Source organism: Grampus griseus (assembly GCF_964374135.1).
Source record: "Grampus griseus genome assembly, chromosome: 6".
Lineage (NCBI taxonomy): Eukaryota > Metazoa > Chordata > Mammalia > Artiodactyla > Delphinidae > Grampus > Grampus griseus.
Window position 1 is genome coordinate 33533138 of NC_139000.1, and position 144179 is coordinate 33677316.

General features: G+C 43.9%; 4 protein-coding genes across 5 annotated transcripts; 2 read left to right on the forward strand and 2 right to left on the reverse strand.

Annotated features, from left to right (window-relative positions):
• Positions 1–1766: 1766 nt before the first annotated feature.
• On the forward strand, positions 1767–30319 carry TRIM14 (tripartite motif containing 14; the record flags this gene model as incomplete). The annotated part of the gene is given in 13 exon segments (XM_082655812.1): positions 1767–1784; positions 1786–1983; positions 4525–4592; positions 4594–4618; positions 11016–11249; positions 14857–15037; positions 18606–18698; positions 22412–22649; positions 22651–22829; positions 22832–23019; positions 27376–27542; positions 28650–28732; positions 30182–30319. Coding segments are annotated over 10 exon segments (1338 nt in total). The 3' UTR covers positions 22936–23019; positions 27376–27542; positions 28650–28732; positions 30182–30319.
• NANS (N-acetylneuraminate synthase) lies at positions 30103–59487 on the reverse strand. Of its 2 annotated transcripts, XM_082655813.1 has the most exons (6): positions 59288–59487; positions 47655–47870; positions 35936–36035; positions 34983–35137; positions 32095–32361; positions 30103–30323 (listed from the first exon to the last, which is right to left on the reverse strand). In XM_082655813.1, the coding sequence occupies exons 1-6, from the start codon at positions 59417–59419 to the stop codon at positions 30114–30116; spliced, it is 1080 nt and encodes a 359-aa protein (XP_082511939.1). In that variant the 5' UTR covers positions 59420–59487; the 3' UTR covers positions 30103–30113. The 2 variants fall into 2 exon arrangements, with proteins under 2 accessions (XP_082511939.1, XP_082511940.1); XM_082655814.1 differs by lacking the exon at positions 35936–36035 and having other exon boundaries at positions 34983–35036.
• A 12538-nt stretch (positions 59488–72025) lies between these two features.
• ANP32B (acidic nuclear phosphoprotein 32 family member B) lies at positions 72026–99144 on the reverse strand. The gene is made up of 7 exons (XM_082656452.1): positions 98809–99144; positions 86919–87068; positions 83603–83725; positions 78034–78223; positions 74794–74918; positions 73695–73770; positions 72026–72480 (listed from the first exon to the last, which is right to left on the reverse strand). Exons 1-7 carry the CDS (start codon positions 98860–98862, stop codon positions 72413–72415), a joined length of 786 nt encoding a protein of 261 aa, XP_082512578.1. The 5' UTR covers positions 98863–99144; the 3' UTR covers positions 72026–72412.
• A 32005-nt stretch (positions 99145–131149) lies between these two features.
• On the forward strand, positions 131150–138544 carry HEMGN (hemogen; the record flags this gene model as incomplete). The annotated part of the gene is made up of 3 exons (XM_082656125.1): positions 131150–131228; positions 133292–133390; positions 137529–138544. The coding sequence occupies 3 exons, from the start codon at positions 131150–131152 to the stop codon at positions 138542–138544; spliced, it is 1194 nt and encodes a 397-aa protein (XP_082512251.1).
• Positions 138545–144179: the final 5635 nt, after the last annotated feature.

A 144179-nucleotide genomic window follows, 5' to 3' on the forward strand; every position in this document is an offset into this window, starting at 1 on the left:
GTGAACTTTTGGAAATACCCACTTGTTTGGGCCAGAATCCAAGCTGGGAAACAGGCAAGAAAGACTTGGTTCCTACCCTCCAAAGAGTTTTTAGTCGTGGTTGGAAGGAAGGGGACATTCAGGCTGCTCTTGGAGGAGAAGCAAGGAAGGCTTCTTGGAGGAAATGATACTTAGGCAGAAACCTGAAGGATACATAGGAGTAAACAAGGCAAAGGGCATCTGGGGAAAAGAGTGTTCCAAGCAGAGAAAACCAGCTGTTCCATAGTCTGGAAACAAGCAAAGGGTGGAGCATAGACAGGGCAGAGATCATGAGTATTAAGGGCCAAGGGCAGACTTCCCTAGTTGTCCAGGGGTTAAAACTCCATGCTTCTACTGCAGGGAGCGTGGGTTCAATCCCTGCTAGGGGAAGTTCCACATGCGAGCGGTGGGCCAAAAAAAAAGAAAGGAAAGAGCCAACGGCTTTGTAGGTAGGAGCTGAAGCTTTTTTCCCTAGCTTTATTGAGGTATGATTGACAAAAATTGTATATATTTATGTTGTTTGTGATTTCTTGAGGTGTATGTGGTAATGATTACGATATGAATACATTGTGAAATGATCACCACAATCAAGTTGATTAACACATCCATTACCTCACGTCCTTACCATTTTTTGTGTATGGTTGAGAACATTTGAGATCCAATCTCAACAAATCTCAAGTGTACAATACAGTATTATTAACTATAGTCACCATGCTGTACATTAGATCCCCAGAACTTATGGGTTCTGTAACTTAAAGTTTGTACCCTTTTCCCCCACCCTACCCTTTTCTGTGAGCCCCTGGCAACCACCTTTCTACTCTATCAGTTTGACTTTTTTTTTTTTTTTAGATTCCACATATTTAGGTATCATACAGTATTTGTCCTTCTCCGTCTGGCTTATTTCACTTAGCATAATGTCTTCCTGGCTCATTCATTTAGAAAATGGCAGGATTTCCTCTTTTAAGTCTGAATAACATTTCACTATATATACGTGCATATACCACATCTTCTTTATCCATTCATCCACTGATGGACACTTGGGTTGTTTCCATATTTTGGCTATTGTAAATAATGCTGCAATGAACATGGGAGTGCAGATAGCTCTGATATACTGACTTCATATTCTTTGGATATACACCCAGAAGTAAGATTGCTGGATCATATGGTAGCTCTATTTTTAATTTTTTGAGGAACCTCCATAATGCCTGTACCACCGTGGATGCTGAGACTTTAGCGTGGGGGCAGGTGGAGTTTCCAGAATGTTTCTCACAATTGCGGGAATCGTTATTTCTCTTGGGGATAGGGCAAGAGAGAATTAAGGGAAAATGAAAAGTCTAGGTAATGCATAGCATCCCGGAAGGCCACAGCCAACTTTGGTCCCATCCACAGGGCTGCAGTTTTCTGATCATGACTGGACGAGCGTCACTCAGCGGGGAAGCCCACCTCCTTGCAGTTAGTTAGCCCATTCGAAGTGAGCCCCCATTTGTGCTGCGGCCGCCTCTGGGCTAGACACAGAGCCGGGAGACCAGGCCTGAGCATTCACTGCCCCGGCGGATGGGCGGGAGAGCACCGTGCTGTCCGCAGGGTGATGATGCTGCGGCTGTGCCCTGGCCTGCAGGCGGCGCCCTGCCATATATCTGTCTTTCCCTGCCGGAACTGGGACGGCCCGGAGCGCCCCGCCCCACCGCGCAGGTTTCTATTTCCCCGCCGGCCCCTCTCTGCGCGGCGGCCGCAAAACTTGCGGGTGAATGGCGGGCGCGGCGGCGCCAAAGTGAGACTCCTGGGGGGCTGGGCCCAGCGGAGCCCGAAGACGCGCGCGGCTGGCGCTGCCCGGAGCACGGCGACCGCGTGGCTGAGCTCTTCTGTCGCCGCTGCCGCCGCTGCGTGTGCGCGCTTTGCCTGGTGCTGGGCTCGCACCGCGGCCACCCGGTTGGTCTGGCGCTGGAGGAGGCGGTGCGCGTGCAGGTGGGGACGCGGGGGCGTGAGCCCGGGAGCAGCGGGCGGGGAGGGGCGTACTGGGTTCCACTGACAGTTCCCGGTTGGGACCAGGACCCCCAAGGCGGCCCAGAGAGCATCTAGGAGGCCGACCTGTTGTTCAGAAAAAGAAACAAGCCCAAGGAAAGGCAAGGCCATCATTTAAGCATAAGAAGAGGTGGGTTTGGGAGTGAGAACTTGGGCGCCCCGGCCGGCACCGGATATCCCGGACCTCACCCACCAAGGCGGGTCCACCACACTGCCTTTGGGCCGGGAGAAATTCTGCCTTTTAACAAAGATGAAAAAACCCCTCCCGCTTCGAAAACATCTGTGTTTCCGGAAAGCCACACAAACACCTCCTCTGGTTTTCCCTCCTGGAATTCAGAGAGGGGCTGAGGACCGCCTGATCGCCCTGGGAGCGGACAACCCTCATAACAGCCTGGTGAGAGCTAGGCCAGACGGTTCGTGGCCAAGAAGAGGAGGGTTCTGGAGGCCGAGGCGGGCCTTGAACCCAGGACTGCCTCCCACGGGCCCATTCTCACCTTGGAGCTCTCACCCATGCTTATTCTTAATAGTGGAAGGGGGCTCTGGACTCTTGTTCCAACCTTGTGACCAACTTGTCCAGTGACTCTAGTCAGACCCCTCCAACCTCTCTGGGCTAGGCAGGCCCTCCTGTCACAGACAGATGTTGATTCTACCACTTCACCTTCAAGAAGTCGTCTGTGGTTACTCCAGCCCCACAATGACCTGTTCCCTGCACAGCATGACTTAACACCATCATGGTGACAATCTTGGAGCTCCACTGTGAGAACGGGCCACGTGGGGGCCAATCTAGCAGGTAGAGTCCAGGATTCAAGGCTTGCCTCTGCCTCCAAGATCTTCTTCTTATCTATAAAATGATTATAATAATAATTTAGTTCCTCAAAATGCTGTTTTCAGAGTTAACAAGGCTGCTTTCAGAGATACAGCTTCTAATAGGCAGGTCCATCCACCTACCCCTTTTGCATCCACACACCCACCCACTCACCTGTCCGTTCATGCATCATCCATCTGCCCATTCATTCATTCATTAGACATCCATTCAACTCATACCTGGTGCCATGAGTCAGGGAATAGACCAATTCTTCCCTGACCTGGAGGAGTTCCTTGGCTAGTGGGGGAAGAACAAACAGTGACAACACAGTATGATAAGTATTGTAATTGGGGAGTCTGAGGCAGTGGTCAGTGGGAGCCAAAGAGAGGACAATGTGAACTAGGGACAGGAAGCCCAGCAAGACTTCCTGGAGGAGGAGCCATTGGAACTGGCCGTGAAGAATAAGTGGGGTTTCACCAGGTACTAGACGGGAGAAGCACCCTGTGACTGGAGGTTTCAAGCACCAGGAAGCTGGGTTATCCTTGGCTGATAGCCAGGGGCTGGACTTGAAGGCTTAGAAATCACAGTGGGGTATGAATGTGCTCCTGGAAGTTGAGGCTGTGGCTTATACTTGGGTTTCTATTGTGTTCCCAGCCGCACCACTCACTCCCAGACCCCCAGCTAGAATAAAACTGCACACCATAGCAAATTCTTGTTGGATATTAAAATAACAATACAAGCTATGTCTATTGAGCACTTACTGTGTGCCAAGCACTATACCAAGCACTCTGTGTACTTCTTATTCTTTCCAGCAACTCTGTAGGGGTGTCCCCTTTTTTTGTAGCTGAGGAAACCGAGGTTCAGAAAGGTGAGATCACTTGCCCAGGTCATGTGGAAGGAGAGCTGGGACTCAGACCTAGGAGGTCCCATCTGAGTCTGGGGCTTAGGCTCATAACTTGCTCCAGCTCTCCACTTGAATTTGGCAGCCCCTGGTAATTCTGTTCAATTCAGCAAACACTTCTGGGTCACCCCCTGGTCCCTATGGGGGATCAGGAACCAAGAATGGAGCAGACCTGCCCTCAGGAAGCTCCCAGTTGGTCCAGCAGCTGAGTGTAAGGTGAGCCATAAGAAGGTAAGATGGAGGTAAGGCCTTTGGAGAAGTGGCAGTTGCGAAAAGCAGAGATAAGGAAGGGAGCCATCTTAGGTGGGAGAGGGGACCTCTTACCCATGCAGGTCCTCTGAACTCCAGACAAGGCCAGAGGACCACAGACCAATCCTGGATGCAAGTTCCATGAGAGCAGCTCCGAGAACAGGCGCCAGCACATTATAGGTACTCAGTATTCACTCTAGAAGTGAAGGCTCTTCCCCTGACCCCAAGCTGCTTCCCTAAAGTCCTATTTGAGGGCCTGGAAAAGCAGGTCACAAGCAGGACTGTCCTAGAAAAAAAGGGGGCACCTCGAGGTTTGGAGAATACCTCATGTGGGCCTCTGAGGATCAGAGTGGCCCTACTTCCAGCTCATCTTCCAACTTGCCTCATGACTTTGGGCAAGTCAGCTCACCTTTTGAGTCTCAGCTCAGCTGAAAAAAAATACAGGAGTGAGAGGACATGACCCCTGGGGTGACTTGTTATCTCAAAAGTGACAACATTAAGACTTCTCTCCTAATACTTTCACATACAGAAACTCACCCAAGAATGTTTAAAGAATTTGACAACCAAGAAGCAGCAGCAAGTTGGCAACATAACCCAGACAAGATGCTGCTGAGAAGCTCAAGGCAAGTGGGGGATTCTTCCTTATTCCAGATGAGATGTCCACCTTTGCCCTTGGACACACAGTTCTCCCCAATATGGAGCCAAGGGACAATGACAAACAGCCTCAAAGGGGCAGGTCAGGTTTGGTGAGACCTGGGGCTTCTGTAATTTAGGGGGCCCTTTTGGAGAAAAAGAACACAAAATTAGTTGCAAGATCATGAAGGGGCCATGCCAGGGAGGGACCTGGGGCTCCTGTTTCATTAGCTTTGTGGTGAATCTGCCTCTGCCCAGAGCCCTAGCCTTGTCCCATAATGCCTGACAAATTGCAGGAACGGCCTTTCCTCCCGCCATGGCCAAAGCCATTCTCTTGGACAGACTAGTCCTCCAAACCCAGCACCCCAGACTGCCTTAAGCAAAGCAGAACACAAGGTAAGGAACACACAAATCGCTCTTTAGGTTTCACTGTTGAAAAAAAGTAAATAGGTATAAATGTATTCCATAAGTATGTACTTTCTTCAGGCTTCTCCTTGTATAACACTGTTTATTTAAGTGGATTCTTTTGTGGGTTTTAAGTGGGAAGTTGGGGCTGACATTATCCCAGCTGCTGTTTTGACTGTGAGAATGGTGTTGCTCTTAAAGGAGCGTTTTAGGTGAACTTGGCCAATCCCTTCCCTTCTCACCCTCAGCTGCCACCGCCTCAAAGTGAGGGCTGGAGTGGGTTGCCCTCCCAGGGTCTGTCTCACTGAGGGCCCTGTGAACCTCAGACTGACCACCCCAAGTCAGGCAGGGAGATTGGCTCTGACGACCGCAGGAGTAGCTGGCACCCAGACCAGGCCACAGAGTTGGCCCCCTGTTTGCCCAACATCCATTATCTTTCAGGCGACGGCATGCCCCAGTTTACTGGGGACAGTTGTAGTTTACATCTGTGGCCCTGGGTTAATTATTAATCATGTCATGTCTTCAAGAGCAAGACTCTGGGTATAGGCAACTACATCAGCTCAAAAGGATTTGGGAACTGAAAGCTGGCACACCTGAAGGGATGGCAGAGGTGCTTTGGGCTGTTCAGCCAGAAGAACAGAGTCAGGGCACAGTCTCACTGTCTGTAAATCTCTAAGCAGATATGGTTTGGGGGTCCCCGAGGAAAGAGTTAGGATCCGTGTGGAAAGTCTAAGGGGGCAGGTTTCAGCTTCAACTAAGGAATGGTTTTCTTTTTTGAAGCTTTTCCCCAACTTTTAAACTTTATTTTGAAGTAATTACAGATTTATAGGAAGTTGCAAAAGTAGTGCATGACCCTGGATGGATGACAAGATTCCTTGCCCTTCCCCCAGGCCCGTGGGTGGGCTTTTACTGGTGCCTAGTTCATGGATGGAGCGGCTCTCTGTGAATCTGGTTTGATGCGGGTCACGTGGCCCCCTTCCCGCTCCCAGGACGCCAGGTGCCCAGGGCGCCCTCCTAGATGACACGGCCCCAGCATGGTGTGGCTCTCATACACCCCTCCACCCCCACCCCACCGGGGTCCCTCACTCAGCTCCTGCCCATGGTTCTGACGCCAAGTTCCCTCTTTGTTTTTGGCACTGAGGATTTCCCTTTTGTTGTTGTTGTTTGTTTGATTGTGGGTTGGTTTTGGGGGTCTTGTGGGGTTTTTTTTCAGCTTGATCGCGTAATTTTAAAATTTACTCATCTTATCAGCATTTCCGTGCGTTTGAAGTAGGAAGGGGGATTTCCATGTCAGCTCCTTCTCCCTTTTTGACCAAAACTATATGTCATCTTACATATGGGGGGTTTTGTGGTTGTTCGTTTAAGACCCTAACCCTTCCCTGTGTCATTAAAAGTTCTTTGTCAGTGTCAGTATTAGAGGCTGTATATTCCATTATAGGGATCGACCATGATTCATGAAGCCGTTTTCCTAATGTTGAACATTTAGATCACATCCAGGCTTTCACTCAAGTAAAACAACGCTGCAGTGATATTTGGCACCTTGATTTATTTTCTTTGAGACACGTTCCTAGAAGTGAGTCGCCTGGCTCAATAGGCACAGACGTTTGTAGGGAGTCTGGTGCGTTCCGCTGAACTGTGGCAGGCGTAGTTGTGGCACAGAGGTCTGGGGCAACCATGCCTCTCCGTCCTTGCTTACTCAGAGGCAGTACTAGGGAAAAGGCCATTTGCCTGAAAATTAATCCATTAAACAGCTTGGTAAACAAATTAAAACCAGTAAAGTTCATAATTGACCAACGTCTACTGTTCAGAAGCCAACAACCAGGCCTACCCATCCACGCCTTTCCAGAGAGCAATCACGAAGGACTTGATCATGAATCCCCAGCCAATACCCATTAAATGATTTTTCTCTGACATCCTTGTTAATAGGCTGTTTGCTTCCCCATCATGGCTTTTCAGCACGCTCATACATGCCAGGTGTAGGGAAAATCAACACTTGCCTGCTGCCCTAACTTTTTACTCAAACTGGGATGAGTTGACAATATACAGCAGAGTAGTTATAGTTTTCTTTCAAATCTTCCAAATTTTCCACAGTGAGCTTTTGTTACTTTTGTGAACAACAACAGAAGAGTATATAAATACATGATATATATAGATATATATTAGCTCATTTTGAACCAATGTGGCCCAGTGTACTTCCTTGTTTCATTTCCAGAATTTTCTCTCTCAGTCTTTTTTTTTTACCATATTGCATAATCAGCCTCATCTTGCCTATACTTAAGTTTTCTACGCTGAGATTCATAACAAAGTGTAGTGTCATTAAGCTTATTTTGTATATTCTTCTTTAAAAAGTGGATCTGTAGAAACTGCTTGGAGCCCAGTTGGTTGGGAGAAGATATTTGCTCTCAGTTTCTGTAGAAAGGTCCTCCGTGTGCATATGTTGCCTCCAAAATGTGTGGATATATCAAGCGTTTAGAACACATTTTCTTTCCTTCGTTTAGTCATTCAACAAAGATATATTTCTGTCCAGGTTCACTGACTCATAGAAACCATGTTGTAAGTGTGGACTAATTCCCAAGCTAGCTCAAAGCCAATTTAGTCAATATGAGGCTCTAAACTCAGAGCCTCACCACTGCCTGGAACATTGCATGGGAAACACAGACTTTGGGAGCCCATCCCGTAGATCCTGCCAAACCACACATTCCTGCCCCTCTAAGGAGAGAACATGGCACACAGGGGAGCCTGCCCACCCCCATGCCTGCCTGGGTACCAAGGATCTTTCTGCTGTGTGGGCTGTACAGACATTTGGGCTGAGGAAAGAAGCTGGCCTGATTTTTTTGTTGTTATGATTTTATATTTTAATTGTACTGGTAATACATGAACACATCTCAGTTTTTAAAATTTAAATAGTTTATTAGAATACAGTGTACAGCTATGGAAAGTACAGAGTGAGAGTCCCTCTTGACCATCTCCCCAATCCCACACCTCTTCCCAAACATGACCAAACTAACAGACATTTTATTTTTTTAAATTTTTGATTAATTTATTTATTTTGGCTGCGTTGGGTCTTCTTGCTCCGTGCAGGCTTTCTCTAGTTGCGGTGAGCAGGGGCTGCTCTTCGTTGCGGTGCGCGGGCTTCTCATTGCGGTGGCTTCTCTTGTTGGGGAGCACGGGCTCTAGGCGCGTGGGCTTCAGTAGTTGTGGCTCATGGGCTCTAGAGTGCAGGCTCAGTAGTTGTGGCACATGGGCTTAGTTGCTCCGCGGCATGTGGGATCTTCCCGGACCAGGGCTCGAACCCATGTCCCCTGAACTGAGAGGCGGATTCTTATCCACTGCACCACCAGGGAAGTCCCCAGACATTTTAAATGCACTTGCAAACATGCAGATGCGTATATACATGTACACTTTTAATTTTGTTATCTTTTACATAAATGGGATCATCCTATATATATTATTCTGCAACTTGCCCTTTTTCACACGGTGTCTTGAAGAGCTTTCCACGACAGGACATATAGGTCCACTGCATTCTTTGTGTGTGTGTGTGTGTGTGGGTGTGTGTGGCAAAATACACGTAACATAAAAGTTACCATTTTAACCATTTTTAAGCATATAATTCAGTGGCATTAATTATGTTCACAGTGTTGTACAATCATCAGCACTCTTTCCAAAAGTTTTTCATTACCCTAAATATAAACTCTGTAATCATTAAGCAATTACTTCCCATTCCCCTCCCACCAGCTCCTGGTAACCTCTAATCTACTTCCTGTCTCTATGAATTTGCCTACTCTAGATATTTCATATAAGTGGAATCATACAATATTTGTCCTTCTCTGTCTGGCTTATTTAATTTAGCATCATGTCTTCAAGGTTCATCCGTATTATAGCATGTGTCAGAACACTGCATTCGTTTTAATCACTGAATATTATTATTTCATTGTATGAATGCAGCATAATTTGTACAATGAACATACATATATACTTCCCATGTTGAAAATTTTGTCCAACTTTTCTCTATCTCCAACAATACTATAGTGAGCTTCTTGGTACACAAATCTTTGTGCACATGTGAAAACATTTTCTAGGATCAATTCCTGCAAGAGGAGCTGCTGCATCAAAGGATTTAAGCGTTTAAAATTTTGATATTATCATATCACCCTCTAAAAATGCAATACTGATGGACACTACCACCTGCAGTGTATGTAAGTGCCTATTCCACACACCCTTATGGACTCTTGGTATTATCCATCAGTTAGCATTCTTCCAGTCTGATGGCCTATATATATATATATATATTTTTTTTTTTTTTTTCTGATTATGCTGCTCACTTCCTTGATTGTTTGGGACGCAGAGACACCTGTTCATATGTCTCTTGGCATTTGTATATCTCTGGTCCATTTTTAAATTGAATGATTTCTTTTTTCACTATATGTTATGGATAGTAAGCCTGTGTAGTTTGTTACTTGTCATGTGGCTTTGTTTACAGTGCCTTACCTCTTGGGAAGAGTTTCTTTTTTTATGTAGTCCAACCTGTCATGACTCCCGTTTTGCTATCTGAGTTTTGGGTTCCTCTTACAGAGGTCTTCCCTTCTCAAGTTTTTAAAAATAAAATTGTTTTGTATTTTATTCTAGTAGGTTTATTATTCTTTTAATGTATAGTGCTTTGACCTATTTAGAATTGTTTGTTTGTTTAGCTTTTATCGTGGAAAACCTCAAGCATACATATGTGTTTTGAAGCAAATCGCAGACATTCAATTTCATCTGTAAAACTCTGAGCATATTACCTCTATAAGATAAGTACTCATTTTTAAAAATATATAACCATGGTATCATCATCACACCTATGAAAATTAACAATGGTTCCTTAATATTATCAAATATCCAACCAGTAGTCACATTCCCAATTGTCTTATAAGTGTCACATTTTATTTGTTTATTTGAATTAGGAGTGAAAGTTTTCAAAATGCTATTGGTTGATGTATTTTTTAAGTTGATGGTTAACATGCTCCTCTGTCCTCTATGTGTCTTCTAAATTGTATCTTTAAGTTAGATCTAGAGGCTTAATCAGATTCAGATTCACATTTTTCACAAGAGTACTTCATAGGTGGGGTTCTGTCTGAATTTGTTTTTGTATACAGAATAAGATAAGAATCTAACTTAGTTTTTTTTTAAATACATGATTAATTGCATGCTGTACCAATACCATTTGTTGAATTATATATATAATTATATTAATTATATATATGTATATACATACTTTTCTAAGCTATTCTTTGCTCTTGATCTTTTTGTCTATGCCTAAGCCACATAGTTTTAAACCCTGTACCTTTACAGTTTGTTTTGATATCTAATAAGGCAGCTCATCCTTCACTGATTTTTTTTTTTCGGCCATGCCACACAGCTTGCAGGATCTTAGTTCTCCGACCAGGAATTGAACCAGTGCCCTCAGCAGTGAAAGCCTGGCGTCCTAACCACTGGACCGCCAGGGAATTCCCCTTCACTGATCCTTTAAAAGAAATTTTTGGCTTTTCCTGTGCTTATTCTCCCCCATGGTAATTTAACATTTGGTTAATCTGTATGTTAAGACTTTGATTGGGATTACATCCAATTTATAGACTAATTTGGAGACAAATGGCATCTTTATAGTATTCAATCTTCCTAGCCAGGGGTATGGTTTTTCTTCCATGCATTCAGATTATTTTATGTCTTTCAGTACAATTTTATGCTTTTCTTTATCTAGGCCCTTACAGTTTTTGTTAGGTCTAGTTTTAAATATTTTGCTATTTTTTCCTACTGTTTTAAGAATGATCTTTATTTCTCCATTCATTTTCCAATTGGTTATAGCTGGTACTTAGGAAAGCTTTTTATAAGTGCTGAACTCACTTTTTAGAAGTTATAATAATTTTTTTCGTGTTGATGCTTTTGGATTTCCTGGTTGGCAATCATATCGTCTGCATCTGGTTTTGTACTGTTCGGGGTTTTCTTTAGGCTCATGCAGAGTCAAGTAAAACCTGGCTGACAAGGAAATTTACTGAACTCAGATTACTACTTGATGAAGAGGAAACTCTGACCAAGAAATTCATTGAGAAAAACACGCAGCTTGCCCTGCAGGCGTACAGGGAGCAAATCGAGTCTTGTGGGGAGCAAATCGATGTTATGAACAATCTCTCCAACAGGGTCTGGAATACCAGCCGGGAACCCAGTCCTGTACAGCTGCTGCAGGTAATGCTGGGTTTCTGCCCTCACAGTGGCCACCAGCCGCCACATTTCATCTTGGTTAATGTGGCACTGAACACAGTATTCACACACTGAGTAAATACACAGAGAACTGCCTTGTCAGCAGGTAGACTGATTACATTGTTAGGAAGATAATATACATCTTGGACTAATTAAATGACATGAACAGCCACCATTTTTGAGGGCCTCTGTGTTCCAAGCACCGCAGGTATCTTAGCTCTAATATTTACTAGAACTCTGCAAATTGGATATTCTCACCCCATTTTACTAATGAGAAATGGAGCCTCAAGGAGATGAAGGGACTCATCCAAGGTTATACAGCTGGTAGGTGGCAGATCTGGGATCAGGTCTGTCTGACTCTAAAGCCACAAGGCATCACTGCCCAGTCCTCTGACGGTACAGTCTTAATGGAAACATCACTCCTGGAAAGGCAGGCACCTTTGCAAAAGCTACTAAGCAGACTTCAAGAGTGGAGTCACAGTTTGCTCAAAGGGGAGAGAAGGACGGGACTCCTTGGCCAGTGGGCTCTGTTGAAGGCTATTATCCTGAAGGAGAATCTAAAAACTAGCCCCTATAATATTCACTACTACAGTTAGTGAAAGCATGTTGTTGAGGGTCATGTTCCCGTCTTCAGGGAACCATGGGAGAAACTCCTCTCTTGTGTCAGTACTCCTGTGCAGTCACCTGTGCACTTGGATTGCTTTTCTACTCATCTAACTCTTCCTCTTTCTTTCTTTGCCATAGCTTCTGGGAAGCTCAGAGCCAAATATGTTTCAAATAGCTGGGATGAGACTTTGTGGCATACAGTTTATGCCTCATCTCACTCTGGCTTCCAGCTTCCAGTCTTATCCTGGTTTTCTCTTGGCTTCATTTTTCTCACTGTAAAGGAAAATCTTGCAGCATTAGATAACTTTTGTAAGATGCTTTAAAGGTTTGTGGGATGAAGCAAGGTACAACTAAGTAAAGATGGCACTGAGTTGAACCACAGATTAGCCTGGGCTCTGGCTGCAAAATAAGACAGACAAATAAATAAGTCAGTACAAGACTAGTCAAGCCAGTCCCTGGAGGCTATTTCCCCTCCTGTGCCTTTATGTGGCCTTGGTCAATTCAGCCTGTGTCTCATTGTTAAATAACAACTACAACAAAATACCCTAACAAAATATTCTGGGTGAGGTGCTCTCCTAGGCACTTTAGACGTTGTACTTTAAGAGAGGCAAGATGCACAGAGGGGCACGTTTTTTTTCTTTTAAAATAATGGTACATTTTAGGAATATCTGATTCAAAGGGAGGCTTCCATGGAGAAGAATGCTATTCTTCCATCATAGATACAGTTTCAGGGCTTTCTCATCTCTCTCTCTTTTTTTTTTTTAATTCTCTGGTGCCCAAGCTACTGATTTTCATCATTCATCGTTCCTTCCATTTGTTCACTCATATTTTCATCAAATATACACTGAGCAACCTGATTGCAACAGGCCCCTGCTTCACATTAGGAGCTCATGGGTGGGGAGACATGCTCAGAAAGTTACTCACAACACAGCACAGCTAAGTGAGCTAGCAAAAGTGTGTCCAAGAGAAGTCCAACTCTGTATGGGGAATCAGGGAAGGCTTCCAGGAGGAAGTGACAGTGGAGCTGGTATGGGAGAATAAGGAGGAGCTCACTGGGTATATACAGAGGAAAAAAGCAGAGAGGACATCCCAGGCAGAAAGGAAGTATGTGCGTGTGAGAGCTTGGCAGGCTGGAGAACTGCCAGGGTTCAGCCTGAGTGGAGGCGGGGCAAGGGTACAAGGGAGGGGGGCATGTTGGGAGATGTAGGGATGCCAGGGTTACTTGATGAAGGGTCTTATATGCCTGGTTATGAAGTTTAGACTTTGTCCTGTAAAGAGAACCGGGGCCAGGGGAGTGTTTTGCAGCGAGGAATGACATGGTCAGATTAATGCTTTAGAAAGGTCACTTTAGTGACAGGCTGGACGATGGACTGGACAGGCAGGAATGGAGCCTGGAAGGAAAGTTGGGAGGAGACCACAGTATCCAGGAGAGAGATGATGGTGGGCTGGACCAGTGAAGGGTCAGTGGGGATGGGGAGAAGCAGGCGAGTTTGATAGATGTGACAGGATTGGTGACTGGGGGAATCCAAGATGACAGCTGGTTTCTGGCTTGAGAGATGGGTGGTTATGTGGCTGTTCCCTGAGTCTGCAAAGGCAAGAAGTAGATGTGCTCAGTTTCATTCATTCATTTATTGCATTGTGAACATTTATCGAGAACCTCCTATGTGTCAGTCCCTGTGCTAGATGCTGGAGTTTGGGGTTACCAGGTGGTTGCATTTGTTCCTCATCCCCTTCCCCAGTCCCACCCCACCCATCTGCCCTCTGGGCCACCCCGGAGCCGCTCCCTGCCCTCCCTGCTAATGATCTGACTCCCTGGCCAGCCCTCTGAGTGTGACCTTAGCCCTCTTTCTCCACAAATTACCTTCTTCCCACCCAAATGAGGATGGGCTCTAGACCTGCAGCTTCCTAGGTAGACAGGGCTTGGAGACCGTCCCTCAGCCCTTCCAAGGCCCAGCATCCTTCCTGCCAAGCGTTGGGCCACCTTCCCTCCCTCCTGAGGCATCCACCCGCCCCTCCCATCTTGGGCAGCACCGCCCACCAGCCAGGGCCTGCTCTCCTAAGGAAATCTGTTGTCTTCTAAATCCCTGCCCAGGACAACCCTCCAGAAAGTGCAGACAGGGATCTTAGGTGCAAACAAGAGAATCCACTGTAACTGTTTTAAGCAAGAAAGGAGTTTATGAAAGAGTATTAGGCAGCACATCTGATCTCCAGGAAGGGCAGAAAGTCGTGATGAAGACCAGGCCGCAGGAGTGAAGTCAGGGCCATGGCACAGACTTGCTCCAGTGTAGACCCACCCTCCTCCGCTGGGCAGATGTCACAGCTCACACCCCTGACCCAGAGCACGTCCCCTGCAACCTCCACCACTGCTGTCCCTGACAGCTACACGCCACTGTCACCAGCCCACCCTCACTTCCACATCCAAGTCTTGGAGTGGAGACTCCTCGTCACATGCCTACACCGGGGACTGGGACAGTTTTCTTGCTTGTACTTAGCAAAGCCACACTTAACACAGGAAGGGTATTTAAAAGGTGCTGTCCAGGCAGAAAATAGGACAGGCCCCCACTGTGGTGGGCACACCCCCTTGGTCAGCATTCCAGCTGAGCTTCCAGAGTCTTTGGCTTCCCCTTTGGGATATGGTTTCCTGTTCCCCCCGTTTGGACATGCCCCAGGAGCGCCTTCCCCAGGAAAACTGGCCCCTCGCTCTTTTCGTCCCCTGTACCTCAGGCCGACCTCTGTCACAGTGTCTGTAAAGCTTCGGGGTCCCTTTCGAGGTGGTGAGCAACTTCAGGGCAGGGGCAGTCAGCTTGCCTTCTTCCTCGAGGCGGGGGGGGGGGGACTGCCAAAGCTGTGGTCCTCGGGGCTCTGCTCCCAGGGGCAGGGCCTGGGGTGGCAGCAGGTGCCACGGCCAGGTGGGGCCAGTGCTTGCTGGCTGGGTTTGTTCCTGGGCACAGTGGTGGAGGCTGGGACGCGGCTCCAAGCCACCCAGAGCCCCACGTGCCCTCGCGCGTACACGGCCGCTGAGCAGCAGATGCAGCAGCAGATGAGCCTGGGGGAGTCATGCCACCCCGTGCCCCACTCCTTTGAGCCCGTCAAGAGCTTCTTTAAGGGCCTTGTGGAAGCCACGCAGAGTCCGCTGCAGACGCCACTGGACGTCCGCCTTAAGGCGAGTAAGTCACCGTGTGACCAAACTTGGGTCCTTTACTCCCCTGAGCCCTGTGATTAGAGACAACTGTGAAGATCGCCACCTAAATCATGTGTCTCCTGCACAGAGGCCCTAGGCTGGGTGGTCAAGGTCTCCTGGGCCTGGGCCCAACCCTCCCTTCCAACCTCACCTCCTACCCATTCGGAGACCAGGTCCTGCTTCTCGCAGCTGCCCTACTCTGCTCCTGCCCCTCAGTTGCTCCCGAGGTTCTGCCACACCTCAGCTTTGCCTGCGCTGGGCTCCCAGCTGGAAGGGCCAACTCCCCCTCCTCTTCCTCTGCCTGGTCAGGACCCACAGCTATGCTCACCTGGGAAGCCTTTCCAAGAAACCCTGGGCTCGCTCGCTCTCCCGGCCGTCTCCCCCCTCTGCCCTGGGCCTGCTCCATCTTCTGCCTGGGGGTGTTTGTCAGCTGATTACATGGACCCCTCCCTTCCTCTCTTAAATGCCTGGAAGGCAAGAACCACTTTGGGTCCAGCTCTGAGGTCACTGCAGGGCCTGACACAAAGCAGGTGCTCAGAAATATCCATTTTATTCATCTCTGCTGTTAGGATTCATTCAGACCATTTACTGAGCCCCTGTTATGTGCTGGGCACAGTGGGGTACAAAACAAAGCTCCTGCCTTTGTGGTGCTCAGTCTTTTGAAGATGGACAACAAATGAATATATGTCAGCGATAAGAAGTGCTTTGGGGGACTTCCCTCATGGCACAGTGGTTAAGAATCCGCCTGCCAATGCAGGGGACAAGGGTTTGAGCCCTGGTCCGGGAAGATCCCACATGCCGTGGAGCAACTAAGCCCATGCGCCACAAGTACTGAGCCTGCGCTCAAGAGCCCGCGAACCATAACTACTGAAGCCCGCGTGCCTACAGCCCGTGCTCCACAACAAGAGAAGCCACCGCACTGAGATACCCGTGCACCGCAACGACACTCGCCGCAACTAGAGAAAAGCCCGCGCGCAGCAACGAAGACCCAACGCAGCCAAATAAATAAATTTATTTATTTTATTTTTTTTAAAAAAGAAGTGCTTTGAAAAAAAATAATAAAGCTGAGTAAGGAGAATGGAGGGTGACCAGGAGGAAGAGCTATTCTCTATGGGAAGTGGGAAAGGCCTCTTTGAGAAGGGGATGTGTGAGCTGACCTGAAGGATGGGCTGGAGATCATTGTGGTCACATGCATGGACTCTGGAGCCAGACTGCCCGGGTTCCTATCCCAGGCCCACCACTTCCTAACCCTGCCATCTTGAGCAGGGCACCTAACTTTTCTATGCCTCTGTTTCCATATCCATAAAATGGAGATGATAATATATTCCTGTCTCATAGAGTTGTTGTAAGGATTAAATGAGTTCTTACATGTAAAGCGCTCAGAATGGCGCTCAGGCATAATAAGCACCATGTGAGTGTTAGCTGTTATTGTTGCTGCTGATGATATATCTGGGGGAAATGTCTCCTAGGCAGAGGGAAAAGCAAGTGCAAAGGTCCCGAGGCACAAGGGAAGAGTAAGTTTGGCATGTTGAAGGAACAGCAAAGGGCAGGTGGGGGGAGTCAACAGGAGTAGATGTGGGCGCAGGAAGGGAAGAAGAGAGAAAGAGATACCAAGGAGACTCCACAAATTTTTACTGGAACAACTAGAAGGAAGTTGTCATATTCTGAGATGGAAAAGAGCATTTAGACTTGAAGAGAATGGCCCTTTTGGCTCTCTGAGCAGCACCATGGTGGTTTGCAAGAGCAAATGCCTGACGAAAGGCAGTTAAAAGGGAGCCAAGAAGAAAATGGTTGATCTGTTTTCTAAGGAAGGTTGGTACGATGTGAAAGCACCAACTACGTTCCATATAAGAAATATTGGAAAAACCCTAGTCATGAGAACTCTAGGAACCAAAATTGCTTTTGATGGTCTCAAGGGTTAACTTTTGAAAATGAGCCTTGCTGACCTGCAGAATGATGAAGCTGCATTTAGAGAATTAAAGCTAATTCTTGAAGATGTTCAGGGCAAGAACTGCCTAACTTTCGTGGCATGGATCTTATCCATGACAAAATGTGCTCCATGGTCAAAAAATGGCAGACCATGATTGAAGCTCATGTTGATGTCAAGATTACTAATGGTTATTTGCTTCATGTGTTCTGTGTTGATTTTGCTAAAAAATGCAACAATCAGCATTACACTGTGTGGTAGACATCTTCATTATCCCCCATTTTACGGATGAGGAAGCTGAGGGTCAGAGAGGTTAACTGACTTGCCCTAGGTCACACAGCTGGTAGGGGTAGAGGCAGAATTCAAACAGACTCTGGTCCCAAGGTTTGTTTTCTGATCCCCTGGAGTCTGCTTCCTCTCAGGCCATCACCCCTCATCCACCACCAGATAAGGCCATCATTCTTACTATCACAGGTAATACTGAGAGGTACTGACTCCCAGGAAGGCCACAGGGAGATGGGGGTCTTGCAGCACCACTGCCCTTCCAGTGTCCCGCCTCACCTCCCTACCTGTGAGTCCAACAGGCATTGCAGGCTCAAAAGGCTGAAATGGAATCCGGCATCTTCCATGCCTCAACCCCCAATCCTCTGCTTCTTGACTCCAATCTACTCTTCATTCTCCACTCCCATTAGAGTTAAGCCTTGGTACTTGTACCACTGCAGTATATCCTGAACCCAGCCCCTTTTCCATCCCTGCTGCCCCAGGTCAGGCCTGAGCCTACCAACAGGGCCTCTGCCTCCACACTCACCCTGCCCCATCCACTCCCCACCAGAGAGAGCTCTGGAAATTCTTCTGCTCATATCTACGCTCCTTCAAACACCTTCCATGGCTCCTCAGTTTTTACACGACGCTCCTAGCACCTGTCCTTAATATCTTTGCTCCTGCTGTATCCTGGGGAAAGGCTCCCATCCTTTTTCTGGGTGTCCAAATCTTCCCCATCCTTTAAGGGCCAGCTGAGGTGCTTCCTCCTCCATGAAGCCTTCACTGACCCCTCCAGGCCCTGGAGCCCTTTCACGTCTCCTCTTCGATCTAGAGCACTCTCTGCCTTGAGCGGTATGGCTCGAGCAAGCCCATTTCTCACCTCATTTACCTGACTGAGCTGTTGGAGACAGGGACCATGACTTGGGTTTCCCCTGAACTCCCTCTTACCTGGATGAGACCGGAACACGACCTTCCTAAGGGTTCAGCTTTGATTTCTTGTTTTCGATCTTTATCCTAGAATTTGCATGTCTGCCATGAAATTGCCCCCTTCCTTGACTGCTGAATACATGGTTGACTCTCAGGATGGTCCTGGAGCCTGCTGTCTCCTCCCCATGTCCAGGCCTCACTCACACTGGCCTGTCATTGCTCAGTTTGCTTCGGATCCTGGAAAGTGCGTTTCTGTATAGATCTGAGCCTTGTCCTGAAGTTTTCTTGTTACTGTGAATTTGCATTTCCTACTTAAATTTGCATGCAATTCTTGGGGAGAGATTATGCGAATCCCCAGTTCTGTAATATTTTTAGTATGTTTTGTAATTTGTGCTGCTTGCATGAACACCAGGCACTCATTTCTCACAATTCATTACAGACGTGAACTGCCAGCTCTCGGGCTCCTCCGGCGCCCAGCCGGGTTCCCTGCTGAAAACAAGCCCCTCACCAGAGCGATCACTCTTCTTAAAATGTAAGACCCCAGGAGCGGGGAGAGGGTGAAGAGGGCGTGGGGTGTACTGGTGGGAGGGAGGGTCACTGAAGTAGAGGCCCCCCTTTTTCCCTAAGAAACCCAACTTCAGTTTTCTTAACCCTTATTATCAGTTTTTTAAAAACCACAGAAATAATACACGTTCACTGTAGAAAAATTAGAAAACAAAGAAAAGTTTTTTAAAAGAAAATCACTCATAAATCACTGAAGAGCTTTGGAAATGTTTCTGCTCACATACCCAAGCAGACACGTAGTAGTAGATAACTACTATTATTTGCCCTTTTAACTTCCTTTGGCATATCTATATACATACTGTGATAAGTATTTAATATATATATTTTGTACAAACATGGTGTCATACTCTACATCCTGTTTTGTAATCTGTGTTTTCATCTACTGATATATTATGAACATCTTTGTTCCCTTAAAAAATTATACAGGTAATGTGTGCTTCTTGTAGAGAATTCGAAATTACATATACTAAAAGAAAACAATTGGCTGCCCCGGAGTTAAATGATGTTAATGTTTGTCATATATTCTTTCAGACATTTAAAAAATATATATGTCTACAGATTTTTAAAAATGGGATATTATAGATATTCTTTTGTAATTTTATTTATTTATTTATTTATTTATTTGTGGCTCCACCACGAGGCTTGCAGGATCTTAATTCCCCAATCAGGGGTCGAACTCTGGCCCCCAGCAGTGGAAGTACGGAGTCCTAACCACTGGACCACCAGGGAATTGCCTTCTTTTGTAATTTTAAAAATTTAGGGCTTCCCTGGTGGCTCAGTGGTTGAGAGTCCGCCTGCCGATGCAGGGGACACGGGTTTGTGCGCCGGTCCGGGAGGATCCCACATGCCGCGGAGCAGCTGGGCCCGTAAGCCGTGGCCACTGAGCCTGTGTGTCCGGAGCCTGTGCTCCACAACGGGAGAGGCCACAGCAGCGAGAGGCCTGCGTACCGCAAAATAAATAAATAAATATATAAATAAATTTAATAGTATAGATTGAACAATTTTCTATTTTAATAAACACAGATATTATAGTTATTTTTAAAGGATACATGGTATTCCATTGAATATGCCGTGTTTAAATCAATCTCATATCATACTATTGGACATTTAGGCTGCTTTACATTTTCATTTCTATAAACAGTGCTGCAGTAAACATCCATTCTTGTACCTCTTTGTTGAATTAATTAGTGACTGAATACACCTTAGCTCATTTTTGTATTTTTTTAGGAGTAATTTCTCAAAATGGAATTACTAGGCATGCATTTTTTTAAACTAAACTTTAACAAATATAAAATACATAAAGTGCACAAGTCAAAGGGCTGTAGCTCAATGATTTTTTAAAAGTGAACACATTCAATAACTTCCTTCAGACCATGAAATGGAAACTTCTAGCTCCCCAGAATCCTTCCTCATGCCAGTTCACTATCCCGAAGGGTAACTACTCTCCTGACTTCTCACAGTAAAGATTACTTTTGCCTGTCTTTGACCTTTATATAATGAGATCACTCAGACTACTCTTTTGTGTCTTGCTTCGACAGAACAACATGACATTTGTGAGATTTACCCATATGATTGTGTGTAGCAGTAGTTTGTTGATTTTCACTGTGGTGTAGTATTCCATTGTATGAATGTAGCACACTTAATATATTGATGGACATTTTGGATTGTTTAGCTTTTGCCTATAGTGAATAATGTTGCTTTGAATATCCCTGTACATGTCTTTTGATGCATCTATGTATGCACTTCTGTTGGATATTTACCCAGGAGTGGGAGAAAAGGATGCCCAGTATAAACACTTCTATGCAACATTGTTCTAGATGTCCTAGAGAGTGCCTTGAGGCCAAAAAAAAAAAAAAAAAAAAAAAGTAACGTATAAGGATGGGAAAAGGGAAAAAAAGATCATTATTCAAAGGTGACATTATTATTTACAGAAAATCCAAAATAATCTATAAATAAATTAGTTACCAAATGAATTTAGAACAGCTGCTGGATGTAATGTCAGCATACAAAAATCAATTGTATTTCTATGTATTGGCAATAAACAATTAGAAAATGAAATTTTAAAAACATTATTTTCAGTAACACTTTTAAAAAGCTAGGAATAAATCTAACAAAAGACATACAAAACCTCTCTACAGAAAACTCCAAAATATTACCGAGAAAACTATCCAGCAGTATCTACTAAAGCTAAACATCCACATGCCCTAAGATCTAGACTTTTCTCTAACTTCATGTCTACAGAGGTGTATAATGCAGCAAGAACTGTTATTGGGAGTTTAAATCACCACCACCCTTCTGGAGGACAGTTTGGCAATATTTACCAAAGGCCTTAAAATCACAATCATCCCCGTCGACCGAGCAATTCTTCTTCTTCTAGGAATATATTCTAAATAACTAATCAGATACATAAAGATGTATTCATATTAGTATTTTCAAAACCTTTTTAAAAAGCGTATTTTTTAAGGCGGGGGGAGGGAATACGTTAAATTATAATTCATCTATACATCAAAATCTTAAGGTTGCCATTAAAATGCTTTTTTTTTTTTTTTTTTTTTTTTGCGGTACACGAGCCTCTCACTGTTGTGGCCTCTCCCGTTGCGGAGCACAGGCTCCTCGGCCATGGCTCACGCGCCTAGCCGCTCCGCGGCATGTGAGATCTTCCTGGACCGGGGCACGAACCCGTGTCCCCTGCATCGGCAGGCAGACTCTCAACCACTGCGCCACCAGGGAAGCCCCTTTGCTCATTTTTTAGTTGGGTTATTCTTTTTTTTGTTTTTGTTTTTTTTGATACTGAGTGGTACCAGTTCCTTATATACTCTGGACATTAATCTCTTAACAATTATGTGCAAATACACTCAGCTCCCTGTATCCATGGATTCTGCATGCACAGATCCAACAGCCCATCAAAATTTGATCAGAGGTTTGTTGAATCCACAGATGAAATTGATGTGGTAAAATGTTCATAAATACTTCAATAAATTTCAAAAGCAGATTACCCAAGAGCCTGTATAGTATGACACCAACGTTAAGAAAAAAACTATAAAGGGGCAAGTAAAGAAAAAATTGGAAGCATGTACACCCAAGTGTTAACAGTGATAGGATTATTTTTTTTTTATTTTTATATAATTTAAATTTATTTATTTTTTTATTTTTGATGGTGTTGGGTCTTCGTTTCTGTGCAAGGGCTTTCTCTAGTTGCAGCGAGCAGGGGCCACTCTTCATTGCGGTGCGCGGGCCTCTCACTATCGCGGCCTCTCTTGTTGCGGAGCACAGGCTCCAGACGCACAGGCTCAGTAGTTGTGGCTCACGGGCCTAGCTGCTCCGCGGCATGTGGGATCTTCCCAGACTAGGGCTCGAACCCGTGTCCCCTGCATTGGCAGGCAGACTCTCAACCACTGCGCCACCAGGGAAGCCCCGATAGGATTATTTTTTATTAACTTTTTAGAAATTGGCAACAAATTCCATGGTACAAAATTCAAGCCGTACAACGGGTGTGCACTAAAATGTTTTCTCCTGCCCGTGCTCCCCAGCCACCGCCCCACTCGTGATTTCCGTGTTTCCCTGTATTCTACCCTGAACACTTGCGGGACAACGGGTACCAGCAGGGTCGGTTTCCAGGGGGCGGGGCAGGGGCACTGGCCCCGCCCATCGGGCCTGGCCCGGTGTCCCCGCCCTCCGCAGACGCGCGTACGCTCACGCTGGAGGCAGACACGCTGCACTCGCGCGTGCGTCTCTCGGCAGACTGCTTGAAGATGAGTTGTGGCCACCACGGCAACCTGGGGCTCAATCCTGCGCTGCGTTTCGACGCGCTGTGGCAGGTGCTGGGCCGCGACTGCTTCGACGCCGGCCGCCACTACTGGGAAGTGGACGTGCTGGAGGCGGGCGTCGGCTGGTGGGTGGGCGCGGCCCACGGCTCCCTGCGGCGCCTCTGCCGCAGCCCGCTTGGGCTGCAACCGCCAGTCCTGGTGCCTCGAACTATATGACCTCGAGTACTGGGCCTTCCACGACGGCCAGCGCAGCCGTCTGCGGCGCCGCGACGACCCCGACCGGCTCGGCGTCTTCCTGGACTACGAGGTCGGCGTCTTCACCTTTTACGACGTGACGGCATGACCCACCTGCACACCTTCCGTGCCGCCTTCCAGGAGCTGCTCTACCCGGCCCTGCGGCTCTGGGAAGGGGCCATCAGCATCTCCCGACTGCCCTAGGGGCCGACACCTGAGTGGCCGCCCTAGGCTCTCCGCGGCTCTGGTCTCATCCGATCCAGACATGGCTGGTCTACTGCCGCCTCTGTAAGCATTCCCATCCTCTCCCCTACCGGTCATGCCCTGTGCTTTGAACAGTTCCTCTCCTAGGTACGCTAGTTTCAAACTAGCGTTTAGGGCCCTAAACACAGGTCCTCTGCTGCTGCTCTCTCATCCGAATTCCCCACCGCTACCAGGGCCCTTCTTCTACACTGCTTTTAGTCCAGGTTCCTGAAAGGACACACCCATGGGTGAGCCCTAAGCATCCTCACCATGTCAGAATACATGATCCTCAGCCTCAGAACATTCTCCCTCGTACAGCACTCAGAACCGCCTGGCACATAGTAGGCGCACAGTAAATATGTGAATAAGAGTCGCTAAGACTCTTCTGTCCCTTAATGTCCCTTGGATCTGCTTCCTCCTCTCCACTCTCCTTCAGCTTGTCCATGTCACTTCCTTAAGAGCAGCTGCAAGAGCTTCTTAACACCTGGCCTGAACCCTTTCCCATCTCATCCTCCACCCTACAGCTAGAGTGATCTGCGTGAAACCACTTAACCTCTTAGAACTATGAGAAGGTTCCCAAGGAGACTATGGGGGGGGAGGGGAGCACTTTACCTTAGCAGTCAAGGCTTTTCTAGTCTGCCCCAAACTACACATCCTCATCTAGCTCCTACTGCTCTTTTCAGAGACTCTCCAATCAGAACTGTGTGTCGCATAGTTCCACCTCTATACCCTTGCCCTTGCCATTTCCCATATAAACACATTTATACAGGAAAGCCCCTTCTTTTTGCCTGTCTGTTTTCCCCAGGCTTAACTGCCCCCAGGAAGTCTCCCCAAGCTACAAGAATCTCTCTGTATCAGATCCACAGTCTGGGACCTGTCTTTCCAATTAGATTGGAAGATTCCTAAGGGCAGCCATGTCCTACACCTTACCCACCCTGAAAAGTTCAGAAAGTCCCTTCTCTCCAAGGCAGCAAGTGAATGACCACTAGCTGGCTGCTATTGAATCAGAACAGCTGAGCTGGGAGGGTCTCACAGATCACTCAGCCTGACCCCACTGTACATTTGGGGAGAATAAGGTCCTGAAAGAAAGTTGCCTGAAGTCACCCATGGTGATTAAGGGCTCGGCCACCTCCCAGCCCTCAGGCATGTCTCTCACTTGCCCCCTGGCCCAGCCCTTCAGGCCCAGCTTTCAACCTGGAAGATTTTACTGCTTATTCATTTCTTAGGGAATGTTGGGAAGAAATCAGCAGGTGACTGTTGCTAAGCAACCACAGGCAGTTTTCCCAACAGTCTTGGAATCAAAAGGAGAGGAACTAACTATGAGTGGGGTTTGGGCAGCTCAGGCATCCCTATGCTCCTCAGATCCAAAATGTTGCCAAGGAAACCCAGAGAGCCCCTGCTTTCCAGAAGGTAATGATGGAAATACAGAAGGCCAAATCAGCAGGGCTTCCCAGGGAGATCATCCCCTCTAGTAGGAAGGGAAAGGCCTCTTTCCAGGGTCTGTACCTCAGTTCTGAAGGTTCAGCATCCTGTCGGTCAAATTCCTTATATGGTTTTGAAGTGGTACTATGTAAAAGTATCTTCTTAGGTGCTTGGCAGGAGGGCAGTGGTAGGGTGAGGAAAACGCAAAGCAATCTCCCTCAGGGTTTAAACAGACTCAGTGCGTTAATTGGTTTGAACCATATAAAACTGGCAATTTCCAATAGTTTTTTTTTAACCTAAAAACGGTACTTTCATATGGGGCAATGTAATGTAAGTAGAATACAAGGCAGAAGGAACCTCAAAAGTGGCTTTAGTCCTAACCAAATCATTTAAAACTCTAGCTTGGATAGATGTCTTCAGCACTATGCTCCAGGAATGCCGAGAAGAGGGAAATTAATTCTACTGGGGATGGCCCAGAGCAGAATTCTGACAGGCAGAGGGCATTCCTGACAGAGGAAGATGCATGCACTTGACCCCATATCTCTGTTCATCCCTGCAAACCAATATTTATTCCCAGACCCACGGCCGCAGGGTCCAAGTAAAAGTACTTGCTATTTTGTCAGGCACTGTTCTAATGCTTTACAGCTATTAACTCATTTGATCCTTACATCACCCCTAGGAGGTAGAAAGTTATCCCAATTGTACACATGGCAAAATTGAGACACAGAATGAGTAACTTGCCCAAGGTCACACAGCTGATGGTGGAACTGGGGTCTGTACTCATCCACCATGTTCAGGTGAATGCAGTCGGTCTCTAGCCAGTGCCTACTCGCTCTGGCTCCTCTTTTTTCTTTTTTTTTCTTTTTTAACATCTTTATTGGAGTATAATTGCTTTACAATGGTGTGTTAGTTTCTGCTTTATAACAAAGTGAATCAGTTATACATATACATATATTCCCAATCTCCTCCCTCTTGCGTCTCCCTCCCACCCTTCCTATCCCACCCCTCTAGGTGGTCACAAACCACCGAGCTGATCTCCCTGTGCTATGCGGCTGCTTCCCACTAGCTATCTATTTTACATTTGGTAGTGTATATATGTCCATGCCACTCTCTCACTTTGTCACTTCCCTTCCCCTTCCCCGTATCCTCAAGTCCATTCTCTAGTAGGTCTGTCTTTACTCCCGTCTTACCCCTAGGTTCTTCATGACCTTTTTTTTTTCCTTAGATTCCATATATATGTGTTAGCATACGCTATTTGTTTTCTCTTTCTGACTTACTTCACTCTGTATGACAGACTCTAGGTTCATCCACCTCACTACAAATAACTCAATTTCATTTCTTTTTATGGCTGAGTAATATTCCATTGTATATATGTGCCACATCTTCTTTATCCATTCATCTGTTGGTGGACACTTAGGTTGCTTCCATGTCCTGGCTATTGTAAATAGAGCTGCAATGAACATTTTGGTACATGACTCTTTTTGAGTTATAGTTTTCTCAGTGTATATGCCCACTAATGGGATTGCTGGGTCATATGGTAATTCTATTTTTAGTTTTTTAAGGAACCTCCATACTGTTCTCCATAGTGGCTGTATCAATTTGCATTCCCACCAACAGTGCAAGAGTGTTCCCTTTTCTCCACACCCTCCTCCAGCATTTATTGTTTGTAGATTTTTTGATGAGGGCCATTCTGACCGGTGTGAGATGGTATCTCATTGTAGTTTTGATTTGCATTTCTCTAATGATTAGTGATGTTGAGCATCCTTTCATGTGTTTGTTGGCAATCTGTATATCTTCTTTGGAGATGGCCCCTCTCTTATTAGGCCTGTGATGCTTTGCTTTTGCTCGGTTTCTCTGTGGGACTTAAGTCTCCCTTTGGATTACCTTCCATGGGCTCTGAGATGAGGTCTTACACCCAGAGGGAGGTTTGAGAGTTTGGGATTCATGTAGCAGAGTCAGAGCTGGACTATAAAGGATGAAAACTGCAGTTTTGGTCCACAATCAATTGTGACCTCAAGCTAGTCACTGTACTCTTTGGGGCATCATCTGTAAAATGAGGTTAATGACCCCACCTGCAAGTGCTGTGAGGCTCAGATGAGCCCACAGGATATGAACTTGCCTTAAAAACTGTACAGTACTGTACCATGCCAGGACCTATCTGCATCCGCAGTGGAGTTCCTGTTGTGCCTGACACGGTGCTGAGACAGCCGATACTCCTAGCTGCCATCTGGCAGTAGCAGGAGCCTCCGTGAATACTCAGCACAGGACTGAGCTTCCTTGGGGTCCATGTCTGTAACGGTACTGATCACTTATTCTCTTTCAGACTTGAATTTATAGAAATTTCCTTATTGATAAGAGCAAATTGCTTGCAGATGTGGTTTTAATAAAATGAGTACCGTCCCTTTTTTTTTTTTTTTTTTTTTGGTACACGGGCCTCTCACCGTTGTGGCCTCTCCCGTTGCGGAGCACAGGCTCCGGACGCGCGGGCTCAGCGGCCATGGCTCACGGGCCCAGCCGCTCCGCGGCGTGTGGGATCTTCCCGGACCGGGACACGAACCCGTGCCCCCTGCATCGGCAGGCGGACTCTCTACCACTGCGCCACCGGGGAAGCCCGTACCGTCCCTTTTAACCGTGTTCTTCATTGGGAGTTTGTGTTGCTTCAAGGACACGGCACCCAGGCCTGGATGGGGCCTTGCTCATTTCCCACCCCCTCCACAACTTTCTTGCTCTAGTCAGCTGGTCCTTGATGGAATATCTCTAGTAATGGGGGGAGTTCACTATTTCTGAAGGTAATTCACGTTAGAACTTCTTGCTTATGTGGCAACAAATTCTGCCTCCCAGCAGTTCCTATCCAAGATAATATTATGCAACTTTGGGCAACTTTTGATCAACATTGAAGCCATTTGTGGTCACTTACTAATTTTTAGAGATTTCAGGGACCCTTTCTTGTCTACTGAATGATATCTTCTGTTTCTGCAGTTCCTTTTTGCCAGGGAGAAGGGTGATGATAGCCTGGTGGAGGAGACGCAGCCTAGCAGAGGGCACACAGAGGTGGCCCAGCGCAGCCAGGGCATGGTGAGCAGGAGTCCATACCACGAGGAGGGAACAGGCTGCCCAAGAAGCCAAGCTGCATACGAGGTGGGACGGTAAGCATAAGAGGGGTGGGGCCCAAGGTTGAGTCCGCCATGTCCTGCTCTGAAGCCTTCCATGGCTTCCCATTGCCTTTTGAACACAGTCCAAAGTCAGCAGGCTTTTAAGCCCTTGCTTCCTTCCTGACAACCTTCCAAATCCCTTCCTTCCTCTCCATGTGGCCATTCCCTGCCCAACTTTCACCTGGACATACAGGGTACTTCCCATGCCCCAGATTCCACAATTCCTCCCTCAGTCACTTCTCAACATGCACAGTTGAACTAAAGTGCCACCTCCTCCAGGAGAGCTTCCCTGGCCAACGCCTCCTCTCCCATCCCCACTCCCATAGCTCTCATGACTCTTGGAAAACATTTCCGCAATTCACACATGCAGGGCACTATTTGTGGACGTAACTGCACCCAATAGGCTGTGAATTCTCCAACAGGGACCGTCTGCTGCCTCACTGTGGTCCCAGCACTGGATCGCCTTCCTGGCAGGAGCTCAGGGACGTACGAATAGGCCAGAGCTGTGCCCAGAGATCCATCCTCCTGCCCTCAGGGCCTGGCACAGCATGAGGTGGCCAGCTGCTCCTGGCTGCAGGCAGCCCCATACTTTACCTACACACGGCATTCACAGGCTATGATTTTCTCTATGTGCCCTAATGGGAAGCGGGTTCTAGACGATGGCCCTTCTTCACAGTTCTCTCCAACACATTACCCAGTCCTCTACCCAAAGGGCAGAGTTAGGCCCTGTGCCCTCACTGGCTCTTCCAGGTGTGAGCCTCACTGGCTTCTGCCCTCTGGGGGAATCCAGCTGAGGTCTACAGAGCAGCCTGGGCCCTTCTCACATTCCAGTCTGACAGGACCTGGAAGCAACTGACAGGTTCCCTGCTAGAAACCGCCTGCTGTACATTCTCAGCCAGAGCCCCAGCTAGGCTCTTCCCTCCTTTCCTTTCAGACCCACCTCCTCTTCCCAGGCCCTGGAACACATCCGTCTACTACCATACTAAGTCTCTTCTTGTTAGGAGGTCTCAGATATTTAATGTCATCTCTGCTCTTGTAGAAAAAAAAAAAAAAAGGCTATGGAATCAGAAATTTTGATTGTCTGCTCATGACTGTTTGTAGGGAGAAGTGAAAGGGAGTAAACAGCAGCCAGAAATGGATGCCGTCACAATCCAGCTCCTAGCACGTCAATCTTATGGATTCTTGTGAGTACAACCCCGGATTCCCACCCCACCCCACCCACACATACAAACGCGAGTCTCCTTCCAGAAACTGTTTTGGGATCCCCAGGAGAGGGAGGCCCTATCCTCACAAGTAAAGAAACTTCAAAGAGCAATTTACGCATTTGAAAAGAGACTCCAAGATACACTTTTTTTTTTTTTTTTTTTTGCGGTACGCGGGCCTCTCACTGTTGTGGCCTCTCCCGTCGTGGAGCACAGGCTCCGGATGCGCAGGCTCAGCGGCCATGGCTCACGGGCCCAGCTGCTCCGCGGCATGTGGGATCTTCCCAGACCGGGGCACGAACCCGTGTCCCCTGTGTCGGCAGGTGGACTCTCAACCACTGCGCCACTCGGGAAGTCCCCCAAGACACACTTTGAGTCAAGAGGAATTAAAGTAACCAGGTCAAATAGATATGAACAAAGATTAAGAATTTGAAAGTACATTTGAAAATAATCATTAATCTCAGTATTGGTTCAAAAGAACAAAGAGGACTATGATAGGGAATCTCTGTGAAGGGTTCATGCTTCAGTTCAAGGAAGTCCAACAGTGAGGATCTTTTGTTAGCTGGGTTTGTAATTTCACGACGGATCATGGAAGGGCTGATTTCAGCATCGCCAGCATACTTACAAGTCACCACAAGCTGCAAATACGCCAAGCCCCACACTCCCCAGCTCCCTCACGTGCCCCACTGCACGTGTCACCTTCTGTGGTTTACTTTACTGTGCTCCTGGTTTATGGAGCATCTGTCCCCATCTGAACGGAAGTCCCATAAGGAGGGGATTCACTGCAGTATCCTCAGGCCCCAAAGCAGGGCCTGGCACATAGTAGGCCCTCCATATTTGTTTAAAGAAGGAATAAATGCCATTTCCCTCTCTTTGCTCAGAGCTGTGAGTGCTTTGGCATCCTCTGCCTGCAAAACACTTTGGCCAACCCCTTCTCTAATGCCTAGTGATGGCTATACAGCTAACTAGACTCAACCCCAGGGCGGGCAGGGGATAAGGAGAGAGAGCTGGAAGGAAGAGATATTTGGGGTCATTAGGGTTGGTTTTGCAGGCAGGAAGAAGGAAGGCTGAAAGGAGAGGGCCCATACAGCCAGCACTCACTCCTCTGCACCCTCACTGCCACTGGGCAGTGATGAGATGCTTCTGAGCCCACCGCCCCTTCTGGGCCAGCCAGCCTGAGGCAGAGGCCGCCCATATTTGCTCTCTGTATCCCTCCAACGGGCTTGACCCAGGGCCTGGCCCCTAAATGTCTGCTCTCTGGGTGGGGAGTGGATGAAAGCCAGATCCCCAGAGACCACCACTCCTGCCCCACGTCACCCAAATGCACCTGACGGCACCAGCATTCAGAGAATGGCACTTTATTTTAAGACTTGATTTTTTTGCCATGATTTTCTACCGATTCCTCCATGATGGTGTCGTCTTCTTCCACAGTGACCAGGACCTTCTTGCCCACCAGACTGAAGATATCTTCAGGAGGGTAGCCTTTGGGCTCACCCACCTTCACAGTGAGCATGTCCAGTGTTAGAATGGTGCCTTCCGGAATTTTCACTTTGGCCACCACAGACTTGCCCAGCTGTGGACAAAATTAAGACTCAGTGCCAGCCTCACAGAAATAGTTAGCACACGTTGCTTTATCCCCAAGGTCCCTGATCAGTTTTCTCGCACAAGGTTACCTGGATAGCAGGGACTCTGTTTTCCCCCCTCGGTGCCTAGAACAGTATCTCACACACAGCAGGGACTCGGCCAGTGTGGGGTGGACTCAGAGGAGGGGCCTTTATAATAAAGGACTCAGGTTATGTAGCCAAAGAGAGCCAGATCCGAATCCCAGGCAGCTGGGTACAAGCTGTGGCTGAGTTTCTCTGTAAAATGGGAAATAACAGTGTCTCTGCCCTGTCAGATGACTACAAGGATTCGTGATAATAATGTAGGTAACCTACCTGGAACATAGACTGCTCTCAGTAAATTAAAATTATGATTGCTTTTGTCATCGTCCAGTTCAGCATCACATTTTAAACATGGGGAAACGGAGGTCCACGGAGGGCGGGTAAGCTGGCCAAGGTTGCGAGGAGCCAAGATGAGAACCTGGGGTTCCTGACTCCTGGCCCACTGCTCGAGGGACACAAACCTTGTGTCCTCCTTGCTCAGTACAGTAGCAGTACAGAGGGCGCACAGACACTGAGTATGGAAGGGAGCCTCTTAGGAAGAGGCAGATAGGCTGGGCAGGTGAGGGGAACAAAGGAGACCTGAAGCTCATGACCAGTGTTTCTAGGTCTTGCCCATAGATGCTTTTCAACAAAATATCTAGTCCAATACTCTGCATCTTCCAGGTAAGGGCCAAGGAATCAGTTCTGGAATTTATGCCAGGACAAAAGGTCTTTCGGCGGATGATTATCAGATTCTGCATCCTCTGGTACCTCACTGTTTGCCCAGGGAGCCAGGAGGCTCAGAACCAAATTAAGTGCTCAACTGCTATAACTCTCATTCCAGTTTCTGGGCCAATTCTCTCCCCTTTTCTTGTATAAGGTAGTTTGTTTCTTTTTACTGTTATTTTAATTTCCTGGTGTATATGCATCTTTAATTTGAGGGCAGCAAGTAGGCCCCACTGGGATAAAAGAGCACTCCTCTAGCAGGCCTGGTGTTAGATCTTTGTTCTGGCCCAGACAGCCCGCAGCGTTTGAGGAGTGTCTGCTTCCCTGGCAGCCCCGGGACGCCTGGCTCTAGACTCAGAGGCCGAGCCAGGTATAGGCCATGGCTTCCGGGAAGCCCAGATAGTCAGTGTGCCAGGCAGGGCTCGCGGGCCTCCCCATCCCCTCTGTCTGAAGGTTAATGCTGCACAGCTCAAACTGCTCCTGAGGGAACGTTTGCGTCATCCCCCACCAACCCCGTGACAAGCCCCACCCCCATCCATCCATTGCCTCCCACGCTTAGGGATGCCTTGACATAGCACAGGCCCTCCTCCCACTGCCTCATGGGGCCCCTCTGCCTGGATGTCCCTCAAGGATTACCTACTCCACGGGACCCCAGACTTGACCTACCCGCATGCCTCACGAGGGACCCCGGACACCACCCCCCTTTACCCGGGGTCTAGAGCGCTGGGGCCAGAGGCTTCAGAGACTTAATGGAGAACTGTAATATGCCAGGGAACCAGAGAAACAGCTGAAGTTCCTTAAATAACCAGTTCCTCCCGCTGCTAATATGAACTCCAAAAAACTCATAGGCTCCGAGCGACATCCCTGCATCATTCCACTGGCCTGGGCTCAGGTAGGGCTGGTACCAACTACCTCTCAGGTAAGTGCACGCAGCCCCCTCTCAACAGTGGCACCCGGCAGGACAGAAGAACCCACCTTCTCGTTGCAGGCCATCTCACAGGGCAGCAGCTGCTTGGTCGGGGAGCCCAGGGCCCTCTCCACGAGGCGCACGGACCTCACTAGCTCGGCCAGCTCCGCAGGCTCCAGCGAGGCCGAGTGGTCACTCCCCTTCCAGGTCTTGTCCAAAGTTATGTGACGCTCCAAGACCTTGGCCCCCAGAGCCACTGCGGCCACAGATATCACTATACCTGTTTCATGCCCAGAATACCCTATGGGAATGTCAGGAAAGAGCTTCTGATATTCCTTTAAAATAGAAAAAGGGAGGGAAAAAAAAGTTAAATAGTGTGGTACTTTCCGCATACATTCTAGAGTCAGGCAGATCTGAGTTTGAGGCCCAGGAAGCCTCCGAGGCTCTCTGAGTCTCTCCTTCCCAGGGATAGCAGTACCTGGTGGGAGCTGCTATGAACTTGTGGAGGGCACTCAGTACACTGTAAATGCTCAAAAATAATGGCTGCTGTTACCAGGAACACATCTGAAGAATGTTACACACTGCGCAAACCACGAAGAATAATAACAGAACTATAACCAAATGCCTAAACCCATTCAAAAAGCATCTGTCACATTTAATTAGCCTGAGCTGCTGAAAGCAAGTATGCTATATGCACAAATATCACCATCAATAATACATACAGCCCAATCTCGAAACAATCCTTTGGTGGGAATGCTAAATAATTAATTGGTTATCTATAATTCACTGGATGTGACGAAAGACATTCTAAGTGGAGTGAGCCTCGTCAGTGAGGGTGACCAGAAAGCTTAAGTACAGCAGAAAGACCCAGATGGGAATTAATAGAAGATAAGGATGGCTGAGTGGCAAAGGCCTTGAAAACCAGGCTTAAGGGTGTGTGATGGACAAAGAAGTGCAGGTTGCTAGGTCAGAGGACTCACCCTGCTGTGACAGGGGTGGGCTGGGCCTGGGGGGCAGGCTGGCAATTTAACTCTGATGGTGCCCTGCTCTAAAGAGAGAGGATGTGAGCATACCTCAGGTGGGGATGGAAGGGATATGGGGACCACACTTCACAAAGGAAGAAAACTGAGGAAAATATTTGGCGTCAGACACACTAAATTGTTAATTACGGTAATCTCTGTGGGATGGGATTACAGAGGATGTTCATTTTGTATGTTATATATTTCAGGGCTGAATTTTTTTTTAAACCATGTTTAAATTTAAAAAATAACATGATTTAGAGATGAGCTAGAAATGGAGAAAAGACTACAGAACTGGGAGAGACAGAAACTTTAGTTAAAAAGAGAGTAGTGTCATTTCAAAAAAGGTTAATTTTTTTTTTTAAGTTAAACATGAAGACTAAAAAAATGTATAAGAGCTTATATAATCATGGGGGGAAAAAAACCCGCAGAATGTCATATACGGTAATGAAAGAAAAATATAAAAGGAAAACTGGTTAATTGCAGTATCAGGATTGTGTGTGTGTATATTTAGAATTCCACTACTCTTACTATGATGTTTTTTGTACGATAATTACACACCTATATATTTCCAATTAATTATGTTTCGGGAGCTACCAGGAGGAATTGATAGAGATGGCCCGAAACAATAAGGGACAAAGAATTCTACTCCAGCTTTGCCACCAGGATGCTGTGAGATCTCAGGCCAGGTAAGGACTGGACCTCGTCACCTGTAAACCGACTGAAGTGGAACAGACAAAATGCTGGGGGAGAGAGAGCTCTCTCAAGGTTGTCACTGTAACAACTTTGACCCTCAAGGATACTCAGAATCAGAGAGCTGGTAAATAACAGAGTTGGAAGTAGGAAAAGCCAGAAGTTTCAAGAAGGTCTCCTACAACTCAATATGAAGAAAAACGGATTTCTATACACCGGTCTTCATATCTGCATTATTCACAATAGCCAAAAGGTGGAACCATCCCAAAATGGTTTTGTTGTGCTACCATCGCCACCATCCATCTCCAGGACTTTTTCATCATCTCAGAGTCAAACTCTATACTCATTAACACTAACTGCCCATTTCCCCCTCTCCCACTGACAGACAAAATGGGTATTTTGTTTGTCAATATGGAGAAAAATGGTGTATTTGTACACCAATGTTCATATCAGCATTATTCACAATAGCCAAAATGTGGAACCATGCCAAATGTCCATCAACGGATGACTGGATAAACAAAATGTGGTACATATATACAATGGAATATTTTTCAGCCTTAAAAAGGAATGAAATGCTAACACATGCTACAACATGGATGAACCCTAAAGACATTATGCTAAGTGAAAGCAGACACACAGAAGGACAAGTACTGTACGGTTCCATTTATTTGAGATACCTAGAGTAGTCAAATTCATAGAGACAAAATAGAATGACTGTTGCCAGGGGCTCGGGGAGGGGAAATGGGCAGTTAGTGTTTAATGAGTATAGAGTTTGACTCTGAGATGATGAAAAAGTCCTGGAGATGGATGGTGGCGATGGTAGCACAACAGTGTGAAAGCACTTAATGCCACTGAACTGGACGCCAAAAAATGGTTAAGATGGTAAATCATATGTATATTTTACAAACACAAACCCACAACTCACTAAGAAAGCCAGCGATTCACAGAAGACGGACCGCTGATGGCCATTACACACAGGTAAAGAAAATGTATATGGACAATTATGAAGACTCCCCCTTAAATTTTACGAGAGAAATTAAGGTTGGTTTTAAGAAAACGTAATTTGTAATCTTTAGAATGTATCTGACTCCTTAACTGCATAGTTGATTCTAATTTGATTCTGCAACAGCAAGATCGTCAAAGGATGTTCGAATTACGAAGCATGTCAAGACTGGTTAGAATTTGGGCTGCATCTTCCCCACAGCAAACGGCCCAATCAGACAAGGGCCCTCCCTCAGGCTCACCGAGATGACGCACAGGTTGACGTCCTCGGGCTGGAGCGGGTACGCACTGGTGCACTGGAGGAAACAGAAGTTGGGGTTGAGGGGCTTCACAATCTGATAGACTTGCTTCATGGTGTCCATGGACTGCATCCCACTGGAGATGACCATTGGGCGGCCTGAGGGACCCAACACCAACACCATCATCACTTTCTTTTTAGGGGTTCTGACTCTCCCTTAAGCACACGCAGGGGTTTCATCATTCTACTGAACCCCGCAAACATCTCTTAAGCACTGTGCCAGCCACAGTGGGGGAACAGAGGTGAGCCTGGTGGGTTCCTGTTCTCAACCACGGGAAACGTAGACTCCCCTCACCCCCATAACATTATTGTTCAGCAAAGTGAACCCAATTAAGAGGAATTTCATACTCTTTAGAGAGAGATGAGCATCTCATTGGATTAAGAGGTTGCATGGTGTGGTAGGGTGAGCACTGCCCCAGGCTCAAGAGTGTGAGGCCCGGGGCGGCCAACGTCCTAGCTGTGTGTTCTCAGATGCCTCGTCAGTGAAGTAAGTAGAAAGCAGCAGCATCATATGACCTGCGTCAGTCCCAGGATTGTCACGAGGATCAAATGAGATCACTCATGTTGTAAAACCACTTCACAAACTGTGATGTGTGGAGGTTGGATATTATACCTACAGAATACTTCTCAAAGTCAGAGCTTCCTCTAAGAAGTTTGACACATACTGTCATATCCTTAATTTTATATAAATATTTTCTTAGAAATTAAAAATAATTTAAAAATTCTTTTAAAAAACTGTCTTATTTTTCATTTCTTTCCTTGCAAGTCAGCACATGAAAAAGTGGGAGTATAGGCTGACTGGAAAATCTGTCTTCAGGAGACTCCGGGGTGAAATTACTAGCGGGGTGAAAACATGAAGGTCTGGACTCAGATGTATGACAAAAATTAAACACTCACCTTTTCTGGCTGTCTTTTCCAGATAAGGGAAGTTGTTAGTGTCCCCAGATCCAACTTTGAAAAATGGAACATTCAGTTCATGCAGAAACTCAACTGCCATCTACAAAAATCCGAGAGGGAGCTCCTTTTCACGACTGCTCAGAAGCACTGTCCTGAAGACAGGCGAGGAGCCACATACGAAGAGAAAAACCCCTCTTGCCCAGCAAGAGGGACTCTCTCAACAACTTGAAAGCAGACACAGATTTGTTATGTCATGTCATTCAAATTCAAACATTCCGTCATTCATATCCACCCATCCATTTGTCCAACAAACATTGCGTGCTGGCACACACTGGCTATGAGCAACTGGAAAAGAATCGGAACCCTGGCCAGACCTTCCTTCCCCAGGGGCCTGGAGCCCCAGTAAACAAACGAAAAAGGGTCATGACCTAATCCTGACCCAGCAAAGCAGGCAGTGAGCAAGTGAAAGTCCCTCAAAGGCCTCATCCTTTCCTCAAGACCAAACAGCCGGAAGAGAGGCCATTTCAATCCTTGCCAAAAATGGAGCGTTTGATGGCCTAGCCCTGACACACTGATCCACAGCTGGCGGGGCCCATCAAACCCAAGCCCTTTCAGACCTCAAACTATGCTGCCCACAGAAAAAACGAACCTCAGTCACTTTTTTGGACACAACGTCACTGTTTGAGGTTACCTCTCTAGGGCCCTTCACCATCCTTACCTGGGATTCATCAATAACACTCAGGAAATTGGCAAATGTCAGCAAATGCTTGCTGAAGGAATCAGTGGAGCACAAGTTTTAAGAATAAAATCTCAATTTGCTGTAAAATTACAATTTTACATTACTATTACTGTTTTCATTACTATTTTTTTTAAACTGAAGTTGAAAATCAGAAGTAGGGCGAATCAATGTCTTGGAACGTTTCCCAATATCTAAGTTCCATCTATTAAAATGCTGGCTGAGTCTCAGAAGTAACTTTGGAAGACTTGATTAGCTAGGTCAGTGCTTCTCACGCTTTATTACGGGCACACGAACCTGCCATGGATCTTGCCCAAATGAAATGCAAATTCTGATTCTGTTGGTCTAGAGTGGGGCCTGAGAGTCTGCATTTCTTGTAAGTTCCTGGGTAACACTGCTGTTACTGCTCCGTGAATCATACTCTGAGTAGCAAGTAGCAAGGTTACCAGCATGAAAATCCAAAGGGCTCGGGGGTGGTAAGGAACAATATGAGAAGGCAATTCTGCAGCAGGTTCTTTAAATCAACCCACTACTGCCTGAGCTCCCTTCCTTCTTCCCAGCAGGTGACGAGGTACTCCAATCATTGGTCTCACTCAGAGAATCACCTTCCTCATATGTTAATCCTCTAATAATGTAGGGGTTAGAGCTGCTGGTGATTCATACAGAGTGACCAACCAGCCAGTGAACAGTTCAAAGGCAGAAGGCAACCCCCTCGGTCTAAGAGACACCTCTCAGGATGGCCCAGGCGCCACTCCCCTCCAAGGTGCTAAGCCACCACTGCCTTCCCCCACTCTGCTTTATGTCTTCCTCGTCTCTCTCTTCCCTTCCACAGTTTTCTATGTCACTCTCTCCTGTGTACGTATCTCTCGTACTGTTAACCAGCCCTAAGGTGGAACTGAAAACCATTTGTTTTTAATATATTTCTTGAACAAAGTCTAATGTTCCCACCCTTCTCACTCCATCTGGCAGATGAAGAGTGTTTTCTATTTTAAGAGGGAAAACCCTATGCTAAGTTTTCGTCTGTAAAATGCTCTATTTGTGAGAGCATGGCTCATGATGAAAAAGTCCCCAAGGGCATAAAGAGATGGATGAGCCCACTCAGGAGAGGTGCAGAGCGCGCAGGGGCAAGGAGGGGCCAAATGCAGAAAACACACTTTGCAAAAGCTTACCTACACTACTGTATAGCCCAGGGAACTCTACTCAATGCTCTGTGGTGACCTAAATGAGAAGGAAATCCAAAAAAGAGGGGATATATGTATATGTCCAGCTGATTCACTTTGCTGTACAGTAGAAACTAACGCAATATTATAAAGCAACTACACTCCAATAAAAATTTTTTTAAAAGCTTACCTACACTGATTGTAAAATCTGCATGGAGCTCTACAATTTTCAAGTGAGGAAAAGGGGAAATTCCTGCCGGAGGAGAAAGGTGCATCTCGTTTTGCAGCCCTCCTGGGGAGCCAGCCCCATCTAGTGGCCATTTAGAAAACTGCCATTTTCTCAATCCTTGGTCCAGGAAGATCCCACATGCCACGGAGCAACTAAGCCCAGGAGCCACAACTACTGAGCCTGCGCTCTAGAGCTCGCGAGCCACAACTACTGAGCTCGCATGCCACAACTACTGAAGCCCACGCACCTAGAGCCCGTGCTCCGCAACAAGAGAAACCACCACAATGAGAAGCCCGCACACCTCAGCAAAGAGTAGCGCCTGCTCGCTGCAACTAGAGAAAGCTCGCGCACAGCAACAAAGACCCAATGCAGCCAAAAATTAATAAAATTTTAAAAATAAATAAGTAGAGAAAGCATTCTTTAAACATTAAAAAAAGAAAAAGAAAACTGCCATTTTGGATTAATCCCTGCAAACGGTGCCAACTTCCGTAGTAATCTGGAAGATACTAGCCTTCCATCCTGAGGCAATATTACTGTGCCCAGGGCCCCTCAGTCTAGGTCAGCGCCAGTGGCTGCCTTCTCTCTGTGGACTCCCTGGCTTCCTCTAGCCCTGCCCACGCTGCTGTCTGTCCTCCTTCCATCTAGGGGTACAATGCAGCCAGGCAGTCTCACAACTTCTCCTCCCTCCCACCCCACACATCATAAAGGCTTTCTGAGTCTGTCTGAAAGGAACTCGACTGAGTATGACCCTCCCTGGGCATCCAACTGGGTTAAACACACAGAAAACAGTCCCACTAGCAAACTGGTTTGGGTAAAATGCTGCATTGTTAGGCTCTCCCTTAGAGGGTCCCAGTAAATACAATTGTCTAGCTATTTTACAGTGTTTCCCACACTTATTCTACTCAGAACCCTTATTTATTTGGGGAAGGGGCTTTGATTCTAAATTAATGAATTAATGAGGAACCCCCTTCCCACAACGTGTGCCCACAGAACCCCCTTTCCACATCATGTCCCATGAGAAATTTGGGGGCCCGCTGATCTAAGGGGTAACAGAAATGACAGGAGTGGAGCTGGGATTTTTCTAGAGCTGCTTCCACTCCCCTTGGTTTCTGGATCCATGGTGATGAGCTGGGGAGAACAGGGGGTGCTGGAGAGCTGCCCAGGGTGAGGAAATGATGAGGGGGGAAGCACGGAGCCATAAAGGCTGGGCCTGCCCTCAGCCCGGTGGCCCTGTCAGAGTGCACCACGACGTAGGCAGGGGGTGCCCTGTGGCAGAGGTGGTGGAGGAAAGAGGGCACCGTGGAGGCAGGCGCTGGGAGGGAAGGGCAGCTCTGCCGGAATGGGTCTCCAGGGGCCACCTCTATGTCACGGCTCCCATTTGCTTTCTCAACAGAACCCTCCATTTTGACCAGACACTGCTCATTTCAGTCAAGTTCCACATGCCTCCGTGCAGTTTTGACCGTGTGCCCTGGCAGTTTTCTTGGTCTTCACAAAGTTCGTTCCACCATGCCTTAACCTTTCCTCAGCACACAAAGACTGCCCTAGGACAGCACACAGAGTGGAGAAAATCGGGACTCAATAAATGCCTACTATCCATGAGGAAGTTTGGGTGGGTAAATACTCAGAGATACTTGCCAGGTAAACACAGAACAAGGAACCAACCCACCTCCAACAGCCGGGTAGACAGGACTTGCTGGTTTGGCAAAGGGACCTGGCCGGCAAAGAAAATTAACTCTTGCAAAGGCTCTTAAGAATGCATTTCTCCTTACTGCCTATGCCCAGGTCAGTCAGGAGACTAGTGGGGAACAAACAGCATTCTTAGGAGAGAGGAGCCTCCCTGCCCTGTTAGTGTGAAGCAGAGAAAAGTGTTCTGAGCAACAGAACAGCTGTCATTCAGTGGGTGCAGATCTTGCACCTCCTAGACTCACCTCACTGGGTCCTCACTGCAGCCTCTGGGGTGGGCATCTTGATTACCCCGTTTTTACAGATTGGACACGTGTGGCTCAAAGAGGCTACATGACCAGCCCAAGCCCACCGATCAAGTGCTAGTACCAGGACCTGAACTCAGAGGGTGTCCGCAGAGCACGCGTTTATACACCAAAGAGAAGTGCTTCCTGGGAAACCAAGAGGGTACCTGCGGAGAGTCAGCCCCAGCTACCAACACCCAGCCAGGTTCCTCTCCTTCTCCCACCTGCTCCTGATTCCCACCTCGAAGCCACCGGGGAGTGAAAGACCTAAAGAAGTGACTTCCTGAGCAGATGCAAGGAGATGCACCCCCTTCAGAGTCCACAACCGGGAGCTCCGGTGCCTGGAAACGTGTACTGGACAGGAAAGTTCTCATCCCAAATCCAACTCACCTTAGTGACACTATCTCTGATTCTATGCTGGCTCAGGACAACAGAGCAGGGAGAGCCTTTGGATAGCAGCTTGTTCACACACAAAAGGAAATGGAGGCCCACAGCAGGGAAGGGACTCTTCCAAGCTCACACTCAGAGCAGAGCAGGGCAAGGACCCGGATGTCCCGATCCTCAGCCCAGGCTGTTTCCTGAACCGTAACTAACATCGCTAAGCGCTGGCTGTGTGCTGCGCTTTACATGGGTGATCACATTTAATCCTCATAACAACCCTACGAGATGGGTTCAGCTGAAGAAACAGAAGCACAAAGAAGGTAAATAACCTCCACCTGGACTCAGCAGGCATGACGGGCAAAACCATATTCAAACTCAAAATGTGACCCCAGAGTCTGTACACTTAACCACGGGCCCATCCAGCCAGAGTCTGCGCTAGAGAGCACTCTTAGTACTGAGGACTCTACTGAGTTTCTGTTTATGCAGGTTCTACCTATTCATATTTACTGAATTAAAATATGTTAAGGGACTTTCCTGGTGGCACAGTGGTTAAGAACCCGCCTGCCAATGCAGGGGACACAGGTTCGAGCCCTGGTCCGGGAAGATCCCACATGCTGCGAAGCAACTGAGCCCGTGCGCCACAACTACTGAGCCTGCGCTCTAGACCCGCGAGCCACAACTACTGAAGCCTGTGCACCTAAAGCCCGTGCTCTGCAACAAGAGAAGCCATGCAATGAGAAGCCCACGTGCAGCAACAAAGACCCAATGCAACAACAACAACAAAAAATTTTTTTAAACCAAGGATTTTTTTTTTAGATTTTAAACTTTTTATTTTGAGATAATTAATAGCTTCACATGTAGCTGTAAGAAATAATACAGAAAGAACCTATGTACACTTTACAGTTCCCCCCAGTGGTAACATCTTGCAAAACTACAGTGTAATATCACAACTGGGAGGGTAAGGTTGATAGAGGCCACCGATCTCATTCAGATTTCACCATTTTCAAATGTACCCATCTGAGTGTGCTCATATCTAATTCTCTGCAATTTTACCACGTGCCCAGACTCACGCGGACCACCACCACAGCCCGATACGGAGTTATGCCACCACTACAAGGCTCCCGTCATGTTACCCCTCTATAGCCACATCAACCTCCAAGCCCTCCCCTCCCTAACTCCTGACGACCACTAATCTGCTCTCCAGCTCTATAATTCTGTTATTCCGAGAATGTTAAATAAGCAGAGCCGTACGGTATGCAACCTTCTGAGAGAAGCTTTTTCACTCAGCACAATATCCCTGAGATCCATCCAAGCTGTGGCAGCCATCAGTTTTCACTCCTTTTTATTGCTGAGTAGTATTCCGTGGTGTGGATACGCTACAGTTTATTTAATGATTCATCCCCTAAAGAAAGTTTGGGTTCTAGTTTGGGGCTACCACAAAAAAAGTTGCTATGGACACTCATATACAGATTTTTGGGTGAACATAGGTTTTCATTTCTTTGGGGATAAATTACCAAATGACAACTGGTGGGTCACATGATGAGCACATGTCTAGTTTTATAAGAAACTACCAGTATACGTCAAGTGGGTGAATCGTACAGTATATGAATTATATCTTGATAAAGTTGTTTTTAAAAAAGGAAAGAATTTTCTAGAATGTACCGTTCTACATTCCCACCAGCAATGCACGAGAGGTCCATTTTCTCTGCATCCTTGCCACAATTTGGTGTTATCATCACTTTTTTTTTTAAGATTTAATTTTATTTATTTTTGGCTACGTTGGGTCTTCGTTGCTGCGCGCGGGCTTTCTCTAGTTGTGGCAAGCGGGGGCTACTCTTGGTTGTGGTGCTCTGGCTTTTCCTTGCTGTGGCTTCTCTTGCTGTAGAGCACTGGCTCTAGGCGCACGTGGGCTTCGGTAGTTGTGGCGTGCGGGCTTAGTTGTTCCACGGCATGTGGGATCTTCCCGGACCAGAGATCGAACCCGTGTCCCCTGCATTAGCAGGCGGACTCCTGTCTATTGCGCCACCAGGGAAGTCCCATCACTTTTTATTTTAGCCTTTAGCCATACTGATAGTTGTGCAGTGATATCACATTGTGGTTTAAAACTGAGAAATGTTTAAATTACAAGAATAGACAAGCATAAAAGAAAAAACTAAAAAATTGGACATCATCAAAATTAAAGATGTTCGTGCTTCAAAGGACACCATCAAGAAGTGAAAAGATACCCCACAGAATGGGAAAATTTTTTGCAAATCATGTTTCTGATTAGGGACTTGTATCAGGAATATGTAAAGATAAATAACCCAATTTTAAAACTGGCAAAGGATCTGAATAGATATTCCTCCAAAGAAGACACACAAATGGCCAATATGCATACGAAAAGATGCTCAACATCATTAGCCATCGGATAAATGCAAGTCAAAACCACAATAAGATATCACTTCACACTCACTAGGATGTCTAGAATCAGAAAGACATGTAACAACAAATGTTGGTGAGGATGTAGAGAAATTGGAACCCTCATACATTGCTGGTGGGAATGTAAAATGGTGCAGCCACTTTGAAAAACAGTCTGACAGTTTCTCGAAAAAAATTAAACATGAGCTACCGTATATACACCCAAGAGAAATGAAAATATGTTCATATAAAACATGTACATGGATGTTTGTGACAGCATTGCTCATACTATTCATACTAGCCAAAAAGTGGAAACAATCCAAATGTCCATCAACTGAGATGTGGATAAATAAAATGTAGTCTAGCCATAAAATTGAATGGTATTCAGCAACAAAAAGGAATGAAATACTGACACATGCTATCACATAGATGAACCTTGAAAAAATGTTGCCATGTGAAAGAAGCCAGACACAAAGGACCACATATTATCTGATTCTATTTACATGCAATGTCCAAAAGAGGCAAAACTATAGAGATAGACAGGAGATTAGAGGTTGCCTAGGGTTGGGAGAATTGAGGGAATTGAGCAATGACTGCTAATGGGTATAGTTCTTCCTCTTGGGGTGATAAAAATGTTCTAAATTGATTGTGGTGATGGTCGCACAACTCTGTGAATATACTAAAAACCACTGAACTGTGCAATTTAATTGATTGAACTGTATAGTATGTCAATAAAGCTGTTAATTAAACACTGGGAAACCAAAAAATTCATTTGACTTGCTCTATTGATATATTCACTTTATTGCGGTGGTCTGGAATTGAACCCACAATATCTTCGAGATATGCCTGAATGCTTATTCCAAAGACAGTACTAGGGATCCAAAATACATCTGTACACTTCCTTGGAAATTCTCTCCAGAGCCTGTTTATGGGCCCTGCAAAAACTAATCTGCCTCAAAATGAACCTCCAGGGACTTCCCTGGTAGTCCAGTGGTTAAGACTCTGTGCTTCCACTTCAGGGGGCACGGGTTTGATCCCTGGTTGGGGAACTAAGATCCCGCATGCCGAGAGGTGTGGCCAAAAATTAAAAACAAAAAAACGAATCTGCCTCATTACTGACTTGTTACCAAGTTGGTCAGATCAAAAGTTTCACCCAGGAATTTTAAGTCTATTCACATTTGACCCAAGAACAATCAGTTTCTTGAACCCAAACCAGCCCTCTCCAAGGACTAAGATTTAGCTGTCCCTGAGTGAATGAGCCCTACAGGCAGTTACCAAAGAGCAATCCCCAAAGGTTCTGAACCCACAGTACATGAAACAAGCACGGAATGAAAACTGTCATTTCTTGGGCATGACCTTCCTATCAAGCTATTTCCTAAGCATGGACTATGGGTCAACACTATGCCAGGACCTGGGTTCATGAGGGTGTCCATGCTCCTCAGGTCAAGCCTACCTCCTGGGTATTTTTACTTTTATTTATTTATTTTAAAAATAAATTTATTTATTTATTTTTGGCTGCATTGGGTCTTCGTTGGTGCACGCGGGCTTTCTCTAGTTGTAGTGGACTGGGGCTACGCTTCGTTGCGGTGCGTGGGCTTCTCAGTGTGGTGGCTTCTCTTGTTGCAGAGCACGGGCTCTAGGCACGTGGGCTTCAGTAGTTGTGGCATGCAGGCTCGGTAGTTGTGGCTCGCGAGCTCTAGAGCGCAGGCTCAGTAGTTGTGGCGCATGAGCTTAGTTGCTCCGCGGCATGTGGGATCTTCCCGGACCAAGGCTCAAACCCGTGTCCCCTGCATGGGCAGGCGGATTCTTAACCGCTGCGCCACCAGGAAAGTCGACTTCTGGGGATTTTTAATCCACCCCCTTGCCCTTTACCTATGAGGAAACAGGCCCGAGAGATGCAAGAAGAGTATGGTCAGGAGGGCAGGCTCTGGAGTCGCCTAGGTTGGAATCAGCCTCTGCTGATCAACAGCTACTGACAGCTAACCCGCTCCGTGCTCTAGCGTCCTCATCTGTAAAGTGGGAATAATAACTGTCCTATCTCAAGGGGTTGTTAAGAGGAGTAAATGAGCTGATACATTTAAAATACCTAGCATAGAACCTGGCAGATCATAAACACTCAAGAAACGTTGAAGATTCTTACTTTTAATCACTCAGCTAGTTAATAGCAAGACCAGAAAAAACACCCAAGTCTTTCAGATCCCAAAGCCCACAATCTTTTTTGTCTAACATTTTTGATTTACAGATCCTTTAAGGATCTGATAAAAACCATCAACGCTCTCTTTTGTTTGGCTCACTTATTTACTTATTCACTCAACAAACATCTCCTGAGCACCTACTACGTTCCAGGCACTGGGGATGCTGTGGTGTTAACAGCCTAGTGGAAAGGAGCAATAGTTAGCGGTAATTACAGAAGTAAAGAAAATCGGGAGACAGGACTTCCCTGGTGGTGCAGTGGTTCGGAGTCTGCCAGCCAATGCAGGGGACATAGGTTCGAGCCCTGGTCCGAGAAGATCCCACATGCCGCGGAGCAACTAAGCCCGTGCGCCCCAACTACTGAGCCTGTACTCTGGAGTCTGCGAGCCACAACTACTGAAGCCCGTGTGCCTAGAGCCCGTGCTCTGCAACAAGAGAAGCCACCACAATGAGAACGAAGAGTAGCCCCTGCTCACCGCAACTAGAGAAAGCCCGCACGCAGCAACGAAGACCCAATGCAGCCAAAAATAAATAAATAAATTAATTAATTAATTTAAAAAAAAGAAAACCAAGAGAACACAACAGAAGGACGGGCCTGAAACAAGCAGGGGCACAGGAAGAATTTCCTGAGGAGGTACTATTTAAGATGGGATCAGAAAAATGCCCAGTAACCACTTTAGATAGGTTTTCCTAAAAATATGTCCCCTTTTCCCCAGGGCATCTCTTGGGCCCAAAGACTCTCCAGCCACCAACATCGAGAGTGGTGAAGAGCAGGGGGGAAGCCCAAAGGCTCTCCTGAGCTTTGGGAAGCCACACACACCCAGACGGACGGCCAGGTGGCAGCTGAGGGACTGCAGAAAGCACACTGCACTAGGCGTCAGATCTGCCCTCAAGACCCATTTCCCAGCTGTGTGACACTGTACAAACTTCCTGGCCCCTCTGAGTCTCCATTTCTTCATCTGCAAAATGGGGCATAGTAGGGATAAGATATATTACTATAAGCGGGCTACGGAACTGAAGCCTGGACTTGTCAAGTTTCACAGACACCTAGGTTCTCTGCTTCCCCCCCTTTTTTAAACTACCAATGGTTTAGGCTAGAGTTATGTTTCTTTCGACTCAATTTACAGACATATCTTAGGGTTGGAATAGTGACACAAAAGGTCAGAGGCCTAGCGAAGGAACTGGGCTCCCTTCAAATATTCTAGTTGACTAAAAGAATCCTAAGTGTTTCAAGAGCCTTTAAAATGTTGTTTCATCTAATGATCCATTACTGCAAAGCTATCCTAAGGAAACAATTCAAACCACAGAAAAGAAGATGGTCATCTCAGCATTATTTATAAGCACAAAAAACTGAAAGTAGAAACATAACCTCATGTTCAAACATAAAGAAATGGTTACATACATTATAAATCCTCAAAAGAAATACTACACCATCATTAATAACTTTCAGCACAAGATATGGAGAGCTACATGTCAATTATATCTCAATAAAGCTGAGAAAAAAAAACAAGATATGGGTAAAAGCTGTAGATAATGTTAACTGGGAAAAGCATGCACGGAACTCAACATTCACAAATATAACAACTAGGAAATAAAATATGCACATAAAACAACTTCAGGAGGAAATATATAAAGAGAGCTGCCAGGGACTTCCCTGGTGGCACAGTGGTTAAGAAACTGCCTGCCAATGCAGGGGACACGGGTTCCAGCCCTGGTCCGGGAAGATCCCACATGCCACGGAGCAAATAAGCCCGTGCGCCACAACTACTGAGCCTGCGCTCTAGAGCCCGCGAGCCACAACTACTGAGCCTGTGTGCCACAACTACTGAAGCCTGCGTGCCTAGAGCCAGTGCTCCGCAACAAGAGAAGCCACCGCAATGTGAAGCCTGCGCGCCGCAACAAGAGTAGCCCCCACTCGCCGCAACTAGAGAAAGCCCGCCTGCAGCAACAAAGACCCAACGCAGCCAAAAATAAATTAATTAACTGATTAAAAAAAAAAAAAAGAGCTGCCATATAGAGATTATGGGTCAGTTTTTCTCCCTTTTTCCTGTTTTCTAAACTTTCTGTGACATTGTATAACATTGTATAATTTTTATAATTATAAAAATTTTTTATATTTGAAAAAAGAGCACGTAAAGGAGTCTTGAGGCAGGTTACAGAGCAGATGGGACCCAAGACCTGGCACCAGCTGGACTCGTCCAGTATGTCAGCATGGCCATCCTGTGTGCTACTGCCTTCTGAATCATGCAATGCCACCTCACCCAGATAAGCCACGGCCACTCAGCAAGGGGAGGACTCCTGTCAGAACTGAGGTTTCCTGAGTCCAGGCCACTTTCCACTGGGAGAAAACTGGCCCAGTGTGGCATCTTCCACAGGCTTGAGGGACTCTGGGGTTCCAGGGTGGCTGGCCCCTACTCCCAGAGACAGCCTGCTTTGAAAACTATGGTTCCCTGCATCACTGGCCCTCTGATCCCCCTGGCCTCCTGTTTAGTTGGGCATTTATCTTGTTAATGCTATGGGGAACTCTAGGTCCAGAAAGCACAAAAAAGTCTAAAGTGAGCAAGGGCTGGAGCTGGCTCTAAGCCAAAGCCACAGGGCTACCTGATGTCCCCTAGGTCTGCTAAAATGACAAATAGCAGCGTGGCAGAGGGCTCACCTCATCCATGCCGGAGGCAGTGAAGAAGATGCCAACCTCCTCGGCATATTTCTGCAGCTCCTTGTACTGGGCGTGGCTGAATTCCAGGTGGCGTTTGTGCTCCCCGTACGTCTTCCCCCAGGAATGCTTCGAAGTATACGGCCTCTCCAAGGCTTTCCGATTAAACTTATACTCCAGCTCACTCTTCTGGAACTTGGCACAGTCAGCGCCACACTCCTGCAACACACATTAGGGCTCCTTTAATGACCCTGCACAGATTCTGAGAGACAAGAGAAGTGTTGGGGCAACTGCTATGAAATTATTATCTTTAAAAATAACATCGGGGGGCTTCCCTGGTGGTGCAGTGGTTGAGAGTCTGCCCGCCGATGCAGAGGACACGAGTTCGTGCCCCAGTCCGAGAGGATCCCACATGCCGCGGAGCGGCTGGGCCCATAAGCCATGGCCGCTGAGCCTGCGCGTCCGGAGCCTGTGCTCCGCAACGGGAGAGGCCACAACAGTGAGAGGCCCGCGTACCGCAAAAAAAAATAAGAATAAAAAAAAATAACATGAATTGACAGATGCATTAAGAACTCCCAAAGAAGAGAAACAGGAAAAGCAAGGAAGTCTCACAGGAATAAAAGGGTGGCGATGGGGGTTCTGCTGTATTTTTCCCTCTTAAAATGTATAAAAAAAAAAGGGGGGGCTGCTTTGTTTTGTATTATAATATTAAAAATAATTAATCAAACAGTCAAAGAAGATTTTAAGTTGTGTAACTCGGCAGAGGCTATGAAAACTGGGCCAGAATTTAGGGGAAAAAGTCAGAATCTGACTTAACTCTGACTCTCTTGGATAAGTCACTTCCTATCTCTGGACTCAGTTTCTCCATCTATACAAATGGCCATTTGGACTAGCTCTAGGACCTGTAACTTGCTGAGGAGCCCCTGATGGGGGTGGGAAACAAAGGAACAACTGTGTTTTTAGCTGTTCTGCACATCTGCTTTTCTGCATGGCATCTCGTTTGAACAAGAGGTTCTGGGGCAAAAGCAAGCAAACTTAGAAATGCCCCAGCTTTACTTAACAGAAGCTATAATATAAAAGCTGGATTGTCTGACTATAAAAGCTGTAATTTTATTGCCAGTCAGCCTCCAATCTTTCAAAATTGTTTTTTAAAACCACTCAACAGATAGATTAAGCAAAGCTCTCTAAAGTCTCAGCTCGCTGACATTTCTGTAGACACAGAGGTCTTCATGCTGCTGGAAACCTCAGCTCCAGAAATGCCTGTGCTGAGAGTGCTGCTTCTACTCCTGGAAAAATCAAAAGATGGCACAGTCAGGACTTGATGCTGGATAGAAGTTCAGAGAACATTAGACCTGAAAGTGACCTTGGGCAACAGAGTCCTCATTGTCTAGATGAAGATCCCAAGGCCTAGAGTGACCTGACCAAAGCTGCACAGTGAGTCTCTGGCAGAGCTGGCCAGAGGGCTTTCCTGAACGCTGCAGAACATGATCTTCACAGAACACTGCTTCCTTCCCTTTGCTTCTCACCTCCGTGTGAAGAAGTAGACTTACCGGCAAGAAGTTAAAAAGCTTGTCTCCACCTAGGCAAGTAGTAAAGTGAAGTAAAACAGCAGAAAGTACTAATGATAAGAGATAAGATAAAGTTCTAACACATTCCACCTGACAGCAGTTGTATGGGGAGGACAGCAGGTTCCTCCTCTTCTTTTCTCAGCTTCTTTCCTAAATATGACAAATTTCTCTATCTGTTTAATGCTATGGTCAACTCTTGGTTCAGAAAACACAACCACTGTCACTATTTTACCATAATGCTGATGGTTTCTTTGCTCAAGCTTTTATTGCTTCTCTACTGGCAAAAAGCAAGCTACAGAATGAGCCAAGGTGTGATGTGCCCTTTGCATCAAAATTTGAGAGTTAAAAGTATATTCAATCAGCAAATTTCTAATTGTAACACAGTTATATTTTTATACATATTATATAATTATAATAAAATTTTATTGTAATAAAATAAAAATAATTGGGTGAACAAAGAAAAGAACAAAGGGTGTCACTCATCATCCAATTATACAAAAGCTTAAGTTGCAACCCACTGTAGTCACCCAGAGAGTGAGTCCTAAGAGGAACTCAGCATAGGAAAAACAGGATGAGGGATTCTGTGCTTTGGATAAAAAGCCCCCAGAGGAGCTTCTGGGTTGGCGAACACGTGGAGGTGATGGGAGAGTGGTGCGCCTGGAGAAGTCATGGGAAGTCTGCTCCCATTCCCCGTGCCTTGCCCTATGCATCCCTTTCATCTGGCTGTCCCTGAGTTATATCATTTTATGATCCACTGCAGATCTACTGTGTGGCTGACAGGGTCTTGGTGCTCCAGCCGGGTGTCAGGCCTGAGCCTCTGAGGTGGGAGAGCTGAGTTCAGGACATTGTCCACCAGAGACCTCCTGGCCCCATGTAATATCAAATGGTGAAAGCTCTCTCAGAGATCTCCATCTCAACGCTAAGACCCAGCTCCACTCAACAACCAGCAAGCTACAGTGTTGGACACCCCATGCCAAACAACTAGCAAGACAGGAACACAACCCCATCCATTAGCAGAGAGGCTGCCTAAAGTCATACTAAGTTCACAGATACCCCAAAACACACCACCAGATGCAGTCCTGCCCATCAGAAATACAAGATCCAGCCTCATCCACCAGAACACAGGCACCAGTCCCCTCCACCAGGAAGCCTACACAACCTACTGAACCAACCTTACCCACTGGCGGCAAACATCAAAAACAACAGGAACTACGAACCTGCAGCCTGTGAAAAGGAGACCTCAAACACAGTAAGTTAAGCAAAATGAGAAGACAGAGAATTACACAGCAGATGAAGGAGCAAGGTAAAAACCCACTAGACCAAACAAATGAAGAGGAAATAGGCAGTCTACCTGAAAAATAATTCAGAATAATGAGAGTAAAGATCAAAAATCTTGGAAATAGAATGGAGAAAATACAAGAAATGTTTAACAAGGACCTAGAAGAACTAAAGAGCAAACAATGATGAACAACACAATAAATGAAATTAAAAATTCTCCAGAAGGAATCAATAGCAGAATAACTGAGGCAGAAGAACAGATAAGTGACCTGGAAGATAAAATAGTGGAAATAACTACCACAGAGCTGAATAAAGAAAAAAGAATGAAAAGAATTGAGGACAGTTTCAGAGACCTCTGGGAGAACATTAAACACACCAACATTCGAATTATAGGGGTCCCAGAAGAAGAAGAGAATAAAAAAAGGGACTGAGAAAATATTTGAAGAGATTATAGTTGAAAACTTCCCTAATATGGGAAAGGAAATAGTCAATCAAGTCCAGGAAGCACAGAGAGTCCCATACAGGATAAATCCAAGGAGAAACACACCAAGGCACATACTAATCAAACTATCAAAAATTAAATACAGGGCTTCCCTGGTGGCGCAGTGGTTGAGAGTCCGCCTGCCGATGCAGGGGACAGGGTTCGTGCCCCGGTACGGGAGGATCCCACGTGCCGCGGAGCGGCTGGGCCCGTGAGCCATGGCCGCTGAGCCTGCGCGTCCGGAGCCTGTGCTCCGCAACAGGAGAGGCCACAACGGTGAGAGGCCCGCGTACCACCAAAAAAAAAAAAAAAAAAAAAAAAAAATTAAATACAAAGGAAAAATATTAAAAGCAGCAAGGGAAAAGCAACAAATAACATACAAGGGAATCTCCATAAGGTTAACAGCTGATCTTTCACCAGAAACTCTGCAAACCAGCAGGGAGTGGCAGGACATATTTAAAGTGACGAAAGAGAAAAACATACAACCAAGATTACTCAACCCAGCAAGAATCTCATTCAGATTCAACAGAGAAATTAAAACCTTTACAGACAAGCAAAAGCTAAGAGAATTCAGCACCACCAAACCAGCTTTACAACAAATCCTAAAGGAAGTTTTCTAGGCAGGAAACACAAGAGAAGAAAAGGACCTACAATAATAAACCCAAAACAGTTAAGAAAATGGTAATAGGAACACACATATCGATAACTACCTTGAATGTAAATGGATTAAATGCTCTAACCAAAAGACATAGACTGGCTGAATGGATACAAAAACAACACCTGTATATTTGCTGTCTACAAGGGACCCACTTCAGACCTAGGGACACATACAGACTGAAAGTGAGGGGATGGCAAAAGATATTCCATGCAAATGGAAATCAAAAGAAAGCTGGAGTAGCAATTCTCATATCAGACAAAATGGACTTTAAAATAAAGACTATTACAAGAGACAAAGAAGGACACTACATAATCATCAAGGGATCAATCCAAGAAGAAGATATAACAATTGTAAATATTTATGCACCCAACATAGGAGCACCTCAATACATAAGGCAAATGCTAACAGCCATAAAAGGGGAAATCGACAGTAACACAATCATACTAGGGGACTTTAACACCCCACTTTCACCAATGGACAGATCATCCAAAATGAAAATAAATAAGGAAACACAAGCCTTAAATGATACATTAAACAAAATGGACTTAATTGATATTTATAGGACATTCCATCCGAACACAACAGAATACACTTTCTTCTCAAGTGCTCATGGAACATTCTCCAGGATAGATCATATCTTGGGTCACAAATCAAGCCTTGGTAAATTTAAGAAAATTGAAATCATATCAAGTATCTTTTCCAACCACAACACTATGAGGCTAGATATCAATTACAGGAAAAAATCTGTAAAAAATACAAACACATGGAGGCTAAACAATACACTACTTAATAACGAAGTGATCACTGAAGAAATCAAAGAGGAAATCAAAAAATACCTAGAAACAAATGACAATTAAAACACGATGACCTAAAAGCTATGGGATGCAGCAAAAGCAATTCTAAGAGGGACGTTTATAGCAATACAATCCTACCTCAAGAAACAAGAAACATCTCAAATAAACAACCTAACCTTATACCTAAAGCAATTAGAGAAAGAAGAACAAAAAAAAACCCGAAGTTAGCAGAAGGAAAGAAATCATAAAGATCAGATCAGAAATATATGAAAAAGAAATGAAGGAAATAATAGCTAAGATCAATAAAACTAAAAGCTGGTTCTTTGAGAAGATAAACAAAATTGATAAACCACTAGCCAGACTCATCAAGAAAAAAAGGGAGAAGACTCAAATCAACAGAATTAGAAATGAAAAAGGAGAAGTAACAACTGGCACTACAGAAATACAAAGGATCAGAAGAGATTACTACAAGCAACTCTATGCCAATAAAATGGACAAACTGGAAGAAATGAACACATTCTTAGAAAAGCACAACCTCCTGAGACTGAACCAGGAAGAAATAGAAAATATAAACAGACCAGTCACAAGCACAGAAATTGAGACTGTGATTAAAAATCTTCCAGGGCTTCCCTGGTGGCGCAGTGGTTGAGAGTCCACCTGCCGATGCAGGGGACACGGGTTCGTGCCCCGGTTCGGGAAGACCCCACATACTGCGGAGCGGCTGGGCCCGTGAGCCATGGCCGCTGAGCCTGCGCGTCTGGAGCCTGTGCTCCGGAACGGGAGAGGCCACAACAGTGAGAGGCCCACGTACCGAAAAAAAAAAAAATCTTCCAAAAAAAAGGCCAGGACCAGATGGCTTCACAGGCAAATTCTATCAAACATTTAGAGAAGAGCTAACACCTATCCTCTCAAACTCTTCCAAAATATAGCAGAGGGAGGAACACTCCCAAACTCATTCTACGAGGCCACCATCACCCTGATACCAAACCAGACAAAGATGTCACAAAGAAAGAAAATAACAGGTCAATATTACTGATGAACATAGATGCAAAAATCCTCAACAAAGTACTAGCAAACAGAATCCAACAGCACATCAAAAGGATCATACACCATGATTAAGTGGGGTTTACCCCAGGGATGCAAGGATTCTTCAATATATACAAATCAATCAATGTGATAAACCATATTAACAAATTGAAGGAGAAAAACCGTATGATCTTCTCAATAGATGCAGAAAAAGCTTTTGACAAAATTCAACACCCATTTATGATAAAAACTCTCCCGAAAGTAGGCATAGAGGGAACTTACCTCAACATAATAAAGGCCGTATATGACAACCCCACAGCCAACATCATTCTCAATGGTGAAACATTGAAACCATTTCCACTAAGATCAGGTACAAGACAAGGTTGCCCACTCTCACCACTATTATTCAACATAGTTTTGGAAGTTTCAGCCACAGAACTCAGAGAAGAAAAAGAAATAAAAGGAATCCAAATTGGAAAAGAAGAAGTAAAACTGTCACTGTTTGCAGATGACATGATACTATACATAGAGGATCCCAAAGATGCTACCAGAAAACTACTAGAGCTAATCAATGAATTTGGTAAGGTAGCAGGATACAAAATTAATGCACAGAAATCTCTTGCATTCCTATACACTAATGACGAAAAATCTGAAAGAGAAATTAAGGAAACACTTCAATTTACCATTGCAACAAAAAGAATTAAATACCTAGGTATAAACCTACCTAAGGAGACAAAAGACCTGTATGTGGTAAAGTATAAGACACTGATGAAAGAAATTAAAGATGATACAAACAGATGGAGAGATATACCATGTTCTTGGATTGGAAGAGTCAACATTGTGAAAATGACTATACTACCCAAAGCAATCTACAGATTCAATGCAATCCCTATCAAATTACCAATGGCATTTTTCACAGAACTAGAACAAAAAATTTCACAATTTGTATGGAAACACAAAAGACCCCGAATAGCCAAAGCAATCTTGAGAAAGAAAAACAGAGCTGGAGGAATCAGGCTCCCTGACTTCAGACTATACTACAAAGCTACAGTAATCAAGACAATATGGTACTGGCACAAAAACAGAAATATAGATCAATGGAACAGGATAGAAAGCCCAGAGATAAACCCACACACATATGGTCACCTTATCTTTGATAAAGCAGGCAAGAATATACAATGAAGAAAAGACAGCCTCTTCAATAAGTGGTGCTGGGAAAACTGGACAGCTACATGTAAAAGAATGAAATTAGAACACTCCCTAATTCCATACACAAAAATAAATTCAAAATGGATTAAAGGCCTAAATGTAAGGCCAGACACTATAAAACTCTTAGAGGAAAACATAGGCAGAACACTCTATTACATACATCACAGCAAGATCCTTTTTGACCCACCTCCTAGAGAAATGAAAATAAAAACAAAAATAAACAAATGGGACCTAATGAAACTTAAAAGCTTTTGCACAGCAAAGGAAACCATAAACAAGATGAAAAGACAACCCTCAGAATGGGAGAAAATAGCTGCAAACAAAGCAACTGACAAAGGATTAATCTCTAAAATTTACAAGCAGCTCATGCAGCTCAGTATCAAAAAAACAAACAACCCAGTCCAAAAATGGGCAGAAGACCTAAATAGACATTTCTCCAAAGAAGATATACAGATTGCCAACAAACACATGAAAGGATGCTCAACATCACTAATCATTAGAGAAATGCAAATCGAAACTACAATGAGGCATCACCTCACACCAGTCAGAATGGGCATCATCAAAATATCTACAAACAACAAATGCTGGAGAGGGTGTGGAGAAAAGGGAACCCTCTTGCACTGTTGGTGGGAATGTAAATTGATACAGCGACTATGGAGAACAGTATGGAGGTTCCTTAGAAAACTAAAAATAGAACTACCATATGACCCAGCGATCCCACTACTGGGCATATACCCTGAGAAAACCATAATTCAAAAAGCGTCATGTACCACAGTGTTCATTGCAGCTCTATTTACAATAGCCAGGACATGGAAGCAACCTATGTGTCCATCAACAGATGAATGCATAAAGAAGATGTGGCACATATATACAATGGAATATTACTCAGCCATAAAAAGAAATGAAATTGAGTTATTTGTAGTAAGGTGGATGGACCTAGAGACTGTCAAACAGAGTGAAGTAAATCAGAAAGAGAAAAACAAATACCATATGCTAACACATATATACAGAATATAAAAAAAAAATTGGTTCTAAAGAACCTAAGGGCAGGACGGGAATAAAGACACAGATGTAGAGAATGGACTTGAGGACATGGGGAGGGGGAAGGGTAAGCTGGGATGAAGTGAGAGCGTGCTGTGGACCTATATACACTACCAAATGTAAATAGATAGCTAGTGGGAAGCAGCCACATAGCACAGGGAGATCAGCTCAGTGTTTTGTGTCCACCTAGAGGGGTGGGATAGGGAAGGTGGGAGGGAGACGCAAGAGGGAGGAGATATGGGGATATATGTTTGTGTATAGCTGATTCACTTTGTTATACAGCAGAAACTAACACACGACTGTAAAGCAATTATACTCCAATAAAGATGTTAAAAAAAAAAAAAAGCCCCCAGATAGCTAACATGCATGTCTCAGGAAAAATTTTAATGATCCCAGATTCTTGCATTTGCCCATATATAGAAAAGCACTAAAATCATTAACTTGAGATACTTGTTCTTTGTGATTAGCAGTACTTTTTTTTACCAAGATTCATGCTTGATTACATGTATTTCCTAGCCAAAAAATCCATATATATACTGGCTTCTCCCCTACCTCTTTGGAGCAGTTTCTCAGATCTACTGAGAGACTGTATCCTGGGCTATAGTCCTCATTATAAAACTTAGCTCACAACTCTTCTGTTGCGCATTTTTATTTTGGTCAACAATTGAATGAACTGCCAATTAAAGAAGGTCACTTGCCACCTGGTTCTACAAGAATTAACTCACTACCCACTGCAGCTGCTGACCTTCAACATATCCTGAAAGTAATTTAGGGTAGAGATCAGGAATGAGGCTCTCTGTGCTCCAGGAAAACTGGCAGAACAGGCCTTTAGACAGTTAAGTATTTGTAGGAGAAATTTTTTATGAACCTGGATTCTTGAATCTTCCCATACTTAGAAAAGCACTAAAACCATTAACTAAGATATCTGTTCCTCGTGACTAGCAGCAACCTTCCACAGAGATGTGTGGTTGATTACAGGTTCCCTTCATCAAAATCACATATATACTTACCTCCCTCCTCACTGCTTCAGAACAGTTTCTCAGAGGCTGTCTCCCTGGTTATGACACTGAATAAACTCAGTATGACACTGAATAAACTCAACTCACAGCTCTTATACTATGTGATTTTTTCCAAGTTGACAGAACTCAACTTTTAATATTGTAAACAGATTTGGTACATGAACAAGCCAGCTTGTACATAATATACTCTGGATAACTAAACTTGGAAATGTGACTCCATCTGGCAAGAAAAAAAATCCTAAAATGTAAGGATTTCAAAAGATTCCATTGCTTTAAGTTTAAAAATAAAGATACATACATATTATAAAACAAGTGAAACTGAAGCTTAGAGAGGAAAAGTCCAAGATTATCCAGCTGCCCAAGATTATTCAGCTAGTAAATGGTATCATGACTCCAGTCCAGCGCTCTTTCCACTATAACACAACCTCAAACTCTTCATTCTCCTCCCCCGGAGAAAACTATCCTTCACAATTAAAACAGGAAGAAGAAAAAAAACCACTATAACTTTGTTTCTATGGCTTCACTATTTCTAGGTATTTTTACAACTTCAGCATTCAGAGTTGACACCTCCAAAATAAGGTTGTTTCCTAAATTAAGAGCCGAAGTCTCCCCCTAGAAAACAATGTTACAGTACAAAGGCTGGAGCCCTGTGTCTAAGAGCAAAGCTCTGAAATACATGAATTACTAGCTGTGGGCCCTCAGATAAGCCACTGATCTTCTCTGAGCCTTTAAAATGAAACCAACAGCATCTATTCCACTGTGTTGTTGTAGGAATTAAATGAGATGGTGCATTTAAAGCACTTGGCCCAGAAAGCATTCAAAAATGTTAGCAATTGTTACTCTTTAAAGGTATTTTAATTTTTAGATTTCATAAGTGATAACATAGAGTATTTGTTTTTCTCTGACTTATTTCACTAAGCATAATATCCTCCAGGTCCACCCACATTGTTGTAAATGGCAGAATTTCATTCTTTTTTATGCTTGAATAATATTCCATTGTGTATATCAACCACATCTTCTTTATCCATTCGTCTGTTGACGGACACTTAGGTTGCAAATAGACTCACAGATCTAGAGAACAAACTAATGGTTACCAGTGGGGAGAAGTAAGGGGGAGAGGTAAGATAGGAGTGGGGGATTAAGAAGCACCATCTACTATGTATAAAATAAATAAGCAACAAGGATGTATTGTACAGCACAGGGAAATATAGCCATTATTTTGCAATAACTTTAAATGGAGTATAATCTATAAAAACATTGAATCAGGGCTTCCCTGGTGGCGCAGTGGTTGAGAGTCCGCCTGCCGATGCAGGGGACGCAGGTTCGTGCCCCGGTCCAGGAGGATCCCACATGCTGCGGAGCGGCTGGGCCCGTGAGCCATGGCCGCTGAGCCTGCGCGTCTGGAGCCTGTGCTCCGCAACGTGAGAGGCCACAACAGTGAGAGGCCCACGTACCGCAAAAAAAAAAAAAAAAAAAAAAAAAAATTGAATCATTATGTTGTACACCTGAAACCAATGTTATTGCAAATCAATTATACTTCAATGAAAAAGTAAATAAAATTTAAAATAAAAGTATTTTTATGATTCAGTAGGCTTCCATAAAAGCTAGTCCTGAAGCAGTAATAAGAGTTAGTCCTGAAGGAGTAACAGAAAACCTAATCATGAATGACTGAGTGAACAGCACTGACTGAAGGGAAGTGAAAGGAAAAAAGATGGAGTGAGCTATCGCTAAACCAAGGAATCACAGCGCAGACTTATTGTGGGGCCCGGGGTCACAATGAAGAACGTGACAGGCCTCCCCTTCAGAGGGCTCACAGTCTAACAAAGAGAGAAGTTTAAACAGACAGTGACAATACAATTCGATGGGAACAATTACAGGAGCCCAGCTTTGCAGGCAGGGATTGGAGAAAGTATCCAAAGAGGGATCATAAATGTTCATTAACATCATATCACTAATAACCAACATGTATTGAGTCCTATTTGCCAAGTACTCTACTAAGAGCTTTACACGAGTTATCTCATTTGATCCTCACAACTCTATGAGGTAGGTAAGTACAAGGAATGGCAGGTGAGAGAGACAACAGCAAATTTCAGGAACTTCCTGGAAGTAATTCACTGTCGCTGGAAGATGTCAGAGATTAAAAAAAAAAAAAAAAAAAGGCAAGAAGGGGCCAGGTCATTAAGGTCTTGAAGGCTTTATTAAAGGGTTTCGACTCTACCCGCTGGCAGTGGGAAGCCACCGAAGGTGCCAGGCGGCTGATCAAATCTGTGTTTCAGAAAGATCATTCTGCCACCAGAAGGGAGCGAGAGAGCTGGGAGTAAGGCGGGGGGGGCGCAGATGCAGTAATGCAAACAAATCAGGATGGTGGCGGAGGGCTGAAGAGGATTCGAAACGTTTGGAAATGGATCCGGCGAGCTGGACGGCAGGCCGGACGTAGGGCACCGAGAGGCAGAGGAAGGATGGCCCCAGCTCTGCGCAGCCCTGCCCCACCCTTGCCCAGGCCGGTCTTCCCCAGGCCCCGCCCCCTGCTCGGCGCCCGAGTACTCTAGACAGTCCCCTCACCTTGGCCATGCGGATCATGCGCTTGGCCACGTCCAGGTCGCCCTGGTGGTTCTGGCCGATCTCGGCAATGATGAAGCATGGGTGCTGCCCGCCCACCCAGCGCCCGGGACACAGCTCCAGCTCCAGCGGCATGGCAGCGGCTCGCGCTTCCGCGCCACACCACCCGTCACGGTGCCGCCGCCGCCGCCTTGGTCGTTTCGGTCAGCAGCCCAGCAGAGCCCACACGCCGGCCCCGCCACGTCAGCCCGCGACCACCGCGCAGCCAATCCTCGAGCGCCGCCTCGCTCCAGACAGCCAATCAGGTCAGGGGGCGGAGCCACCCTCTAGGGGAGAGGTGCGGCGGGAAGAGGAAGCCGCGCGCACTTCTCCGGAGCTGAGCTTGTGGCTCACGGGGTCTGGTGGTCGTGGGGTCCCTGCGTTTACCCGTGAGCAGACATTCCCCGAAGGAGGCTGACGGCTGGGTGCCTTCGGCGTGGAGAGAGTGCGCGCCCTACAGTGTAATGGAAATACAGATTCTGGAGTTAGAATTACAGAGCTGGTTCGAGCCCAGCCCATGCCACTAACCAGCTCTTGATCCTGAATACCTTAGTCTTTCTGAGTTTTATTTTCCTTTTTCTCTGAAATGGGAAAATTATAAAGACCCCACCTCTTAAGGTTCGTGAGATGATGTATAGAACACCCTAATCACAGTACTTGGACTGTAGTAAGCTTTCAATAAGTGGTTGCCAGGCTTCCCTGGTGGCCCAGTGGTTGGGGTTCGCCTGACGGTGCAGGGGACGCGAGTTCGTGCCCCGGTCCCGGAGGATCCCACGTGCCGCGGAGCGGCTGGGCCCGTGAGCCATGGCCGTTGGGCCGGCACGTTTGGAGCCCGTGCTCCGCAGCGGAAGAGGCCGCAGCAGTGAGAGGCCCACATACTGCAAAAAAAAAAAAAAAAGTGGTTGCCAGTCCTATTACACGAGAGGCAACAAGTTCAAAAAGGTCACTGAGGGCTTCCCTGGAACGGCTAGGCCCGTGAGCCATGGACGCTGAGCCTGCGTGTCCAGAGAGAGGCCCGCATACCGCAAAAAAAAAAAAAGTTCACTGACTTGTCCAAAGCCGTCCAGGAAGCTGTGGTGGAGCTGGGATTAGGACCCTGGACTGCCTCCTAGCCTAGGGCTCTTGCAATACACTATACTGGGTTACAGACAAAGCTGAGAAATAACCAGTTTGAAGGAAGAAATAACACTTGATTCCCTGCTTGACTTTCAGAACTAATGAGCAAAGTAACAACAGAAAGGAGAGGAGGAGGCACTTCTGGGTGGAAGGGAGAAGGGTAGGTTTGGAACACGTTGGTGTAAATATGCAGGTAAAACTGCCCACCAGGCAGGAGGAGAGGCAGGTCTGAAGCTCTGAGTGGAGGTCTGGGCTGGAGAGAGAGATGTGGGAGCCATTTTGAGGAAAACCTGAGGATGGGTTTGACTCCTGAAGGAGAGAGTGTGCAGAGGGATGAGCAGTGGAGAGGTGAGCCTTGTGCAGCCGTCCTGGAAGGACAGAGAACTAGGGTGTGTGTCCTGAGGAGGAGAGACCCACAGATTCAAAGGCCCAGAGCAGTGCAGGAGAATGAGGAGCCAGAACTTGGTGGGAACATGGGGGCAGGGGGACCACTGGAGACAGCAGATTTGGTGGTAAAATGGATTTGGTGGCCAAAGGAAGATGAAGAAACACCGGAGGCAAAAATAGACTTTTCCTTGGAAAAGTTCAGTTGTTAAAAACAGACGGAAAATGGACCATGGGCTAGAGGGGGGTCCCAAAGTTGAGCGGTTCTGAAGAAGTGCAAGTTTGGAGGCCAGGAGGAAGCAACCAAAGGACAAGGAGATTGCAGCAGTGTTCATTCGTCTGCGATATGTCTAGACTAGATGCCATGTGCTTTATGTCTCTCAAGTTTAAATGGTCTTTCACACCTGGGTAAGGCTGAGCAACAGGACCTGATTACAGAGAAAATTAAACCCAGCACTAAAGTAACTCAGTCACTTGGGGCTAAAGAAAACCATCATGGTTTTGCATAGTTCATAAATAAGTGGAAATTAAGTTTAAAGGAAAAAAAAAGAAATCACATTTAAAAATATGATCATCCCACAAAAGCAAATTAGGCTGTTGTTATCTGTGGTTAAATAAGGACTTTCAATAAATTAAAGTAGGTACTTATTTAGTACCTACCACGAATAAGGAGGAAAGTATACAATTTTTCTTCTACTCTTGTTCTTGTTTTTTTGGGTTTTTTTTTTTGCGGTACGTGGGCCTCTCACTGCTGTGTTCTCTCCCATTGCGGAGCACAGGCTCTGGACACGCAGGCTCAGCGGCCATGGCTCACGGGCCCAGCCGCTCCGCGGCATGTGGGATCTTCCCGGACTGGGGCACGAACCTGTGTCCCCTGCATTGGCAGGCAGACTCTCAACCACTGCGCCACCAGGGAAGCCCTCGTTCTTGTTTTTAAAGCCAGTTTCCAGTGCTTTCTGTTGCTTTTTCTGCTTGGATAATGAATCAGTGTTCAATCTGTCAAAATGGACGAGAACATATGGGAAGGTCTTTAAAAACAAATTAAAACCAATGAGGGGTCTTTTCTTTTCTTTTTTGGCAGGAGAGGGCAAGGAAGAACTTAATTTTGGAGAAACTAGGGTACCCAGAGTGCTGGGTCATGAGGGTCAAGGTCAAGGATTGGACCCAGTTCCTAGAGCTCAGACCCTGGGGCCTGGGACCCCAGTGGCTAGTTTGACTGTGCTCATCAGCCCCTCCTGCAGCTGATTCCCGCAAAGCCTCCTCCAGCCTAGGACTCCTGCCTAATTTTTTTGCCACTCTGTGCTCTAGTTACACTGAACTATTTTTGAGTTCCCCTAAAGGATCATGTTCTCTCTCCTCCAGGCCTTGGCACAGGCAGTTTCCTAAGCCTGCACACTCCCTCCTCCCCTACACCCACCACGCTGAGCCTTGCCTTCTACAGGTCCTTCTGCAAGTCCTTCAGGGTAGAAGTCACCTCCTCTCAGGACCTTCTCTGATCTCCCCACCGACCTTCTCTGGGCTCCCATAGGACCCTCTTTTGGCCCACTTACTACCCTTCATGGTGACTCCCTCTTTTCTTGTCTGTTATTCTCTCTAGACTGTGAGCTCCTCTGGGTTGGAACCATCTGGAGCACCTACTCAGCACTAAACCCAGGGCAAAGCCCTAGGGACACCATGGTGAACAAACAAGAAGTCCAGGCCTCTGCCCTTATGTGGCTTAGAGCCTTATATTATAACTGTGTCCTCCAGGACAAAGACCTCCTTGAGAGCAGGGCCTGAACTGTTTCCTACTATATCCGTAGCACCAAGCACAGAACTTAACACTTCGTAGGTGCCAATAAACATTTTCTGAACGGCCAAGTGCAGAAAAGGAAAGATGACAGCAAGGACTGAGGCATAACTGACTTCATACGTTTACTCCTCAGGCCACATTCAGCCTCTTAGGTGAACATGACTGTTCCCTGAAGTCAGCTTTCTGGAAAGTTCCTCTGAGGAAGAAGTGAAGTATTAATGCACCCAAGTTCCCCGACCCCAGCCGCCGAGGACCTGTCCTGGTGTCAAGTGCCCCAGGTTCTCAGTTGTTCCATTTATAGGCACGCTTGATGGTCACACCCTGACCTACACCCACGTCCTGCTTCCTCAAACTTGGTCCTCATTCCTGGAATATAAGCATCATTTTTATACTGTCCCTGAGCGAACAAGCCCACCATCACACCTGGGGCAGTCTGGGAGGTGAAAGTCACCTCATACTGTCTCTGTGGAAGGATTTTTGACCTGGGATACACAACTTACCTGCCTCCATTTTCCAAATGCTACCTCACTCACCCATCCAGCAAATAATTCCTGCATGCTAGGCACCCCGCCAAGCACGAGGAATAGAAAGGGGAATGAAGAGTGTGGCCCTCTTTCTGTAAACTGTATTTTACAGTAAATGTAGTTTACGACAAAAGTAAACTATGTTCACGCACTGCTGTAAAATCATGGACTATGATAACGAGGGCAACGAAGGAAACAAATTGAGTGCTGTGTGTGACTAACAAGGGGACCTTCTTTACACGGGTGGTCAGGAAGTGTCTTTCTGAAGAGTCGACACTGAAGCTGAGACCCCTATCCCAAATTCCTTCCAAATGATAATAATCTATTCCCACACTGGGCCCCCACAGGAGGTTGAAACAGTATAGTGTCCTGAAAAAATCACAGGGTTTGGAATAAGTCAGGCCTGGGTTCCACTCCCAGCTGTGTTCCTTCCTGCTAAGGAACTTCTCAACTTCCAGCCAATGGAAACAACCACCACCAGAGGCCGTAGTGAGGACCATAGGAGATGAGAGGTGTGAGACCTCTAACAGCCTGGACCTGCGGCCCAAGGTTCTTACCCCAGATACTTAGGGAGAAAGAAGTCTCATCCTGAGCTCTGGCTCCCTGGCCTGCTTCCACTGCCTGTGGCTTGGAGGACCTTCCCTATCCTCATACCTCATCTTGACAGTCTCTGCCTGTCACCAGCCTCATCTCCTCTTCATCCCCCACTACAACCCCCTGTCTGGCAGGTCCTGCCCATCCCCTCTCCCCAGTTAAGACAGTGGGTCTAGGGAATTCCCTGGCGGTCCAGTGGTTAGGACTCGGTGCTCTCACTGTGGTGGCCTGGGTTCAATCCCTGGTCGGGGAACTAAGATCCCTCAAGCTGTGCGGTGTGGCCAAAATAAAGACAGTGAGTCTACGTTGTCTCACCTCCTCATATCACTCTTTTTTTAAATTTATTTTTATTTTTTTATTTTTTATTTTTTTTCCTCCTATCACTCTTAACTTCCAAGAGTCTCCAAAGCTTTAACAACTTTCACTCTTCTCCCTTACGCTGTCCTTGGGAATATCGTCCGTTCACAGAGCTTCGAGATGTATGTTTTCATGGGTGACTCCCAGATATTCATCACCAACCCCAGTCTGACTGCTCTCCTGGTTGCCTGCTCAGCTCACAACCATCTCTAGAAACAGCCCCAGTACACCAGAACGCCCCATAGCAACCTGGTCTCAAACATGTGATACTGCCAACCCGAGGCCAACCAGATTGATGCAGATGTGTATTAAAAGATAATATTCCAACCGATAAGCACATGAAAAGATGCTCAACATCATTAACCATCAGGAAAATGCAAATCAAAGCTACAATGAGATTCCACCTCACACTCAATAGGGTATCTACAATTAGAAAGACAGATAATAACAAGGATGTGGAGAGACTGGAAACCTCATACACTGCTGATGGGATATAAAATGGTGCAGCCGCTTTGGGAAACAATCTGGCAGCTCTTCAAAAGGTTAAACACGGCATTACCATATGACTCAGCAATTCCACTCCTAGATATATCCCCAAGAGAAATAAAAACACGTGTCCACACAAAAACTTGTACACAGATGTTCACAGCAATATTATTCATAAAAGCCAAAAAGTAGAAACAACCCAAATGTCCATCAACTAATCAACAGATAAAGTATAATATAGCCACTCAGTGGACTATTACTTGGCAACAAAAAGGAATGAAGCACTGATGCATGCTACAACATGGAAGAACCCAATACTGGAACCTTGTCACATGAGTATTCAATAGGTGAAACTTTCAAGAGTATTCATCTGAGATAAATTGTGAAGAAGAGAGTCTGGGGGTTAGGGGAGCCATGATGGACATTGTCAAATATTTGCAAGACTCCATTTAAAAAGCTAAATTGGATTTTTCCCTTCTGCAGCTCCATGGGGCAAAATTAGAGCCAAGAGTGTTATAGGAAATTAGATAAGTAAGAGCTTTTTAAGTAGACTGCTTATCGAGTTAACAACACCCATGATAATAAAAAATAAAGCTGCCTTACTATTGCGGAGATAAAGAACTTTCTGTCTTTCTAAGATGGTAAATACATTGCCTTATAAAGTGTGAGGTCCCCATCACCAAGGTATCCAACAAAAGTCAGGTAGGCATGTTGCTGAGGGATTTCCAACATCAGTAGAGGAATTTGACTAGATGAGATCTGGTTTCTTCCTGCCTGGGGATCCTGGATTTCATTGCATTTTAGAAGTTTCCATGGGTGTCTGGAGATACAACTTTGTTAGCTCCAGATTGGTGGGTTCTGATTTTTGGGACTCTAGACTCCCTTCTGTAAACTTGTATCATCCACTGCCATTTTAGCCTTCTGCTCCTCAAAATAAAATAATTTTTCCCAGTTCCAAGTTCAAAGGGGGTGGGGATAATTAATGTGAATTAGTGTAGTTTGAAACAGCAGTAAAGTTTGGGATAACTGACTTACACAAGATCACAAAACTGGTAGGAAGAGGCAAATCAGGATTTGACTCTCCTCTCCGAATCTGTATTCCTGGGTTCGACTTTTAATCACATTTATGTCCAAACACCCAACTGTGGGGCCTTTTAAGCTCCTGACTGCCATTCTCTGCCCAGAGGTTTTCACAATTCACGTGTTTGGCGTTCTGAGTTGAATTGTGTCCCCACAAAATGCATATGTTGAAGTCCTAATGCCCAGTCCCTCAGAATGTGACCTTACTTGGAAACAGTGTTGTTGCAGATGAATTAGTTGAGTTCATTAGGGTGGGCCCTAACCCAAGATGATTAGGTGTCCTTATAGAAAAGGGAAATTTGTGCACAGACGCATACACAAGAACCCCACATGAAAGACACAGGGAGAAGATGGCCATCTATAAGCCAGGGAGAGAGGCCTGGAACACAACCTTCCCTTGCAGCCCTCAGGAGGAACCAACCCTGCCAACACCTTGACCTTGGACTTCTAGCCTCCAGAACTGTAAAACGATAAACTTCTGTTGTTTATGTTACCCAGTCTATGGTACTTTGTTATGGCAGCCCCAGGAAGTTAATACACGTGAGGAAATGTCATTGAGGAAATATGCACTGAGGGCTGGTGGGTGAGGCACAGCAAAGGGCCTCAGGCCCATGGCCCTGAGCACTCACTCTCTAGCAGGGGAGACAAGACAGGGAGCAGAGTAGCCAGTGCCAGGGCCATGAGAACAAGTTATCAAAGTCACTGAATGAGAAACCCAGGGAGGGAAGTTTCCTGTCTGCTGGCCTGCTGGGGAGGCTAATGCCTTTGCACTGGTTCTTGAAGACTGGGATGGTTGGCTTATGCAGGTGGAGGAAGAGTGCAGACAGAGGAGGCAGCATGAGCAAGGTGAAACACACAGGAATGTTCGGATGGCCAGGTAGGGCATATGGAGATTAGGTGCAGGAAGTAAGGCTGATAGGGTGATTTGGGATGTTGTGTGTGTGTGCACTTGGGGGGTGTGTGGCACTGGGAAGTCACTGAAAGTTCCTGAGCTGCATCAGGAGAACCAGGCTGTGGGGAGATCCCTTGAGCAACATAGGGAGGACAGGTCCTGGGTGAAACACTGAGGGGCCTCAAGTGGCCTATGATGTGGGAACTTGGATTTCCTCAGCCTCATTTCTTCCATTTCCCTCTTCCTCCTGCCGAAGCACCCACACTGTGGAGTGCTCTGGGTATCAGAAGTTCCCATCCACAGAGGGATCCTCTGAGATGAGCTTCTCCCAAGTCCAGTGGAATAGTCTACTGTTACTAGCTCATCCCTGGCCTTTACCCTGGGATTAGCACAAGGCAGGGAGAGAAGTCGACCTTGCTCTGCACTCTGGGGCCTTGCAACAGTCATCCTGAGCCCCAATTCCCTCATTTGAAAGATGGGGTCAGAATCCTCACACTGCCTCCCTTGAACAAGATAATGGATGTGAGCTATGCGAACTGTAGCATGGTATGGACGCATTGGGGGCCATCATTCTTTTGTCAGAAGTGGGGCTCAGGACGGGTCAGACTGGAGCCGGTCAGGCCTGAGCTTGGCAGAGTGGATGTAGGTAGGATTTGGACAGGTAGCTGTGGGAAGCACCAGGTGGCTACAGAAACAGGAAAGCAATGGGCTGATGTGCCAGCAGGAGTGAAACCTAATGGCAGATCAGGGACAAGGTAGGGCCCTGACCCAGCACTGGTATGGACAAAGCCAAGGGCCTGACAGGAATTCCTATCACCAGGGGCTGGCTGGGATCCTGCACACTACTCACTTCCCTAGAGTCCATGTCACCCACTCCCAGACTCCCCCAGTGCCAGGTCACCCACTCTGCTCAGATGCCCACCTCTCACCCACCTGCTGCTGCTGCTGCTGCAGCTACCAGGTGCACAGCTGTGCAGAACCCCCGCTGCATGCGTGCTAGCCTAGTTGGCCACTAAGAGAAGCCCATGGTGTAGGCTGTTCCCAGCAGTTCTCCACATCACCCCTCACAGTGTCCAGCACTCTCACATTCATTAGCTTACCACAGCGTGCTCAGGGCACCCCCAATTTTTAAGTGGAAAACTGAGTCCCAAGAAGCAAATGGTCTTTTGCCAGTTCACTAAGATGGTATATGGCAGGGCTGCCGCTCACAATGTGAAATTATTATGATTAAGAGTGGTAGTTGTATTTATAGAGTGCCCACTGTTTGCCTGCACCCCTAAAGCATTTCATGGTTCTAATTCTAAAAACTAGCTCTGTTCGCACTCTGTCTTCACTCTGTCCTGAGCCTCAGGGTCTTGTGAGCCAACATCTACTTTGCTCCGGAGAAGAAAGAAATAGGTCCACTAACTTTCTCATTAGAACAGAGCCAGGAGCCAGACAGCCCTACGGAGGAGCATTTGGCAAACAGCAGAAACTGAATTCGGGCAGAGCTGGGTTGGAATAGGCTGGCTATTCACCGGCTACGTGACTTTAGAAGCACTTCACCTCTAAATCCTTCAGTTTTCATACCCGTGAAATGAGGATTACGGTTTAGCTCCCTCCCTCTGATTCAGAGCATTAGTGCCCCGCTAGGGGCAGATATACATCCTGCTCATGCTAAGGCAAGTCTGTAATTCTGTCTTCCAGTCTGATTAGTCTGACTAGTAAAACAGATTTACTAGTATTCCTGTTGCAGTTTTTGGATGACACCTCATTCACCGTCAGTCTTGGGGGTGCAGCCCTCATCCAGCCTTGTCCAGGTAACTGTAACAGCCTCCTCAATGATCTCTTGCTACAGGTCTACCCCTTTCTACTCCACCAGCCTAAGGCACAGCTCTGACATTTCCCACTAGCCCAAACCCTTACCTAACTCCTCAGGAGGGTGGGGTAAGTGGAAGTAACGGCATGTAATTAACTACTAGCATGTCTACTGCTGGTTAGCACTTGGAATATATACCCCCATTCCGATTTGTATAGCTGGATCAGAGCTGCAAGCTTGCTTAAGCTTGGGCCCCATATTTTCAGCCAAGGAACTGAAGGTTCACAGAAGGGAGGTGACTCAGGAGGGTCAAATACCAGCTAGTGGCCAGGCTGGGGCTAGAACAGGTCTCTGGGTTCTCTCTGAGGCCTCCCTCACCACACCTCCACTCCTCTTCCCCCGGGCTGGGGTGGGGTGACGTTGTAACGAATACACATGCTGACCTGGGTCAAGACTCCTTAATCAGAGTAACTCTAGGGTCATTTTCTTTTCTCTATATGCCCTTCTGACACCTCTGGGACAAGTTATAAAATACTTGGTCAGAGATTACGAAGCTGACCTAATTGGCTCTAGGAAGAACTTCAACACTTGCTTCAATCTTGGTGGCTTTCCTGCAGAGCAACTGTTTGGCAGCTGAAGCTTAAGTCAGCTGGTAACTTGACTCCCTTTCAAACTGTCAACACAGTGGTATCACCAGTCTCATTAAAATTGATGTCAGCACAACTTGACAGGGCTGGAGAAAAGGGAAGGTCATAGCCTAGGGATAGAACCACCTCTGCGGTTCTGTCTCACCCTTCTCTGATGGGAGGGTGGTGTAGCCCAAACAGGAATGCCAGAAATGGAAACCATTGACTCTGCTGTAACTCTGCTCACATGTGTCCTAGTTAGGAGTCCTGGTAGTGATGATGAGTGGGGGCTAGCGTCTTACACAAGGTGCTCTGCATTTCCATCAGAAGTGTCAGTCACTCTTCAGGGCCTGGATGCCTAAAGCAGGAATAAACTAAAGGTAAGAGCAAAGTTGAAAGCAGGGCCAGGTTCTTTCACTACTTCACCAGGAAACCTTGGGCCAGTCCTTGACGCTTTCCTGTGCCTCAGTTTCCCCATAACTACAATGAGCAATAGTTCTAAGCCCTTTTATTTTTAAGAGACGAATGCTTCAAATGCATGCCAACATATCACACAGGAACAGGGCCATTGCTCTGGATGTAGGGCAGGCGTGTGTGGAAGAGACCCCTCTCCCCACCCTGCAGGAAGGAGCAAGTAGGAACCAGTTATCCAGCCCATCACAGCTCCCATCCAGCTCAGACATTTATAACTTAAACATTCACTGCAAAAGCTGGGAGCAAACCCACTCAATGAACATCTCCTTCAGATGGGAATTAACTCCAGAAATATGGTCTGCTCTGTGACCTCATCACCAAAAATCCTGTTCCTCAAGAAGTTTAAAATAGTCTTTAGTCAAGAGCAGCTAAGCCAGGGAATTCCCTAGTGGCACAGTGGTTAAGAATCCGCCTGCCAATGCAGGGGACATGGGTTTAAGTCCTGGTCCGGGAAGATCCCACATGCCACGGAGCAACTAAGCCATGTGTGCCGCAACTACCAAGCCTGTACCCTAGAGCCCATAAGCCACAACTACTGAGCCCGCGTGGTGCAACTACTGAAGCCAACGCGCCTAAAGCTCATGCTCCGCAACGAGAAGCCACTGCAATGAGAAGCCCACGCACCGCAACAAAGAGTAGCCCCTGCTCGCCATAACTAGAGAAAGCGCACGCGCAGCAACGAAGACCCAACACCGCCATAAATAAGTAAGTAAATAAATAAATATTAAGAGCAGCTAAGCCTCAAGGCCCTCCCAGAGGTCTGAATGTCACAGGCTTCTGGAAAACCTAATTTTAAAACAAGAAAAAGGGCTTCCTTGGTGGCGCAGTGGTTGAGAGTCCGCCTGCCGATGCAGGGGACACGGGTTCGTGCCCCGGTCCAGGAAGATCCCGCGTGCTGCGGAGTGGCTGGGCCCATGAGCCGTGGCTGCTGAGCCTGCGCTCCGCAACGGGAGAGGCCACAACAGTGAGAGGCCCGCGTACCGCCAAAAAAAAAAAAAAAAAAAAAAGAAAAAGAAAAAGCATGATAGAAATGAAAAGCTGGTTTGATAGTTCCCTAGAATCCTCACTGGCCACAGGTAGTAGATCAAACTGACATTTTTGCAAAGTGAATGCAAAAGAAAGGTCTGCCGTTCAAGCCCCCTTGGGATAAGGTCCCAAATCACTGCTCCAGTCTCACCTGCCATTCCTCTTCTTCCTCTTCATTCTCTAGTCAAACTTGCCTATTTGAAGCCAAGCGTACACAACTCCCTACCTCTGACCTCTGTCTATCATGTTCCTCCCTACTTTCTCCATTTCTATTTCTAAACTCTACTCACATCCGCATGTGCGCCTCAAATACTTTCCTTTCTAGGAAACTTCCCTAATCCTCCCAGTTAAAAGCTACCTTTCCTACCTCTAAATTACTCTTAACACTTACTGGACCACTGGTACTAGGTCTTGGTAAACATCATTCCCATGTGTCTTCTCTTCCCTACTAGTTCCTATGAGCACCCAAGGGCTGGTTTGTCTTTTTTGCTGTTTGCAAAAAGCAAACTCCGCTTTAAAGCCTAGAGGGGACTTTAATGTAAAGTACATGATTGGGGGCTCCACTGACACTAAAATGACAAATTCAGATGTTTCCAATCTTTAACATTGCTTTTACATGTGTAAAAACACACTCACTCCAGTAGCTTATAGCTAAGAGTTACCAAAACAATCCTCAAGTCTTCCACTACAAAAATTGACAATGTAGTCGCACATGTATTAAATTGTTGAGACACTGCATAAAGACCGCAGAATCTTACCCCTCCCCCAAGTCCTTTTAAGATCCATAAGAACAAATTTCCATCTTCCGCAAAAAAAGCTGAGCTGAGGCAGTGTGTACCCACGCCCCTCCCCCACCCCAGCCAAGCTTTTCACATGTCATTCCTCCTTAGCTCGCCTGTCTTGATAACAAACTATACCCTGTTCACCTGGTCAGTCGAACCCTACATGTTTCAGCCTTCGTGCAAAGCCCATTTTTTTCTTCAGACCTTCCTGTCAGAAGCCATTTGGTCACACCCCCTCAACTTTACAGACTGGGAGGTAGTCCAGAGGGCAACACAAGGTCACACAGGAAATCAGTGGCAGAGCCAGAACTAGAATTCAGATCTCCTGGGACTCAGAGTAAGGCCTTCTCCTTTATACTACCTCCTTTACTTAATTCATCTATTATTTGAATCTAGCATTATTTTTACTGGCTTTCAGGGGCTCCAGAGCATTGAATTTCACACATTATTTTTCAAAAGTCTACCTCATTACTCTCAGTCATCAAGAATGAGGATTAGAGTTAAATGCTCAAAGATCCTACATACTTGTGTATTTCCCCTCAACAACCACTAATATAAAAACACCAAAGAAACCAGTTCTTTAGTGTGTTTCAACACAGGCTTACAATCAAAGTCTTAAATTACAAATGTAAGCATACAACTAGGCTTTACCAAAGACGAATGTGTTTATTTCACTTAAATTCTTAAAAATACTTTTTTGGCAGTTGTCACATAAAATGTCCTAATGTAAAAAAATTTTCATTAAAAAGAAAAGAAAAGCATGAAAAAACAGACCCAAAATGTTAAGATTTTATTTACAAAGCTTCTTTGTTGTACAGAAAGTAAAAATGCTGTTACAATCTCAGTGTAACTGGCAGCCACGGACCGTTGACTCACCAATCATAGCTATCCACACTACAGCAAGAGTCTTACACGAAAACCTAACAATGCTTACAATTTTGTTGGGGTGAAGTCCCCAAGCTTGGTGGTGGATTTCCAAGAGGGACTAAATGGAGGAAGGCGGAATGTCACAGGAACTATTCTTTGGCTCTTTGGGTGGGTGGGTGTCCTGGGGTTTGTATCACAGCTACTTTTTTTTTTTTTTTAAACAGCTACCAAATCCATGTGAGCAGTCCAACCAATACTGAACAGTTCTTTTTTTGCAGGTTATTTGGGGTCTTAATCATCTTCTCCTTCATCATCTGTTTCTCTCTTCCTCTTTTCACCTTTCCCGCTTTCTTCCTCTTCTGTACAATAATAAAAATTCATTTTGAGACAACTGGAAAGGCATTTACTTTGCCTAATTATTGCTAACAGAGGTAACAACAATGCATTTTTTAAGGGTTGGGAGATAAAAAATGATGTAAGCTTGATCAAATCAACAGGTTGTTAATTAAGAAGTTTTAATTCTAAGAAGCATAAACAGTAGCCACGGAACCAAGAAGGGTAAAATGCACAGCAGCACCTCAAATCACAGCAAAGTTAACTCAGTTTTCTCAAGTTAAGTTGCTGTCTAACCAAATGTTTATTTTTCTTACACTTGTTGGTCACCAAAATCAGACATTAGCAGTTATTAAGATAAATAGCAAGGACTCTGGAGCTCCTTAAGCCTATTTCCTCATTTGTAAAATGGGGACAATGGCACTGACTCCATAGGGTTATTCTGAGGATTAAATGAAATAGCACAAGTATTTAGCCTAGAACATGGCAAGACTCAAACTGTTGCAAGTTTACATTAACTAAAAAGAGATTTCTCAGACTCCTTAAGTATTTGAGACACAGAGACCTACACGTCGTTCTGTCTTTTCAACTAGTAAAAACTCACTGCTACTTTAATGAAATTAGCTAAATCTGCACTAAATTGTGTTCCAAAAAGCTCCCTGAAGGCAGAGACCAGGTCCTAATCATTGCTGTATCCAAAGTAATTTTAGTCCTGTGACTTGCACAGAGAGAAGATGCTGCTGAGAAAGTATGAACCAACAGAAAGCACAGCAACCAACCCAGTACTCTGAAACTTACACAAGCGTTAGAATCTACTTTCTAATAAATAAACAGATGTTTCACTGGTTTTGGTTGTGGTGGGGAAAGGAATAACACCAATAAAAACTAGACAGGTGCTATTTATCTACCCTGCAAAGATTACAATCCAATTAAGATTTTTTTTTAATGAAAAAATTCCAAACACAGAAATCTCATGCCTAACAGTAACACAAACGATGGGGTCTAAAAACACATGTGGGGACTGAGGCCGGGGCCGCCCATCCTCATACAGGCACTACTAACTGCTGTAGAGCAAGTGGGTGAACCAGTACACACACACTAATGGGGCTTTACAAGTGCTTCTGAAGACCACCAGGGCCAAAGGCATTTTATTTTCTTCTCAGTGATTTCAAATTCTAAATTAACAGACATTTCCCTTGATCTTTAACTGAGAGGGACCAAAGTGCATGCAGTAACCCACCTTCATCCTCATCCTCATCTTCATCCTCATCGTCTTCATCTTCATCAACTTCTCCATCATGTCCAAATTCTTCTTCCTAAAGAATGGTAAATAGCATATCATTATTAGATTAATTCTGCCAAGTTAAGAAGTACGAAGAGAAACAAAAACTGTCAATTAAATTTAACAGTTCATTCAAAGAGAAAACTGTAATGTTACTTTTATCTACTTTAATATAGTGAGAACTGCTGGATTTTCTTAAATTAATGAGCTTAATTAAAAATTTTCTTTAAAAATTGCTTTTCAGAAGTAAGCATTAATTAAAGACATCTTTAATTAGTATACAACTTACGATGGGTAACTCCAGAAATAATTTTAAAAACTTCAAAGCATGTTTGGACAAAGACTTCCATATTCCCTTTCCTATAAAAAGCTTCTTTCAGAAACTTAATTTCATTAGACACCTCTGAGATTATACAAATGCTCAGCCTTACGTTTGTACTACAAAAGAACATTTTTTTTTTTTTTTGATGATGTCTAATTTTCTTGGCCTGTATTCACAAGTCCCCTTTAGGGTCAAAGTCACTCCTTTCTCCTATCCTTCTATGGTATTCAGCTCCTCAGAGATAACTGTTATTACTGCCTGTCCCATAAATTAGACTACCTGCCTCTTTCAGAGCAGGACCACATTTTTCTTCAACTTTTCATCCTCAACTCTTTAACACAGCAGGTACATAATGCATTTACTGCATTAAGCTGGATATACAAGAAGTTCAGACTTGGTAAACATACCCTTCACTTCAGTACAACAAAGGGGAGGACATCCCATCAGTTCTCAATGTTTCCAGTTTCCTCACCATACTGAATGAATACTCAACTTGCTGCTGCCTCCCAAAGTTAAAGGGTCAAAACTTACTCTGCAGAGCCAAGCACTGCCTAGTTAGCATTCAGTAAGTATTCTATTTAGTATTTACTAAAAGGGGGACAAGAGCTAAATTAATCAGATTGCCATTAGTCTATTTACAAGCATACTAATTTCTTCAGAAGACTTTTCTTTTTTAAACAATCCACTTTTATTTCAATTACAAATGGGAAGCAGGGCAGCAAGAGGTGCACTGACCTCCCCACTGACTTCATCTTCATCCTCCTCCCCTTCTACATCTTCGTCTTCATCTTCATCCTCTTCATCATCAAACTCTTCTTCCTCACCATCCTCATCCTCCTCCTTGTCCTCATCTTCTCCTTCTGAAAACCGTCCAAAAGGAATACATCAAATACCCCGTGTGTCTCACAAGGTACACCTACTCAGGTGGTGGGGAGCTTTGGGTTGGTCCACAGGACAAATGCTGGGCCACACCAATGTCAGGGAAAACCACGAACCACAGTCACCTCCTTTCTTGCAAGTTGCTGAGGCTCAGTCCCTTTGACCTGAGCCCCATAAAATCCAGAGGCCAGGAGTCCTGGCGGACCAAGTGTACACTACAACACTTACCGATGAAATGATACAATGCCTAGGATTTGCTTCAAAATAAGGAAGGGGAGAAGTGGGTGGGAGTGTGTGTGTCTATAAAATAATATCAGGCGTGAACAGACCACAGCTGAAACTCAGTAATGGGAACATGAAAGTTAAAGTTAGTTTTACTGTTATTTCTACCTTTGTCTATGTCTGAAATTCTCCATAGTAAAAAGTCACACACACACACACACACACAAAAAACAAAAAAGACCCACCAACCTCCTCTGGGGTAAGGGTACCAGCACAAACCAGCTGTGCAAATCAGGAACCTGGGAAACACCCATAATAACCCCATAATGGGGATGGGGGTGGGGGCAGTGGTGGTAGCCAGGCAGGCTGAAAGGCACCTGTGTCCTGTGTTTCTACTCCATTTGGTGCAGGCCTCTCATCAACTAGTTCTTACCTCTCCAGGTCCTGGAGCTCGCTGTGCTCTCTCCTGCCTCCGGACCCCACATGCTCTTCCCTTTCTTTTCTGTGTGGCTAACACTGGCTCAACCTTTGAGTCTCAGTTAAACATCACTTCCTCAGGCCAACTTGCCAGACCCCCAGTCTCAGCTCCTATGCTCTCACACACCTGGTGCTTCTCCATTACCACACACTTTGCTCACTTGTGATTAGTTATTTAGTTATGATTACGTAACATTTCTCTTCTTAGTAGACAGTAAGCTCCAAGGGACAGGAACCGTGTTTGTTTTTTCTTAAAACTATTTTTAGTCTAGTTTTTAGATAGTTTTAAAAGCCTGGCACATAGGAAATTCTCAAATACTTGTTGCCTGACTGATGTTGCTCTCAAGAACTGCCTTCCACTCTCCAAGGAATTTTCTTTACAGGCTCCTGCACATGGGTGGCTGCTCAACCCATTTAAGGTGGACTTAAATATGGACAACCAGACTGGTTTTTAAGAAAAACTGAGAACAAGCAATGAAGGGACTAAGTGATGTAAACATTTGGAACAAGATGAAACATCCTATTCAGCGTCCACTTTACCATCTAACATCCCATCTCTTTTTGCCTTGTCTCAAACCTGCTGCAAAACAAAACTGTAAAATGCTTCCAGAGTACTACCCCACTAACTGCAACCAAGGTGCCTGATGATGTTCTCCACTTTTCTTAACCATTTCTGTCTTATAAACTTTCATCTTTAAAGATATTTAAAATAATACTTTAAATACAGTAATGCTGCAAATTCTAGCAACATCAGGAATTCTCGGAGAATAAGTTTTCTTCATGCTGATTGATGTGATCACTCATAGCTCTGCTTCCTCTAAGCCACTCAGGTGAGAAATCTTTTATCCTAAGAGTGACTCAGAGTAAACAAGTCACTGTGCAAGGAAAGCACAAGCTAATCAGGAGGGATAGTTTAGGTAGAAAATATACAAAGATTCTTAAAGATAACAGGATGGGGCTTCCCTGGTGGCGCAGTGGTTGGGAGTCTGCCTGCTGATGCAGGGGATACGGGTTCATGCCCGGGTCTGGGAGGATCCCACATGCTGCGAAGCGCCTGGGCCCGTGAGCCATGGCCGCTGAGCCTGCGCGTCCAGGGCCTGTGCTCCGCAACGGGAGAGGCCACAAGAGTGAGAGGCCCGCGTACCGCAAAAAAAAAAAAAAAAAAAAAAAAAGATAACAGGATGTAAAAAAGACTTGATCAAATGTCAAAAATAGGGGCTTCCCTGGTGGCGCAGTGGTTAAGAATCTGCCTGCCAACACAGGGCACAAGGGTTCAAGGCCTGGTCCGGGAAGATCCCACATGCCGCGGAGCAGCTGAGCCTGCGTGCCTAGAGCCCGTGCTCCGCAACGAGGGAGGCCACCGCAATGCGAGGCCCGCGCTCCACGGCGAAGAGTGGCCCCCACTCGCCTCAACTAGAGAGAGCCCACGCGCAGCAACGAAGACCCAATGCAGCCAAAAATAAATAAATTTATATATTAAAAAAAGTCAAAAATAAAAAGTATATTCTAATTCCATGTTATAGCTAGAAATTATTTCCTTTATTAATGAAAAATGGAATCCAACACATAGTGCTTTCAAATCATTACCTTTTAAAACTCTATAGTCATATATCAAAGCAGGAAAGATATTTATATTTGAATGTAAAAAACATGTACCAAGTGCTAGGCCCTGTGAATAAAGAGATAAGAAGATAATCATAGGGACTGCCCTAGTGGTCCAGTGGTTAAGAACCCACCTTCCAATGTGGGGGACGAGGGTTCGATCCCTGATCGGGGAACTAAGATCCCACGCGACGCGGGACAACTAAGCCACAGCTAGAGAGCTGGCATGCCACAATGAAAGATCCTGCGTGCGGCAACTAAGACCTGATGCGGCTAAATAAATTAATTAAAAAAAAAAAGAAGGTAATCATAGCATAGTTGGAAGGGACAAGAATAGCAGAGTGACAAGTGCTACGAAAGAGGTAAGCGAGGGGATGCTCTGGCACATACAAGGACCTAGGTCTCCAGCATCATAAAATGCTTCCTGGAAGTGCTGACAAAGCTGAGTTGGTAAGGATAAGCTGGCATTAGCCAAGAAAGGGAAACAGCTAGGAGAAAGGCAGGAGACCTGAGGCAATGGTCCTTTTAGTAAACCATAAACCACAAGTACTTCAAAAAATGGACTGAAGCAGTCTATGATCTCTAGGCTCCAAATTCAAGACTAATTAGCTAACAAACCATTTTCTATTTTGATCATTTGAAGACTTCAATGCCCTAAGAGTTTCAAATTTAACAGAACGCCTACATGCATGGATATAAATTATTTTTCTCAATAGCAAGAGCATTCAGTGGCCTAATCAGGACCTTTGGAAAGCAGAAATTAAGTTCACTGCACGTTGCTTTGTGCCCACTCACCTTCATCGTCCTCTTCTTCATCCACACCATCCACCTCGGCATCTGAGTCAGGGGCTTCACGATCCTCTCGGTCATAGCCATCCAGGTAGGTCAGCTGGGGAAGGAGCTTGAAGACACTCTCTCGGTAGTCATTCAGGTTCGTAACCTCACAGTTAAACAGATCCAGGCTTTTCAGACATTCCAACTTTTTCTGAGGAAAAGGATCAAGAAACATACCTACTAAACCAAAGGAACATAAGCAACAAAACCCATCTCCTAAAGAGGTAAAATTCTAGGCTCTGAATTCAATTAGCTGCTACCTACTCAGCCTTGTACATAGGAAAACATTTCAAGTCCTTTGCAACCTTTATATTAGGTCACTAGATTTTTAATTAGTCCTTCCCTTCTACCTCTATCCTCTCAGAGAACTGTTTTCTTTTGGCAGTATGAACAGTCTTAAGAAATATGAATTTGAAATATTTATTAAAACTGGACCTTTTTACAATATGAGACAAAACAGAGACTTCAACAAATTTGGTTCAAAACTAGGTTTTAATGTTTGAGTAATCAAATGACCAATAAGAACTTGCTGGGTTATCAAGCAGTCAGTCTTCAGTGCTCTGGGGTGGTAGAATAGGAAGGGAAAAAAATTTTCAATGAAATCAATCAACATCAAGATCCTTGACGTTTCTACTTGGGGACACAGATGGGAAACACTCGAGAACAGAACCTAGTAAAGCACAAAGTGTGGTGATGCAGATATTTTCTGGGAAGAAAGGAGTCAGCGCAAGCTGGGGGAAAAGAAGGGGGACTCAGAGTTGAAACTTCACAAGTAGAGAAACTTTACACTCTTTTCTTCTTTTTTAATTTTGGGGGAAAAGATTGCCACTATTACCAAACTTTCTGAAGTAAAATTCTTCTGATTTTACCATACCTTGAAGTTTTGTTGTAATACCTTTGTTTGAAACCTCTGTTTCATCTATCTAAAACAGTTAAGATCTAAAAACTTGGCCCAAGAAGTTTTCTGAGCAGCCAAAGCGAATAGGAAAATGTCCACGTATTCTACTCAGATCTTCATTTGTTATTACATCAGTGTACTAGTATTTCAATACCAGGTCTATTAAGTTTTGATTAAGGGTGAATTAAGAGATTGGGAGGGCAGAGTTAGTATTACAGGCAAGTAAGGAGACAGCAACAGAAAGTGACAATAGACCCTCATGGGGAGCAGAAGAGGGGGCAAACCGATAAACAGTAAACACAAAATGTGAAGTACTGTGAGGCCTGGTGCCTTTTAAAATAGGGGCTTGGGGGGCATATGGATATACGGCTTCATAAATTTAACTTTTAATGGTTCTGAGTCAAGAGAAAAGTTTGCCATTCTCTAAAAAATTACTGAGAGGATCTCTGTATGAAGCAAGTTGTAAAAAAATAAACGTTGATGTTTAAAGACTTCGATGCTTTATTGGGAAATCTATTTCAACATTCACAAGGACCTGGGAAGAAACAAAGATGGAACAAAACCTTGTCTGCAGGACTTGAGGTATCTGTGTAGTTCTTGGGAGTTACAAAATCATTTGAAAATCTGTGCTCTAAAGCAGGCCTTGGCAAATGACAGCTGGCTGGCCCACTCCGGCCTGCCTCCCGTAGTTGTAAACCAAGTTTTACTGGAACACAGCCACACTCACTTGTTTATGTATTATGTATGGCTTCTTTTATGCTACAATGGCAAAGTGGAGTAGTTGTGACAGAGACTGCATGGCCTACAAAGCCTAGAAGATCTATTATCTGGTCCTTTAGAGGAAGGGGTTGATGATCCCTGCACTCACAAATCTTCGTCTTCCTGATCAAAGAGGTTCCCACACTGGTTTTATTCTCACTGAACAGCCCTTGGGAACATGGAGCCAAGCATGGAACACAGAACAGTGTTACAGCAACAGACAAATGTACTCCTCAAAACACCAAGGTACAGAGATCCAAGAGTTTTGTGGATCCAATAATGTGCTTATGTAAGTCAGTACACTGAGGTCTTAAGAAAGCTGTCCCCAGCCCTTCTGATCATAGGGAGAACTGCTTTTCTGTCATGTAGCTTTCAGATTAGGTTCCCTACTGGACAGCCCCTGACCCCCAGAAGCCCAGGTATGACTTCTTGACAAAGAGGAAAAAAAATGCTGAAATACCACCCCAGACAACTGTAGAACTCTTTTCTCTTCACAGAAAGGTTGACTCTATACCAGCTAAGATAGAACCATGAATATATTTAGGCAGCTTTCCCAGAGGCTCAGTATAAATTCTTCACTCAAAGGAATGAGCCATTTACTGTTCAACATTATTTCCTAGGAATGGATGTGCAAAAATACATACAACTCCAGATCTTTAATGCTCAAAAGTGCCCCAAGCCCGTTTTCTAATTCTATCAACTAGCCTAGTACACAGGGCCTCCAAGGCTTTCCTGTTTCTGCAACTCTGAATCTGTGACATTTTTTGCTACTTCTTCAGAAAGGACCCATTATGAATAATTCGGACATGTCAAACAGTATGCTAGAAAACAAAGTGAAAGCAAATAACAAAATCCCCAATAACTGTAGGACTCTAGAATTGTTTAAAGCAGTAAAATTGTGCTTTAAGGCCCAAAATACACTACACACAGATTATTCAGGATCCCAATGTAATGTGTAAATACTGCTTAAAAAACAAAAAAAAAACCCCCACAACTCTACCATTTCAGAAATTTGGCCTAAAACTAATAGGCTAGCCATAATAAACATTAAACATTTTATTAACAATAATTTTGCTTGCCTTCTTAGAATTTAGAAGGGCTTTGGGGGATGGTTTGGATGGCCCAGGTCTCTTAAAAAAGGTGTCCAAGGAAGTTTGAATTGATGCCTTCTTTGTCTCTCGATTAATGTCCCTGTAGTAAGCAGAGGCATTCACAATCATTGCATTGACTGTAAGAACTGGGCTCAACGTAGACGGAGTTCAAAATGTATGTGGTTGATGAGGATGAGGATGGTGTTTTCCCCACTGAAGAATACTTTCAGAAGTCAAAATGGACCCAACATTTCCCCCCTTCACCTTCTCCTACAGTTTTATTTATCCTGAAGTTATAACGTCAGGAGACCCACCTAGCGCCCCCAGGAATCTGAATAGAAAGTTCAGGAGAATGGCAGCTCAGCCTTTCCCAGACAGCCCTGGGTGTGTGGCACTGTGGCTCTGTCAACTCCCTAGCCAAGTGTGTGACTCTGGACAAGGGATTCAGCCTCTCCTAAGCCTCAGCTTCCTCATGTGTAAAATGAGGGCCATGCTATTTCTATCCATTTTATAGAAATGTTGAGGATTACTAATGGGATAACATACATAAAGCAACCACTACAGTGTATGGTACATAGCAGATCCTCCAAAAATGGTAAATATTATAATGATTATTTTTCTCATACTTCATTGCCCCAGGGGATTGAGACTTTCATAGCCACCAAAGGGCCCTAATAAATCACTGACCAGGTCAGGAACAACTCCCACACAATGTCTGCTTCTGCTCTGCCTCTGAATGCTAGGACACTGACAAAAGCTTCTGATGAAACATCAAAGAAGACTAAGGCTGCTAGGAGAATTAGGCAATGGCCAGTGATTTAGCATGGAAAGGTACTGCCTGGTGCTCTGTTCTAGAGAGAAGGGGTTCCTGTGCTTACAATGACCCTAAATTGATAGCCTGTCATTAACACAAACAATAAAGGCTTAGAGTGCCCCATGGGACTGGGAGACCATCAGCACTTAATTTAGTGCTCCTTTTGGAACTCTCAGCTTAGGTCAATTTGGGTATGGGATAAATTTATAGGTTAAAAAGAGAAGAACAGGTCCCAAGGGCAGTGGAAAGAAGGATGGACTTGGATTTGAATCCCTACTCGCCATTTATTCTGCAGCTGCTGAGTAATTAAACTTGGTTTCCTCATTTCTAAAAGGAGGACATTCCCTCTTCTTTGCATTACATGAGGATACATGGGCAAATGTTAACATCCTTGAATAAAGCAAACTGCAATAAATGTTTGCTTAAACATTGGAAATGGGGATTGATTTGGAGGAAAACAGAACTAGTGAAAAAGTAGGGAGCCCAAGTATCTGAGTGAACTGGTAACAGAAAAAAGGGGACAAAATTCATGGAGCAAAGGTGAACAACAGGCTCGCAACATTTATGAGAAATGAGCTAAATGTGGTCTACTTAATGAAACATAAAAACAAAGGGACTCGGTAAACAGTGACTAAATCTATATTGGAACAGACCCTCAATTACTATTAGGAGGGAAAAGACCCTATAGTTTTAGCAGGAAATCCTCTTTATTAAGAGTCATAATTTAACTCTATCTTCTCTTGAAATATCAACAGCACATTCTGTACAAATGATATGAAGTGCAAATATTTTAATATATTGTGATATCAGAAAAGATAGAGATAGCAGAAGGATGCCTTATCCTCTTGGGTTCTGCTGTGCTGGATCCTGAAAGACAGCTCCTATCTGCTGTATAGCCCCTCTCCCAATTAATGTTTGCAAGTTAAGTCATATGGAAATACTGACTTTATGTACAACAGAAAAAAAAAAAAAAAAAAAAAACCCAGAAAGCTGCCACAAACTTCTTTGGGTGATATGAAACAAGTTTGAGTTCATTAGCCTTATTAAAATAGAATTCTACTTCTATGAATAGAATGTCATATTTAGGGGAAAAAAGTCGTTTAACAATCTTGAATTGTTGAATGGAATAGGAATTTCCAGGTGGCAGCCAAAGAGAACAGGCTGTGGGGCTACCCCTACCCTGCATTAATCCCTGCCTCCAGAAGCTCTTTTCTGGTCACTACAAGTTCCACTAGACTGGACCCCCATTAACACAGCTTCCCAACTTACAAAGCAAAGTAAGTGCATTACCTTATTTTATTCTCAGAACTCCTAAGTGAGGTAAGTTAGGCAGGGATTATTATCCTTCCTGCTTCATAAATGAGGAAACTGAGGCCCAGAGAGAAGAAGCAATTTGCCCAAGGTCACACAGCAAGTCTATAACCCAACTGGCATTTAACTTTCCATAGCTTATCCCAGTATGTAAGACTGAGGAGAATCTGGGGGTTCCCATGCAAAACTTTAGGCAACAGTGATCCAGCTACAACACAAGATCATGAATTAGAAGACCTAAAACTCAGTGGAGCTGCCCTTGGCCTGTTCCATCTACAGATCAGATATGTCACCCAATATAAACAGCCTTTTCTGTAAAAGTATAATACAGAACAGTCTGGCCAGTCTGGGGAAACAATTTTAAGATAAATGTTTAAGGCTATAGTTAATATATGACATTTAAAAAGGACAAAAAAGAAAAGAATTCCCCTTTGAAGGAAGCTACCACAATAATAAGGGAGGGAGAGCAAAGTCACAGGAACACGTGTAACTAAAGAGGCCCTGATTCTTTAAAACTGGACTCTTTCTATAAGAAGTACTATAAAAAAACACCATTTTCTCAGTCAATTATTATTTCCAATTATTTCCCTCACAATAAAGAAATATGAAAATGAAAATGACCAATAAGTCCTGGTTTTCAAATTCTTGATTACTTACCAAAGGTTCCAGGGTGCTGATATCTTTCAGTTTATTTCCACTTAAGTTTAGATGTGTAAGATTTGGAAGTTTTTCTGCTAACATATCCAGACCTCCAAAGATTCTATTGTCACTGAGCTCAAGCTGTTAAGAGAAAATGCACACAGCACACAAATACACACAGAGAAACACATATCATTGAAGTGTTATAAATAATGAATACAGTTCTCAAACACCAAGATCAAATGATCTCTATTTTTTATTAGGGCAGGTGTGTTCATTTTGTTTGATTAAACCCAAATAAGTAGTTTGCAGATCCCAGGAACACTTCTGGGAAGGAGAGACATGTAAGGATTAGAAGAGTTGTATTTTCTTAACCAGCTGCTAATTATAACGGTTTGCTGGCCCCTAACATCAGCAAATACATTTTCTAACCTAAAAAGTGGGTCAAAGCAAATGAGAATTCTTTGAGAAGTTGTAATACTCTATACCTGCCAGGAAGGGTAAATGGTCTGTGCATTCTAAGCAGCTATTCTGTGTGCCAAGCAAAGCTCACAATGCCCACTTGAAACCTAATCTGGTTCTGTTCAGTGTTGGCTCACCATGGAGTTCTACATCTGGAAGCCACCAGGGGATGTTGCTCTGAAGGCTACAGGAATGGTACAAGCCCTTAAAGAAGCTCCATGACTTTGGAAAAAGGGACTGGGGCAACGGCTTCGAAAGGGCTGACGAAACCAACTCCCCAGAGGACACTTCTTACACAAACCTGGCACTAGCCTTTGTAAGAACCCACTCTAATTTCTTAGCTGCAGGTCAAGTAGCACAGCAAGTGGTATGCCAATGAAGGAACGAGCCTTCACCAAGGAATATTGGACTCTTAGAGTGAAAGAAATTGGAGCCTGGAAAAATAAGATGGTTGAGAGCATCTAATTCAAACTCTTCATTTTGCAGATGAAGAAAACTAAAGCCAGACAGCTAGTTTCAATTCTCTTTTAACTGCCAACAACAATGGTAACTGTATCTAACCCTTACACAGTACTTCAGGCACTGTTCAAAGCACTAGAAATCCATGAACTCATTTGATCTCACAATCACCCTATGGGGTAGGTAGAATTATTACCCCCATTTACAGATGACAAAAATGAACTATGAAGAGACGACATAAGTGCCCATAGATCACACAGCTGTTACATCGGTGAACCTATGATTTGAAGCCAGGCAGGCTAGCTTCAATGTGCTCCCCGCTATGCTATGTACCTAGAACAGCATGACAACTTATGCAATTTAGTCTGGCATGCAATGAAATGAAGGACATGATGCAGAATAGAGGAACTTTTAAAAATTTAAATATTCGTTGAAAGAATGAGTTTAAAAAACAGTAAGTCTGCTGCTTTGGTGTTATTAAGCATTTTGGAAGAGAAAAATGCAACATTTCAATACATTTTTTTCCTTCTGATGGGACAGTCCAGTAAAATATCTAAAATTTCTCTTGGTTGGTTAGAATATCGACACATGTAGTATTCACATCCTTTCAACATGAGCATCTTAGGGAGTAGAGCTAACAAGGCAATCTGCCAAAGCATTTAGTGGCATATTTATTTTGAAATGAAATCAATGTGTAAATTTAGGAAACCTGTGACATTTATACACCAAAATTTCTTTCAGAACCTGTTTCTTGTTTAAAAAAAAAAAAACAATCTGTGCTCTAGGGTAGGAAGAAAATCAGCTGTGAGAACACGCAATGTGCCTTTAAGTTTGGTTTACAGATATCTCTATTCCTCCCTCTCTGACCCTACAAGGTAAGTGATTAATAGGACTTCAGAAGGACTTGATACACTGATACACTGACTTTCTGAATAAGTGTGATAGTACACAGACCATGGTAATTCAGGAAAATGTACCAGGATGCTAGAAAAGCAGAACAGAACACAAAACACACAGTAGGGACCTGCTAGCATCAAGTTTATGTAGATACAGGCTAAAAAGCCATCAGTTTTTTATAGGCTTATCAGAGCTTCCAATGTCACAACAAACTATGCAAACATAAAAGGATTACACTTGAACCTCTAAAGGAAATGACTGTCAGAAAAAAGAAAAAAAATTTACAAATTTAAACATAACAGAATTCTTTCTGACAGGAGGGTTGCCCTGAAACTTATGAGGACTTCCTGAGCATTTATTACCTAAAAAAGGCAAATAAATAAAAAGCACTTCTGGATTTTAATTCACGTACTTAACCAAAAAACAAGTCCCTCTCAGAATTCAAGCAAGCAAGTTACAGGAACAGCCTACTTGTCCTTTGCCTCAATTTGATTTGTTTTCTATGTGTATCTTTTCTAGATGAAGGTTCAACTTAAACTCCCTAATAAAGAGATTAGGTAAACAGTGGAGAATTCTGCAACACTGCCATGACCACAAACATTTTCGTATGTAATGGAAAAGATACTGGATTAGCAAACAGGAAGATATGGGTTCTAGCTTTGGTTCCAGTACTAACCACTTCTGTGGGTGGCTTTAGGCAAATTACTGTACCTTTCTGTATTTTCTGGGTCTACTGCTGTGCCTGTAAAACAAGGCTAGAAGATCTAAGTTTCTTCCAGTTCTGACATTCTGGGGCTTTGTGACAGGGCAACGTGTAAGGACATGAAAAAAACATTTTTCTTGAGGTTTTTTTGTTTGTTGTTTTTTTTGGGGGGGGTTGTTAGGGGGGATAGCGATTGGTTTATAATTAGACCAATAAAGCCCTAACAATGGGCCGTCAACTAGGATAGGGAAGTACAGCAGTTTTGTTAAAATGAACTCTTGCAGTCAATCACAACACATTTTAAACTTCCTAGTCATTAAGAATTACATAATGGGTTTGAAATAACATAGACTACAAATTTGAAAGGTCTATACTTCAATTCTCCCTTAACATAAAACACGGAGAATGGGAGGCACCTGTGGTTCTTAAACCAGAGCATACTAAGAACAATGAGTTAACATCATAGCAACAGATTCATAACAAGTAATAAATTATTCACAAAGTAATTATTCTTCATAACTACTATTTATTCAGCACCCAACATGTATTATTTCCAAACATCACAGCAATTCTGCAAGGTCAGGTGGTATTACAAGTTTACAGATGAGGAAACTGAGTCTTAGAGAAATTAAGTAACCTGAGGAAGATTTACCCATCAGGGAAACGTTAGAGCTGGAATTCAATCCCAGATCTGCCCAGTTCCAAAGGCCATATGCTTTCTGCTACACTAAACGCTTCCTTACAGATAGAATCATATATTTTTCCCTTCCGCAGGATGGTTCTCTCTTCTACTGTTAAAGAAAAAGCACTTACCTTTTTCAATTTAGGTAGTTTGGGGAGATTTGAAACTGAAATCAAGCCTACATTTATTAAACTGAGGAACTCTAAGTTCACAAATTCAGCTGTTAGGCCCTCAATTTTCCCATCATTTGATTTGCAATTGTCCAGGACAAGTTCTCGAACCTGTGGGTGACAAAGTGGGGAAGAAAAGCTTTAAAAAACATGCAGAAAACAATGCAAAAACTCCAATCATAAATACCCACCAAACCACCCACATATAGTGGCAGCCTCAACTTAGACCTAGGTCACAGTTATAAATAAATGAAAAATGATTAAGCCTTTAGTAACAATATTCTAATAGATATCAAGGGTGGAATGTCACACCATGATACAAATAAAGATTTAAACCCTTTATTTTCCAGAGACAGAAACTACAGTTCTTACAAGGTAAGTGAAGAAATGATACCCCCCTTATTCCTTTTCCCAAGTCTCTTCCGCAAGGGGCAGCTTTAACTACAAATGTGGAGTGAAGATACCCCACCACAACCCCTGCAACCTCTTTAGGCTGAGTCCACAACCCCTACAACCCCTTTAGGCCGAGTCTTCCTCAAGGCCCAGGAGACTGACACAAGGAAAAGAGGAAAGCTTCACTTTTCCCATCAAGGTCACTAAGAGATTGTGTCTACAGGTTTCTGGACTATACATTTCTACTTTTGGTCTTATTAATCTTTACTAAGATTATTCTAACACTAGGAAAAGATCAAGATGCAAGAGGCCTTAATTCAAAACAAAGATCATTTTGTGTTACATGTAAGAAAGTATTTCTAGGGGAGAGAACTGTTAGATATTAGGTTCCTTTTTCAGGCAACAAAATCTCCTTATTTGGAGGTCCTGAAATTCAGAATTCAAATCCATCCAAAGGTATCACATCTGAAGACTGTGAATACTGATTATTTAATAAAGTCTACTGTGTGAATATCTATCGTGATAATTCCTACTGCCATTCTTGCTCTGTGGTTGACTCTGAAACTTGCAAGTTTTAAACACATTTTGATAAATTTACACTGATGCAAATTAGTTTTAACTGCCAAAGGCATTCTTGCAGTGAATCTAACACGTTTAATAGCATTAATCAAGCATGTATGAAGAGATGCTGATAGTTCTAAAATGAAAATAGGGGCTAGTAGTATCTTTATTCTCTCATACAAAATCCAAGGATACTACTCTAGCAATTGCTAACATTTATGGAGAATTTACTCATTTTTCTTTGTACCACCATACCCTTCCCTCAGTTACAGAGAAGGAAACTGATTTAGAGTCTGTGACACCCACAACACCACAACTTCTTGCTCGCTTCTTCACTACTTCTCACTACTCTACTTCCTCTTCAGAAGCCTTGCTTTCAGGATGCATACAGGCCCATTATATCTTTTGTTTCTTTCTTCCCTTCCCTCCACTTTTCTCTAGCTACCTCGGATATTCTTTCCTCTTCTGATGAAAATTAGCATATCTGAAAACTTAAGGTAGACTGAGGAGAGCTGGGCTCCAGAGACAGATGCTTAGAGTTGAATTCTGGCTTTGCCACTCACAACCTGTGTGACCTTAGGCAAGTCACTTAACCTATCTGTGCCTCAGTTTCCTCATCTGTGAAGTAGAACTGTTATAGAAAGTAGTGCTTGGGGCATAGTGAATACTGGGAAAGGCTGCAGGAGAATGACAAAGACCTTTGCTATTTACTTTATTCCTATCTGTACTAAGTTTTCTACAAGCATGTATTTCTTTTGTATTAAAAAAAAAAAAGTAGGACTTCCCTTGGTTGCACAGTGGTTGGGAATCCGCCTGCCGACGCAGGGGACACGGGTTCGATCCCTGGTCCGGGAAGATCCCACATGCCACGGAGCAATTAAGCCCATGCACCACAACTACTGAGCCTGTGCTCTAAAGCCTGTGAGCCACAACTACTGAGCCTGCGTGCCACAACTACGGAAGCCCATGCACCTAGAGCCCGTGCCCCGCAACCAAAGAAGCCACCACAATGGTAAGCCCGCACACTGCAACAAAGAGTAGCCCCCATTGCCGCAACTAGAGAAAGCCCAGGCGCTGCAACAAAGACCCAACACAGCCAAAAATAAATAAATAAAAAATAAATACATTTATTAAAAAGAGTAAAACCAGCAAATCATTTTTTTTTAAAAAAAGGTCAACTGTAATCCCCCACCAACCTAAGTAGTATACTGCACTACAAATAAATGTTTCTATTTGATTTGGGGGGTTTTCTATGACTATATCTGACAGAGAATCCAAAAACGTTATACAGGATGACACCAATATGCCAAAAGCCAAGTAAGGAGGAATTTAGATAGCCATTTTGCCTCCCAGCCCACGGGTGTACCTCTTGGACATTTCTCTCAACTGGTAAAATTCTGCTTTAACTAGAGTCATCAAAGAGTTAGAACAAGTCTGCTGAACCAAATAGCCGAATAGGAATCAAGGAGAAATTGGGAGGGAAAAAAAGATGTTAAAGTGGTCCAAATCTGCAAATCTAACTGCTGAGTATGAAAGATGATGGAGAGGAATTGAGGTTCTGGTTTAAAGAAATGGGAACTACGTAGCTGGATGGAAATAGGAAGGAACTGCTTTGGGGATGGGGTCGGGGTAGGGGGGGAGCAGGTATACAATGAATACCACAAATAATACCAAGTTTAAAGTTCTCATGAGAAGTCCAGGTGAAAGCATCCCCAGGCAGCTGGACATGAGGGTCTGGAGTTCATGGGAGTTCTAGTTTTAAGTTCTGATTTGGAAGTCATCAGGGTAGAGACAGCAGTGAAAAGATGGAATTCCTAGGAAGAGAACCAAGGATGGAACCTGGGGGATCCTGCAAAGGTGACTTGAGAAGAATCAGTAGTACCCAAAGGTGAAGCATTAGTTTCAAACACCCAGAAAGGTTTATGAAATAAGGCATAAGAAGTTACTGAGGGGGGGGGGGAAGGATTGAAAAAAATTAGATAACAATACAACTGTCCATCAACAAAGGACTCACTTCCAGGATACAGTGTATGATGAAAAAGGCACAAAATGTATAAAATGTTTTCATTTATGTCACATATCACACATTCACTTTCTTATATTCTTCTCAGGGAGAGAAAGTGACTGGCTGGGGGACTTTTCCATAACCTTATTTAACATTTCTATGATGAGATTAATCTATTATAAAAAATAAAGGTTAAAAAAAAGGTCACTCCTAGGGACTTCGCTGGTGGTCCAGTGACTAAGGCTCCACGCTCCCAATGCAGGGAGCCCAGGTTCCATCCCTGGTCAGGGAACTAGATCCCCCATGACACAACTAAGACCTAGCGGGGTCAAATAAAGAAATAAATATTAAAAATAAAATAATTTTTTAAAAAGGTCACCGCTAGCCTTGAAATTTCATCAAGCTTCATGATGGCAGGGTCATGTCTATTTTAGTTACCACCATACCTCAGTATGAGAAGGAGCCTTCACAACTGTCAAATGCAGAAAAAGTGGCATTGGGGTTTGTGTCCGGATTGTAGGGGAATGAGCAGATGATGAAACAGAGGAAACCTGGGTATGAAGAGAACCTACTTTCTGATCTTAAGCATAATCACATTAATGCTGCTTAAAGCATATTGCTGTTTGTCACTTAATACTTTGGGTTTTTTTTTTCAGTCTTTGTATATTTTAAACACAGCAAGATGAAACAATATTACTTAGCATATTTTAACAATTATAAATATTTTTTAATGGCTAAAGAAATTAAAGTGTATGGATGCACCATAAATTACAATCCTCCCTATTGAACATGTTTCCAAGTTTATTATATATAATGCCATGCTATCTTTTTATGTGAAATTTCTTTTGTAATAAGGATTGTTTCCTCACAATCTATTGCTAGGTGAAAAAAAATATAAACGTTAGAGTCTCTGAGTTTTGAGTTCTTTATTTAAAACGGCAACCAATCCCTCTTAACACTTTTTTGGTGACCTTTCTTGACATATGGAAATTCTAGGTATTTGCATATAGTTATCTTTTTCTTGAGGATACTGTTTTTACCCTAAGTGAGGAAAAAACCAAACACCTCAAAAGAAATGACAAAAAAGCAGACAAGCCATAAAAATATAAATCATCAGTAAACAAAAAAATCATTCAACAACAACAAATTATAAAAGATACATATTTAAAAATGAGATGTTATTCTACTCCTATTGAGGATGGGGCAGCTCTTTCATGGAGAAGAGATGGCTAGGATGGGTACAGGTGCAGGTAAGTTTGTAAGTGGGAGAGTGAGAAGTCAGGGAACGCACACCTGAGACCTTTAATTTTCTCCTTGAGTAGGAGGCAACAGAATGTATTGGGGTGAGTACAGGGAAGGGCTGGGCTGTATGGCTCAGCAGTGAAATCATGTCCCTAGACTTTTCCAGGAAGACTAAGCACGTAGTAAAGAAATGGGCTAACCCCAGAACAAAGTTCCAGAGGCACAGTAAGAAGATGAGCCACAAACAAGCACAGAGCAGAGTGAGAAATTACTGCAGAAAGCAGAGACCAAAGGAGGGTCCACTTAGGGCTGTGCCCAAGGATGACAGGTCTGGAAAGCCTGCCATAAGCAGCATTCTAGCCAGTCTAAAGTTCTAAACAGGACCCTGGTGAAAAGGTGTCTGCTCTCAGGCATTGTGTCAGCAGCACTTGAGATAACTAAGCCTCCCCTCTCCCCCAATTCCTTCTTGAGGGTGAAGGGATCCAGACTGCCTTACAAAGGAAGGTACATGGGGTGGGGGACATACAATGCCATGGCATCCCAATCTAGACCCAGAATAAATGGGAGGCTCTAATCAAGAAAAAGCAGCCCTAGTTTTTCCTCGTTATGTCCCAAATCCTCCCAGGAGGGAAGGTTGGGCAGGCACTTGTACATTTGTGGGCACAACTCAGGGAGCTATTTGATCCAAGGCAGAGTTACCAGGCTTTCTGATTGAAGAAAGATGACTTAACTTTGGGGGGCCAAATTCACTCTTCTTCATTCCTCATCTTCCAACTAAACTAGTTTTTTCTCAAACGTTAATTTAAGGTAAACACTTAAGAGCTAAAGACAAAAATCCAAACTGTTTCCTATTCAACTTTTGTTTTTGATAGTTATCAGCAAAGCTGATACTCTAGTTTTTCAATGCAAATTTTGAAATATATTGCAACCAAGTTACAGGGATTGGGGCTAGGAGCCCCATAGGAGATCAAGGAATTTTCCTTTCATCCTCTCCAACTTGCTCTCATTTCCTACTTCCCTAGCTACTCTTTTTAAATTTATTTATTTTTGGCTGCTCTGGGTCTTCATTGCTGCACGCGGGCTTTCTCTAGTTGTGGTGAGCAGAGGCTACTCTGTTGCGGTGCGCGGGCTTCTCATTGAAGTGGCTTCTCTTGTTGCGGAGCAGGGCTCTAGGCACATGGGCTTCAGCAGTTGTGGCACGTGGGCTCTAGAGCTTAGGCTCAATAGTTGTGGCACATGGGCTTAGCTGCTCTGTGGCATGTGGGGTCTTCCTGGACCAGGGCTCGAACCCGTGTCTCCTGCATTGGCAGGCAATTCTTAACCACTGCGCCACCAGGGAAGCCCCCCTAGCTACTCTTTAAAAAAAAAGAAAATAAATTTTCCATAACTGGTTGAGTGACCTTCCCCAATAATCAATTATAATTGTTATAAGAGGGGAAAAGAAGATACAGAGAATTAAAAATCATTGAGTTATCAATTTTTTTGTTAGAAAATACATGATTATTATAGTAAGCGAAATATGTGGAAATATGTCCAAAAATGTAGAAAGTAACTCTTTCTGAGTTAACCAGTCTTCAAACCTTCCACCCTACTATTATTTTAAAATAATGTTTGCAAAATGACAGTAGAATAGAACATTAGCAGTTCTCAAATGTGTTTGGATGGCAGAACTGTTGGTATGAAGGAAGGAAACACTCATACCCTACTGGTGGGGAGAACCATTCTAGAAAGCAATTTGACAGAGATTCACATTACAAAATGTTCATTTCAATACTACTTAAAACAGTAAAAAACCTTCTAACCACCTAATGGGGATGGTTAAATTATGGCCTATGCAGGGCTTCCCTGGTGGCACAGTGGTTGAGAGTCCGCCTGCTAATGCAGGGGACACGGGTTTGTGCCTCGGTCCGGGAAGATCTCACATGCCGTGGAGCGGCTGGGCCCGTGAGCCATGGCCGCTGAGCCTGCGCGTCCGGCGCCTGTGCTCTGCAATGGGAGAGGCCACAACAGTGAGAGGCCCGAGTACCGCAAAAAAAAAAAAAAAAATTATGACCTATGCAGACGTTAACAATGAGGCTGTAAAATAATAAACTGTGCCAGAGAAAGATAAAGATGTTTACTATATTTTAACAAGATATTATATGCATTAATAGCATGATCTGAGTTTAGAAAAAAACATTCTCGTGGACTATACACCAGAATGTCTAGATGGTAGGATGGGTGTGTATGAGATTTCTGAGTTTTTAAATTTTTCCTTATCTATATCTACTATTTTTTTTAGCTTATCTGTATCAAATTTTTCTTCAATGAAGACTGTATTCCTTATACAAGGAAAAGAACCCAATTAGCTGCTATGCAACCAATTAGAATATTCCACGGAGCTCAAAATCACATCACAACAGACAAAACAATAAATGCCAAAAGTTGGGGGAAAGGTTCTTCTCACGTTGTCTTTTTTTTCCTTTTTTTTTTTTTTTAAGGCTGTACCATGCGGCATGTGGGATCTTAGTTCCCCAGTCACGGATCAAACCCGTGCCCCATGCATTGGGGCAGTGAAGCGTTAACCACTGGAACGCCAGGGAAGTCCCCTCACGTTATTTATTTTTAAAAGTAATTTTTTTTAGTAAATTGGGACTAAGGAAAAACTACTCTTATTTGTGGGATATGAAATGTCTCAGTCTAGCATACAGCCCACCAGTGTTCCACAGGGGCATTGATTGTAAACCACAGGAACTGCATGACTTTCTAACTTTGAACACAAGACTGGAACAGAGCTAACATCAAGGCTAGATACCCCTAGATTCATAGTTAATGAGGTGCTCGTATCAGTGGCATGTTTGGCATAATAGAAAGATCAGGGCCTCACATAAAGAACACATATTTTCTCAAATTCTGGAATATATCTAAATTACAAATTTAGATATAGATAATATCTATATCTCGCTACTGCATGTCTCTTCTCACATCTGACAACACCACCAATTTCTGTGGTATACATGGTATGTTCTAGTACTATACAATTTCCTCTCAGTGAAATAACTGACAACACCAATAATGTTTTGTATAAAGTATTTCCTATCCTTGCCTATATTTAAAAACAGTGATCACTGTTCTTTTTGAAGATTATTTTAAAATGCCATCTTAAGCCATTTTTTCCACTATGAGAACAAACCTCTGATATAAAGAGGTGCTTTAGACTAAGAAAAAACTTAATTATTATAGTTCTTTATAAGTCACCCCCTTAGGGAAATGAGCATACCGGTTTATAACAGGTGAAATGGAACCTATTATCTTGGTCTGTCTCATGTACTTTGGCTAAAGAACACAAGAAGTAAAGTGTTACCAGGGTCTTCTTCAAACCCCAAATAAAATAAAAACAAAAAAGCCACACTCACAATAAAAGTCCATCTGGGGATTTCCCTGGTGGTTCAGTGGTTAAGAATCCACCTGCCAATGTAGAGGACACAGGTTCGAGCCCTGGTCCAGGAAGATCCCACATAGCGCGGAGCAACTAAGCCCGTGCACCACAACTACTGAGCCTGTGTGCCACAACTACTGAAGGCCGTGTGCCTAGAGCCCGTGCTCCACAACAAGAGAAGCCACCGCAATGAGAAGCCCGCGCACCGCAACGAAGAGTAGCCCTCGCTCGCTGCAACTAGAGAAAGCCCGCGTGCAGCAACGAAAACCCAACACAGCCAAAAATAAATAAATTTATTAAAAAAAATTCCATTGAAGAAAAAAAAGCCCATCTGGTCTTTAAACAAAAACACTGATGATCAAGCCTCCACTTACCCTCCTCAAACAGTCTTAAAGCTCGCTTGATGACATCAAGGTCAACCAAGGAACACACTGTGCTGTGCATTTAAGAGCCTCCTGTCATTATACCAATACATTCAATAAAGACAGGGTTCTTCTTCTTCCCCCAAATAACAAGAGTCTGCAGGATTCCAGAGGTCAAGGCTACTCTTTAACAGTTGGCTCCACAACATATGGAGCCATGTGACTATCTGACTTAGAATCATCTTGGAACTTCTCACTTACCTTAAAGATGATGCTTTTGTGCAAAACATTTTTAAACTCTTATTTTAAAATTTCCTACAGCTTCCCCTCACCCCCCAAAGCCTTCAGTTTAAGGTCAAAGCTTTCCCCTCTTAAGAACCTAACTCCTACTCAGTCTCCCTGTAAGAGTTCCTAGGGGAGCCATTCTTTTTTTTTTTTTTTTTTTTTTTTTTTTTGCGGTACGCAGGCCTCTCACTGTTGTGGCCTCTCCCGTTGCGGAGCACAGGCTCCGGACGCGCAGGCTCAGCGGCCATGGCTCACGAGCCCAGCCACTCTGCGGCATGTCGGATCCTCCTGGACCGGGGCACGAACCCACGTCCCCCGCATCGGCAGGTGGACCCTCAACCACTGCGCCACCAGGGAAGCCCAAGGTGAGCCATTCTTTACCCCACAATCCTGGCTGGCTCCCACGACACTCTCCCAAGGGCCCCTTACTTGCACAGTGCAACGGCACCACTAGGTTCTGAGGCTTCAGGACGGAAGGGGCTGCTCTCTGCGTTGTTCACACTGCTTTTCCAGGCCCTGCCATACTGTTGGTACTCAAATATTTATTTAATAAAACCAGTGGATTACGGACTTCTCTGGTGGCAGTGTGGTTAGAAATTCGCCTGCCAATGCAGGGGACACAGGTGCGAGCCCAGGTCTGGGAAGATCCCACATGCCGCGGAGCAACTAAGCCCATGCGCCACAACTACTGAGCCAGCAAGCCAAACTGCTGAAGCCTGCATGCCTAGAGCCTGTGATCCACAACAGGAAAGGCCACCACAGCTAGAGGCCTGCACACCGCAACAAAGAGTAGACCCCCCCACCCCCGCAAGTAGAGAAAACCCGCGTGCAGCAAGGAAGACCCAACACAGCCAAAAATAAATTAATTTTTAAAAAAGTCAAGGGCTTCCCTGGTGGCGCAGTGGTTGAGAATCTGCCAGCCAAAGCAGGGGACATGGTTTCGAGCCCTGGTCTGGGAAAATCCCACATGCCACGGAGCAACTAGGCCCATGAGCCACAACTACTGAGCCTGCGTGTCTGGAGCCTGTGCTCCACAACAAGAGAGGCCGCGATAGTGAGACGCCCGCGCACCGTGATGAAGAGTGGCCCCCGCTTGCCGCAACTAGAGAAAGCCCTCGCACAGAAACGAAGACCCAACACAGCCAAAAATAAATAAATAAATTTTTAAAAACGTCAAGATATTTTTTTTAAAAAGGTCATATATTAAAAAACAAAAACCAGTGGATTACAGTAGGAGAGTGCAGCCCAATACAGTAGCCACTAGTCACCTGTGGCTTTTGAGTTCCTGATATGTGAATACTGCAACTGACAAACTGACTTTTCAGTATAAGTTAAATAGCCTCACGACTCTAGCCTGTTTTGGGCAAAAGGGCAAGGCTTAAGCTGATTTCTTGAAAAATTAACGGTTGCACATATATATGTTCTTAAAAAGCAATATATTAGTTATTTCATATAAGAACAAATTCCACATACAACTAGCCCAGCTGTACTTCCCAGAAGGAGCAACAGTGCTCTTAGCTGAGTATTTTAAGAGTACTTCATGCACCCTCAAAGAACTCAAATTCCAGATTTTAAGGCACTATGAAGACCCATGTGTACCTTTCTTTTGGAAAATTTGGCTAAATCTAATTCCTCCACATTCTCCTCATTTGGAACTACGCAGTAATAATTCAGACGTCTTAAATTAACAACTCCTCAAAATGAGATCACAACTCTACAAGGTTTACAGTATGAAGAAGCTTAACGGTTCAATATACTAGCACGTGGCCGACACAAAATGTCTGACTGATGGACCGAAGGGACCACTGAGGTCAAACCTCAACCTTAAAAACCCAGAGCACCGAGTCGAGACGCCCACCCCCCGAGGTCCTCAGGGACAAACGGGGAGGCTATGAGGTGCAGCGACCCGGCACCTCATTTGTGAAGACCTCAGGAATTCAAAACCTCATGCACACAAGGGAAAGCCGGTTGACGAATTCCCACAAGTTGGCAACTTGTTACCCATAGCTCCCTGACTGCACGAAACGCGCCCATCGCCAGCATCGGTTGCCCCAGGGCCAAAAGACGCCACTCACCCGAAGAAGGGGTCTGGCAGAGGCACGGCCTCCCCGCGCGGCGGCCAGGAAACATGGCCCCGCGCCCGGCCACGGGAAGGCGCTCTAGTTCGCGGGGAGGGCCAGGGGAGAAAAGAAAGCCGATTCTTAAACGTCCACCCGCCGCTCACGCAGCCGCGGCGGGCGAGTGCCGGCCTGGGTCGGCGGCCCTGGAGCACGTGCGAGGACAGAGGCCGCCCGGCCCGCGAGCCCAGCCGAGGCCCGCCCGTGCCCCCGACGCTCGACCAGGGCGGAGGCGGTCGCCTGGCGTTGCCCTTTTAAGAAGGGGGGAGGGAGACGGCAGCGCGCCCAAGAGATGAGTCGGCGGCGGCCGCAGCGCGCGGCTCCAGCCAGAGCGAGCCAAGCCCTGGCGAGGCGGGCACCATACAAGCCGCAGGCTCGGCCCGGGGAGCGGCGGCCCACAGCCACCGCCGGTGCGGACGGGCAGGGCCCGGCTGGCCGAGCCAGCAGGCCGGCTCACGCGGCGGAGGGAGACGAGAGCTCGCCAACATGGCGCTGTGTCGGCCTGTGGCGCGCCCCGGCTGACGCGAGGAGCCGCCGCCGCCCGCCCACACCGAGGGGCCAGCCTCTCAGGCAGGGGCCCCAGGGCTACGCTGCGGCGGCACGGGGGAAGGGAGAAGCCGCCTACGCCACACCGGCGGCCCCGGGCTGAGCAAGGCCCGCCCTGGGAGGCCGGGACTGGGGAAGGCCCGGGGGGCAAAAAGGGAGCGAGAGAAATGCCGGAGAAAGTTTTATTTTTAGGCTTGAAAAATGGCGGGAACCGCATCCTTTTTTCAAACTTGGCCTGGGGAGGGGCGGCGGTTGCGCCACCGACGCCGCCCGAGCTCGCCCCTCCCCCGCTCCGCGCGCGCCAAGCCATGCCCGCTCAAGCCCCCCAGCGCCCGAGGGGACCTCCCGTCCCCCTCAGAGGCCAAGAGCCCCCTATTCGCCCCTCGGCCCCTGCCCTAGCCGGGCCGGCGCCAACCGCGAGGCCTGGCCGGAGGAGCCCCCCCACCCCGCCCAAGCCCCTTCCCCGGCCGGCCCGGGGCGCGCGGAGCACGGCCTGGCCCGCAATGGGCCCAGCCCCGGCTGGCCGCGCGGCTCCTCGGCAGGCCGGGCCTCCGCCCGGCCGCGCGTCCCGGGAGGCTGCAAACATGGCTCCCAGCGTTACACAACCCCTTCCTCCCTCCCTTGCCGCCGGCCACACGCACACGCGCTCCTCCGGGAAAGGACCCCGGCGGGTGAGGAGCTCAAAGTTTGCTTTCCCCACCCCACCGCCTTCCCCGGACGGCCGCGGGGGCCCGTGGGCGCCAAAGAGTTAATCCCCGCGCGCTCGCTGCCCCCTCCGCGCTCGCCCGCCTTCCCAGTCCGAGCCCGCGAGCTGCGCTCTTCCCCGCGCCGGGCCGGCGAACCCGCGGTCGGGGCCCCGCAGGTGGCCACCATTACATGCAAGTCATCGGGGGAGAGGGCGCCCGAAGGGGGCTCTGCTTACAGCTGCCGGGGTCCGGTTCCTCAGCTCCAGGTGGATCCTCCTCTTCATGTCCATGTTTCTCTCTTCCCCCCTCTCCAAACTTAACTTTCCGCGGCGGTGGCGGAGGGGGGAGAGGCGTCCCAGCCTGCGCAGCGAGGGCCGTCAGAAGGGGTCTGCTAGCAGCAGAGGCCGGCGGCGCGGTCCCGGGCGGTGGGCGGCGTGCGGGCAGGCGAGCGGAGCCCCCGGAGCCAAGTTACTCACGGGAGCGGAGAGAAACCATGGAGGGAAAAGGGGGCTGGAGCGCAGCGCTGTTCTCACTACCGCCGCCCCCGGCCGCGGCCCCGCACTGCGCTTAAACCGGCGACGCGTCGCGGGTGGCTGCTCGGCTCGACTCGGCCCCGCGCGGCGCCGCTCGGCTCGGCGGCCGCGGTGCACCAAGGACGGGGCGGGGAGAGGCGCGGCGGGAGAGGCGGAGGCTGGGGGGAAAAAGCGCAGACGGGTGGACGGGAGTGACTTACTCCCGCCCTCAGATCGCACGTGGGGGTGGCTGATGTAAGACCCGCCTCGGGAGCTTCCCCGCCAGCAGCTAAGCTGAGACCCCGGGGTCCCTCCTCGACGCGCCCGGAGACGGGTCTCCAGACCGCGCTTGGACGTTTGCCGGGAGGGCTGAGGGGGGACTTTACAGCCTGGCTGAGGGGGTACCTAAGGCCAAGTCCTTCCGCGGAGGCTCGGCCTGGCCCTCCCGACACCCGCGAAGGCGGGAGACTTGTAGAGAGCGCGGGACGAGGGCTTTCGGGTTCACCTCCCGCTCCTCCGCACCGTGTGGGGCCAACAGCCCGAGCCCCGCGTCCCCTTGACCGTGTGGGGCTGGAAGTGCTGCGAGGATCCTCGTCGGGGGCAGAATCGCGGCGGGCCCGCGTTCTACCGCGTGGCACCGGGCGGAGTCGGCCTTCGTGGCCGGCGGGGACACGGCAGACGCGGCCGCTTGCCCAAGCCACAGGGGAGCCGAGCATCCCCAAGTCCGGGAGAATCTCCCTGGGTTTTCTAACATTTAAATATAGGCTAGCGAAGGCAGCAATTAGCATCTCTAATGGGGCCTCGGAGTTTACAGTTTCTTCGAAGACTTTTATCTCGTTTATTTTTAAGGGCACCCCTGTGAGGTGTGTGGATTCTAGATGGTCTCCATTTCGGGGATTGGCAGGTAGCCTTTGTAATGGGCTGGCTCAGAGAGCTCCCTGAGAGACAGGGTTAGAGCACTAAGTCGGCTTTGCAGACCTCAGAGAAATAATGTTACATTCAGCTTAAAATAAGTAAATACGTCACGTGTCAAATCAGATACCATCTTAATTCTAGTATGGACAAGAAGCTCCAAGATTGAGAACAATTTATGAAGAGAGAAAAACTTACAATTCTATGCATTAACCTAAGGTTTTCTTCAAGTTAAGAAAGACTGCACTCTTCCATTTCACCTAAGTTCATTTAGTGGCAAACAAAACTACCTATATCAATTTTTAAAATATCAGATGCATTAAAATGTCAAAACAAAAAAGTTTTAGAAGGATTATGGAAAAAGGCAAAAAAGAACCTTTCTAGTATGTTGTTTCCTGAGTCTTGTATTTAAAAGGTTAGTCTCAGCAGTCATCTCTGACGGGAAAATGATGAGGGAAGTGCTCCTCGGGATGTTACACTAGGTCTGTAACTGTAAGGTTATGAGAACCGCAGGGCCATGAGATGAAGGCTTTTACAAAAAAACTAGCAAATTAGTTCCATGAGCTAACAAGCAATGATTGAGCATCCACTTTTAGGGCTTAATACGTTCTTTCTAATTTAATGCTCAGACGACCCTGTGAAGTAGATTGTATTTTAGTCGTTTTACAGATGAGGAACTGAAGCTGTGTGGCCAACAAGAGGTGGAGCTAGGGTTTAAACCCAGATGGGTCTGACTCCAAGGCCTGTGTCTCTTCTGCTACACTATCGGTCTGTGTGGAATGAAATCGTAGCATGGGGGTCTGCTTTGAAACAGTAGGTTGGGAACAATTGTAGAGAGGCTTTAATACCAAACAGAGGCTGCAGGCGCCATCTTGTAGGTAAAGGGGAGATGCTGAAGGAGACTGGGCCGTGGTAGCTCTGTGCTAGAGAAAGTGGGAACCTGGTGGCTTGTGGGGGAGGTGATATCAATCCTTAGGGAGAAAGAGGGCAGAATCTTGGGATCCTGTCCTCTCTTTATGACCAACTCAACGGTATGAGAACTCACAAGATGTGTGTTTTATAAGATTAAGCTACAAAGTAATTAATAAACATAGCCACAATGTGCAGCAAATAAAAAGAAAGCAAAAGAGCCAGAAGAGAGACTACAGACCCGGCACTGTCCCTTCTGACACAGCCGGTGCTGGCATGCACCTCTGTGAACAAAGAGCATGTGTTCCAGTGACATGCTTCTTTGTCAGGGGCTTCACTGCCAAAGGCATAAATAACACAGGCAGAACAGGGTGTGTCTCACTGCCCTGCCAACATCTTCCACTGGACTGTCAGTCCACAGGCCTGAAGGGGCTGTTGTCACAACTGTCCTGGTTGTGAATATTGCTGTACTTAACATCATTCTGTGTATGCATCTGGGTGTGAGAAAGAAGTAGAATATTGAACTGTATCTAAGCTGCAATCATTATCATGATTTTGGATTTATGGATTTGAAGGACTGGAAGGGAATAAGGAAAAGCGAAAACATCTTAGTTTGTGAGGGAGTCTGAACTATGGGTAAATCTCTTTTACTTCCATTGATGTTAATGTTTACCTAATAAGTAATACAGATATCAAACAATGCCTGGTTTTGGCACTCCTTTGACCCTTAAAACTGCTTGTTAATCAGAATGTGTGTATTCCAGTAAGCTCCAAAATGTCTGAGAACACTCGGAGCTAGTTTGTAACTCCTTGGATCTGCTCTCCACCCCACTGCCTCAGCAACGTCATCAGATGATCAGAGCCTTCCACAAACTTTGTGTCTGTGAACAGACTTCAGCAAATCTGAAGATGAAACAGGCCCACTCAGGCATTGGCTTAACTGGTCTTGAAACCAGTTTACCAGAATCGGCACCTTTTCTCTTTAAGAAAGACAGTCTGAAGGTGATGCATAAGATGGGGTGAAGAAATCATTACTCTAAATATTAAACACTTCCATTCTTTCCCTCCTCTCCCATACACATTTGCATACACTGGTAAATCCGTCCGCTGAGTCTCCACAGTATGGTCTGTGTGCCTGTTATAGCAGCTAGGCAACACGTGGGAGTTGTTGAAGGATCTAAATTCTCAGCGAGACTGAGCTCATACAAATATTTCTGGATGATATGAATGGAGAGCAGGAGCCTGGGGCCATCTTTAGAACATAGGTGCCCTGCAAATGTGTTATGTTGAAATAATGTCACGTGTACTCAAAAATATTACCTAGAAACAGCTGAGACACTGAGACAAACGGAGAGAGGAAGGCAAGTAGTTGGGTGAAAATGGGTTAAGGAATAAGATCCTGTTAGTCACCAGATGGTAAAAAAAAAATGAGGAGGGGAAAGTGTCAGGTGTGCAGGCAGCTGCAGGTCCAGTAAGGGGCCCCTGCCAAGACAGCCAGATTCCGTTCTGCTCTCTGAAACAGCTGTAGGTGCGTGGCCTTCCTGGGGCAGCAAGGAAGAGCTATGACCACCAAGAGTCGGGTTTAACATTTATTAAACACTATCCTTATGCAAAGTACTGTGCTTGGGACTTTTGTGTACATTGCATCTCAGTTAATCCTGGCACCAGCTCACGGGGACAAGACTATAATTCCCTTTTATTGTTTAGCAAACAGGCTTAGCAAAGCCAAGTAGAACTCACATAGCTAGTAAGAACCTGGATTTCTCTGTCATTAAAATCTCACTGTAATTCATTCTCATTACTTTGATCCACTAGTCTTCACAACTGCTTCTGAAAACTTTGATCCACTAGTCCTCACAACTGCTTCTGAAAAGCCTTTTTGTTTTCTCTGCTTTAAGAAGATTTACATGCTCAAGGAGGGGGTGCAGAGGAAGTTAAAAAAAAGAAAAAACTAAAGAAAATATTAAATTTTAAAATTAGATTCCTACTATTGAAACATATCCACCATTAAGGTGTATATCCTTGCAGCTTTTTTTTTTCTATATTATACATAGTTTTTAAGAAAACAATATTGGGGGGACTTCGCTGGCAGTCCAGGGGTTAAGACTCTGCGCTTCCACTGCAGGGGGCGCGGGTTCCATCCCTGGTTGGCGAACTAAGACCCGCATGCCACGTGACGCAGCCACAAAATTTAAAAAGAAAATTATGTTTCACGATTAAAAAAAAACAATATTGGGATCAGATTGAAGATTTTTGCTTGAAACTTGTTTTTCCAGCTAACACTATGGTAAGTAATGAGTTAATACTCATGACAAATATGAGTGTTAACTTTGCTCAATATTTTTCCCTTTTTAGAGATGGACTCTAGTAACGTGGGAATCCACTCCATCACTTACAGGCTGTGTGCTTTGGGACAAACCACATAACCTCTAGGAGCCTCAGGCTGCTTATTTTGGGGGACTGTTATGAGGATTAGACATGATCCTGTGGGTGAAGCTCCTACCTGGCGCTGTGCCTGGCACTGTCTCTGTGCCCCAGTCACAGTTGCTGCAAGGCAGAGTCCCTCCCTTCTAAGCAGAGGCCCAGAGCTTGCTAGCCTCCTCAGGGGTTATCGAAGTTCTGCTGTGGCCATTAGTCTTCCACTTCTGCTCCATGCCCTTCATCTCCTGTAGTTACCTTGCCCTTTTGGCTGAGGTATGGGCTCACCTCAAACCAATGTAAGTTGTTTTATTTATTTATTTATTTATTTATTTATTTATTGGTTGCACAGAGTTGCTGGCGGGATCTTAGTTCCCCGACCAGGGATTGAACCCAGGCCACCACAGTGAAAGTGCTGAGTCCTAACCACTGGACCGCCAGGGAATTCTCTAATCAATGTAAGTTTTGACTTTCAAAAAGGGTGGACTCATTTTCTGTTTCATGCAGGACTTGGTCTCTCTTGAGTAACTGAGAACATACTCCTGGAAAATATCTGTGTGGCCCCGCGGTGTTGGACATCCCTCTCCTCCATAATTAGCCAGCATCCCCGCCATCTGGACTCACTCATACCTCACAGGGATTTCCTTGTCCACACAGAACTAAGATTGATCCAAGAGCCCTGCTCCCGCTGACCGAACTCTACCATCTGTTCTCAAGCTTGCTTTGCCAGCTCCTGCCCAGCCAGGGGCCCCTCAGTGGGCATGCAAGGTGGTTTGTGTGCACCCTAATTTGCTAGTCTCTTATTTTGGTAAAGGCCCAAAGTCCCAAATACCCTCACACTCTGCTTCTTCCTTGAAAAGCAGGGCAGCCGGTTTCCTGATTTCTTTATGTTTATTTATGCACGTACTACAGAAAACTTGGAAACTATACTTAACCAGAAAAAAAAAAAAAAGAAAAAGAAGAAGAAAGAAAAAGAAAAGAAAAATCTCAGTTCAGAGCTAAACACTGCTCACGTTTTGGTGTCTATTCTTCCAGTCTTTTCTCTACACACATATGGCACTTTCTCAAGTCTCAGATTGCCAGAAGCCTCATCTCATTAATAACAGCTTTTCAGGCAGGCCGGGAGGGGGGAACCACTACATTAAATATTCATATTGATTGTAAGAGACATTTTTATTTCAGAAATAGTAAGTGGTGGAAAAAAAGTATCACAGTACCTAGGAAATATGGTGTCTATTACATTAAAAAATTTTTAAGTGGGATACTATAACCTGCTTTTTTCAGTTAACATATTATGAAAATATTTCCATACCATTGAATAGTCTTTTACAATATATATTCCTTGAGGACATTCTTCTACAAAATGAAAATAGCTTTTCTTTTTCTGAATATAAAGACAATATATATTCATGTAGCAAATACATAAAATGCACCAAAAGTATAAAGAAGAAAATACAAGCCAGCCAAAATCCCATTACCTAGCAGCAACCACTGTTAACATTTTTGTTAACAGTGAGCTATTTCTATGAATCTAGATGCATAAGTAAAATATATTATAAAGTGGAATACTACTATAAAGAGCACTTTGTAACATGCTTTTATTTTTCACTTAGCAGTAGGTCACAGGAATTGCTCCAAGTCAATAAATCATTTCATCATTTTTAAAGTCTGCATCATATTTCAGTGTACAGATGAAATGATAGCACAATTTATTCACCTAGTCTTCTACTGATAGACATTTAGGTTACTTCCAGTTGTTCACCATTATACGTAACATCTTCCTTGAAATAAATGCCTAGAAGTACAACTCCTGAATCAGAGTACATATTTTTCAAATCGGATATACATGGCAAATTGCCCTTCAGATGCTGTTCCTCTTTTATGCTCCCATTAGCAGTGTGTAAGACTTCCCCTCAGTCTTGCCTAAACTGGGTATTATCTTTTAAAAATCTTTGTCAATCATTTTTCAACTAATGTCAAGGTTGAAAACCTAAGGGTGCCAAGACAATTCAATGTGAAAGAATAGTCTTTTAAACAAAATGTGCTTGGACTCATATAGCCATATGCAAAAGAAAGACATTGAACCTCTGCCTCACACCATATATAAAAATTAACTCAAAATGGACCATAGACTTAAATACAAGAGCTGGAACTATAAGACTCAGGAAACCTAGGAGTAAATCTTCATGACCTTGTATTAGGCAAAGCTTTCTTAGATATGACACCAAAAGCACAAGAAGCCAAAGAAGAAAGAGATAAATTGGACTTAATCAAAATTTAAAACTTTTGTGCTTCAAATGATACCATCAAGAAAGTGAAAAGACAATGCATGGAATGAGAGAAAATATTTGTGAATCATATATCTAATAAGGGACTTGTATCCAGAATAGATAAAGAACTATTAGAGCTCAACAACAAAAAGACAAATAACCCAATTAAAAATGGGCAGAGAATTTGAATAGACATTTCTCCAAAGAAGATATACAAATGGCCAATAAGCACAAAAAGAAGCTTAATGTTATTAGGCATTTGGGAAATGATAATCAAAACCACAATGAGATACCACTTTGCACTTACTAGGATGTCTATAATTAAAATGATGGACAACAAGTGTTGGTGAGGATGTGGAAAAATTGGAACCCTTGTGCATTGCTTGTGAGAATGTAAAATGGTGCAGCTGCTGTGGAAAACAGCTTGGCAGTTCCTCAAAAAGTTAAACATAGAGCCAGCAGTTTCACTGTTAGTTATATACCCAAGAGAATAAAAATGTATGTCCATATGAAATTTGTACATGAATGTTTATAGCAGCATTATTCATAATTGTCATAAATTGGAAACAACCGAAATGTCCATAAACTGGACATTTTGGTTGTTTATCCATAACAGAATAGATAAACAAAATGTAGTATATACATACAATGGAATTTTTTTCAGACATGAGAAGGAATAAAGTACTGATATGTGCTTCAACATGGATGAACCTTAAAAATATTATGTTAGCTGAAAGAAGTCAGGCAAGATGACCACATAGTGTATGACTCCATTTATATGGAATGTCTAAAAAAAGCAAATCCATAGAGACAAAATAGATTAGTGGTCGCCAAGGGCTGGGAGTAATAGGGAGTGACTTCTAATGAGTATGGGGTTTCTTTTTGGGATAACAGGAATGCTCTGGAATTTGATAGTAGTGATGGTTGCACAACTCTCTGAACATACTAAAAACTACTGAATTGTACACTTTAGAAGTGAACTTTATGGTAACTGAGTTACATCTCAATAAAACTGTAAAAAATGTTTATCAATTAGGTAAGATGACAATGATATCTCTAATTTGTACTTGTTTATATAACTAATGGGGCTGAATATTTTTTCAGGTATTTATAAGGAATTTGTTTTCCTTTATAAGTTACCTGTTTATGTCCTGTTGGTATTTTAAAATTATTTATTAATAAGTGCTCTGTATATATTAAGAATATTAACCCTTAGTCTGACATTCATGTTCAAACTATTTTTCCCACTTGTTGTTTGCCTTTAAAATTTTATTTATGTATGTATATATACATACACAAACACACATACAGGGGAGGGTGATGAAGAAAAATTTCAAATTTTTATTTAGGATAAAATTGATCTTTATGTTTATTGCTCTCATGTCATGAGAGCCTTCCCCACCCCAAGACTATATCAATATTCACCTATATTTTCATCTGATACTTCTGGTTTCACTTTTATGTGAAATCGATAATCTATATAGATTAATATTTTAATGTATGCCTTGAAGTAAAGGTCTAATTTTCTTTATTTTTAATGGTTAGCTACTTGTCCCAACACCATGTGTTAAGTAATCATCTTTCCCCCAATGAACATGAAATGTGACCCTTAACACATACTAAGTTCTTACATATTCTTAAGTCTATTTCTGGACCTCCTTCTCTGTTCACTTATTTTTCTATCTCACCAGTACCCCTCTGGGAGAGTTTAGCAAATGGAAAGCCAGTGGACAAATGACAGAAGACCAGAAGTTTATTCTCTGGAGACATGGGCTCAGAGCGGCACTGGACTTGGGGACACCAGGCCCAGGTGAGAGTGCATCTCCATTAACCATGTAGGTAAGTAGAGAACATACCTTTCAGAATGCACAGTGCCACCACTAGTCCTATGCTACCCTCCATATTATCTCCCTCCCTATTTATTATCATTCTTCCCCGGAAGAATACACAGTTGACCCTTGTTTTTTTGGCCTCATTATGCGGCGTGTGGGATCTTAGTTCCCTGACCAGGGGTTGAAACTGTGCCCCCTGCAGTGGAAGTGTGGAGTCTTAACCACTGGACAGCCAGGGAAATCCCCATGCTTGACCCTTGAACAATGCAGGTTCGTACTGTGGGGGACCACTTATACGTGAATTTTTTTCAATAAATACAAATTACAGTCCTATACAATATAAGGTTCATTGAATCTGTGGATGCAGATTGGATGTGGAGGGCCAACTGTAAAGTTATACATGGATTTTCAACTTCAGGGAGGATTGGCAACCCTAACCCTTGTGTTGTTCAAGAGTCAGCTGTACCATCAGTCAAGATGTAAAATGATATCAGAAGGATTTCTGGTTAGTCATGATGGATTTAAGTCATATGCTTATCTCCACATCCTCCCAAATCCTTAAAAGGATTTAAAGATAAAGTTGAGGAAATTTTCCCAGAAAGTAGAACAAAAAGGTAATGAAATATACTAAATGACGAATAAAATCAAAGGATCAGTCCCGGAGGTCCAATATCCGACTAATCAGAGTTCAAGAAAGAGAGAAAAAATAAAATGGAGGGAATTAAGTGGAAGTCTACATCCCAAATGGCGAGATACCCCTCCAACTCCCCTTTCCCCACTTAGTTCCAGAATGCTAATAGCTAATCTCCAAAGGCAGGAGATTGGAGGATTCTTTTCTGAGGAAAGTGACTGGTTTATTTTTTATTTTTTAAAAATATTTATTTTTGGCTGCGTTGGGTCTTCGTTGCTGTGCGTGGGCTTTCTCTAGTTGCGGTGAGCGGGGGCTACTTTTCGTTGATGTATACGGGCTTCTCATTGCGGTGGCTTCTCTTGTTGCAGAGCACGGGCTCTAGGCACGCAGGCTTCAGTAGTTGTGGCTCGCAGGCTCTAGAGCGCAGGCTTAGTAATTGTGGTGCATGAGCTTAGTTGCTCCGCGGCATGTGGGATATTCCCGGCCCAGGGATTGAACCCATGTCCCCTGCATTGGCAGGCAGATTCTTAACCACTGTGCCACGAGGGAAGTCCAAAGTGACTGGTTTAAGAGTGAACATCTAAGATAACCAAATTTCTTTTATTTTAGCTATAATTTCCAAGGGCACTTTTTTGTCTCTATAATTATTCATTTTTCATAGCATCCTGTTTTTATTTCATTGATGTAACATCTCTTCTCTTTGAGAAGATAAAGTTTTATTCTGATATCTGAATTGTCTCCATTTTCTCCAAGTTCCTTTTTACTAACTCAGATTTCTGGCTCTAGTGTTAGAGTCTGTTAACCCAAAACAATAAAACAGCAAAACGAGTTTATTTGGGAGCAGCAAAGAATTGCACCTCAGGACACACAACTACGGTGAACCACATGCAAGTCTAGTTAAGAAAAAGAAAGGAGACGCTTTTATAGAGAAGGGGAAATTGGGAGTGGCTGTTAAAAACAAAAAGTCCATTGGAGGAAACTGGGACTTTGAAGTATAGTGGCCTTTCACTGGCTGAGCTGTTGCCAGGCAAGGAGAAATCTTTCTTCCTCCCAAGGTGGTATAGTAGTGTCACTTCTTGCTAGAGATGCAAGGTAGGTCTCTACCTGTCAGGATCTCTATGGATGTTGCGTGGTATGTACATGAGAGCTCCCCCTCTGGCCTCCCAGCTCCATTTTAGTGAGGTTTCCTTTTGTTAATTTTCACAAGTCTTTCCTGAGTATCTGACCATCCTTGAATGTCCGTTCATATTTACGAGAGAGGGGCTAAACAGATGACTGGAAGCGCTGATGTACTGATAGGTCTTAGAAACTTGTGGGTATCACTCCATGGTGATCAGGAAGCAAGCAGGCATTTCCATTGAGAGACCTCCAAATGCCAGTATTTTCAGTACCTACGGCTGTAAAGGATGAAATTATCAAGCAATAATACAACACAATTCCTTTGGATTTCCAGGTTGAAATGGCCCATCAAGGCATATTATAATGAAAATCAGAAAACCAGAGATCCTGAAAGTGTCCTAAGAGAGAAAAAAGTCATAATGAGGGCTTCCCTGGTGGCACAGTGGTTGAGAGTCCGCCTGCCGATGCAGGGGACACGGGTTTGTGCCCCGGTCCGGGAAGATCCCACATGCCGCGGAGCGGCTGTGCCCGTGAGCCGTGGCCGCTGAGCCTGTGCGTCCGGAGCCTGTGCTCCGCAACGGGAGAGGCCACGACAGTGAGAGGCCCGCGTACCGCAAAAAAAAAAAAAAAAAAAAAGTCATAATGAAAGAATCAAAAATCAAAATGATGTGAGACTTAATAGACCACGGGGAACTAGAAGACAGTGGAGGTGATGGCTTCTGAGGAAAAGGATCCTCCTCTTAGAACCTAACACACAGCCAAACTGTCATTCAAGAGTGAGAGAAGAATAAAAATATTTTCAGACATTCAAGATCTCAAAATATTAACCCTCCACGCACCCTTTCTCAGGAAGCTACTGGAGGATACCCTCCCTTAAGGGTAGCTGTAGTGGGCCTCAAGGACAACCCAATACAGATGGAAACAGAGGACAAGGGCTCCAGGAGGTATGCTGGAAAATAAACATGAAGATTACCTCCTGTGCAGCCGCATTGAGAGGTGACTTTGCAGCTTTGACAGAGAAATGAAAACAATAAAAAGAGGTCATTCTTAACTCCAGGAAAAATAAAAAGTTGTACAAGAAATATAATTACAATATGTTATATGGCTCATCTGTAAACATTATGTAGTCACATAACATAAATAACCAACACTGAAAGGAGGTGGGAAGTCAAAGCTGTGTGGGAGTGAGGACCTGAGAGCTAAATCCTTATTTTTCATAGTAGGAAGTCAATATTTAATGTTCAAAAAACATTGGATGTAATATAACCACATTATTTATATAAAAGAAGGCAGACACCAGAGACGACAGCTAAAAGAATTGAAGTTGCTGTCTCTGGAGAAGAGGGAGGAAAGTGGGAGGGGCCAGGCAGGAGCATGCTGTTTTGGTAACAAGCTCCGTAGTAGTCTATTTCTGCGTTTAAAACGCTCTACTTGTATTACTCGGAAACAAATGAAATTTAAATCAAAAAGCTTGCGAGCTGTTAGAGGTGGCCCCTGACAGTGGATGTGGATGCTGGGAAAAGGTGTTCTGCCTGCCTGAGATCTATTCCGAAAGGGCTGGAGGTCCCCAGAGCCCAGAGGACAGACGGTGTGGGAGGGGCCAAGGGCCTTCACGCCTTTTCTGGGGCACTCTGCTCCTGGGATGGATGTGGGTGTGATAGGGGCTCAAAATTGGGTTGGATTTTCTTCATACAGCTGCAACGTGCACTTTATAAGGGTAGAGATGTTGCCAAGACTCTGACATTACATTTCTGTCAGATTTTGTACAGTGTTGGGGGATTCCTAATTTCCCGATGTCTTCAAATGTGTTTTATTTTTTTAACATCTTTATTGGAGTATAATTGCTTTACAATGGTGTGTTAGTTTCTGCTTTATAACAAAGTGAATCAGCTATACATATATCCCCATATCTCTTCCCTCTTGCGCCTCCCTCCCTCCCACCCCTCTGATGTGTTTTAGAGAGAAGTTGAGAGAGTGCAGGGGGCCACTCAGAAGCCACTGTGTTTGGACATCTGGGTTCTTCTTTCTACAACAGCCTGAGCAGGTCGGCCTCCCTCTCACTCTCTTTTTCTCCTCTCTCTTTCTCTCTCTTTTAAATTGAGGAATAATTATAGTAAAATGCACAGATGTTAAGCATATAGTTGGTGAGTTTTAACAAAGGTGTTCACCAACACCCCATTCAAGATAGAAAGCACTGCTATCGCATCCCCCTGTATCCCTTCCAGTGCCCCATCAGAGGCAACACTTGTTCTAAATTATATCCCCAAGAGACGATTTTGCGCGTTCTTGGACTTCGTATGAATGAAATCATACACCTGTACTCTCGTGTGTCCGACTTCTTTCCCTCAACATATTTTTGAGATTCATCTGGGTTGTTGAATGCATCAGTAACTCATTTCTTTTTATTGATGAGTACGATTCCAGTGTATGAATAACATGGCTATTTATTCATTTTCTTAACAAGTCTCTTCTTTCTCAAGACCGGCCTTGTTTCTGAGCTGGAGCAAGACTTCTTTACATGACCCTTTTTACTAACACACTAATGAGGTTGTTTCCACTGAGTGGAGTTGAAAGATTAAAATTTAGGCTTTATGAAGGACCAGCATCATTTACCCACATGTTATAAATGGAAATTGGATGTAATACATGCTCATTTAGGTTGAAGCTATTTGTGCACCAGGAGACCAATTAAAAGCCTGTGACAATAACCCAATGTGAGGTAACTGAAGTTTGCACCAGAGTTTTTGCTGTGAAAAGAGAAAAGGAGGAACAGATGGGATAAATATTTCACAGGAAAACTTGACAGGGCTTTGTGACAGATGAGGTGTATGGGATGAAGGGGCAGGATGAAACAAATGCTATTTCCGGGTGGACATCTGCCTGGTGGGTCCCTCTTCTCTTTCACCTTGGGCCAGTCACTCCTTCTGCAAGCTCTGTCCTGTTGGGAATTTTAAGGAGCTCTGATTCAGTGGCTCAGCCTGCCTTCCATGCCCACTTGTACCTTTTATATACACCTCGCAGCTATTGAAAGGCATAGTGAAATTGCGGAAAGAACACTGAGTTTGGACTTGCTTAGTCTATCATTCTTTCACTTGCTTAGGCTCCCTAAGTCTCAGTTTCCTCATAGGTGAAATGAAGGTGAGTAAATATCCCCACCCTACCAGATCGTTTTGAGAATCAAGGGAAGTGACTTCAAATTTCTTATAATGGTTCACAAGAAACTAATAAGAGAAATCACCTGTAGGAGGGGTATGAGGGATGGGGGAAGAAGTGGGAGTTAAACTTTTAGTGAACACCTTTTTTTTTTTAACCATGTGAGCATATTACCTTTTAAAAAGAAAATCCTAAACAGAATCAAATAAGCTATCTCTACAAATGATTAGGCATTCTAGACTGCTGAAAAGGACAGAGCCTGGCTACCTCCTGTCTGTGAGAATCTTGAGGTCCATTAGCCCAGAAGTCCTATCACTCCAGGATAGCTGACAATAGCAAATTATTTCACTTTAATGACAAAAAATGGGTTTTGGGTTGCAGTGAGAGGACTCTGCTCCGAGAGTAAAGAGATCTGGATCCTGGTCCTGGCTTTTCTGTGTCATTCAGGTGTGTTCCTTCTCTTCTCTGTGTCTTCTATTGAATGAAAGAGTTAGACTGCATGATCTTTGAGATGCTTCCAGCTCTGACATGCTAGAATATAATGCTAACTTCTAAGCAACAGAGGGTCTCATAATGTGATATCTGTAAAGGATTTGCTGGCGACATTTTTGTATCTAAGACAGGAGCAGGGCAAAGAATCACATGCTTCTCTTTTCACCTTTTATTTCCTTTGATACTGAAGTACCCAGAAGCAATGAGTCAAATGGAGTGTGTTTTCCAGAAAAGAAAATTGAGCTGTGTTTCAGTAGAACCACTGGTGCAATCCCATTGCTGTTTGCTACTGACATTAGCCAAAGGGTGTATCAGTGGTATTTTATGTATACACGGCACTTTATATGGATAAAGTTATATCCACTCTATATGGATAAAGTGGATCCACTTTATATGGATATCTACTTTTTATGGATAAAGTTCCTATTCAATGAATAGGAACTCAAAGATCATATAGTTCAAATTCTAACAAGACTCAAACAATGGCCTTTGGGGCTTCCCTGGTGGCTCAGTGGTTGAGAATCCGCCTGCCAATGCAAGGGACACGGGTTCGAGCCCTGGCCTGGGAAGATCCCACATGCCGTGGAGCAACTAGGCCCGTGAGCCACAACTACTGAGCCTGTGCATCTGGAGCTTGTGCTCCGCAACAAGAGAGGCCGTGACAGTGAGAGGCCTGTGCACCGCGATGAAGAGTGACCCCCGCTCGCCGCAACTAGAGAAAGCCCTCGCACAGAAACGAAGACCCAACACAGCCAAAAATAATAAATAAATTAAAAAACAAAAAAACAAAAAAACAATGGCCTTTGTTGCCAAGGAACTCATCTCCTGAGGTGCTTCATTCCGTTTTCATCTTGCTCAAATCATTAGGAAACTGTTCCTTAGGTTGAGCTGAAATCTTGACTTCATGATCACTATTAGTGCCAGCTTAGCTCTCTGGGGCTACAAACTACACCTATGTTCTCTCTGGCCAAGGTTGCAAACTGCTGAAATGCAGGCAGTATTAGACCATGACTTGTTAGCTCTTAATAGTGTTTAAAAATATCTCAATTAGTTTTTGACATTAAAACATCATGAGTTTTTTGTTTGTTTGTTTACATAAACTGTTTCTGACTTTTCTGGAAAGATCAAAAGGTCTGTGCAGCTGCCTCCCCAATATGATTCTTCCCTTTTTAGTAAACAATTCAAGGCTTTGTTCCAGTCCCTATCCTCTCTGGCTCAGCCTATGTGCTGTTGGGAGAGGCTGATCCCACCCCTGGTTCTAGAGCAGGGCATGCAAACTAGTCCTAATTCATCAGCATAGCCCTACCTTTTGTCACCTTTGTTGATTCAGAAACAAGCACTGCTTAAAGACTGGGTTCCTTGGAAACAGAATCCAAGATGGAGAGCTGCATGCAGAAGGCTTACTGAGGAGTGTCCTTAGGACACACACCTATGGGGACCTGAAGAAGACAAGGTTGGGGGTGGAGAGAAGCCGACCAGCAAAGTAGGTGCAATGTAGTTACAACCAAAGCCTCAGCTGATCCCAGGAACTCAGAAATGGGGATGGCCCTTCAGAGTTGTCCCAAACTGAAGTAAGGGGGCCAGACATTTGTATTCCCACATCAGCCAGTCACAGGCCTCAGGCTGCACCCTGGAAGGGGGTGTAAAACCTTGGGGGAAGTGGTTTCCTAAGGCTCAGAGCAAGACTATTCCCAGCAGCTGAGGGATGGATGTGTTGCCCCAGAAGAGGGGACCTGGGCTGAGCCCCATAGTATCTCCTACCGGCATAAGACTCAATCCAGATTAATAGAGATTTGCTAGGACTCCTGAGAAAGAGACTTCCAGAAGTGACCTGTATCTCTCTGGATATGGACAAGGAGCTCTGGGACTTGTCCTTAGCCATCTCACATCAAGGTCAGCTTTGATAACACTGGTGCTCTGCTGAATCAAACCAACCCTGAAGCTTAAATTACCTGGACTTTTAGTGTGAGCTTCATCGTTAAGTCAGTTTTCTGGTTGTTTTAATTACTTACAAATGAACATACTTTGACACATTCTGCATCGCAGAGCTACATTCCCTGGCAATAACCCGCCAAATAGCAGCTGCCTCCCTTTAAGATGGGTCACTTGGTTTCCAGTTTACTAGTGCCCACTTGGCTTTCAGAGGTGGTAGCCGAGAGCTAAATCCTAGTCTTCTAATAATATGAAGTCAATAGATAATGTCTAAAGTGGAAAAACCAAGACATAGAACAGAGCATGTGTCTATAAATATGAGGTAACATCAGAAGAAATAGCTAAAAGTGTTGGCAGTAGTTGCCTCTGGGGAGCTCTGTCAGGGTGGGATGGGACAAGGCACTGCAACTGGTTTTTGTGGGAAGCTTTGAAGTGCGCTTTAATTTGAAACTCTGTGTATCCCCGTTTGCTAATGCATGCCCTGGGGCATCTTGCCCTGCTCTGGGACTCTCCCATCTCCTAGTTCTCTTGCCTTCCTCTGGCCTTTCTTCTGGGTAGGGGGTTTCCTAAATGCTGGTTGATAATCATCTTAAGCTACCCTTTCTCTCTTTATTATCTTATGCATTCTATCCGCTCCTGGGAGACTTTGTTCCCTACTCCTGATCTCTCCTCTTTAGCTCCTGATCCCTATTTCTTCCACAGGATCACCTTGGAATTCCCCTGCCCTATTTCCAACTTGCATGAGGAGGTAACCAAGGTCTCTCCTAGCCCTAACATGCTATGAGGTCTGAAAAATTATATGGAAACATTTAACAAGTCATAAGAATGGATCTCTTTCATTTACTTAATATCATTAGCCATTTTTTTCTTTTGTCATGTTGACTGAAGAAATGCACAACCTAAAAGTTGAGAATTATGTTTTATTTGGCTAACAAAACTGAGGATGAAAGCCCAGGACGAAACCTCTCAGATAGCTCTGAGAGACTGTTCTGAGGAGGTAAGGGAGGAGCCGGGATATAGAGGAGTATTTGTAGCAAAGAGCAGGTAGTCAGAACTCCAAAAGATTACTGTTTTTCGTTTTAATGCTTTATTTATTTATTTTTGGACTGTTTTTTACTGTGGTAAAATTTATATAACATAAAGTTCACCATTTTAACCATTTAAAATTATACAGTCCAGTAGCATTTAGTTATGAAACCACCACCACTACTTAGTTCCAGAACATTTTCATCACCCCGAGGGAAACCCTGTACCCATTAAGCAGTCGCTCCACCTTCTGGCCTCCCCTCACCCTGGGCAGCTCCTTATCTGCTTTCTGTCTCTATAGATTTGCCTATTTTGGACATTTCATATAAGTTGAGTCATATAATTTGAAGTCTTTCAATACTGTGAAAAAGCCAAGTAACATCTTAATATTATTAGGAAAATAATTTTGATCTTATGGACCTCCTGGAAGAGTCTCAGGATCCCCCAGAGGTCTGCAGAGCAGACTTTGAGAACTGCTGGTCTAGGTCATCCAAGTTGTGGGGCACCAGCCAGCTCCCCATTACAGCTTCTCTCCCAGCACAAGGTGATTGTCATGTCCCCACGTCCAACCTGAGGCCTCTACACCTCAGCTTCTCATTTCCCGTGAAAACTCGGTCCGCCACTTCCTGCAAAGTTGAGATTACAATGGATTCACATTCAAACTGCCCAGAGGAACCAAACAACCAAATGGGGACACGTTTTTATAAGTTATAAATCTGACTGTGGTAAGAAACTATACCACAAACTGGTTTCCGGTAAAATTCTGATCACTTCCTGCCACTGTCATTACATTTTATCATCACAGTAGTTACCTTTTACCTGTGATGAGAGCTGTCATGTACTTTTGAATATCAAGCAGCAGCCATGCCATAAATTGCTAGCCGCTTTTTCCTCTAATGATCACAGCTTATTTTATTCTTCAAGTATTCTTCTCAGAGTAATCAGCACGCTTATTATACAGCATATTCAAATGTTAATGCATACATTGAACTCATGCTATTGTGAGACCCATTTGCTCCGGAGCTAAAATTATGTTGCCATTCTGCTTGGTGCTAGAGGTTCTGTGCTCGAAATCGGTTTTCCACATACAAGGAGCCCAGGTTATTTAACAAGAATGTGAGCTAGAATGAGACCTTCTCAACAATGACTTCACCAAGAGAAGCCACTGCAATGAGAAGCCTGCGCACCGCAACGAAGAGTAGCCACCACTCGCTGAAACTAGAGAAAGCCCGCACAGGGCAACAAAGACCCAACACAGCCAAAAATAAATAAATGAATGAATGAATGAATGAATAAATAAATAAATAAATAAATAATTTTAAAATAACATTAAAAAAAATCAGTTCCTCCGTCACATTAGCCACATTTACAGTGTTCCATAGTCACATGTGACTAGTGGCTACCATATTGGATCATACAGAAGAAGATTCCCATCATTGTGGAAAGTTCTATTGGACAGCTCTGCTCTAGAACATTCTAGGTGTACTTCTAAAAAAGGGCCAAACCAGGTAGGATATCATTTTAATGTGCTTATTTTTCCTTTGCTTTCTTCAAGACCCAGCTCATATATCAATTCTTCTGGGAATTTGCCACATGTGTGGTCTGTGACTGTATGCTATAGGCAGCCAAGCATTCTGAGCTATGCAGTTCTTTGTGGTAATGCGTGGATCTAGCTAGAACTTAGTATGGAGATCCTGGCATAGCTATTTGTCAATCCTTAACCAAAATGTGGCCTTTCTCTATCTGGGGAAGGCATCCTCCTTGACAAAGCAATTAGCTTTGGGGCAGGAGGGGAAGGAGGGAAACACTGGCCTAGCCAGCCAGATCTGCTGAATCCACTTCTGTAGCTATAAAAATAACTTGTAATAAAAGCTTTTGACCTCCTGTCCATAAACATTACATAGGCCATCTCGGCCAGGCCATCAAGAAATGGAAGTCAGGGTGTGATTTGCTTGATACAAGATATCTTGTCATCTTACCTGTGGACCCTCACTAAATTTTTAGTCTGCTGTCTTTCTCTTTCAGTTTTCTGTGCTGGAGCTCTTAGAATTTCTCATAATAAGATCTGTCATTTCTACCTTCTAAATCTCTCTAGAATCTGTGCTTTCCTTTAATACCCTCAGTGAATTTATCTTCTCTCTCCTTTCCCACCCAGCCCCCTTATTGTCACCTAAATGCTCTAAGAACATTACCTGATTATGGCATTCTCCACCCTAAAACCCCTCAGTGGCTCCCCATGACATCATAAAAGCCTCTCCTTGGGCCCCCAGCTACCTCTCTGGTTTCAGATCTTTCCATTCCCTGGTGTGTAGCACACATTCCAGCTTCTCTGTTACTGTGCCCAGAACCAAGATGCCTTTTCACATCTCTGTGCCTTTGTATACTCACACCTCCCTCTGTCTGAAATGAGCCCCCCACCACCTTTAATCCCCCTGGAGAATTTCTACCCCCTTGTTAAGGTAACATTTAAATCTTATCTCTTCTGAGAAGCCCAGCCTGAGCCCTCAGACAGACTTAAGTGATCCATCAACTGTGCCCAAACGCTGTGTGGGCTTTGGTCATAACCCAGTCTGTATATGACACTCATGAGTCTGTTTCTCCTACTAAACTGTGAAGTCTCAAGGGCAGGCAGCACATCTGACTCATCTCTTACCCACTGTGGCAAGCACAGGACCTGACTCACAACAAACGCTTACTAAATGCCTGTTAGAATGAACAATAATCTGTGCCATTATGAGGTTCTGCTATGAGGGTCCTCTGTGTGGAGCTGCTGGGCTCCTTAGGGTTCACCCTTGCTGATAGAGGCCTAGGGCCAAGTGGCACTGGTAGCTGAGGATGTGCAGAAAAGCAAAAGGCCTACAGCTGCTCCCACTGAAAGCCTCCCTGTATGCGTGCAGCTCGTTCCCTCTCAGACTTTGCTACTCGCACAAGCCCATTCCTTGTCTTTCATGAAAAAAACACAGGACCCCTTGGAGAATGTTCCTGTAGGGACCCATCTGTGGGTGATTCTATGGGGGAGAATTATGGGCAAGGGGGAGAAACATCTTAATAGAATGGAGAGGGGTGAAACATTGCTACTCTTGCTTAGCATTGGGATGTCGCTCGAGGGGGAATGTAGGAGCTGGTAGCAACACTTCTTATGTTTTAGAAAGTACCCTGTGATTACCAAAACCTTCCACTTTTATCATCTTCTTGAGCCTGTTATCCACCCTGAGGGGCAGGCAAGACAGAGCTGGGGTTATTTGTAGATAAGGAAACTAATATCCAGAGAGGTGAAGTGACTTGCCCAAGGTCATGTTTTGAGCAAAGGCCCACAAAAATGAAGTGACTTTCCCAGGGTTGTGAAGTAATATTCAGAACTATAACATATGGGGCTACTTGTAAAAATTTCTGCGGGTTTTAAACTATTTATTTATTTATTTTTGGCTGCGTTGGGTCTTCGTTGCTGCACGTGGGCTTTCTCTAGTTGAGGCAAGCGGGGGCTACTCTTCGTTGTGGTGCGCGGGCTTCTCATTGCGGTGGCTTCTCTTGCTGCAGGTCACGGGCTCTAGGAGCATGGGCTTCAGTAGTTGTGTCATGCAGGCTCAGTAGTTGTGGCTCGTGGGCTTAGTTACTCCACGGCATGTGGGATCTTCCCGGACCAGGAAGAACCCATGTTCCCCTGCATCGGCAGGCGGATTCTTAACCACTGCGCCACCAGGGAAGTCCCTCTGTGGGGTTTTCTTTAATAAAATTTTTGAAATCAGAAACATTTTCTGGTAAATTGAGTCCACACAGGGCTTTCAGACATCTCTTGGGAAATTTGACTACATGACATTGAAGATTTATTCCAGCGGTGAAATTCTATGAAATTTAGTGTTTACTGTGTCCCAGGTTCACGTAACTCCATAAAGTACAATTACCAGTTTGCAAGTAATTTACAAAACAAAGAGCTCTCCTGCCCAGTCAAGCATCACTGTCTGACTTACTAGAAAGTCTCAAGCCCATTACTTACATATTGTATCACCTACTCATCAATCTCTTCTTTCCACTCCTACTTCCTACACTGTAGCAACTCCATTACTTGATCAATTGTTCACTTCCTCTGTCAGAGATAACTAGGATTTAGAGCTAAAGGCATAATTTCTATATAAGACTAGAAAGCAGAACTGTTGTGTCTTATTGAGATCTTAATTTAATTCCCATTAAAGGGGAATTGAATTGACTAGATTAGTGAAGTTTCATTCTACTCATTCCTCCTCAGAGAGACGACTGAATCCATGTGGGTGCCATATTTGGTAGTGGGATATGGGAATGGAGTTTTCCATAGATCAGGGTAGGGGTAGGATTTTCTAGAAAGGAAAATCTGTCTTGGTTGGATGGACCAAGTTATTTAAATTCTGCCTGATAATTCTGTCCAGTCTCTTTGCATGAGCACAAAGTATTGTACACCCATCTGAACTGGGTAAAAACAGAAGTTAATAGCAGCTCTGTGGAAATAGATACCCTACTTATCTTCTGATCCAAGAGTCCAGGCTCTTCAGGGTGATAATTGCTCCTATTAGTTAGTGTTTCCTGAGAAGTGAAGCATAGTATCCAATTTTAATAATGAAGGCTATGGCAGTAATAACATGAAACATCCTATTTTATTTTCATCAAGAAGACCAAACCCATCAGATAGAAGGATTATGGGTAATTCTGGGTATTGCTGGCAGTCTCTGAAGATGACAATTCTGTCTGGGTTTAATTTCTCTCTTGATTACCAAGAACATTTTGATACTTAAGAATAGATGTGCTTGTTGCTGACGGGGAGGGGAGGGCTCATTACAAAGTGCTGGGGCAGACCTGCACCCTCTTTTCTTCCAGTGGAACATCAGACTTTGCTACATGACTCCCACACAGGTGTCTATCACAGCTGAGCAACTCTGGCTTCCCTAAAATGAGAGTGCTAACAATAAAGGGTGACAATACAGAACATAAAGAAGCACAAAGGAAGTCTTCATCCTCATGTTGAACTTGCCCAGGATATATGCTGATGAAATCAGATCTGATCACATCCTGAGCTCCATCTGTTAAAGGTGCTCACAGCCACTTAGGAGAATGCCAGGGAAGAAAGACCTGACAATACATTTTCTGCCTGCTAAAGTAAGTCCTTCTCTTCTCTCTGGCTAAAAATACAACCAAAGTGTCACTAAAACACACACACACACACACACACACACACACACACACACACACACACACACACACACACACACACACACACACACACACCACACAAACCCAAAATACAAGAAAGCCTAACATTTGTTGAACAGATTGTGTTAGAATATCAATTAGCTAAGTGTTTGGTATGCAAACATCCCCGATGCAAACTCACCCAGAGGAGGACTTGCAGGGAGGGGGAATGGAGAGTGTCAGAGAATTAGGGAGCAAGGCAGGCTGCCTCCAAGGGAAAGTGCTTGGAACCAAAGCTCAAGACCTAGTTGACAGGTGAGAATGGTGTAATTGCCTTTTACGTCCACCTAGTGGCAGAGTTCTAGCCAGAGTCATCTCTACCTCAACTGGTTCAGGTGACGACCATTTACTTGGACGTATAATATAACATTCAGCACTGGCGCTGAACCATTTGGAAGGCTGCAATTCTTCAGCAGTGTTCACTTTTGGGCAGGGACTCATCTAGGTTATGCTAACTCTAAACTTCAAGCCCAGGGGATAGAATCTGCTGGAAGCAGGGAGTTGAAGTTTCCAAATTAATAAGACTAAAGCATCATGTTAGGTTCTAGTACATATTCTATGCCCGAGTAGCTAAAACTCCAAGGAGTGAATAAAGAGCAAAAATAGGAGAGGCTAGCGTTCGAATAGAGACCCCTTGGAGAGTAGCTGATATGAATAACAGTGGGTCAGTGGCAGGCCAGGGAATGAATGGAGTCTTTTGCTCTGTCCCTTTTGAATTATAAAACAGTTCCTGCAAAGGGCAGTTTGGTTTTAGGATAATTTGGACATGATCTAGAAATTCTGTGAAATGAAAAGAATTCACTGATTAATTACATAGGCCAGCATTTTCCAAGAGGTGATATGCATTCATTCCACTTGGGGCAGTGCAGATAATTTCAGATGAAACATCTTTTACTTTAATAGTTCAGTATTTATTTTAATGTACCTTAGAAGAATTATAATTTGTTATACCACAAACCTGTGATTTCACAGGTGATATTGTTGGTTTTCCATTTACATTGGTGATATAAAATTTCCATTTTAAATACTTTTAGGAAAAATGTTTATTTGAAGGAAAACATTAAGTAAATAATAATACAGAAGATGTTATTACAAGAATATGGCAAAAATCATGAAGAGAGAATGTAACAATTGGAAAGTTTGGGAAATACTTCATCAAACCAGGGGATAAGGTAGATTGACTTGTAGACAGAAGAGTTCGGAATAGCAGGCAGGTAAAGGGAAAATGATAAAACTCTCAGAGGATCTGGATTCCGGTTCCAGCTGCCACTAGGCCTGTGTGACATTGGCCCCCTCTGGATCTCCTCATCTATAAAATAACTCTCATGCCTTGCTTAGCTTTATTATTTGGCAGTTCTATTTCACTTACTGTTATTGAGATTATGAACAATCATAATGACAGCCAGAGCAGTAAGATCTGCTATGTGCCAGATTCTTTCCAATAGTCATCATTCTTAATCCTCATAATAGTCATGAAAGGTAGGTGTTATAATACCCATTCCATATATGAGGGAATTGAGGGTGGAAGATCCTGGCCACACAGAACCTGATTTGAATGAACTTAGGTCTGACTCTGGAGCCTGTGTTTGTTCCTCTGAGCCTGGTTGCATCATAGTAGTTAATTCCTATTCACTCTCAAAACTAAGCTCGAGATCACCTATTCCAGTAAGACTGCTTTGACCTTATCTCTTCATCTGGGTTAGATGTCCCTCCTCTGTGTTCCCTTAATTTTCTATGTATGCTGTTTTTCCTATTTGCCTTTATATTCCCAGCACCCTACACACTTTTGGGACACAGATTATATAGTCAACAAATTGCAGAAAGAGGGAGAAGATGAGGGAGAGGGAAATGGGAAAGAAAGGAGGGAGAGAGGATCAAAAAAGAATATATATTGCTGCCTTATTTTATTAAATATGAAAGAAGTAGAATTGAGAGGCAGGAGAGCAAGGTGGTTAAGCATACGGCCTCCTAGATCCAAACCACCCAGCTTTGCCACTTACTGGGTGTTTGACTTAGGGCGCAGGTTCAATACCTGTGCTTCAGTTTCTTCATCTACAAAATAGGGATATTAGTAATACCTACCTTAAAAGCTGTTGTAAAGACTAAATGAACTATCATATATAAAGTACTTAGAAGACCGCCTGGAATATGATAAGCAGGTGCTCAATAAATATTGGCTATCATTATTATTTCTGTGAAATTAATAAAAGGGGAAAAGCTTAACACTAGTGTAAAGTGAAAAAACCACATAATACTATTACACACATAGAGCCTCATCATTTTTCCAATTCTACGTGTTGACCAATGCAGAGTGATTTCAAGGCAGTTATGAATAAAGAGGATTATAGCTAAAGGATACACAATATAATATCTTTATCTTTCTGCTTCTGTGACAGCAGAATTAAGCACTCCACCTCTACTCTTAGAACATTTGGAAATATTGATGTTAAAATTATCATACTGTATTCTAAATTCAGATTTACTTATTGTCTATCACCCTCAATTAGACTGAGTTCCTTGGAGGAAAGGACTCCTGTTTGATTCTTCTCTATGTCTCCAATTCTTAGTAAAGGGGCTGGCAAGAAATAAATGTTCAATAATGTTTGCTGAATGAACATTATAGAAAAGAAGTGTACATGTCAACAATAAAATAAATATTATGTGATATTTATCATACAAGAGGCTCAGGTCAAGTGACACTATAGCTCAAAAAGGAGAGATCACCTCTAGGTAGGAAAAGGTAGTAAAAAGAATGGTTAAATCTGTGAACTTTAGAGTCAGACTGCTTTGGTTTTGAGCTCTAACTACGGCACCTGTGAGCTTATGTGACCTTGGGATGTAACCTAACTTCTTTAAACCTTAATTTCCTTATCAGTGAAATGGGGATAATATTAGTTAGAAGAACTCAATGAGATAATGTTTGTAACATGTCAGGTACCTATTATGTGTTTGTAGAGTAGCTAATATATCATCATCATTATCACCAAAGGCTTTGTGATGGGGGCACTCACCATCTGGATGGGCAGACACAAGTGAAGAGCACTGAAGAGCAAGAAGGTGTGAATAAAGGTACTGTGGGTGTTAGAAAGAATCAAAGCCAAACAGGGAGGGCAAGTGGCACTATTTAATTGGAATATTGGGTATTTTCAGGAAAGGAATGGGAGACAAGATTGGGAAGTTGGCTTTAAATGCCAGACTGACAAGTTTAGTCTTCATTCTACACATAATACTGAGACTTTATGGGATTCTAAGTGGGGTAGAGACCAGTTCTGAGCCAGTTTTATGGGGAATGTTCTGGCTGTTTGTGCAGGACAATCTGGGGAAGGTGAGGGGAGATAGAAGAAAATAAACCACTTGGGAAGCTTCTCCAATACTTCCAATGAGAAGTTGAGGTCCCCCTCTGGGATGGTGGTATGGGAAAGGAAAAGAGGGAATAAGCATGTGGGACATTGGGAAGAATAAACTCAGAACTGTGTCCAACTGGATGTGAGAAGCAAAGTGAGGAGGCAGAGGCAAAGACAATTCTGAACTGGATTGCCAATTAGAACTGGATGTCCAGGAACAAGGTGCCACTCTTCTATAGTAGAATAGTTAAGAGTGGCAGAAATAAAGCGTAGGAGAGACTGGTTTTAGGGGGAAGATATATTTGCTTTTTTTTTTTTTTTTTTTTCCGCTCCGCGGCATGTGGGATCCTCCCGGACCGGGGCACGAACCCGTGTCCCCTGCATCGCCAGGCGGACTCTCAACCACTGTGCCACCAGGGAAACCCTATATTTGCTTTTTGCTATGCTAAATTTAAGGTGCAGTGGGATATTCAGGTAAAGAATGATATTCAAGAGACACTTGAAAATGTGATTTTTCAACTCAGACTGGTAATTATTTAGAAGATATCTGCATAAAGGTAATAGCTAAAGGTATACAGTTGGATTGACTGTCTAAGAGTGAGAGAGAAAAGACTCAGAGGAGTCATCCTTGGGAAGTACTTCTCATAGCTAGAGGAGTAAAAGAGAAGTGTGTGGAGGAGCGGGGGGGAGAGGAAGGAGGGATGAAGAACACATTACTAGAGAAGCCAAGAACAGAGCGACAGAAGTGCTCAGAGGAGCCATGAGCTACAGTGAAGTCACAGAGAGAGAGAAGTGAGAAGGGACCACTGGACTTGGCCATTAGGAATCATTGCTGACTTATGAGAGAACAATATGTGGAAGAGAAAACTAGATTGTGGATGCAAAGGAAAGAAGAAGTTATGTGGGGAAAGGAAGCAGTCGACTTGAGAGTACACTGTTAGTTCCGGAAGTTCAGGAAAGTGAGGACAGAGATGTGATGGGGGCTCAAGGTGGGAGCAGACTTGTTCTTCCCCAGCTAAATGACCACACATCAATGTTTATTCAGAGATGCTTATTGTCTATTCATTAAGAAATAGAAAGCAATATTGGTGGAGGAGGCCGGAGGAGGGACTTTGGAACAAACTAAATTGAAAGTCAGGTTACAGCCATTCTAAAGTCATAGACCGTGTTATCTGTATGTGTACAGTAGCATCTGTTTCAGCAGAGACAGAACTTATTTATCATGCATCAACAGGCTGTGAGAGAGAGGGAAACCAGAAACTCTCCTTCTCCACTAAGGAAAACAAAGCATGATCAACTCTTTGAAAATAATTTAAAAGGTTTGAAAAAGTATTTTAGCAAGGAAAGAACACTAAGAAAAAAAAGTGTATGATAGCTTCCCTTTCTTGACTTTTCCACCCAAATGCACTCCAGGACAATGCCCAGGTGCATAATTAGAACACTTCTAATAATACTGTTAACACTGCCCGAGTTTATGGCATGTCTATCTGCACAGTGCTTTTTATTTTATAGAAAGCTCTCATGATCTCTTTTATCCTCCCAGAATCCCTGGGAGGTATTACTTTTTCTCTGTTTTATAAGGGAAGAAAATGAGAATCAGAAAGAATTGAGAGATTTTCCCCCAAATTACACAGCCAGGAAATGGTAGAGTCCCAAATCCCTTGCTCTTTTTTTCTACACGTTTTCAAATTCCATTCACACGGTCTTCACAGCATAACACTCCATGTATGGGATGACAAACCAAAGTGTAGCAAAGTGAGCGCCCTCTTTTCTATAATTCTATCAATATGGCCTAAAACTACGTCAGTTTGGGGGCACTTTTATTAGGTCAAGTTTCTCACTGAATAGTATCCAGTGCTCCCTTTTCACCCCCATCATAAAGAGCCCCAGGGCAGAAGTTCTTAGGAATGTTTTTCCCTCCCTCCCACATCTGCCCAGTTCAACCAGGCCTCTGAAATGCATGAACAAGGCCTCAATACTAACTTAAATGTGCTCCAGATGGGTCAGGAGGCAGGAAAGCAATTCTCTCCCTCAATATCTAGTTTGGTCTAGTAGGAAGAAGGCCAGACTTGGAGGCTGCAGGCTCAGGTTTCATGCTCAAACTACCAGTCTAGCTCTGTGACCCTAGTAAAATCACTTTACACCCTGAGCACCAGTGCCTTGATCTGAAAAGTGAGGATACTAATAGCTATTTTATAAGTTTGCCACAAAGATTCAGGGAAGCACTTGTGAAAGTGACCCTGTGATGGGTTTGACATTCTGATATTCTGCTGTAGCTATCTTGAAATTCTTAATAGTTTTTGAAGGAGGAGCTCTGTATTTTCATTTTGGACTGGGCCCTGCAAATTATATTGCTGGTCCTGCCTGTATGTTCTTGGCCAAGTCACTTAACCTTTCTGGGCTCCAGTCCATAATTAATTAAATTCTCAGGAAAGAAATTGTTAGGAAAATTCTCAATCCTCCTTCTATCTACCTATTAGCAAAATTTGACAGGTTGATCACTCCCTCCTCCTTGAAACATTTTTTCCACTTGACGTCCAAAACACTACACTTTCCTCTGCCTCACTGGCTGCTCCTTTGCTGTTTTATCCCTAATCTATTAGCATGTCCAAAACTAAACTCCTGATCATCTCCTGCAAGCCTGCTCCCCCCAGTCTTCTTTGTCTATTAATGGTATCTCCATCTTTCCAGTTGCTCAGACCAGAACCCTTGTCATACTCTTTGATTCTTTATCACTCACTGCATATCCAGTTTGTAAGCTACTCCAGAGTCTGACCACTTCTTCATCACTCCCATCACAGTCCAAGCCTTAATCATCTGTATTCTGCAGGATCCTTCTAACTGGTCTCCTTGCTTCCACCTCCTCCCCTGTCCCCATGGTCTGTTCTTTATATAGAATAATCCTTGAAAAATATGCCAGGGACTTCCTTGGAGGTCCAGTGGTTAAGACTTCATGCTTCCACTGCAGCGGGCGCAGGTTTGATCCCTGCTTGGGGAACTAAGATCCCGCATGCCAAGCAGCGTTGCCAAAAATTAAAAAAAAAAAAAGTCAGATGGCATCAATCCTCTGTTCAAAACCATCCCATGACTATCCATCTCAATCAGAGTAGACATGCCTACAAGGGGCAATAAGCTACCTCTCTGAACCCACCTCCTACCACTCTCTCACCTCAGGCCATTTGCCAGTGCCTCTCAGCCTACAGTGCCCTCCCAGATGGCAGCCTGGTTGGCCCCTCACCTCCTTCAGTCCCGAACAACTGTCACCCTGTTTAAAATAGCATCCACCATCAACTCTCCCCCCTTGTTCCTTATCCTATCATTCCATGCTCACTTTTCTTTCTTCTTTTCAAAAAATTAATTAATTAATTAATTTTTGGCTGCATTGGGTCTTCATTGCTGCGCAGTCTTTCTCTGGTTGCGGTGAGCGGGGGCTGCTCTTTGTTGTGGTGTGTGGGCTTCTCATTGCGGTGGCTTCTCGTTGCAGAGCATGGGCTGTAGGCACGAGGGCTTCAGTAGTTGTGGCACGTGGGCTCAGTAGTTGTGGCTCACGGGCTCTAGAGCACAGGCTCAGTAGTTGTGGTGCACGGGCTTAGTTGCTCCTCAGCATGTGGGATCTTCCCGGACCAGGGCTCAAACCCGTGTTCCCTGCATTGGCAGGAGGATTCTTAACTACTGTGCCGCCAGGGAAATTCTAACTGCTATATCTTCAGCACAGAGGTCAGTGCCAGTGAATGACAGTAGAAAGAGCTCTGGAACAGATGATGGTATTACTAAGTGACAGCAGCATCAGCCCCTCTGAGTGTATAAAGTACTTTCACAGGCTGCACACCGATGAGGCTGGCCCTGCATACAAGAGTGAGGGCGTTTATGGGGACTGCTCTGGGCTAAGCCTCCTACTAGATTATACTGTGGGGATAGAAAGGTGAATCAGGAGTGGTAACCACGCTCAAAGGGTTTGTGGCCTAGAGAGAGGTATTATGTATATATGCAAATAACTCTAGAACAAGGCAGCTTTTGTTAAAAATATCTGGCCTTTAATGCCTAGCATCTCACATACTGCTATGGACTCTAGACTTCACTACAGAGGGAAAGGACAATGAACTATGGCTTGTGAATTTACTGACTGGCTATTTTTGTCCCAGACAAGTTCCTGCTGTGGCCTGCTTATCACAGCAGAGACACCTTGCCTGACTTCCAATCTAGTTTGCTCCAAACTCCCTCCACCTGCCCCCTCCACCCAATATTGCTCCCTAATTACTGTTAACTTGAGACCCCACCCTCATATAGTCCCTCCACATTCTGCTCCTAGATATCAGAACATGGGGTGGAATCAACTTAGGCAGGCTGCAGCAGGGTGTAAAGGGTCTAAATATTATTTCCCTCCAATAAAGATGTACATATCTCAATGGGCCTACAGTACACAGAACTCAGGGACTAACATCTGTCCACCTTCGTCCACCTTTGTAGTCTGACAGCCTTGCTCAGTACATGGCACAGAGGAGGCATTCAGTAAGGTTTGCTGAATCGTTGAACTGGGTCTTATAAGCTTGAAGGATAATTGTATTTAAGAAGTAATTCTGCATCTTCTGTAAGGCATCCTAGAAGTATTCTAAAAGGTTATCTCATTTCATTATCATAAGAAATAACCTAATCAGTAAGAATTAAAACATATCAAATAAAGCGACTAATTTAAAATGCCAGTTTAAATTATAAAACACTCCTGTTTTATAATTTTCAAAGCTACTTTAGTTTGTATTGGAGTTTTTAAAACGCTGTATCTGAAAATCCAAAAATTATCATGAGATAAATTGCAAGTTACACTTTCCATTCCCTATAGGACTTCTTGGAATAGGGACTCCCTGGAGTTATCTGAATTTTTAGGTAGAGATTAACTTACAAGAAAGACTGGGGAACCGAGAAACTTAAAGCTAGAGCTTAGGATCTAGTAATTAAATACCGCATTGAGTTTTGGTGGTAAGCGCTTGAGTGCTTGTTATATAATTCTCAATATTTTTCAGTGTGTTTGAAAAAGCTGCTTCTCTCATATGTTCACGTCACACATACATTTTCATACCCAGGTAAGATCAAGCATAACAAGATGACCCATCTTGTCATTAGTAAGATGTGGTGCCACCAGTAAGTAAGAAAATTTGGGGCAGGTAAATCTTTCCCCTCCTTGGTTCTCAATTTCTCTGTGTATAAAATAGGGGGAGGGACTAGATGGTTTAGGAGGAGATGCTAATGCCTTAAGAGTCTATGGAAGTAGAGGGCATCTATTCACATTATAAAGGTTTTCTCTTTATAAAGGATTCCCTTCAGGTTTTCTCTGAGTTCCTTAGTGCATTTAAACTGTGACTTGACTTACCAAAATCTTGTCACTATACTTTTATTACTAATAAAGCAACTAACACTTACTAAGCATGTTGAATATGCTAGGCACCATGTAGTCAATATGACAGGCACATATGAAATGCATTATTTGATTGAGTCATCCCAATAACCTCATGAGGTACATACCAATATTGTCCCATATTGTAGGTAGGTAAACTGGCTCCAAGACTAAGTGGCCTAAGGTGACTGAATTAGGGAATGTGGCAACTCTGGAATTCAAACTCTCTTCACCTCAGTATCTGACTCCAGATATAGTGTTAACCCTGCATCTCACAGACTGTTTGCCTGTAATAGGAGGTGGTCAGTGTTCCTTTCCTTGGTGAACAATCCTGATTCTCTGTACCTCTTTGCCTTCACAAATCGGGTGACCGATTGAAGATGGGTGATTCCTTTGGTTTCAACTTAATTTCTGTGACATAATGTGCTGATATTTTCATTGAGAAATGATTTTAGGGGCTTCCCTGGTGGCGCAGTGGTTGAGAGTCCGCCTGCTGATGCAGGGACACGGGTTTGTGCCCCGGTCCGGGAAGATCCCACATGCCGCAGGGCGGCTGGGCCCGTGAGCCATGGCCGCTGGGCCTGCGCTTCTGGAGCCTGTGCTCTGCGGCGGCAGAGGCCGCAGCGGTGAGGGGCCCTCGTACCACAAAAAAAAAAAAAAAAAGAAATGCTTTTTGACCTTCCCTGGATGAGTCACAGTGGATTTCACTAGCTATCTTGAGTCAATTGTGAATGATCAGGTGAGCAGAAGAGGGTTCAAATTTGCTTTGAATTCCTAATTTAGTTCTTTATGTCTATTATCTAACAGCAAGACTTTCCATTACTTTGCATCAGGTTAAGATGAAAAAATGCCACATGCAGGAAAACAATATAAGATTAATTTCATATCTTCATAATTTTCACATTCATAATATTCACTTTCACAAGAACTGTGTGAGGTGGGCAAGTCAGGAATTATTCACCCACTTTGCAAATGAGGAAGGATAGTCACGAAAAGCGGAAGTGATTTGTTCAAGGACATCGAGCTGGTTAGGTGCTAGACTTGGTGTTCTTCCTATACTATGCCACCTCTGTATGTAAAAAGTAACATCGGACTCAGGTACTTCTTAGCAGACCCAAATGACTGCCATACTGGAGACTGTGACATACCAGCCTGTGGCTGCAGGGCTGCCTGTATAACTAGCCACTATGGTGGAGGAGGACATAGCACCAGCTGTGCCCCCTGCTCACACCTGTGCAGTATGATAAAGAAAGTAGAAGTAGCCAGCAGCTGTGGTCCAACTAGATAAAACTTCTAGGCAGGAAGTCAAGTGACAAGTGAACTCGGGTTTGTGTGTGTTTTTAACTGTTAGTTACTTTTGACATTTTAAAAAAGGGTTCTTGTGGAAGTCAGACCAAACAGCAGGAAGGTATTGCAGCAAGATGGATTTGGGAAAGGACCAGTCTCACTTGATGCTCCATCAGATACCTGATCCTCATCAAGAAGAGAACCATGTTCCAGGTAATGAAAGAGTCCTTAAGAGGTAGTGACTGTTGGGAAGGATTGGACTATGATTATTTTCCTCTTTTTATGGCTCTGGCAAAAAAGGGGCATAATTGGATACGTTCATATATTAGAATGGAAGAATTGGGGCTATATAACTTTCTGAGGTGCCTTCTAGCACTAAGATTCTAATAAGCCAGAGAAACACAAGGAAATAATGAATAAATTATTAATAATATATATAAATGAAAGATAACGAAAATACCCAATACCAGATAGTTGTGGTAAAACAAATACAACCATATACTTCTTTGGTAACGTAAATATAGTGAAACTTTTGGAAAGGGATCTGGCAATAAGTAGCCAGATAATAAGAACTATAATAAGAACTATAATAGTGTTTATTCTTTTGACTCACTAATCTTAGTCTTTGGATCTATCCTAAAGCAGCATTTCTGCTGCTTTTGCAGAACCCTAGGCCTTGAGGCAGTGATTTAAAACTTTTTAATGCCATGGATCCCTTTGGCATTCTGATGAACCTCTAGACCCCTTCTTAGACTAAGAAGTCTGAATACATAAAATTAAATACATAGGATTATAAAGAAAGCAATTATATTAAGATAAGTTGTCAAAATAAAAAACTATGATATAATAATATATGTGCTTATTTACAGATGCATTAAATAACAAGGTCCAGTGGTGGATCTAATTACCACTGTATCAAATCAAATATATCATCTCAAATAAATGATATTTTAAGGTATCTGCAATAACTGTCATGTTATATGAAGAAAATCTGTAATTTCTTTTTGTGACAAAATCACACACTGCTAAAACTACTGTGGTTTGCTACCTACATTCATAATTGAAGGAAATGGTCATTTAAATTAAAGATTGGTAAAAATAAAAGTATAATTTTCCTCCATCCATGTTCACCATTAAGGACTTCTGTCCTAAAAACAAAAGGTGCCATGGTCCAAGGGACATTTTCTCTTTTGGGGGTCCCCGTGCAAATTTGAAATCATTCTATAGTCTCTAAGAAGTTCTACATCAAAGACCCAACGTTAACTTTTCACAAACTTGGATGGCAATAGAACCTTTCTTGATAATAACTTTAATATTCCAAAGAACTTGGAGAAACGTCATCCAAAGGAAAAATGTACAAAAGAAAAAAAGCTGTTGTGTACATGAAATATTTATTATAATTTGATCTACAATGGCAAAAAAAAATAACTGGCAACAACCTAAATGTTCAATACGAGTGGAATGAGTGGATAAATGAGAATACATCAACTCGGTTAAGTATCATGTAGCTGCTAAAGTTATAATTATGAGGACGAGATGATGGAATATATATTTTTTTTAATTTTTATTTTATTTATTTATGGCTGTGTCGGGTCTTCGTTTCTGTGCGAGGGCTTTCTCTAGTTGCGGCAAGTGGGGACCACTCCTCATCGCGGTGCACGGGCCTCTCATTATCACGGCCTCTGTTGTTGTGGAGCACGGGCTCCAGACGCGCAGGCTCAGTAATTGTGGCTCACGGGGCTAGTTGCTCCACGGCATGTGGGATCTTCCCAGACCAGGGCTCGAACCCGTGTCCCCTGCATTGGCAGGCAGATTCTCAACCACTGTGCCACCAGGGAAGCCCAGAATATATTTTTGATGTATCAGGTTAATAAATGATAAAACTGTGGTATGCCATCATTACAACTTTGTTTAATATAGGGACTAGATGAATACGAGGAATAAAATGAAAACAGGTTATAGGATGGCAGAACATGGCTGATTTTTTTCTTTTATGTTTGTACAATATGTACACTATTTTGAAAAAATTAATAGGTTGGTAGCACACTTATGTACAAATACTGACCTTTTCACTTAAAAAATGTCGACTGAATGTTTGCACCCAGGCATTCTTCAGAGGTACAAGAATAAATAAGATATAGTTCTTGTCCTCAAAAGGCTAAGAGAAAAACTTACACACCCAGTAAAGGGATTCTACCATTTTTTCTATAGGACTCTTTTCCTGTTAATGCCACAACTCATCACTGTCTCCCATAACTTTCATTTTGATCCTACAGAAGTCATTGGAACTTGGAGTTTAAGAAACAGAGAGCAACTCAGAAAAAGAAAAGCTGAAGCACAAGAAAAGCAAACTTCACAATGGCAATTTGGGTATGGTATTGCTGCAAGGGGAAAGGAACTGATGTTTATCTAGCGTATGCTACTTGTCAAGTGGTGCTGAGCACTTTTACGTACTATATTTCATCTTTCCAAAAATCCCATGAATTGGGAGCTGTTATCCTCATTTTACAAAAAAGAAACCAAGTCTCTGAAGGTTAAATCTCTTGCCTAAAGTCACCCATCTAGTAAAGTGATGGGAACAGAATCTTATTTATGGTCTCTTTTAATTACAGTACCAGTTGATCAAATTATGTATATTGTAGAGAGGACTGGTGTTCAACCACCCTAGTAATATAACCATAGAAGTATCTGTTGGGAGCGGGAGACACCATTGAGAAGACCCCCAAGCTTGTTCTCCAAGCTTTCTATTAGTGAAATTCTTCTTGAATGAGTGTAGTTAACTCTCCATGGAGTAAACCAAAGCACTGTCTGTAAATGAGTGATGGAAGAGTTTGAGAGTTCCTAAGTGTCCAAAGTCAGCTGTATGTAATCTCAGGAAGGGAGTACATGAACATGACTATAAATTAGGCAGCATCTAACTGCACCATTTAGAATATAACTGTGAAAACAGAGGTATTGCCTGCTTGGAAATAGAAAAGGGGAGCCCAAGGAGCCAAAGTACAGCATCCATCTGAGCCAGGGTTTCTCAACGCTGGTGTTATTAGTGCTGTGGATAGGCGACTTCTTTGTGTGGGAGGCTGTCCTGTGTATTGAAGATGTTTCGCAGCACCACTGGCCTCTGGAAACCCACAGGACTCTCCCCTCCCCATCGTGACAACCAAAAATGTCTCCAGACCTTGTTAAATGTCTCCTGGGGTCAGGGGAGAGGAGGTAAAATGCTCCCAGTTGAGAACCACTGATCTAAGCACTCTTCTTCTTTAAAATTTTTTTGATTAAGATTTAGATGTGCATTTCTTCTTTACTGTAAAAATGTTTCCTTCAATGGCAAAAATAACATAGGTATACATTTTTCACAGGGCTGGGCTCTGCTTTGTGAAAAAAACCCAAAAAAACATAGGTAAACATTTTTCTAGGCATCATTTTTTTAGAAAACATACAGTGCAGATGTTTTAAGTACCTATTCCCACTGTGGACTGAGTGTCGTCTGTTCTGCAACAACACATGTTTCTACAACACCAGTTAGCTCACATATGATTGGTAAATATGAGAATGATGTCAGTATAATGTGGAAGTTGTGTTAGTTCATAATTTTTCCTACTCAAAAGAAGCCAGAATAGTGGGAATAGAGTTAAAACCTTCACAGGAAAGGGAAAAGCCTTCAGCTTGGCTGATGTATAGACAGGGTCCTTTTCAGCCTTCATCCGGGGCTTCTTCCCCAGAGAAGGACATTGGTAGCCTTGCAAAGATCTCCACATATAGCAGGTTGCACTTCCTCCTGTGCTCAACTTAGCGGCAGCCCTGCTGTCTCAGAGCACCCTTATTTGCATGATCTCAGCACTGAAAGCCTGCATTTACACTCTTGCTTTTGTGCATTTTTACCATCCCCGAGGCAGCCTCCAGCCATAGTAAGCTGCCTGTCTGGACTATCCAAGTTATCTCACCCTTGTCCCAATTACTGTTTATGCTAGTGTTAAAAAGTTGCATAGGATTTGAATCATTTGCCCCAACTTTATTTTTTCCCCATAAGCACTGTCACTTTTAGTGCATGATTTTGCAGAAAGTGAGGTTTTTCAGGAATGCATATATGTTATAGCAGAAACTTCTGTACTCAAGTCCTCTGACAGGTGACTCTGTTGAAGAACACACAATTAGTTCCCCTAATTCCTTACTCACCAAGCAACCTTCTGATCATTCCTTGCCTTCCCAAGTCTTTGCATTTCTCACTGTTCATTTAAAAATTGGTCTTTAGGTTTACATATCAATCTCTTTGAGCTGGTTGATGAGCTCTGACCCTAGAAATGGAGCTGGTTTCAGTGTGCTCATAGAATTGGGCTTCTGTGCTCATTGTTTTGGGGGGGGGCAAGGCTGAAGAAGTCACTGGAGTAGGTGGAACCTTAGTGAGCCTCTTGGCAGCTGGCCGGCCTTGCTGTTGTGACATATATCTATACTACTGAGGGCTGTCCTCACTACAACATTCTAAACAGTGAAACCTTAGTTCCAGAGAGAAGCGGTAGAGTGTAATAGTTAAGAGCCTGGCTGCTAAAGCCAGATGGCTAAATGACTAGATTTGAAGAGTGGCTCCCTTACTTCTTAGCCATTTCACCTTGGACAAGTTATTCAACCTCTCTGTGCTTTAGTTTTTTCATCTGCAAAATGGAAATAATAATAGTATCTACCACATAAGTTGATGTGAAGACTATATGAGATAACAGAATAAGTAAATTACTTAAAACAGTGCCTGGCACATAGGAAGCACCATGTGTGTGTATATATATATATATATATATATATATATATATATTTCTGATATTTATATAAGAGTACTAGTTTCTATCTGGATGATTCATTCATATAAGTTATTACATGCAATTCTTAGGACAACCACATGAGGTTGGGCAGATACTATTTACTCCATTTTACCTGTGAAGAAATCAAGGCATAGAGAGTTTAAGTGACTTGCCCATGATCACATAGCTTATAAGTGACAGAGTACAGATTAAATTTTAGGCCACACAGATATATTTGTATCTTTTGAGAAACTACCAGGAAGAACATGGAACATTACTCACATTTCCGTCATATAGAGATCTACATAACAAATTATTTAGGATTTAATTTCTAGGATAATAATGTTGCCTGAAGAATTCACATACATCATCTTTTTAAAATCTGACAATAAGGACTTTATAATTTATCTTGTTACCTTGGTTACTTGGAATTAAACTTCCAAATGCTGAGGTACCATATCATTTTTACCTTCTATATTATTTTTAATATTTATTTTAAACTGTACTATTACAATATGTACCTTTTTAATATTGACTTCAAACTGGTTTTGATGAGACAACCTTTAAAAAAATTTAATTATGGAAATTTTTAAACATGCAAAAGTAGAATAGGGTATACATTTTTTAAGTGTACAAGGAACTGCAAGCATTGCATAGGTGTAAAAAACACTGGTTTTATCTCCAAAGACTGTCTTGTTTACTAAAAGAAATAGGGTTTCTCCAGAAATAACTACAGGATGAGGCAGCCTATGTTCTTTACCTTAAGCATAATCCTCATAATAAATCCTATAGGAGTGGTAAGCAGGGAGAGCATTTCAGCCCTGTGGTCTGTTGGAGAAGGCTCCACGGGGCAGGTAGCATGAAACAGAATTTCAATAGGTTTAGAAAAATGATGAAATGCTTTTTTATAGTATCTTTTTCTTCCCCCAAGTCCATCTATATTAGCCATCTGTGTTTGGTTATATTTGCAGTACCTAACAATTTGTCATTGGTTGCAATACCCATGCATATCCTTTCATCTTCTAGATCTTTAGCGATTGGTTCAGAGTAGGTATAATATGACCACTCATGCCTTTCCACCAAGCTGCTTTACCTCAAGGAAGTGTTTTTGCAGCTTTGGAGCTGTGGACCCAGCTTTGGCCACTCAGCCTGCTTTACACAAGACACTGTATTAGATAAGCAAGCCACATACATCATTCACCTGCAGGCTGCGCAGATGAGGAGCAGACCTGCACTGCAGATCTAGGAACACAATCATATCAGTTTACCCAGGGTATAGAGAAATGAACTCACATAGACTAAACCCAGAGAGACTAGCATATAAACAAGAATGCCAGTCTATTAATGTATAACATCAACAATACATTTTCCATAACCAAACTTTAAGTATATGCTCTCAAACGTGTGCACACCACACACACACACACACACACACACACACACACACACACATACACACACACACGCTACACTCACCAAGAAGATTCCTGTAGAGCAAGGCATCAGAGACAAAAAGTCCTGAGGGTCATTTCCTCTCCCGACAATTGAGAGCATCTAGAACTGCTTCTTCATTTTACAAACAAGGAGACTGAGGCCCAGAGAGAGATTAAGTGCTTTGTTCAAGGTCGTGCAACAAGGCAGTGGGAGTCCTGGGACTGTTATTGCCAAATGTTTATTTGAATTCTGGAGCCCTGTTGCTGACACTAATTCTGATTTCTCTATAGAGAGAAAAAACATAAGCGGCAGAGAACAGGAAAAAGAAGTGAAAGAGGCAGAAAGAGACAACAAAATACAGAAACGAAGGTGGAGCCTCTGTCACAATTAGAAAAGGAAATGATGGAGAAAGCACCAGCACCTACAGAGAAAGAAACTGAACCACCCAGGAGTGTGACCGAAGCTCTCCTTCCGGTAGCCTCCACGCAAAGAGTTGTGCCCAAGAAACATTTTTCTGAAATAGGTCAAGAAAGCATTATCCATCAGGAAAATTCTTCTGAATACCAAGAAACAGCAGTACAAAACCACCCTTCTGAAGTACTCCAAGATATGGCTGAATCTGGAGACCTCTCTCCTAAAATGTACCAAGAAATAGCTGTATTTCAAGACCATCCTTCCCAAATGCGCCATGATATGGCTCAACCTGAAGACCTCTCTCTTAAAATGTGCCAAGAAACCGCTGCAGCCAAAGCCCTTTCTTCTAAAACATCTGAAGATGTAGCTGACCTGGAAGGATGCCCTCTTGAAGCATACCCCAAACCAGATGTGCCTAAAGGCTACGCCCTTGAAACATACCAAAAAAGAGCTGAACCTGAGCAACACAATTCTGAACTAGGTCAAGGAATAGCTGAGACTGAAAATTTTGTTCCTAAAGCACAAGAAATAGCTGTGCCTAAAGAGCTTTCTATAAAAACATACCAAGAAACAGTTGAACCTGAACACTTTTCTCATAAAACATATAAAGAAATCGCTGTGTCTAAAGCCCCCTCTCATAAAACAATCCAAGAAACACCTGCTCCTGAAAAATATTCACCTGAAATATACCAAGAAACAGCTGGGCCTGAAGACTATGCACCTGAAATATACCAAGAAATACCTGGGCCTGAAGACCTCTCTACTAAGACATATAAAGATAAGGATGTGCCTGAAGAATGCTTTCCAGAGCTGTACCAAGAAAGAGGTGGGCCCCAAGACCAGGATCCTAAAGCACACCAGGAAGATGCTAAGGATGTTTATATTTCTCCTTGAGGTAGGTTTGTTTTTTTTTATTGGGGTCAAGCTAGTGACATGCCCCTTATTTGTGTTCCCTGTTCATAATCAGAGTACCAGATAGGTTTATCTCCCTTGGAGCGGTGATTTATTGCCTTCTTTGACAATCCTGGGTTATCCCAGTTATCTCAGTGGGTATCATCAATGTCTTTGGCTAGTTTCAAGTGAAAAATGTTTTTCATTCAACCAATATCTGTTGGTATATTACCATATAATTAAAAGAAAATCATTGAAACTATAAGTGTGTATAGTGGGTACTTGTACATACTATCCATTTAGGGAAGCTTTAGCCAGTGAAGAAAAATGAACCCCATATAGAGTGAATTATGTGCAAAATATTTTAAAGGACAATTACATTTAGATTAACAAGAAAACTTGGTGAATAAAGTTTTTTTCTAGAAAATTAAAATTTCCTGGAAAACTAAAGGTAAGTAAATTCATGGTACAAGCTACTGAGGGAGATACAAAGACATAAAATATGATCCTGGTAATAGGGAACTCGTTCTTGTAGGACTTACCAGGCTTACCCCAAACCCTTTCTATTTAAATATTTGCTCCTGAAAAGCTTTCTCCTCTGCATAGCATTTAAGAAATAATGTGACCTTTCTTCAGTTTGACTTGTCTCGGGGACATAACTGAGAGCCTTGATTCTCTTTGTGCACTATTGTACACAGTATAAGAAATGGGCTGTCTAGTGGACCATAGCTATCCCCAGGGAATTGTGTTCTAAAGAAATCCTTTTGGTAGCTTATTTTCTCTTTCTCCTAAAGTATGAATGCAACAAAAACCTGGGGTTATTGTATTCCAAGTAATACAGGTTTTGAGGAAATACCTTTTAAAAAATTACAGTAAAAGCAGACATATGAAGCACTACTTGTACTGACAGGAGTCCCCTGATGGAGAAGCAGCTCTAATCAACACAGTGCCCGATTCTAAGAGTTTCATTTTAAACCCAGCAAGGTTAAGATGGGCAATTAATTAATGCTTATTTTGTTTTGGGCTTTGTCTTACCAAACAAGTGGAAATATCTACTTTTTGCTGATTATAAAATTGTCATAATAATAAATTATAATGTTTATTATAATAAATTAAAGCAATATATAAGTGACTGTAGAGTAAAAGTCCCCTATAATACCATCTCCTATCTCTGATCCCCAAGGTCAAGTTTTTGTTTTGCTTTAACAAATGAGATGGTATCAATACAATACAATACATTTTATAACCTGCTTTTTTTCACATACAATATATATTGTGGTCATCTTAATGACATCTTTTGTAACAATTGTACAGTATTATACGTACAATAATTTATTCAACCAATCCCTATAATGATGAACACTTAGATTACTGCCAAGTTTTACTATTACAGCAACGTTCAATGAAATCATTGGAAGTAACATTTATTTAAATAACATTTATTTGGTACTTTCTATCTGCCAGACACTGTATTAAACATTTCATGTGAATCACTTTATTCAGTGTTAAAAACCCTAGTGGATGAATAATATTATCCTTATTTTATAGATAAGGAAACTAAGGCACTGGAAGCTTAAGTTGGTCTGATTACTTCCTTTGGACAAATCCCTAGAAGTTGAATTGCTGGGCCAAAGGGTACCAGCATTTAAAGTCTGGATACATTCTGTCAGAGTAGCCTCCAAAAATGTTGTAGCAATACACAGAAACCAAGAATTTATGTAAGTGCCTGTTGCCCATGCCCTTGACAACACTGCACATGATTGTTTTAATAATCTACGCCTATTATGCTAGGTTAAAAAAAAAACCTAATTGTTTTAATTCCCACTTTTTTATGACTAATGCTGCTAGGCATATTTTTATGATTATTATGAATTCAGTTTTTTTCTTTTGAGAATTGCCTGTTTGAATCCTTGTTCCATTTTATATTTGGAATATCTACCTTTTTGATTGATTTAAAAAATCTCTTTAAATAATAGTTATTAAATCTTTACCTACATATAAGTTGTAAATATTTTTCTAGTTGTTGTTTGTGGTTTAACTTTGTTTATAGTAGTTTGGCATTCTATATGACAAAATTTTAATGTTAGTTTTTAGTTATTCAAACCTGTCACGATTTTAAGTCTTAATGATTCAAACCTGTCAGTCTTTTCCCTTATGGCTTCTGGTCTGTGGTCTGCTTAGAAAGGCCTTTATAATCTTAAGATTACAGGAATATTCTATTGTTTCTACAACATTTACTGTATCTTAATATTTAAATCTTTAATTCATCTGAGATTTGTTTTTGTGCAAAGTGTTAGGTAGAGTTTTTTTTCTCCAAGTGGATAGCCAATCATCCCAATACCATTTATTAAATGTATTTTCGTATTTTATTTTATTTTACAGAAATGAAGGAAAAACCCAAAGCAGAGGAACCAGAGATACCAGCAATTCCAAACGTTCCTCAAGAGATTCAACCAGAAAATAAAATTTATAGTTGTTTTGTTTTAACAATGTGCAACCATCATAGTTGTCCAACAAAATTCACATCTTAGTACATTATATGTGTGATTTTTCTCAAAATATGGTAGAAATCTCTACAATATTCATTAATATTTTAACAGTGGTTTTTCCCCCATATATAGACCATATCTGAAAGAGAGAACTAATGTGATTTTTCAGGCTCTACCACATAGACAACATCCTGCTAGTGTGTGTGTGTCTGTGTGCACGCCCACGCGTGCGCATGCGTATGTATATGTAGGTATATTAGGGAGAGGATAGTGGTGGGAACAGACTTAACAATTTTCCTGCCCTTAAGAATTAGTCAAATAAATGTTTGTTTTCAGGGGAAAATTACTGAGCCCTCCCTTTTCCCATTTTTAAGTCTGAACAATTAAAATTTGAGGAAGTATATAGTTTTCTTATAAACTTTGTTCAATTACTAATGTAACAATAGCATCAAAATCTTTTTTTGTGTGTGGTACACGGGCCTCTCACTGCTGTGGCCTCTCCTGTTGCGGAGCACAGGCTCCGGACGCGCAGGCCCAACAGCCATGGCTCACGGGTTCAGCTGCTCCGCGGCATGTGGGATCCTCCCGCACCGGGGCACGAACCCGTGTCCCCTGCATCGGCAGGCAGACTCTCAACCACTGCACCACCAGGGAAGCCCAGCATCAAAATCTTATTCAGGCTTCAGATGGCTTTTAGCAATTTAACAATTTTAACAATTCTTATTCTGGGACTCCTTCAAAGATATTTTGGAGTGATGAATGTAGTTGTGTATTTGAATTTTGATTTTCTATTTTTACTTTTTATACACTGTAATTGTGCAAAATGTATATTAAATCATTATCACGTGTTTGTGTGGACAGCATCATGGTAAGCACTGTGAGGGTTAGAAGACCTATAACACATAGTCCTTGCCCACTAGGAGTTTAATCTAGTCTCGTGGGGGAATAAAACAGAAAACAAATAATTACAAAAGAAAATAGTAATGCTAGTGCCACTTGAATTAGAAGATACAACAGAGGGAATGCTCACTTTTTTGCTGGAGTGACCCGAAAAAATTACACATGAGTGGAGCCTTGAAAGATGGAGAGGATTTGTAATATAGGTGAGGATAGCAGCATTGTTGTATGTGACAGAGAGAAGGGTGAATTAAAGACATGTTCAAGAGAACTGCATGCAATCTACAGTTAATGCAGGGTCCATGTGGAATAGCAGGCTAGCAGGCTGAAAATTATTGTATTGTTGGAGTTGTATGGAATTTTGCTTGCCAAACTAAGACGTATATTATTTACTTAGGTAATGGGGAGCTAAGTAAGACTTTTGAACAAAGAGATGGCAGTTTTAGTATTTCAGGAATATTTATCTGGTGATAATGGTCAGGATTAACTGAAAATGATGAGAGACTGGGGACAGGAGTAGAAACTATTCTGGGCAGGAACATGTCTGAAAATCTTCCCTGGTAAGATGTCACGGAAAAGCCCGAACGAACTTTTTGGCCAGCCCAATATTTTTGAGGGGAAGAGGTTTGTTTTCAGTTTTCCTTCTGTTATTACAGAGGACTCAAAATAAAGGAGATTTCTGCAAATGGTTCAGCAAGGGCACAAGTATGCAAGCTCTCCATATAGGCACTGTGCTAGGTACTAGGCTAGAGTGAAGAACACGACAGGATCCCAGTCTCTCAAGCATTCATGGTGTAGAACAGTGGTTCTTAACCCTCACCATATATTAGAACCACTGGGGAAAATTTCAAAATCACAGTTGCCCAGGCATCTCCCCAGGGATTCTGATTCACCTATCTAGGGTGACATCAAGACATATTTATATTTTACATTGTTTTTTGCTCTAAATAATTTTTGAGGAATAATTTTAGAATTATATAAAAGTTGTAAAGGTAGTACAGAAGTTCCTATATAGCTCTCACCCAGTTTACCCTAATGTTAAGATCTCATATAACCACGGTCCATTTATCAAAACTTAAACTAAAATTGTTACATTACCATTAACTAAACTACAGATATTATTGGGATTTCATTAGTTTTTCTGCTAATGTCTTTTTTCTGCTTCTGGATCCAATCTAGGCTACAACATTGCATTTGGAGCAGTGGTCCCCAACCTTTTTGGCACCAGGGATGGGTTTCATGGAAGACAATTTTTCCACGGAGGGTGGAAAGGTAATGGGAGCAATGGTTCAGGAGGTAATGGGAGCAATGGTGAGTGATGGGGAGCTGCAGATGAAGCTTCACTGGCTCGCCTGCCCACTGCTCACCTCCTGCTGTGCGGCCTGGTTCCCAACAGGCTGAGGACCAGTACCGATCCATGGCCTGGGGGTTGGGGACCCCTGATTTAGAGTATTTTAATGGCTCTCCAGATGATTCTAATGTGCAGCTAGGGTCGAGGACCACTGGTATGGTGGGAGGTTACAATGCTATTTCCCTCCTGTTTGCCACACCCTCTCCCACAATAAAATTTCCCCCCTCAGCATATATTAATTGAACAATGATTACTCATATCCCATTGTATTACTCAAGTAACAGTAGATATTGAGGACAGCACACCATATGATAGTCCCTTACATCTGGATGGCACTTCAGAACTTGTACTTTCAAATACACTTTTTAAAATTTGATCTGCACAAGAATCTTTGAAATAGGCTGGGCAGTGATTATCATTCCCATTTTACAGATGAGGGAATAACTGCAGAGAGGATGGGTACTCACCCAAAGTCTCACCTAACTTCCTCAGTGTTCTTTGTGATGGTTTTCAATCTTTGGAAATCTTGTCTCAATTTTACCTGCCAGGGTGGGTCAAGATTAGAGAAAAAAAGAGTAAACTGAAACCTCAAGTTCTAAAAGTGTTTCATTAAGATGAATCTTACGAGATTTGCATATGTACAATGTACAGGGGCACAAAGGTGAAAGAGATAAGGAAGTAGATGATATGAAGAAATATAGTACATTAGAGGAAGAGGGGTCTTCTCTTTCTACCTTTTAGGACCCTTTCTGCTTGCCTTCTTATCCCACTCCCTATATAGACATACAAACTCTGCTTTCTAACTATTCTCATTCAAACACGAGTGTGTATCTAAAAATGTTCCAGTTTTCTTCTTGGCTTAGAGCCTTGATGTCATAGAATTAAAGTTTTGCAAGAATCC

Bases quoted from the DNA above. Each gene is read 5' to 3' on its own strand.
- NANS (XM_082655813.1), bottom strand. From the start codon at position 59,419: ATGCCGCTGGAGCTGGAGCTGTGTCCCGGGCGCTGGGTGGGCGGGCAG. The intron at 47,871-59,287 runs GTGAGGGGACTG...TGTGTGTTGCAG, and splicing joins GCATGATCCGCATGGCCAAG to GAGTGTGGCGCTGACTGTGC. The intron at 35,138-35,935 runs GTGAGTGTTTAA...TGGGTCCCTCAG, and splicing joins GGAAAAGACAGCCAGAAAAG to GCCGCCCAATGGTCATCTCC.
- ANP32B (XM_082656452.1), bottom strand. From the start codon at position 98,862: ATGGACATGAAGAGGAGGATCCACCTGGAGCTGAGGAACCGGACCCCG. The intron at 74,919-78,033 runs GTGAGTGGGCAC...GACGGTTTTCAG, and splicing joins TGAAGAAGAGGACGATGAAG to AAGGAGAAGATGAGGACAAG. The intron at 72,481-73,694 runs GTGGGTTACTGC...ATTATTGTACAG, and splicing joins AGATGAGGATGAGGATGAAG to AAGAGGAAGAAAGCGGGAAA.